General features: G+C 47.6%; 1 protein-coding gene across 3 annotated transcripts; it reads left to right on the top strand.

The window, feature by feature from the left end:
* The first annotated feature begins 28,064 nt into the window (after positions 1 to 28,064).
* On the top strand, positions 28,065 to 127,834 carry FXN (frataxin). Of its 3 annotated transcripts, XM_073572249.1 has the most exons (6): positions 28,106 to 28,250; positions 93,108 to 93,185; positions 94,459 to 94,526; positions 98,475 to 98,595; positions 125,671 to 125,768; positions 127,486 to 127,834. In XM_073572249.1, the coding sequence occupies exons 2-6, from the start codon at positions 93,147 to 93,149 to the stop codon at positions 127,625 to 127,627; spliced, it is 468 nt and encodes a 155-aa protein (XP_073428350.1). In that variant the 5' UTR covers positions 28,106 to 28,250; positions 93,108 to 93,146; the 3' UTR covers positions 127,628 to 127,834. The 3 variants fall into 3 exon arrangements, with proteins under 3 accessions (XP_073428349.1, XP_073428348.1, XP_073428350.1); XM_073572248.1 differs by lacking the exon at positions 93,108 to 93,185 and having other exon boundaries at positions 28,065 to 28,250; XM_073572247.1 differs by lacking the exon at positions 93,108 to 93,185 and having other exon boundaries at positions 28,068 to 28,250; positions 94,435 to 94,526.
* The last annotated feature ends 16,345 nt before the right edge of the window (positions 127,835 to 144,179 follow it).

Genomic DNA, 144,179 nt, shown 5'->3' with positions numbered 1-144,179 from the left:
GTTCAGATGGGGAGAACTTTCGGGAAAAGAAAGCACAGGGATTCATTTTAGATGTTACCGGATCTTTTTGGGACAAAACAGCTCCTGCACCAATCTCAGAAGCGTCCACCTCTACCTGAAACGGGAGTGAGACATCAGGTTGCCGCAAAACCGGAGCAGAAGTGAACCTTCGCTTCAGCTCCTGAAAGGGAGATACAGCCTCTGGAGACCAATTCAGCACATCAGCACCTTTCTTAGTCAAATCAGTCAATGGTTTGGGAATACCAGAGAAATTAGCTATAAATTTACGATAAAAATTAGCAAAACCCAAAAACTTCTGGAGGGCCTTCAAAGAAGTGGGCTGAACCCAATCATAAATGGCCTGTATCTTGGCCGGGTCCATTTCAATAGTTGACGGAGACAAAATAAATCCCAAAAATGAAATCCTCTGTACCCCAAAAAGGCATTTCGATCCCTTGACATACAGGGAATTCTCCCTCAAAATCCGGAACACAGTCCGAACATGTTCCACATGAGAGTCCCAATCCTTGGAAAAGATCAAAATATCATCCAGATAGATGATCAAAAATGTATCCACAAAGTCTCGGAAAATATCATTCATGAAGCACTGGAAGACAGAAGGGGCATTAGTGAGCCCAAAAGGCATCACCAGGTACTCAAAATGTCCCTCCGGAGTATTAAACGCCATCTTCCATTCATCCCCATACTTAATGCGAATAAGATTATATGCCCCCCTGAGGTCAAGCTTGGTAAACCAGCAAGCACCCTTAACTCTAGAGAATAGATCAGAAATCAGGGGTAACGGATACTGATATTTAACAGTAATTTTGTTGAAGGAACGATAGTCAATACAAGGCCTTAATGAACCATCCTTCTTGGCCACGAAAAAAAACCCAGTGTCATGTCGGACGCTGTTCACACCACAGCATCCGGCAGGCAGAGGTAGTTCCACCTCCAGCCACTATAGCCTCAGTGGCGCCGGTTTGATCTTCAGGCTCTCGGGGGTTAATCCTGCTGGAGACCAGGTTGGAAGGTTAGTCACGCCCACGGTCTTTAAATAGTCATACTGGCATATGGGCGTCGCCGATTATAGCTTGTGTTTCATACCAAGTGGTTCCGGTCTGGAGTGGAGGTGTTCAAGAGAGAGAGATTCATATCTGGTGTCGTATGATCCGTCGTTATCCTTTCTCCTTCCCATATTTGTGTTTAGTTGTGCCCTGTTCACATTACTGTTTATTCCTGTGTGTGTGGGGCCAGTGCAATTTAAGTTCTCCCTGTCTGTCATTATTTGTGTGGGAGCTTTGGTGGTGTGACTCCTCACTGGGTGGAGGGTGGAGGGTTAAGTGCAGGGCTGAGCAGGAGATAAGGAAAGGTCGGAGGCTCAGGCATTTGCACCTTCAGCAAAAACCCTGGGTTGAGGGTCAGACAGGGTTTCCCCTAGTAAAAGGGACACCACAGGGGCCCCGGGTATTTCAGCCTTAGTTGAACTAAGCCCCCGTGACACCCAGCACCTAAGGGTGAAGAGGCTGGTCTAATATGACCCTTCTCCAACGACTCCTTAATATAGGATCGCATAGCCTCGTGCTCGGGTACAGATAAATTGAAAAGTCGACCCTTGGGAAACTTACACCCAGGGCTCAGATCAATTGCACAGTCATAACTCCTATGAGGAGGCAAAGACGCAGACTCATTCTCACTAAATACATCATAAAAATCAGCCAAATAGTCAGGAACATCATGCGACTGGGGAGAGGTGGAGAAAACAGGAGTGTCACTAAGGGCACACCGACAACCCCAACTCACCACAGACACAGATTTCCAATCTAAAACTGGATTATGGATTTGCAACCAGGGAAACCCCAGAACAATGGTATCATGCAAATTATGCAACACCTAAAATCTGCAATTTTCTTGATTATCTGGGGCGACCCGTATTACCACCTGGGTCCAAAACTGAGGTTTATTCTTCGCCAAAGGAGTAGCATCAATACCCCTCAAAGGGATAGGCGTCCGCAGAGGTGTCATAGGAAATCCACAACGTTTAGCAAAATCCAAGTCCATCAGGTTCAGAGCTGCTCCCGAATCCACGAAAGCCTTAGCGGAAAATGTGGACAGGGAGCAGATCAAAGTAATTGCAAGAAGAAACTTAGGTTGAACACCACCCACAGCAAATGTGTGTGCAAAATGTTTCTCTCGTTTAGGGCAGACAGAAATAATATGCGAGGCATCTCCACAGAAAAAACACAGCTTATTACGCCTTCTGAACTCCTGACGTTGCGCCCTAGACAAAACTCTATCACATTGCATAGGTTCAGACATTTGTTCAACAGGCAACACCTCTCGTGCAGTTTTGCGTTTGCGCAAACGCCGATCAACCTGAATGGCTAATGACAGAATCGTCAAGACCAGTGGGAACAGGAAATCCCACCATAGTATCTTTTACGGTTTCTGACAAACCCTTCCGAAAGAGAGCTGCCAAGGCACCATCATTCCAAGTAGTAAAGACCGCCCACTTTCGGAATTTTTGACAGTACAACTCTGCAGAATCCTGACCCTGGCTCAATGCTAACAGGGCCTTTTCAGCCTGATCAATAGCATTAGGTTCATCATACAACAGCCCTAAGGCTTGAAAAAATGTGTTCACATTAGCTAGAATAGGATCATCAGGTTTCAAAGAAAACGCCCAATCCTGAGGATCGCCGCGCAGCAAAGAGATGACAATTTTAACCTGCTGCGCTGAGCTCCCTGATGAGTTAGGCTTCAAGGCAAAAAATAATTTACAATTATTCTTAAAGTTAAAAAATTTAGACCGATCCCCAAAAAACACATCAGGAGTATCTTTGGTTCAGCAACATGTGAATGAGCAAGATAGGCGGAAATTCCCCGCACTTCAGCAGCGAGCTGCTTCACACGATCAGACAATTGCTTCATCTCCATTGAGAAGAAAAAAAAAAAATTTCCCCTACGGCCTCAAAGACATAGAGGAAAGAATATACACAAAAAAAAATTCGACACTTTTTTTCTTTTTTTTTTTTACAATTCTTTCCTGCTATTGAGTACCCTAGAATCTGCGGTATGGCTGGTGATTCTGTTATGAATGAGTCACCGGAGGAGGAAAAAACAGAAATACAAGCTAAGTCCAGAAAACCTGAGAGGTTGGTAGCTATCGGATTGCAGACCCCTGATCCTATTCACACAACTAACAGTAGCCGTGGGGGGGTCCTACGGTGCCCTAGACCCCTCGTTCACAGCCGGAGAACTAAATAAGCTTAAAGAAAGAAAGGGGAAATCTAAACTGCCCCAGAGCAGACCCCAAAGCAACAGACAGCCCCCAACATGTATTGTCGGTGAAAAGCAGATGAAAACACAATCACAGACAGAAAGACAGGTTGAGCAAATGATGGGGCCCAACTAACTAAATAGGAAAGGACAGAAAAGATGCTGGCTGCAATCCGCAAAAAACCCTACCAAAAATGTCCCAACCGTCTGATAGGGAAAAAAGCCCTGAAGTCGCTAGACTTCAAAATCACTATATCAGCACTCAGGTATATTCTGAAGACTGAGAAAAAGATCAACTTGACCAGAGACAAAAATGGAGCTCAGCCTGTACCAACAAGGGCAGGCAGAACACAAACACTAAGTAAACAGACACAATCTCATGGAAAAATAAGAGAGCAAAACTTAGCTTTCAGAAGACAGGTGCTGAACTGGTTTATAAGAGCTCAGAGCAGAAAGGATCACCAGCAACCCTGCAGGGCATCAGCTGCCTTATATCCACTCAGTGATTCCGGGTGTCCAATCACGCTCCGCCTGTTCAGATGACAGGTTTTTCCCATCCCAATCAATTTCACTACCTCTCTTCACCAGCAGAGGGGGTTCATCAGACATCAACGGTGAAGGGGAAAATGAACTCACAACACTCCACCAAGGAAGGTTGAAATGAACACTATCTCCAACAGTGATTGCAACCACCTGACACTCTTTTATAGGTAAGAGCCAGCAATCACACCTGCTTCATAATCATGTGCAATAATGCTCACCACCACCGGGGGCAAACTAGAACAAAAGACACCACTGTGTAATAATCCTAATGGCCACCGGGGGCAAAACCAAACTTAAGCACACAGCTTAAAAAAAAAAAAAAAGGTTACATTATTATTATTATTATTATTATTATGCATTTATATAGCGCCATTTATTCCATGGTGCTTTACATGTGAAAAGGGGAAATATAGACAAGTATAATAAACATGTGTAAGACAAGGGACACACAAGTACATAAGGAGAGAGGACCCTGGGCGCGAGGGCTCACAGTCTACAGGGATGGGTGAGGATACAGTAGGAGAGGGTAGAGCAGGTCGTGCGGTGGTTCAGTAGACGGAGGATCATTGCAGGCTGTAGGCTTGTCGGAACAGGTGGGTCTTCAGGTTCTTCTTGAAGGTTTCCATTGATGGTGAGAGTCTGATGTGGTGCGGCAGAGAGCCCCAGAGTATGGGGGAAGCACGGGAGAAGTCTTGTATTCGGTTGTGGGAAGAAGAGATAAGGAAGGAGTAGAGAAGGAGATCTTGAGATGAAGGAAGGTTGCGTGCGGGTAGGTACCAAGAGACCATGTCACAGATGTATGGAGGGGACAGGTTGTGGATGGCTTTGCATGTCATGGTTAGGGTTTTGAATTGGAGCCTCTGGGCAATAGGAAGCCAGTGAAGGGCCTGGCGTAGGGGGGAGGGTAGGGAAAAACGGGGAAACAGGTGGATTAGTCGGGCAGAAGAGTGTAGGATGGACTGGAGCGGAGCCAGAGTGCTAGAGGGGAGGCTAGAGAGTAGGAGGTTGCAGTAGTCGAGGCAGGAGATGATAAGAGCATGCACTAGTGTTTTTGTGGTTTTGTGGTTGAGGAATGAGCGGATCCGGGAAATATTTTTGAGTTTGAGGCGGCAGGAGGAGGCGAGGGCTTGGATATGTGGTTTGAAAGAGAGCGCAGAGTCGAGGATCACCCCAAGGCACCGAGCGTGTGGGACTGGGGAAAGAAAGCAGCCATTGACATTGATGGATAGGTCGAGTGAGATGGGGGAAAGATGATGAATTCTGTTTTGGCCATGTTCAGTTTGAGAAAGCGAGCAGAGAAGAAGGCTGAGATAGCAGACAGACATTGTGGGATTTCAGTCAGTAAGGAGGTGAGGTTGGGTCCAGATAGGTAGATCTGCGTGTCATCGGAATAGAGGTGATACTGCAAACCGTAGGATTCTATGAGCTGTCCCAAGCCAAAGGTGTAGATGGAGAATAGTAGGGTCCTAGGACAGAGCCTTGAGGAACACCAACAGACAGGGGGCGAGGTGAGGAGGTGGTGTGTGAGAGGGAGACACTAAATGTTCGGTATGATGAGATCCAGGATAGGGCCAAGTCTGTGATGCCAAGAGATGAGAGAGTCTGTAGCAGGAGGGAATGGTCTACGGTGTCGAAGGCAGAGGACAGGTCCAGGAGAAGGAGAACAGAGTAGTGTCGCTTGCTCTTGGCGGTTAGTAAGTCGTTAGTGACTTTATTTAAGGCAGTTTCAGTTGAGTGATGCGGTCGGAAGCCAGATTGTAACCAGTCAAAGAGGGAACAGGAGGAGAGGTGGGAGGACAGTTCAAGATATACATGCTGTTCCAGTAGTTTTGAGGCGTAAGGGAGAAGAGATATCGGGCAATAGTTAGACACAGAGGATGGATCAAGGGAGGGCTTTTTGAGGATGGGTGTAATTGAGGCATGTTTGAAGGATGAGGGAAAGACACCATTTGTAAGTGAAAGGTTGAAGAGGTGTGTTAGAGATGGGATGAAGACTGTGGCCAAGTTAGGGATGAGGTGAGACGGGAGTGGGTCGAGGGCACAAGTGGTGAGGTGTGATCTTGACAGAAGGGTGGAGAGCTGATCTTCTGTCATGGTGGAGAAGCTGTCTTTTGCAGAACAGGGCTGAGTGGCTAAGAGGGGCATTGGGGACTGCGGGCCAAAGTTATGTCTGATCTTGTCGATCTTCTGCTTAAAGAAGGAGGCAAAGTCTTCAGCAGAAATGAGAGGAGGGGGAGGAGGTGCTGTGGGACGGAGTAGAGAATTGAAAGTGTTGAAGAGTTGTTTAGGGTTGTGAGACAGGGAGGATATGAGAGATGCAAAGTAAGTTAGTTTAGCAGCAGAGAGAGTGGACTTAAAGCTGGCAAGGAACTGCTTGTATGCGCTGAAGTGCTCAGTAGAATGGGTTCTCTTCCATCTCCGCTCAGTGGCCCTGGAAACCCGTCTCAGTTCTTTGGTCAGGCTGGTCAGCCAGGGCTGCCTGTTGATTGTACGAGTTTTGCTCTGCGTGAGGGGGGCAGCCGGATCAAGTGTTGCTGTTATTGTGGTGTTATAAAAAGTGGCAGCAGCATCTGTGTCGTGAAGGGAAGCTATGTCTGTAAGAGGGAGAAGGGACTCAGAGACTGATTGTAAATTGAGGTTTTGAGATTCCTGCGAGGGTGAGCGAGTTTATGGAGCGGGGGTTGCACAGTGGGAGAGGAGAGGGAAGAGAATGTCAGTAGGTTGTGGTCAGACAGGGGGAGGGGTGAGTTATTGAGATTAGTGAGGGAACAGAGACGGGTGAAGATAAGGTCCATCTTTGTGAGTGGCCGCAGAGGACCATTGAGTGAGGCCAAGGGAAGCCGTGAGCGATAGAAGTTTAGAGGCAGCTGGGGTGAAAGTGTCAATGGGGATGTTGAAGTCGCCCATGATGATGGTGGGGATGTCAGCAAAAAGGAAATGGAGTAGCCAGGTGGTGAAGTGGTCGAGAAAGATGGAGATGGCTAGTTCTGGGGGGCGGTAGATGAGAGCAAGTTGGAAGTTGGAGGGGGAATAGATGCGGACGGAGTGCACCTCCAACGAAGGAAGAGTAGCGGAGGGTGGCAAAGGAATTGGGGTAAAGGAGCAGGTATCGGAGAGGAGCGAGCCAACTCCTCCACCACGTTTGTTGCTGGTGTGAGGGATGTGAGAGAGATGGAATCCGCCATAGGAAAGCGCAGCTGGAGAGGCTGTCAGAGGGAGTGAGCCAGGTTTCCGTGATGGCAAGGAAGGAGAGTTTGTTGGTGATAAAGAGGTCATGGATAAACGATAGCTTGTTGCAGACAGAGTGTGTGTTCCATTGTGCTCCAGGTAGGGGACCCGGGGGAGTGGGGGCTGGATGAATAGGTATGTGTAGAGGATCGCGGCAGGATGTTAGAAATGAGTGTGGGGATGTGTTGAGGAGGGCAAGGATTTGGGGATACATCGCAAGCAAAGAGTAGTAGACAGAGCATTAGAAAGTGGGAGCAGGATAGGACGTGATGTGGCCGTGTGTGTCTGGAGAAAAAGGATTGTATGTGGAGGAACAGTTGTGACGAAGAGGTGAGATGGCTGGGAAGGATGGAGGGGGAAATGACTAGTTCCTTACTGGGTGGAGGGATTGCAGGAGTTAGGGAGAAATAGAGATTATGAGGGTGATAGTAAAAAGGTGAAACATTGTTGTGGTGTTATAGTCCGCTACCTTACAGTCAATTCCAGTGCAATTCTAGTCTAATTCAGAGTACTTAGAAATATGTACTTTGAAGTATGGATTTTGAAGTAGATGGAGCCGACTACGTCTGGAGCAGACCCATGGTGCTGAATATATGTGCAGCTAAACACAATCAGCTGTGAGTGAAAGTGGGGTGTGACTGCCCAGGCCAAATGCACAGAGTTAAGCAAAGGTCATAAAAGGGGGAAGGGGTTATACAGACCACTTAGATGCGTGGCAGAGATAACAAGAATAGAGTACAATTATGGATACAAGAAGATGGGTAAGCAATGCATACCAAATAAAAATAAAATGCAGTTCACATGGGGCATTCAGGAGCATGGGAGAGAGGGGTGGAATTCAGCAATGCATACCATATAAAAATACAATGCAGTTCACATGGGGCATTCAGGAGCATGGGAGAGAGGGGTGGAATTCAGCAATGCATACCTGTGGGAACAGAAGAACGTTACATGTGCTTTTATCTGTCATGATCCAGCATGGATCATGACAGTACCCTCCCCTTAATGAGGGGCCTCTGGACCCTCAAGTCCGCTCCTCATCAGGGAACCACCTACAGCGGGGATGCCCAGGTCCAGAGTTCACCCCAGCAACTTCAGGTTTATTACAAACAAGCACCGCTGGTATTGGCAATGTATGTTCCGGAAGCACCACTCATCTCCAAAGCGCCGATCTGGGGAGCGAGAGGTGTATGGGCAAGTATGTGGGTAACTCCAGCTGGTAAGTCTCCGGGCCCTGGCAAGCCGACATCAGATACGGCCCGATCACCTGAGAATTCCAGACCCCCGCAACACACTTCCACTGGATGTTTTTGGTGGCCACCCATACATGCTCGTTCACACACAGGTCCGGACCTGAACGTTTATTGCCACACATTCGTTTGTCAAAATAGGGTGAACTCTTTCTGGCACTGATAGCAGAGGTGTCCCCCTGTGTCATCACACCCACACAATTCACCAAGGGAAACACCACCCCCCAACCCCTTCCACCACGAGGTCTCCGCCTCTCAGGGTTGGCTAATGGCAAGGGTTGATACTTGCCCCTACTCTCCTGCAGCATCTCCGCTGCTCTCACTGGAGAGGAAGGGGACGATTGTAGAGAGACGGCAGAGACAGTAGCCCCTAGGCAGCAGCCCTCACACGACTGCTCCCAGCTGACTACTTCCCTAGTCCGCCAATCTAAGACTGGGGTGTGTTTTTTAGACCAAAGGGGGCCCACAACGATAGGCGCTGGATTTCCCTCCAAGACGTAGTATGGCTGGGACACATCCTGATGTCCGCTATGCAGCTCAATGTCTTCTACGACTTGGTCTAACCCCCCCTGGCTCAGTGGGACAGAGTTAATGGCCTGGACGCTTATGGGTCTGTCCGGCGTCTCACACCTCAGACCATGAGTCAGGACAAACTGAACATCCACCAGACTGACTTCAGCGCCCCTGTTCACAAGCACCGGTATGCCCTCAGGTACCTCGCCAACTATCACCTCTGTTGACATAGTACCTTCTGAGGGCGAGGAGGAAATATACACTCCCAGGTCGCCCTCCACACGACCAGGGGGGCACGGCTTCTCTGACAGTACAGAATTTTCGGCGTCAGTGACCAGGACTAAATCATTAGTCTGCTGACTACTGGGACGTACCCCTTCACCTTGGGGAACACCAGGCAGCACCATGGGGACACCGACTCCACCCACCTGCCTGGGTACGTCCGCCTGTATAAGCAAGTCCTGCTCCCCAGCAGGGACTCCACGACTGACACTCTTTTATAGGTAAGAGCCAGCATTCACACCTGCTTCATAATCATGTGCAATAACGCTCACCACCACCGGGGGCAAACTAGAACAAAAGACACCACTGTGTAATAATCCTAATGGCCACCGGGGGCAAAACCAAACTTAAGCACACAGCTTTAGGAAAAAAATAGGTTACATGTGCTTTTATCTGTCATGATCCAGCATGGATCATGACACCTGTACTGGTCGACGCCCCAGGGCGCTAGAGAGAGATGAGTAGTTACACTGCGGCGCTAAGTGTCAGAGCAACGGTGCTGACTCTGATTCCTAAACCCTAACTCATGCGTAATATCCAAGGAGGGGGAATCTTAATGAATCAATCACCAGTCTCATACATCCGTCATCACACATACACTAAACAATATAGCCTCAGAGTCTATCATAGCGCATGGCGGGGCAGCCATGCGAACCTTTTATAGCGACGTCCTTCCGGGACCCTCCTTAAGATCCAATGTGAGCAGGAGAAGGACCTGAGTATGTGACTCCCGATCCCCAATGGGAGATCGTACCATGAGCATGCTCAGTGGACCGAAGGAAGGACTTAGACTCTGGAGTCTTTTGCTGCTGGCCAGGCTGCATTGCCATAACTGGACCAGAGCAGTAGCAACCGAGCCGACAATGCTGGTGTGAGCAGAACGCCGGGATCGAGTGTCATGGGTTTTGTCTTTGGCCCGCCATGGTCAGACAGAGGTTAATTGTTAATAATAATAATCTTTATTTTTTATATAGCGCTAACAAATTCCACAGCGCTTTACAGATTGCACACATTAGCATCACTGTCACAATCTAAATTCCTTATCAGTATGTCTTTGGAATGTGGGAGGAAACCGGAGTACCCGGAGGAAACCCGCAGGGAGAACATACAAACTCCTTGCAGATGTTGTCCTTGGTGGGATTTAAACCCAGGACACTAACCACTGAGCCACCGTGCCGCCCGAATAGGGCGGCTATTTAGTGGCCACTCGACCTAGGTCCGGTGTCAGTTATACTCCTGCCCTCGGCTGAGTTAGTTGACCCCTTGCGTACGTGTGCCTTGTGCCTGATAACTTGTTGCTTGTTTGGTTTTGATCCGGTTCCGTCCCTGTTACGAGATCTGCCTGTCCCTCTTGTACTGCGCTACCCTCTCTGTGTATGACTCTCTGCCTGTGACCTGACTACTCTCTGCTCGTCCCTCTGGTACTGCGCCGCCCTCTTCGTGTATGACCTCTGCTTGTCTAACCTGAGTTTCCCTCTCCTTTACTACAGTATCCCTGTAGTAAGTATATTACATCATCTGCAGCTGTAGGATGCTAAGCCCCGCCCCCTGCAGTCACATGATCGTAGGTCCTTGTTTGTACTCTTTACTACTTTCAGCGTCGCAGGTCCTGTCTGCCTGAACTTTCCCTGCAGTATCGGACCACGGGCCCTCCCGTAGTGTGGGTAAGGCTACTTTCACACTAGCGTCGGCCGACGGACGTCGCACTGCGTCGTGCCGACGTACCATCGCATGCTGTGAAAGTTTTGCTTAACGGGGACAGCGGATGACGTGTGGCCATACGTCACAATGCGACGCTAATGCAAGTCTATGGAGAAAAAATGCATCCTGCGGGCAACTTTGCAGGATGCGTTTTTTCGCCAAAACGACGCATTGCGACGTCCGTCGGCCGACGCTAGTGTGAAAGTAGCCTAAGTCACCCTGCTCAGCTGTGGCAGCTTGCCGACGCTACCAGGATCCTGACATTATAACTGAACGTTACCTTTTTTTTTTTTCTCCTGTGTGTGTGATGGATCCTATGCACGCTCTTTCTGAGCAGGTAAAGCACCTGACTCAGATGTCTTAGAAACTCATTGGGGAACGAGTCCTGGCTCAGTCTCAGCAGCTGATTGCTGACACTGTGCAGGGGGCTTTATCATCGGGGGCTCAGGATGTTACACTAGTTTCCCCTGAGCACCCGGTTAAATTGCCGGATACCTTTTCTGGAGATAAAAAGGAATTTAAAGTTTTCAAGCAGGGCTGTAAGCTTTTTTTCTCATTAAGACCGCACTCTTCTGGGGATGAAAGTCAGAGAGTGGGGGTCATTATGTCTCTGTTAAGGGGAGCCCCCCAGACCTGGGCTTTCTTCCTTCCTACCACTGCCCCTGAGCGTATGTCAGTGGATGCATTTTTTGAGGCCCTGGGGCATATTTATGATGAGCCTGATCGGGTGCGTATGGCTGAGGACATGGTGATGAGTGTATGTCATGGGAAGCACTCAGCCGAGTGGTTTTGCTCAGAGTGCAGACGCTGGGCTGCTGAGGTCTTTTGGGATGATTCTGCCCTCCGGGGCTTGTTCCATAGAGGCCTGTCTTAACATGTGAAAGATGCCTTGGCACTTCACCCTCCACCTGATTCTCTGGAGGATGCTACACAGGCCGTTCGAATGGATCGCAGGCTATGGGCGAGAGGAGTGATGCAGATTGAGACCCTGTTATTCTCCAGAGGAAGGGGAGCCAGTCCTACATTGGAGACCATGGAGATGGGAACCATCGACCTCAAAGAGAAAGAAAGGAGACAATGGCACTTAGGAAAACTGTGTTTTACTGCGGTGATTCTGGACATTGGAAAAAGGACTGTCCCTCCTGCCCACCGACTAACAAGTGGCTGAGTCTGGGTGATCATCTTGGAGGTCACTCAGACTCTCAGGTACCTCTTTCTTCATTTTCTAAGATACTGTTAAAGGTGGAACTTGGTGTTAAGAACTGCTTTTTCCCTACTTCGGCTTTTGTGGACTGTGGGTCATCCTTGAACCTGATTGACTCGGAGATGGTGGCCAGCTGTAGATTAGGGACAGATAAGGTTGGAGACGCCTATAAAAATAATGGCCATTGATTCTACACCTTTCAACAAGGAGGGTCTCCATTTTGTTTCTGAAGAATTCACCCTCAGGGTGGGGGCCCTTCACCAGGAGCGTATGTCATGTTTTGTTTTGGATAACCTCTCTGCTGGCCTGGTATTAGGGTTTCCCTGGTTGCAACGGCATAACCCGATTATTGATTGGGGTTCCCAGGATATTGTTAAATGGGGACCTAATTGTTCTGAAAGATGTCTTGCTACTGTGTCTGTGTCGTTCGTTGGTCTGGAAGGTATTCTGGAGTACCTGAAGGACTATACGGACGTTTTCTCCGAAAAAGAGGCTGAAGTTTTACCACCACACCGTCCATTTGATTGTGCCATTGACCTGGTTCCAGGTGCTAAATTGACCAAGGCCTGCTTGTATAACCTCTCGGGTCCCGAGCGGGCTGCTATGAAAGAATACATTTTCGAGAGTCTTCGTAAAGGACACATTCGTCCTTCTGTCTCTCCCATGGCGGCGGGGTTCTTTTTCATAAAGAAAAAAAGACAATGGTTTGTGCCCATGCTTCGATTTTCGAGAGTTAAATAAGATAACTGTGAGAAATACTTACCCCCTCCCACATATTCCTGATTTGTACAACCAGTTGTCTGGGGCTAAGTGGTTTTAGAAATTGGATCTACGGGGAGCGTATAACCTTTTCCGGGTCCAGGAGGGAGATGAGTGGAAAACTGCTTTTCTCACTACTGAAGGGTTGTTTGAGAACTTGGTCATGCCTTTCGGTCTGACCAATGCTCCAGCAGTCTTCCAAAATTTCATCAATCATGTGTTCTCTGATTTTATTGGGTGCTTTATGGTTGTGTATTTGGATGACATACTTATCTACTCACCTGATAAACAGGCTCACAATGGTCATATTCGGGCAGTTCTCCAAAGGCTCCGGGAGAACTGTCTCTTTGCTAAGCTTGAGAAATGTTTATTTTTTGTTCAGGAACTGTCTTTTCTGGGATTCATTGTGTCTGCTGAGGTGTATCGCATGGATCCTTATAAGTTGCAGGCCATTGTCGATTGGGTTCAACCTTGTGATTTGAAAGCTCTGCAGCGTTTCTTAGGATTCGCTAATTATTATCGCAAGTTTATAAGGGGGTTCTCACAGGTAGTTAAACCTCTCACAGATATGACTTAAAAGGGGGGCAATATCAAGAATTGGTCAGCCGCAGCGATGGCGGCATTTCAGTTTTTAAAAAAATGTTTCATGTCTGCTCCGGTTCTTATTCAACCGAACCCATCTTAACCATTTATTATTGAGGTGGACACCTCAGAGGTGGGGGTGGGGGCGGTGTTGTCCCAAGGACCCGCCCCTTTGACTAATTTGAGACCCTGTGCCTTTTTCTCTAAGAAATTCTCCCCTGCGGAGAGAAACTATGATGTTGGGAATCGAGAACTTCTGGCCGTGAAGTTGGCCTGTGAAGAATGGAGGCATTTATTGAAGGGGGCTGTCCATCCTATTACCATGGTTACGGACCACAAGAACCTAGCTTACATTGAGTCAGCTAAAAGGTTGACTCCTAGATAGGCTAGATGGTCACTTTTTCCCGATTCCAGTTCTCCATCACTTTTCGGCCAGGATCCAAAAATGTCAGAGCTGATGCCTTGTCACGCAGTCTGGATCCGGTGTCTCCCCCTGAACCTCCATCCTCCATTCTTCTGCCTGGGGTGGTGGTGGCAGGTATTTCTAATGTGTTGGAGCGGGAGATTCGGGAAGCTCAGTCTCTTGCCCCTCCGGCTAAGCCGGTGGATAAACTTTTTGTACCAGTTCAATTTCGTCTCAGGGTCCTTCGGGAGTTCCACGATTCAGTTCTGGGTGGACATCCAGGGATCTCGGCTACCCGGAAGGTCATTGCTAGGATATTCTGGTGGTCTTCTTTAGCCTCTGATGTTAGGGAATTTGTGTCTGCTTGTGGTGTATGTGCCTGTGCGAAAACCCCCCATAACCGGCCGGTTAGGGAATTGGTGCCACTGCCAATTCCTGATAGACCATGGACCTATTTGTCCATGGATTTCATAACCAATCTTCCCCCTTCCAAGGGTAATACCGTCATTTGGGTAGTGGTGGACAGGTTTAGTAAGCTGACACATTTTGTACCCTTGGCGGCTTTACCTAATGCGGAAACATTGTCCAGATTGTTTGTTAAGCATGTGGTGCGGTTGCATGGGGTACTCTTGAATGTGGTGACTGATAGGGGGGTACAATTTGTTTCCAGATTTTGGAGGGCATTTTTTAAGAGGTTGGGGATTGGTCTGTCTTTTTCATCCGCTTATCATCCAGAGACTAATGGGCAGACTGAGCGGACCAATCAGTCTCTGGAGCAAATTCTGCATTGCCTGACCTCAGCCCAACAGGATGATTGGTGTACTGCATTACCTTTGACCGAGTTTTTTTTTAACAACCGCATTAACCAGTCTACGGGTACATCCCCCTTTTACTGCAACTATGGGTTTCATCCACATTTTAGAGAGTTCTCCCATTTGGACTCTGCGTGTCCTGGAGTGGATGGGACTATCCAGCGGTTGGGGGAGGTATGGCGGGAGGTCCAAAGTAACATTACGAAGGCTCAGACTAAATATAAGTTTTTGCAGACAAAAAACGGTCCGTGGGGCCGGTGTTCCAGGTTGGGGATAAGGTATGGTTGTCTACCAAGAACATAAGGCTCAAGGTCCTCTCTGCGAAGCTTGGACCTAAATTTATTGGTCCCTATGAAATTACGGAAGCGGTTAACCCGGTGGCTTTTCGGTTGCGTCTCCCGCCGTCTCTACGGATCCCAACGTTTTCCATAGGGCCCTTTTGAAACCTGTCGGATCCTGTGAGGAGGGATCATTGTCTTCCCCGCCACTGGTTTTGGTAGACGGGCAGTCTGAGTACGAGGTGGAATGAATTGTTGACTCTAGGTTAGTCCGTCGCGCGATTCAATATCTTGTGCATTGGAAAGGCTACTGTCCTGAGGACCGGTCGTGGGTTCCTGCCCGATCGGTTCATGCTGATCGGTTGGTCCGGGCCTTTCATGCCAGGTATCCTGAGAGACCCGGGGGTCCAGTGGCCCCCCGTTGAGAGGGGGGTACTGTCATGATCCAGGACAGGGTTTTGTCTTTGGCCCATCCTGGTCAGACAGGGGTTAATTGTTTCTGCCTCTCTCTGGCAGAGGGCGGCTATTTAGTGGCCACTCGACCTAGGTCCGGTGTCAGTTATACTCCTGCCCTCGGCTGAGTTAGTTGACCCCTTGCGTACGTGTGCCTTGTGCCTGATAACTTGTTGCTTGTTTGGTTTTGATCCGGTTCCGTCCCTGTTACGAGTTCTGCCTGTCCCTCTTGTACTGTGCTACCCTCTCTGTGTATGACTCTCTGCCTGTGACCTGACTACTCTCTGCTCGTCCCTCTGGTACCGCGCCGCCCTCTCCGTGTATGACCTCTGCTTGTCTGACCTGAGTTTCCCTCTCCTTTACTACAGTATCCCTGTAGTAAGTATATTACATCATCTACAGCAGTAGGACGCTAAGCCCCGCCCCCTGCAGTCACATGATCGTAGGTCCTTGTACTCTTTACTACTTTCAGCATCGCAGGTCCTGTCTGCCTGAACTTTCCCTGCAGTATTGGACCACGGGCCCTCCCGTAGTGTGGGTAAGTCACCCTGCTCAGCTGTGGCAGCTTGCTGACGCTGACAGGATCCTGACATCGAGGAGTCTGCTGAGCAGGCTCCACTGCGGCTGAAGGGGAATGGGAGACCGTCGACAGCAAGGCTCGGGATTCCCGCTGTGCAGCGCCCGGAACCCGACGCCTAACATTACCCCCCTCCTAGGACCCCCTCCCCTCTGAGCCTGGCTGCGCTCAAATGCCGCAATAATGAGTGGGGCGTGGGTTTTCTCCACTGGCTCCCAGGTCCGAGCCTCTGGGCCATGACCCTTCCAGTCCACCAAATAAAACTTTTTGCCACGCACTACCCTGCATCCCACGATAGCGTTGACCTCAAACTCGTCCAAAGACAGGTCAGATGTCCCGGCAGATGACTCGGAAAACCGGGACAAGTGAGCAGGCTTAAGGAGGGACACGTGAGGGGGAAGATCCAGGCGATAGACCACAGGATTGACCTGCTCCAGGACCTTGAAGGGACCAATGTAGCGCGGCGCAAACTTGGTGGACTCGGCCCGCAGCCTGATATTACGGGCAGCGAGCCACACCAAGTCGCCAGGGGCAAAAGTTGGAGCGGGACGCCGGGGCGTGTCGGCAGACGCCCTCATTCTCTTCTTAGAGGCCCGGATGGCATCCTGATTGCAATCTCAAATGTCACGAGCCTCCACTGCCCAGTCTGCCACCCTGGAATCAGTGGATGACACTGGCATCGGGACAGGGACGTGTGGATGCTGGCCGTAGTTAAGGAGGAACAGGGTATGACCGATGGAATCAGCTACTGTGTTATTCAGGGCAAATTCTGCCCACGGTAGAAAGGATGCCCAGTCATCCTGCCTGGCCGAGACAAAATGTCGCAGGTATGTGACCAGGGTTTGGTTAGTTCTCTCAACAAACCCGTTCGTCTCGGGGTGATAGGTGGAAGACAAATTTAGCTCAATACTGAGTAGACTGTCTGTCCGGCATACCGTGCAAACGAAATACGTGCTTTATGAACAACGCAGCTAGGCCTTGAGCAGAAGGCAGCCGCGCGAGTGGCACCAGATGCACCATTTTAGAAAAATGATCGGTGACCACCCAGATGATCGTGCTGCCGCTGTATTTGGGCAGGCCGACCACAAAATCCATGCCGACCATCTCCCAGGGTCTGTCAGGCACCGGCAAGGGGTAAAGTAGCCCAGCTGTCTCTGCCTAGAGGACCTGTTCTGGGCGCAGGAGACGCATGCCCGAATGTACTCTCCCACGCCCCGGGCCATATGCGGCCACCAATAAGTCCTTGCCAGGAGTTCGGTGGTCCGCCTCGTTCCAAAATGACCGCCCACCTTAGACGCGTGAGCCCACGAGAGAACCTCTGGCCACTGGTGGGGGAAAAAAAAAGGTCTTGCCCGGCGGCACTGACTCAAGAGCGACCGGGGCCACGGTCCTCAGACTCTCGGAGGGGACGATTAGCAGAGGCTCAGCTTCCTCCTCTTCTGCTAACACCACCGAGCGAGAGAGGGCATCAGCCCAGACGTTCTTCGCACCGGACAGATAGTGCAGGGTGAAGCGGAAACGGGAGAAGAAAAGTAACCACCTGGCTTGGCGAAAGTTCAGCCACTGAGCTGTTTGCAAGTACACCAGGTTTTTATGGTCGGTGTACACCTGAAAGGGAAACCGGGCTCCCTCCAGATGTCTCCACTCGGAGAAGGCCAACTTCATTGATAGAAGCTCACTGTCCCCGATGAAGTAGTTTCTCTCTGTCGGTGAAAAGATCCTAGAGAAAAAGAAGCAGGGGTGCTTCCGACCTTGGGCATCCTTCTGGAAAAGGACCGCTCCTGCACCAATGGACGAGGCATCTACCTCTAGGATAAAGGGATCATCCACATTGGGACGATGGAGGATAGAAGCGCCAGCAAAATGGGTCTTAAGGGCAGAGTAGGCCTCGGAGACCTGTTCCGACCAAACCTTGAGATTGGCTCCCTTTTTGGTGAGGGCGACCAAGGGAGCCACCAAGGTAGAGAAGTGGGGAATGAACTGGTGGTAGTAATTAACGAACCCAAAAAAAACGCTGCACTGCTTTAAGAGAGTGGGGTTCCTGCCAGTCCATTACCGCCTGCAATTTGGCAGGATCCATAGCCAACCCCTGGGCCGAGATGATATAGCCCAGGAAAGGCAAAGACTCCTGCTCAAACTGACACTTCTCCAACTTGGCGAAGAGAGAATTCGCCCGCAAGCAGTCGAAGACCTTGCAGACTTCTCTCCGGTAAGAGGCCAAATCTGGAGAGAAGATAAGGATGTCGTCCAGAAAGACCACCACAGAGGTGGAGAGCATATCCCGAAAGACATCGCTCAGAAAGTCCTGGAAAACGGCTGGTGCATTACAGAGGCCGAAGGGCATGACCAGATACTCACAGGGCCATCCCTGGTATTAAAGGCCGTCTTCCACTCGTCCCCCTCACGAATGCGTATCAGGTTGTAAGCCCCCGTAGATCTAGCTTAGTGAAGATCCGGGCCCCACGCAACCTGTCGAACAGCTCAGATATCAGGGGAGGAGGGTACTTGTTTTTGACGATTATGGCGTTAAGACCCCGGAAATCAATACAAGGGCGCAGCTCTCCACTCTTCTTCTGTACGAAGAAGAACCCCGCCCCCGCTGGTGACACCGATTTCCTAATAAACCCCCTTGCCAGGTTCTCCCTGATGTATTTTGACATGGCCTCCGTCTCCAGGAGAGACAGGGGATACACGCGACCTCCAGAAAGCTCCGCGCCTGGCAAAAAGTCTTTAGCACAGTCATAGGGACAATGGGGCGGAAGAGTCTCAGCAGATTTTTTAGAGAACACGTCCGCGTACTGCTGGTAATGCTTTGGGAGTGCGGAAAGATCCGCGGGGACCTCAGTGGAGGCTACCTGAATGCACTTCCTCACAGGACTTGCTCCAGCCCAGTATTCTCCCTGAAGACCACTCTATATGGGGAGAGTGGCAACGCAGCCAGGGAACTCCTAGGAGAACCTGGCATAATGAGAAGGGACAACGTCTCATGGTGGGACGGTGAGAGCAACAGCCTAAGGGGAGCTGCCTGATGTGTAATTTGAGATGGTAAGGTCGAACCGTTCACCACCCTAATGGTCACAGGATGAGGAAGTAGCACCAAAGGAACTTCGTGCCGTTGGGCGAAGGCCGAGGACATAAAATTTCCCTCCGCCCCGTTCATACAGACCTCTACCTCTCAGGTGGAAGCACCGCTCTTTAACGTCCCTCTAAAGGACAGTTTGGAGGAGAAAGTTCCAGTGTCTAGCAGGCCTCCTCCGACTACCAGTAGCCGTTTCCTGACCGCTGAGGGCACCTGTTGGCCAGGTGACCAGGCTGTCGACACTGGAAACAGAGTGTGGAGGTTCGCACTGGGCGAGACTTGGAGCCAGTGCGAGATACCTCCATGGCCTCCGGAGGCATGACTCCCACATCGGGTGGTTCCAGAGGTTCAGAGAAGGCGGGAGTCAACCTAACCCTCGGTCTGGACTGAGCGCTCCAACCCGCGCTCCGTAAAACGGATATCTATGCTGGTGGAGATGGTAATAAGCTCCTCCAGACTAATGGGAACATCCCAGGTCGCTAGAGCATCCTTGATGTGCTCCGCCAAACCTCTCCAGAACACAGGAATGAGCACCTTATCAGGCCATTCCAGCTCGGAAGCCAGTGTCCGGAAGCGGACGGCATAATGGATGACCGAGAAGGAACCCTGTGTTAATGCCAACAACTGAAGAGAGGTGTCATGTGTGACCCGTGGCCCCAGAAAGACCTGTTTCAGGGATGACAGAAACTGGGCAGCACTCAATACCATGGGGTCACCACGCTCCCACAGTGGAGTGGCCCATTCCAGAGCCCTGCCCGACAGGAGGGAGATGATGAACCCCACCTTAGCCCGTTCTGAGGGGACTCGCGTGGCCAGTAGCTCAAGCTGGATAGAGCACTGGCTCACGAAACCCCTACAGGAGGTGCTGTCGCCCGAGAACTTACCGGGCAACAGGCGACGGGATAATGTCGGGGCAGGAATGGACGTGGAGGCACGGGAGACAGCCTCTGCCGCTGCCTGGACGGCGACTGCAGTGACGTCTGCAGCTGAGGCTGAGCGCTTGAGAGCAGACAACCTGCCCTCCAGCAGCTGGACATATCGCTGCAGGCGCTGCTCGTTCGCATTGCTAGCCAGACCTTGGCGCTATGATAATGTCACGGTGTGGTGGAATGCACCAAATAATAAAGATGAAATAAGATATGAGGTGCGTTCGCAGTATGGGGCCCACCGTGCAGAGGTGACAAGCTGCAGCTAAGCAATGAGGAGAGAGGTGTGTAGGAGGAAGCCGGACACCGGTGGGTAACCACTGACCCAGTGCATGCAGGGACAAATTCCGTTACCTCACGGAGTTTGCACCAGCCGGCGAATAAATGAGACCTGTTAAAATCACAGGTCACAGCAGTGTGAACCACCGCTCTGAGCGGGTGCAATGTCTGCCCTAGCGGATGCCACTAACCAGCCTGACAACTGAGCTGGAAAGAGCACAAACGGCGCACGGTGCTACTCTGGCAGATGCTGTGATAGCAGTGGTTCAAGACACCTGTCCTGGCCGACGCCCCAGGGCGCTAGAGAGTGATGAGTAGTTACACTGCGGCGCTAAGCAGTGTCAGAGCAATGGTGCTGACTCTGATTCCTAAACCCTAACTCATGCATAGTATCCAATGAGGGGGAATCTTTATGAGTCAATCACCAGTCTCATACATACATCATCACACATACACTAAACACTATAGCCTCAGAGTCTATCATAGCGCATGGCGGGGCAGCCATGCGAACCTTTTATAGCGACGTCCTTCCGAGACCCACCTTAAGATCCAATGTGAGCAGGAGAAGGACCTGAGCATGTGACTCCCGATCCCCAATGGGAGATCGTACCACGAGCATGCTCAGTGGACCGAAGGAAGTTCTTAGACTCTGGAGTCTTTTGCTGCTGGCCAGGCTGCATTGCCATAACTGGACCAGAGGTGGCAGCAGCAACCGAGCCGACAATGCTGGTGTGAGCAGAACGCCGGGATCGAGGAGTCTGCTGAGCAGGCTCCACTGTGGTTGAAGGGGCATGGGAGACCGTCGACGGCAAGGCTCGGGTTTCCTGCTGTGCAGTGCCCGGAACCCGACGCCTAACACTTTTGGACTCTTCGAACACTCCCAGGCTCAGCATACGCTTTACCTCCTTCAAGATTGCCTCTCAACGAGTTTCAGGAATCTGATATGGTTTCATGTTGACCCGACCATGAGGCTCCATCAGAACCTCATGCTCTATAGTCTTCGTACATCCTGACAGTTCTGAGAACAGGTCTCTGTTCCACTGCAGTAACTCCCGAGCTGGATAAGGTGTCTGCCACCTTGAAATCCACTGCAGTGACTTTGGGCTGGGTCAGTAGACAAGGGGTTTCCTCAGGTTCTCTGTCCTGCCATGGTTTGATTGGGTTCATGTTGTACACCTGTTAAGGATTCCGCTTCCCCGATTGGTGAATTTTGTAGTTGACCTCCCCACCTTTCTCCACTACCTCATAGGGACCCTGCTACTTAGCCAGGAATTTGGTCTCCACAGTGAGCACTAGCACCAATACACTATCCCCTGGGCTGAACTGTCTCACCCTTGCCGACCTATTGTAGATCCTCAACTGCACCTCTTGTGCTTTGAGGAGGTGTTCTCTCACAAGGGGCATCAACTTAGCAATCCTCTATTGCATCTGGGCCACATGCTCAATCACATTCCTATAGGTTTTAGACTCCACCTCCCACTTCTCTTTTGCTATGTAGAGTAGTCCACATGGGTGTCAGCCATACAAGTGTTCAAATGGGGAGAACCCCATAGAGGCCTGTGGGACTTCTCTGATAGAGAATAGAAGGTACGGTAGTAGACGGTCTCAGTTCCGGCCGTCTTTCTCCACGACCTTCTTTAACATGGCCTTCAAGGTTTTGTTGAACCTTACCACCAAGTCATCCATCTGTGGACTGAGGTCCGGAGTTGTGTAATTTGCAGGGACTTGACCAGGGGTCCCAATAGATCCATGGATATGCCATCAAACGGAACCTCAATAATGGACAATGGCATCAAGAGGCTACAAAAATGGGCCACTGGTGAGGTTATCTGGCAGGTGGGACAGGACCTACAGAAGTTTAGAATATCATGGTGACAACCGGGCCAATAGAACCTCTGAAGGATCCGTTCTTGGGTTTTCTCCAAGCCCAGGTGTCCACCTAACACATGGGCCATGTGAGAAACTGGGTCTGAGCAGAAAAAGTAAATTAATGTGCATGCAAAATGTAATTGCATATGAACACATGACCTTTACACAGAGAAAACCAAAAACAAAACACAAAGCAAATATCCTGGAATAAAAAAGTAAAAAATATATTGCAAAAATTGCATGAAGGTAGTAATAATAATAATGATAAGGGTATTTAGTTAACATAATTTTGATCAAAATAATGTAGAAGTCATCCTGCCACGTCAAGGCAACCCCCGTGGGACAGTCCTAACTCTTGTATTTAAAACCTTTCCACTTGTCAAGTGACGCAAATGTGAACAAGGACAGACGGACTGAATCACCAGTAATAGTATAGGCCAGACAGGATGGATTTTCCAACTCAGAAACAGGGCGGTCACACCCTTATATGCACAGAATGCACAATGAAAGAAATGAGAAACTGGGTCTGAGCAGAAAAAGTAAATTAATGTGCATGCAAAATGCAATTGCATATGAACACATGACCTTTACACAGAGAAAACCAAAAACAAAACACAAAGCAAATATCCTGGAATAAAAAAGTAAAAAATATATTGCAAAAATTGCATGAAGGTAGTAATAATAATAATGATAAGGGTATTTAGTTAACATAATTTTGATCAAAATAATGTAGAAGTCATCCTGCCACGTCAAGGCAACCCCCGTGGGACAGTCCTAACTCTTGTATTTAAAACCTTTCCACTTGTCAAGTGACGCAAATGTGAACAAGGACAGACGGACTGAATCACCAGTAATAGTATAGGCCAGACAGGATGGATTTTCCAACTCAGAAACAGGGCGGTCACACCCTTATATGCACAGAATGCACAATGAAAGAAATGAGAAACTGGGTCTGAGCAGAAAAAGTAAATTAATGTGCATGCAAAATGCAATTGCATATGAACACATGACCTTTACACAGAGAAAAACAAACACAAAACAAATATCCTGGAATAAAAAAGTAAAAAATATATTGCAAAAATTGCATGAAGGTAGTAATAATGAAGGTAGTAATTATTTCAGTATATTTGTTTTGTGTTTTGTTTTTGGTTTTCTATGTATATGGGCCATATCTAACACTCTGCATCTGCACAGCCCTGGCACCAGTAACTGCTTAAGTACCGTTACATTATTAAATGCCTCTTTTAGAGTTAAATCCCTGAGTTGGCTGGTTCCAAAGTTTCCCCCAGACACCTCCAGCTCTGGGACGCTGGCTGCAGTGGATGCGGCCTCATCCTAATCACTAACAAGCACACAAAACGGAAACCTGTCATTTGCCGCCTGCGACAAGGTTTCTTTTGGAGCAACCCGGCTGCCGTCCGGGCAACCAGACGTTCTCCCTTTTCCCCACAAGTCCAAAATAACACAAAGTCCCACCCTATTATAATAGGGTGCAATAGGTCCTTGACCATGCTGACCTCAGTGCACAGTTTGTGTTTACCACCACCTGGGCCACAGGGTAGTCCTTTGCATCGCCATGGATACAGCGAACGCCCACCCTCTTTCCAGGAATCAATCGATGTGGAATTGTAGCCCTCACTAAGGTTACGAAACTTCTTGAGTCCAGCAGACCAGTCACTTGCACCCCTTTTACAGTCACTGGGCATGCCTGTGATCCCTCTCCCATTTGGGGAACAGAACTGCAGGCCGGATATGCAAAATACGAGCAATGCCATCCTGTGCTGCAGTCCATTGGCTCGGTAGTTATGAGACAACGTGCGGCTATGTGGCCAGTGGTATGACACTTCCAAAAAAATTACACTGTGGGAAGGTCCTTGGCCAATAACTCCGTTACTCTCGGACTCCCCCTAGGAGTGGCTCTAGCTCCCCTCTTTTGGGTGTCAGCCCCGCTTTGGGAACTCCAGTATGGGGATGCTACAACCCCTTACATCCTCAAGGTCCTCTTGAACGCCTGGTACCTCTCCACCAAGCTCACTAGGTCATCGGCATTGCGGGGATCTCCCTGGGCAACCGCAGGGTTGCACCGGCCTTGGCAGAGAGTGTATTAACCTGTTAAGACAACCTTTTCCACCATCTTTGTTGGGGAGGAGAATTCAAGTTGCAACCATTTTTGGACCAGGAGATCGAACATCTGGGACTGGGGAGGCTTGTCACTGTCATACGCCCACTCGTGCATCCATTGTGCCCTGACAGTCAAAGTCACTCCTAAGTGTGCCAAGATCCCAGCCTTTAACTCGGTGTACTCTTTTGCGTCCTGCAACGCCAAGTCATAGTAAACTTTCTGTGGTTCTCCCGTTAGATATGGTGCCAGAACCTCCGCCCACTGGTCCAGAGGCAATTTCTCCTACTCCGCCACCCTTTCAAACACTGCCATGAAGGCCTCAACGTCACCACCCGGGGTCATCTTTTGTAATGCTCTTCTTACCGTCTTCCTCAAGTGAGAGTCATCACCTTGATTTGCGTTTGGGGCAGTCTCTCTGCTTCTGACTTCACCCGCCAGGAGTTCAATCTGCCTCTGCTGCTGTTAAATTTTGTTGCATCAGGAATTTGTCTCCTGCTGTATCTGTTGCTGCTCACGGTACTGCTGTTCTTGGCACTACAGCTGCTCTCTATGCTGCCATATCAATTGCTGCAGGAGATTAGCCTGCAAGAGTTGCTTTACCAATTTCTCCATGCTGTTAGATTTTGCTCCTGCAGCCGTTTTCACCCAGGACATGCAATATCTGTGGGGTAGTCACACTGCCACTTGGGATTCATGCCCGTGCTTCTAGCCCCAATTGTGGGGATCTGTACTCACTCAGCTGCTCTTGAGATAGGCACAGGAGGCGGTTTTCACACAATAGTCCAAGCAAGTTTATTTGACTTCATAAACCGCTCTGGGAGGCAAAACAAAACAGAGTCTTTGCTGGCACAAAGTGTAAACAAAACTGAAAACAAATAGTCCATGTGGTAATGCGGGACCGCCTGCTCAGGTCAGTGCCTTTAGCAACACACACCGAAGGTAAACACGAACTGCAGGTACATAGTCCATACAACCCTGCAGGTCTGCCTGCACAGGTCAGTATCTTTAGCAACACACACTGGAGGTCTCCACACCTCCAGCCACAGACACTGAATGACAGACTCGGCCTTCATTTTATCTGACAAACCATGCCCCACAGGTTGAGATATGTGAGCGGTCATTTCCACCCATCTCTCATGACTGATCGTAAAACCCGGCCCTGGAATGGCCCAAATAACTCTCAGCCCTATAGGTGCTGGAGCATACTTCCGAGCTCACATTACCTTAGCTAACAGCTGCCATGACACATATCTCCCTCATGGACTTGTTCAGCAGCCCCCTTACACTTCCTATAGCATTAGTATTGCAATTTTTATTCACATTAGAACTATTAAGAGACCTAGCAAAAGCAACACTCATATGATTAAAAACATCCCTTAGGAAAGGATCAGCATTAATAATATATTGAGAGGCGGACCCCTCATTTATCTCATCCGGTCTGCAGGTTGATGTCCGTGTTCCTGGATTCGGATCCAAAGAAGTACTGTTCGGGACTCAGGGGAGGGGAAGTGAGCTGACCTGGGATTGTATACCCGGAGACTGACTCTGCTGCCCAAACTCGGACTGCTCCATCGCCGGTCTTCTGCTCACAGCTTTCTGCCGCCTCCTACGCTGGCGGCTGTCTTGTGCAGTCAGCGAATATGAAGCCTGGGGCCTTCAGGTCTTGACTGACATCCAGATGTCATCATTAGGACGGGGTCACACTATCCGACGCAAAATACGGTCAGTATTTTACATGCGTAATACGGATGAATGACCCCTAAACAGTGCTCCGTATGTCATACGTAATCAAGGTGTGGTTGCGTATTTTGCGCATGTCAGCATCCGTATGTAATCCGTATGGTGAGATTTTCTCGCAGGCTTGCAAAATGGACATATAATGGAGCCCTATGACAGGTTTTCTAACAGAAACCAAAGAATAGATATAGACACATAGAATGCATATATATATATATATATATATATGTATTCTATGTGTCTATATCTATTCTTTCGTTTCTTTATTAAACCTGTCAGTGTGACTTTACTGTATCGCTCACTGAATTGCCGGCTTTGCTAAAAGACAGTATGATGGCTGCAGTTTCTCCCCCATATATGCAGTAGGATGGCCCCAGCCCCCATATATACAGTGTGATGACCGCAGTTTCCCCCATATATGCAGTAGGATGGCCGCAGTTCCCCCCCATATATACAGTATGATGGCCCCAGCCCCCATATATACAGTGTGATGGCCGCAGTTCCCCCCATATATGCAGTAGGATGGCCGCAGTTCCCCCCCATATATACAGTATGATGGCCCCAGCCCCCATATATACAGTGTGATGGCCGCAGTTCCCCCCATATATGCAGTAGGATGGCCGCAGTTCCCCCCCATATATGCAGTAGGATGGCCCCAGCCCCCATATATACAGTGTGATGACCGCAGTTCCCCCCATATATGCAGTAGGATGGCCCCAGCCCCCATATATACAGTGTGATGGCCGCAGTTCCCCCCATATATGCAGTAGGATGGCCGCAGTTCCCCCCCATATATACAGTATGATGGCCCCAGCCCCCATATATACAGTGTGATGGCCGCAGTTCCCCCCATATATGCAGTAGGATGGCTGCAGTTCCCCCCCCATATATACAGTATGATGGCCACAGCCCCCATATATACAGGATGGCCGCAGTTTCCTCCCATATATACAGTAGGATGGCCCCAATCCCATATATACAGTATGATGCCCCCCCTCATATATACAGTACAGTATGATGGCCCCACAGTCCCGTTCATTTAAAAAATAATAAAGTTTATACTCATCTCATCCTGATTCAAAGCACCACGGCCTCCGTGTCCTCTTCTGGCCTGTAGAGCGGCGCGGGACAATGACGTCATCACCCCGCCTGCGTCGACAACACAGTCTGTCTCGTAAGCCGCAGACCGCGGCTGAGACAACTGGTCACTCGGATGTGAGCGGCTGTGTCTGCTGTCAGCCGCATTGATCACAGCACAGCAGACGGCCGCACGCAGTTCACTGTGCAGGGCCATCAGGCGGCCGGCCCTGTACAGCTGCTGGGGGAGCGGCCTGGGGGCATTTGCCACCCGGCCCAGCCCGCCCCTGTGGATCGCGCCGGCTGATAAGCTGTTCGGCGCCACAGCTGCATGTGTCGCGGCTGTGTCACAGTCATGACACATGAATGGAGAGTCCAACACACAGGCTCACCATATATGTGTTGTGTCTGTGACACAGCCGCGACACATGCAGCTGAGGCACTGATCAGCAGGAACGATCCAGGTTCCCGATGCAGCTTCTTCGGTAAGTGCTCTAGCTTGCCAAATAAGCAGGGACCCGATCAAATTTGCTCAACTCTAGTCATAATAAGCTTCCAGAGGTCCTAAAAAATGATTAATGAGGTGACATTTAGCAATCCATTACCAACTGAAAAGAGAATAATCCAAAAAGCCTGAATGTGTGCGGTGACACAGAATACGTATTGGGGCCCAGTTATCCCGACCTTGTGCGCTTACACATGGACAGGCCAGCACAGCGGTGGCAGGGACGTACCTGGAGACAGTGACATTTGTAGCAACGAGTAATAAAGGGTCCACGGACTGTTCCGTTAGCGCGGTCAGAATATAATGAATATTTATTGTCGGCACAGACAATAATTACCTGCACTCTCCTTTAGAGTTCTCGTAACATGACAATTCTCCAAATTTTTACTTTGTTTTAGTCCAGTAATATAATACAGATAGATTATTTGTATCATATTTATTGTGTATATATATTTATTGTTTGTCGTTGCCTTGTTATACGTTTATATCCATCTCAGATGGAACATTTATTTGACCTCCATTGAAAACTTGCTATTCTGCAAATAGCCACTAGATGTCAGCAGAGAAAAGACTATGCACTTTTCATGTTGAGGCATGATAAATCGAGCAGGACATTGTCTACCAGTTCTAGACACAGACAATCCATTTCCGATATGAGGCTGAGTGACGTCGTGTCTACCCGGTAGTATGTGGGCTCTGTTTAGGGCACCGAGAGTAGTCACCTGCTTCAGGAGGGCTCCCTGCAACGCAAGAGCTGCCGTGAACTGTGTGCGGCGCTGTGTTACATCGAAGGTGAGTACTGCTGGCACTACAAGACATGCTGGTAGCACATGGAGAGTCCTGGAAGACGCACAGGGGCAGTGCTGCTGCTGCGCACTGATGTCATAGGCAGAGGCGCTCTCCCATGACAGCTAGTCACATGAGGGGAATCCCAGAGCTGACAGTGCTGCCTGCTGTGTATATACCCAGTACTACAGCTCAGCCCTGAGTGTGCTCTCACTATGTAATATACAGGCAGCACTGATACCTCCTAGGCTGTGTATACAGCGCTGCCTGCTGTGTATATACCCAGTACTACAGCTCAGCCCTGAGTGTGCTCTCACTATGTAATATACAGGCAGCACTGATACCTCCTAGGCTGTGTATACAGTGCTGCCTGCTGTGTATATACCCAGTACTACAGCTCAGCCCTGAGTGTGCTCTCACTATGTAATATACAGGCAGCACTGATACCTCCTAGGCTGTGTATACAGTGCTGCCTGCTGTGTATATACCCAGTACTACAGCTCAGCCCTGAGTGTGCTCTCACTATGTAATATACAGGCAGCACTGATACCTCCTAGGCTGTGTATACAGCGCTGCCTGCTGTGTATATACCTAGTACTACAGCTCAGCCCTGAGTGTGCTCTCACTATGTAATATACTGGCAGCACTGATACCTCCTAGGCTGTGTATACAGCGCTGCCTGCTGTGTATATACCCAGTACTACAGCTCAGCCCTGAGTGTGCTCTCACTATGTAATATACTGGCAGCACTGATACCTCCTAGGCTGTGTATACAGCGCTGCCTGCTGTGTCTATACCTAGTACTACAGCTCAGCCCTGTGTGTGCTCTCACTATGTAATATACAGGCAGCACTGATACCTCCTAGGCTGTGTATACAGTGCTGCCTGCTGTGTATATACCCAGTACTACAGCTCAGCCCTGAGTGTGCTCTCACTATGTAATATACAGGCAGCACTGATACCTCCTAGGCTGTGTATACAGCGCTGCCTGCTGTGTATATACCTAGTACTACAGCTCAGCCCTGAGTGTGCTCTCACTATGTAATATACTGGCAGCACTGATACCTCCTAGGCTGTGTATACAGCGCTGCCTGCTGTGTATATACCTAGTACTACAGCTCAGCCCTGTGTGTGCTCTCACTATGTAATATACAGGCAGCACTGATACCTCCTAGGCTGTGGACAGCGCTGCCTGCTGTGTATATACCTAGTACTACAGCTCAGCCCTGTGTGTGCTCTCACTATGTAATATACAGGCAGCACTGATACCTCCTAGGCTGTGTATACAGCGCTGCCTGCTGTGTATATACCTAGTACTACAGCTCAGCCCTGAGTGTGCTCTCACTATGTAATATACTGGCAGCACTGATACCTCCTAGGCTGTGTATACAGCGCTGCCTGCTGTGTATATACCCAGTACTACAGCTCAGCCCTGAGTGTGCTCTCACTATGTAATATACTGGCAGCACTGATACCTCCTAGGCTGTGTATACAGCGCTGCCTGCTGTGTATATACCTAGTACTACAGCTCAGCCCTGTGTGTGCTCTCACTATGTAATATACAGGCAGCACTGATACCTCCTAGGCTGTGTATACAGTGCTGCCTGCTGTGTATATACCCAGTACTACAGCTCAGCCCTGAGTGTGCTCTCACTATGTAATATACAGGCAGCACTGATACCTCCTAGGCTGTGTATACAGCGCTGCCTGCTGTGTATATACCTAGTACTACAGCTCAGCCCTGAGTGTGCTCTCACTATGTAATATACTGGCAGCACTGATACCTCCTAGGCTGTGTATACAGCGCTGCCTGCTGTGTATATACCTAGTACTACAGCTCAGCCCTGTGTGTGCTCTCACTATGTAATATACAGGCAGCACTGATACCTCCTAGGCTGTGGACAGCGCTGCCTGCTGTGTATATACCTAGTACTACAGCTCAGCCCTGTGTGTGCTCTCACTATGTAATATACAGGCAGCACTGATACCTCCTAGGCTGTGTATACAGCGCTGCCTGCTGTGTATATACCTAGTACTACAGCTCAGCCCTGTGTGTGCTCTCACTATGTAATATACAGGCAGCACTGATACCTCCTAGGCTGTTTATACATCGCTGCCTGCTGTGTATATACCTAGTACTACAGCTCAGCCCTGAGTGTGCTCTCACTATGTAATATACTGGCAGCACTGATACCTCCTAGGCTGTGTATACAGCGCTGCCTGCTGTGTATATACCTAGTACTACAGCTCAGCCCTGTGTGTGCTCTCACTATGTAATATACAGGCAGCACTGATACCTCCTAGGCTGTGGACAGCGCTGCCTGCTGTGTATATACCTAGTACTACAGCTCAGCCCTGTGTGTGCTCTCACTATGTAATATACAGGCAGCACTGATACCTCCTAGGCTGTGTATACAGCGCTGCCTGCTGTGTATATACCTAGTACTACAGCTCAGCCCTGTGTGTGATCTCACTATGTAATATACAGGCAGCACTGATACCTCCTAGGCTGTGGACAGCGCTGCCTGCTGTGTATATACCTAGTACTACAGCTCAGCCCTGTGTGTGCTCTCACTATGTAATATACAGGCAGCACTGATACCTCCTAGGCTGTGTATACAGCGCTGCCTGCTGTGTATATACCTAGTACTACAGCTCAGCCCTGAGTGTGCTCTCACTATGTAATATACAGGCAGCACTGATACCTCCTAGGCTGTGGACAGCGCTGCCTGCTGTGTATATACCTAGAACTACAGCTCAGCCCTGTGTGTCCTCTCACTATGTAATATACAGGCAGCACTGATACCTCCTAGGCTGTGTATACAGCGCTGCCTGCTGTGTATATACCTAGTACTACAGCTCAGCCCTGAGTGTGCTCTCACTATGTAATATACAGGCAGCACTGATACCTCCTAGGCTGTGGACAGCGCTGCCTGCTGTGTATATACCTAGTACTACAGCTCAGCCCTGAGTGTCCTCTCACTATGTAATATACTGGCAGCACTGATACCTCCTAGGCTGTGTATACAGTGCTGCCTGCTGTGTATATACCTAGTACTATAGCTCAGCCCTGTGTGTCCTCTCACTATGTAATATACAGGCAGCACTGATACCTCCTAGGCTGTGTATACAGTGCTGCCTGCTGTGTATATACCTAGTACTATAGCTCAGCCCTGAGTGTCCTCTCACTATGTAATATACAGGCAGCACTGATACCTCCTAGGCTGTGTATACAGCGCTGCCTGCTGTGTATATACCTAGTACTACAGCTCACCCCTGAGTGTGCTCTCACTATGTAATATACTGGCAGCACTGATACCTCCTAGGCTGTGTATACAGCGCTGCCTGCTGTGTATATACCCAGTACTACAGCTCAGCCCTGAGTGTGCTCTCACTATGTAATATACTGGCAGCACTGATACCTCCTAGGCTGTGTATACAGCGCTGCCTGCTGTGTCTATACCTAGTACTACAGCTCAGCCCTGTGTGTGCTCTCACTATGTAATATACAGGCAGCACTGATACCTCCTAGGCTGTGTATACAGTGCTGCCTGCTGTGTATATACCCAGTACTACAGCTCAGCCCTGAGTGTGCTCTCACTATGTAATATACAGGCAGCACTGATACCTCCTAGGCTGTGTATACAGCGCTGCCTGCTGTGTATATACCTAGTACTACAGCTCAGCCCTGAGTGTGCTCTCACTATGTAATATACTGGCAGCACTGATACCTCCTAGGCTGTGTATACAGCGCTGCCTGCTGTGTATATACCTAGTACTACAGCTCAGCCCTGTGTGTGCTCTCACTATGTAATATACAGGCAGCACTGATACCTCCTAGGCTGTGGACAGCGCTGCCTGCTGTGTATATACCTAGTACTACAGCTCAGCCCTGTGTGTGCTCTCACTATGTAATATACAGGCAGCACTGATACCTCCTAGGCTGTGTATACAGCGCTGCCTGCTGTGTATATACCTAGTACTACAGCTCAGCCCTGAGTGTGCTCTCACTATGTAATATACTGGCAGCACTGATACCTCCTAGGCTGTGTATACAGCGCTGCCTGCTGTGTATATACCCAGTACTACAGCTCAGCCCTGAGTGTGCTCTCACTATGTAATATACTGGCAGCACTGATACCTCCTAGGCTGTGTATACAGCGCTGCCTGCTGTGTATATACCTAGTACTACAGCTCAGCCCTGTGTGTGCTCTCACTATGTAATATACAGGCAGCACTGATACCTCCTAGGCTGTGTATACAGTGCTGCCTGCTGTGTATATACCCAGTACTACAGCTCAGCCCTGAGTGTGCTCTCACTATGTAATATACAGGCAGCACTGATACCTCCTAGGCTGTGTATACAGCGCTGCCTGCTGTGTATATACCTAGTACTACAGCTCAGCCCTGAGTGTGCTCTCACTATGTAATATACTGGCAGCACTGATACCTCCTAGGCTGTGTATACAGCGCTGCCTGCTGTGTATATACCTAGTACTACAGCTCAGCCCTGTGTGTGCTCTCACTATGTAATATACAGGCAGCACTGATACCTCCTAGGCTGTGGACAGCGCTGCCTGCTGTGTATATACCTAGTACTACAGCTCAGCCCTGTGTGTGCTCTCACTATGTAATATACAGGCAGCACTGATACCTCCTAGGCTGTGTATACAGCGCTGCCTGCTGTGTATATACCTAGTACTACAGCTCAGCCCTGTGTGTGCTCTCACTATGTAATATACAGGCAGCACTGATACCTCCTAGGCTGTTTATACATCGCTGCCTGCTGTGTATATACCTAGTACTACAGCTCAGCCCTGAGTGTGCTCTCACTATGTAATATACTGGCAGCACTGATACCTCCTAGGCTGTGTATACAGCGCTGCCTGCTGTGTATATACCTAGTACTACAGCTCAGCCCTGTGTGTGCTCTCACTATGTAATATACAGGCAGCACTGATACCTCCTAGGCTGTGGACAGCGCTGCCTGCTGTGTATATACCTAGTACTACAGCTCAGCCCTGTGTGTGCTCTCACTATGTAATATACAGGCAGCACTGATACCTCCTAGGCTGTGTATACAGCGCTGCCTGCTGTGTATATACCTAGTACTACAGCTCAGCCCTGTGTGTGATCTCACTATGTAATATACAGGCAGCACTGATACCTCCTAGGCTGTGTATACAGCGCTGCCTGCTGTGTATATACCTAGTACTACAGCTCAGCCCTGTGTGTGCTCTCACTATGTAATATACAGGCAGCACTGATACCTCCTAGGCTGTGGACAGCGCTGCCTGCTGTGTATATACCTAGTACTACAGCTCAGCCCTGTGTGTGCTCTCACTATGTAATATACTGGCAGCACTGATACCTCCTAGGCTATGTATACAGCGCTGCCTGCTGTGTATATACCTAGTACTACAGCTCAGCCCTGTGTGTGCTCTCACTATGTAATATACAGGCAGCACTGATACCTCCTAGGCTGTGGACAGCGCTGCCTGCTGTGTATATACCTAGTACTACAGCTCAGCCCTGTGTGTCCTCTCACTATGTAATATACAGGCAGCACTGATACCTCCTAGGCTGTGTATACAGCGCTGCCTGCTGTGTATATACCTAGTACTACAGCTCAGCCCTGAGTGTGCTCTCACTATGTAATATACAGGCAGCACTGATACCTCCTAGGCTGTGGACAGCGCTGCCTGCTGTGTATATACCTAGAACTACAGCTCAGCCCTGTGTGTCCTCTCACTATGTAATATACAGGCAGCACTGATACCTCCTAGGCTGTGTATACAGCGCTGCCTGCTGTGTATATACCTAGTACTACAGCTCAGCCCTGAGTGTGCTCTCACTATGTAATATACAGGCAGCACTGATACCTCCTAGGCTGTGGACAGCGCTGCCTGCTGTGTATATACCTAGTACTACAGCTCAGCCCTGAGTGTCCTCTCACTATGTAATATACTGGCAGCACTGATACCTCCTAGGCTGTGTATACAGTGCTGCCTGCTGTGTATATACCTAGTACTATAGCTCAGCCCTGTGTGTCCTCTCACTATGTAATATACAGGCAGCACTGATACCTCCTAGGCTGTGTATACAGTGCTGCCTGCTGTGTATATACCTAGTACTATAGCTCAGCCCTGAGTGTCCTCTCACTATGTAATATACAGGCAGCACTGATACCTCCTAGGCTGTGTATACAGCGCTGCCTGCTGTGTATATACCTAGTACTACAGCTCAGCCCTGAGTGTCCTCTCACTATGTAATATACAGGCAGCACTGATACCTCCTAGGCTGTTTATACAGCGCTGCCTGCTGTGTATATACCTATTACTACAGCTCAGCCCTGAGTGTCCTCTCACTATGTAATATACAGGCAGCACTGATACCTCCTAGGCTGTGTATACAGCGCTGCCTGCTGTGTATATACCTAGTACTACAGCTCAGCCCTGAGTGTCCTCTCACTATGTAATATACATGCAGCATTGATACCTCCTAGGCTGTGTATACAGCGCTGCCTGCTGTGTATATACCTAGTACTACAGCTCAGCCCTGAGTGTGCTCTCACTATGTAATATACAGGCAGCACTGATACCTCCTAGGCTGTGTATACAGCGCTGCCTGCTGTGTATATACCTAGAACTACAGCTCAGCCCTGAGTGCGATCTCACTATGTAATATACAGGCAGCACTGATACCTCCTAGGCTGTGTATACAGCGCTGCCTGCTGTGTATATACCTAGTACTACAGCTCAGCCCTGAGTGTGCTCTCACTATGTAATATAAAGGCAGCACTGATACCTCCCAGGCTGTGTATACAGCGCTGCCTGCTGTGTATATACCTAGTACTACAGCTCAGCCCTGTGTGTGATACTATATAATATACAGGCAGCACTGATACCTCCTAGGCTGTGTATACAGCGCTGCCTGCTGTGTATATACCTAGTACTACAGCTCAGCCCTGAGTGTCCTCTCACTATGTAATATACAGGCAGCACTGATACCTCCTAGGCTGTGTATACAGCGCTGCCTGCTGTGTATATACCTAGTACTACAGCTCAGCCCTGAGTGTCCTCTCACTATGTAATATACAGGCAGCACTGATACCTCCTAGGCTGTTTATACATCACTGCCTGCTGTGTATATACCTAGTACTACAGCTCAGCCCTGAGTGTGCTCTCACTATGTAATATACAGGCAGCACTGATACCTCCTAGGCTGTGTATACAGCGCTGCCTGCTGTGTATATACCTAGTACTACAGCTCAGCCCTGAGTGCGATCTCACTATGTAATATACAGGCAGCACTGATACCTCCTAGGCTGTGTATACAGCGCTGCCTGCTGTGTATATACCTAGTACTACAGCTCAGCCCTGAGTGTCCTCTCACTATGTAATATACAGGCAGCACTGATACCTCCTAGGCTGTGTATACAGCGCTGCCTGCTGTGTATATACCTAGTACTACAGCTCAGCCCTGTGTGTGCTCTCACTATGTAATATACAGGCAGCACTGATACATCCTAGGCTGTGGACAGTGCTGCCTGCTGTGTATATACCTAGTACAACAGCTCAGCCCTGAGTGTCCTCTCACTATGTAATACACAGGCAGCACTGATACCTCCTAGGCTGTGTATACAGCGCTGCCTGCTGTGTATATACCTAGTACTACAGCTCAGCCCTGTGTGTGCTCTCACTATGTAATATACAGGCAGCACTGATACCTCCTAGGCTGTGGATACAGCGCTGCCTGCTGTGTATATACCTAGTACTACAGCTCAGCCCTGAGTGTGCTCTCACTATGTAATATACTGGCAGCACTGATACCTCCTAGGCTGTGTATACAGCGCTGCCTGCTGTGTATATACCTAGTACTACAGCTCAGCCCTGAGTGTGCTCTCACTATGTAATATACTGGCAGCACTGATACCTCCTAGGCTGTGTATACAGCGCTGCCTGCTGTTTATATACCTAGTACTACAGCTCAGCCCTGAGTGTGCTCTCACTATGTAATATAAAGGCAGCACTGATACCTCCTAGGCTGTGTATACAGCGCTGCCTGCTGTGTATATACCTAGTGCAACAGCTCAGCCCTGAGTGTCCTCTCACTATATAATATACAGGCAGCACTGATACCTCCTAGGCTGTGTATACAGTGCTGCCTGCTGTGTATATACCTAGTACTACAGCTCAGCCCTGTGTGTGCTCTCACTATGTAATATACAGGCAGCACTGATACATCCTAGGCTGTGGACAGTGCTGCCTGCTGTGTATATACCTAGTACAACAGCTCAGCCCTGTGTGTGCTCTCACTATGTAATATACAGGCAGCACTGATACCTCCTAGGCTGTGTATACAGCGCTGCCTGCTGTGTATATACCTAGTACTACAGCTCAGCCCTGTGTGTGCTCTCACTATGTAATATACAGGCAGCACTGATACCTCCTAGGCTGTGGACAGTGCTGCCTGCTGTGTATATACCTAGTACAACAGCTCAGCCCTGAGTGTCCTCTCACTATGTAATATACAGGCAGCACTGATACCTCCTAGGCTGTTTATACATCGCTGCCTGCTGTGTATATACCTAGTACTACAGCTCAGCCCTGAGTGTCCTCTCACTATGTAATATACAGGCAGCACTGATACCTCCTAGGCTGTGTATACAGCGCTGCCTGCTGTGTATATACCTAGTACTACAGCTCAGCCCTGAGTGTGCTCTCACTATGTAATATACAGGCAGCACTGATACCTCCTAGGCTGTGTATACAGCGCTGCCTGCTGTGTATATACCTAGTACTACAGCTCAGCCCTGAGTGCGATCTCACTATGTAATATACAGGCAGCACTAATACCTCCTAGGCTGTGTATACCGCGCTGCCTGCTGTGTATATACCTAGTACTACAGCTCAGCCCTGAGTGTCCTCTCACTATGTAATATACAGGCAGCACTGATACCTCCTAGGCTGTGTATACAGCGCTGCCTGCTGTGTATATACCTAGTACTACAGCTCAGCCCTGTGTGTGCTCTCACTATGTAATATACAGGCAGCACTGATACATCCTAGGCTGTGGACAGTGCTGCCTGCTGTGTATATACCTAGTACAACAGCTCAGCCCTGAGTGTCCTCTCACTATGTAATACACAGGCAGCACTGATACCTCCTAGGCTGTGTATACAGCGCTGCCTGCTGTGTATATACCTAGTACTACAGCTCAGCCCTGTGTGTGCTCTCACTATGTAATATACAGGCAGCACTGATACCTCCTAGGCTGTGGATACAGCGCTGCCTGCTGTGTATATACCTAGTACTACAGCTCAGCCCTGAGTGTGCTCTCACTATGTAATATACTGGCAGCACTGATACCTCCTAGGCTGTGTATACAGCGCTGCCTGCTGTTTATATACCTAGTACTACAGCTCAGCCCTGAGTGTGCTCTCACTATGTAATATAAAGGCAGCACTGATACCTCCTAGGCTGTGTATACAGCGCTGCCTGCTGTGTATATACCTAGTGCAACAGCTCAGCCCTGAGTGTCCTCTCACTATATAATATACAGGCAGCACTGATACCTCCTAGGCTGTGTATACAGCGCTGCCTGCTGTGTATATACCTAGTACTACAGCTCAGCCCTGTGTGTGCTCTCACTATGTAATATACAGGCAGCACTGATACATCCTAGGCTGTGGACAGTGCTGCCTGCTGTGTATATACCTAGTACAACAGCTCAGCCCTGAGTGTCCTCTCACTATGTAATACACAGGCAGCACTGATACCTCCTAGGTTGTGTATACAGCGCTGCCTGCTGTGTATATACCTAGTACTACAGCTCAGCCCTGAGTGTGCTCTCACTATGTAATATACAGGCAGCACTGATACCTCCTAGGCTGTGTATACAGCGCTGCCTGCTGTGTATATACCTAGTACTACAGCTCAGCCCTGTGTGTGCTCTCACTATGTAATATACAGGCAGCACTGATACCTCCTAGGCTGTGGACAGTGCTGCCTGCTGTGTATATACCTAGTACAACAGCTCAGCCCTGTGTGTGCTCTCACTATGTAATATACAGGCAGCACTGATACCTCCTAGGCTGTGGATACAGCGCTGCCTGCTGTGTATATGCCTAGTACTACAGCTCAGCCCTGAGTGTGCTCTCACTATGTAATATACAGGCAGCACTGATACCTCCTAGGCTGTGGACAGTGCTGCCTGCTGTGTATATACCTAGTACAACAGCTCAGCCCTGAGTGTCCTCTCACTATGTAATATATAGGCAGCACTGATACCTCCTAGGCTGTGTATACAGCGCTGCCTGCTGTGTATATACCTAGTACTACAGCTCAGCCCTGTGTGTGCTCTCACTATGTAATATACAGGCAGCACTGATACCTCCTAGGCTGTGGACAGTGCTGCCTGCTGTGTATATACCTAGTACAACAGCTCAGCCCTGTGTGTGCTCTCACTATGTAATATACAGGCAGCACTGATACCTCCTAGGCTGTGTATACAGCGCTGCCTGCTGTGTATATACCTAGTACTACAGCTCAGCCCTGTGTGTGCTCTCACTATGTAATATACAGGCAGCACTGATACCTCCTAGGCTGTGGACAGTGCTGCCTGCTGTGTATATACCTAGTACAACAGCTCAGCCCTGAGTGTCCTCTCACTATGTAATATACAGGCAGCACTGATACCTCCTAGGCTGTGTATACAGCGCTGCCTGCTGTGTATATACCTAGTACTACAGCTCAGCCCTGAGTGTGCTCTCACTATGTAATATACAGGCAGCACTGATACCTCCTAGGCTGTGTATACAGCGCTGCCTGCTGTGTATATACCTAGTACTACAGCTCAGCCCTGTGTGTGCTCTCACTATGTAATATACAGGCAGCACTGATACCTCCTAGGCTGTGGACAGTGCTGCCTGCTGTGTATATACCTAGTACTACAGCTCAGCCCTGAGTGTGCTCTCACTATGTAATATACTGGCAGCACTGATACCTCCTAGGCTGTGTATACAGCGCTGCCTGCTGTGTATATACCTAGTACTACAGCTCAGCCCTGTGTGTGCTCTCACTATGTAATATACAGGCAGCACTGATACCTCCTAGGCTGTGGACAGTGCTGCCTGCTGTGTATATACCTAGTACTACAGCTCAGCCCTGAGTGTGCTCTCACTATGTAATATACAGGCAGCACTGATACCTCCTAGGCTGTGTATACAGCGCTGCCTGCTGTGTATATACCTAGTACTACAGCTCAGCCCTGAGTGTCCTCTCACTATGTAATATAAAGGCAGCACTTATACCTCCTAGGCTGTGTATACAGCGCTGCCTGCTGTGTATATACCTAGTACTACAGCTCAGCCCTGAGTGTGCTCTCACTATGTAATATACAGGCAGCACTGATACCTCCTAGGCTGTGGACAGCGCTGACTGCTGTGTATATACCTAGTACTACAGCTCAGCCCTGAGTGTGCTCTCACTATGTAATATACAGGCAGCACTGATACCTCCTAGGCTGTGGATACAGCGCTGCCTGCTGTGTATATACCTAGTACTACAGCTCAGCCCTGAGTGTGCTCTCACTATGTAATATACAGGCAGCACTGATACCTCCTAGGCTGTGTATACAGCGCTGCCTGCTGTGTATATACCTAGTACTACAGCTCAGCCCTGAGTGTGCTCTCACTATATAATATACAGGCAGCACTGATACCTCCTAGGCTGTGTATACAGCGCTGCCTGCTGTGTATATACCTAGTACTACAGCTCAGCCCTGTGTGTGCTCTCACTATGTAATATACAGGCAGCACTGATACCTCCTAGGCTGTGTATACAGCGCTGCCTGCTGTGTATATACCTAGTACTACAGCTCAGCCCTGAGTGTGCTCTCACTATGTAATATACAGGAAGCACTGATACCTCCTAGGCTGTGTATACAGCACTGCCTGCTGTGTATATACCTAGTACTACAGCTCAGCCCTGTGTGTGCTCTCACTATGTAGTATACAGGCAGCACTGATACCTCCTAGGCTGTGTATACAGCGCTGCCTGCTGTGTATATACCTAGTACTACAGCTCAGCCCTGAGTGTCCTCTCACTATGTAATATACAGGCAGCACTGATACCTCCTAGGCTGTGTATACAGCGCTGCCTGCTGTGTATATACCTAGTACTACAGCTCAGCCCTGAGTGTGCTCTCACTATATAATATACAGGCAGCACTGATACCTCCTAGGCTGTGTATACAGCGCTGCCTGCTGTGTATATACCTAGTACTACAGCTCAGCCCTGAGTGTCCTCTCACTATGTAATATACTGGCAGCACTGATACCTCCTAGGCTGTGTATACAGCGCTGCCTGCTGTGTATATACCTAGTACTACAGCTCAGCCCTGAGTGTGCTCTCACTATGTAATATACAGGCAGCACTGATACCTCCTAGGCTGTGTATACAGCGCTGCCTGCTGTGTATATACCTAGTACTACAGCTCAGCCCTGAGTGTCCTCTCACTATGTAATATACTGGCAGCACTGATACCTCCTAGGCTGTGTATACAGCGCTGCCTGCTGTGTATATACCTAGTACTACAGCTCAGCCCTGAGTGTGCTCTCACTATATAATATACAGGCAGCACTGATACCTCCTAGGCTGTGTATACAGCGCTGCCTGCTGTGTATATACCTAGTACTACAGCTCAGCCCTGAGTGTCCTCTCACTATGTAATATACTGGCAGCACTGATACCTCCTAGGCTGTGTATACAGCGCTGCCTGCTGTGTATATACCTAGTACTACAGCTCAGCCCTGAGTGTGCTCTCACTATGTAATATACAGGCAGCACTGATACCTCCTAGGCTGTGTATACAGCGCTGCCTGCTGTGTATATACCTAGTACTACAGCTCAGCCCTGAGTGTCCTCTCACTATGTAATATACTGGCAGCACTGATACCTCCTAGGCTGTGTATACAGCGCTGCCTGCTGTGTATATACCTAGTACTACAGCTCAGCCCTGAGTGTGCTCTCACTATGTAATATACAGGCAGCACTGATACCTCCTAGGCTGTGTATACAGCGCTGCCTGCTGTGTATATACCTAGTACTACAGCTCAGCCCTGAGTGTCCTCTCACTATGTAATATAAAGGCAGCACTGATACCTCCTAGGCTGTGTATACAGCGCTGCCTGCTGTGTATATACCTAGTACTACAGCTCAGCCCTGAGTGTGCTCTCACTATGTAATATACAGGCAGCACTGATACCTCCTAGGCTGTGGACAGCGCTGCCTGCTGTGTATATACCTAGTACTACAGCTCAGCCCTGTGTGTCCTCTCACTATGTAATATACAGGCAGCACTGATAACTCCTAGGCTGTGTATACAGCGCTGCCTGCTGTGTATATACCTAGTACTACAGCTCAGCCCTGAGTGTGCTCTCACTATTTAATATACAGGCAGCACTGATACCTCCTAGGCTGTGGACAGCGCTGCCTGCTGTGTATATACCTAGTACTACAGCTCAGCCCTGTGTGTCCTCTCACTATGTAATATACAGGCAGCACTGATACCTCCTAGGCTGTGTATACAGCGCTGCCTGCTGTGTATATACCTAGTACTACAGCTCAGCCCTGAGTGTGCTCTCACTATGTAATATACAGGCAGCACTGATACCTCCTAGGCTGTGGACAGCGCTGCCTGCTGTGTATATACCTAGTACTACAGCTCAGCCCTGTGTGTCCTCTCACTATGTAATATACAGGCAGCACTGATACCTCCTAGGCTGTGTATACAGTGCTGCCTGCTGTGTATATACCTAGTACTATAGCTCAGCCCTGAGTGTCCTCTCACTATGTAATATACAGGCAGCACTGATACCTCCTAGGCTGCGTATACAGCGCTGCCTGCTGTGTATATACCTAGTACTACAGCTCAGCCCTGAGTGTGCTCTCACTATGTAATATACAGGCAGCACTGATCCCTCCTAGGCTGTGTATACAGCGCTGCCTGCTGTGTATATACCTAGTACTACAGCTCAGCCCTGAGTGTCCTCTCACTATGTAATATACAGGCAGCACTGATACCTCCTAGGCTGTTTATACAGCGCTGCCTGCTGTGTATATACCTATTACTACAGCTCAGCCCTGAGTGTCCTCTCACTATGTAATATACAGGCAGCACTGATACCTCCTAGGCTGTGTATACAGCGCTGCCTGCTGTGTATATACCTAGTACTACAGCTCAACCCTGAGTGTCCTCTCACTATGTAATATAAAGGCAGCACTGATACCTCCTAGGCTGTGTATACAGCGCTGCCTGCTGTGTATATACCTAGTACTACAGCTCAGCCCTGAGTGTGCTCTCACTATGTAATATACAGGCAGCACTGATACCTCCTAGGCTGTGTATACAGCGCTGCCTGCTGTGTATATACCCAGTACTACAGCTCAGCCCTGAGTGTGCTCTCACTATGTAATATAAAGGCAGCACTGATACCTCCTAGGCTGTGTATACAGCACTGCCTGCTGTGTATATACCTAGTACTACAGCTCAGCCCTATGTGTGATACTATATAATATACAGGCAGCACTGATACCTCCTAGGCTGTGTATACAGCGCTGCCTGCTGTGTATATACCTAGTACTACAGCTCAGCCCTGAGTGTGCTCTCACTATGTAATATACAGGCAGCACTGATACCTCCTAGGCTGTGTATACAGCGCTGCCTGCTGTGTATATACCTAGTACTACAGCTCAGCCCTGAGTGTCCTCTCACTATGTAATATACAGGCAGCACTGATACCTCCTAGGCTGTTTATACATCGCTGCCTGCTGTGTATAAACCTAGTACTACAGCTCAGCCCTGAGTGTCCTCTCACTATGTAATATACAGGCAGCACTGATACCTCCTAGGCTGTGTATACAGCGCTGCCTGCTGTGTATATACCTAGTACTACAGCTCAGCCCTGTGTGTGCTCTCACTATGTAATATACAGGCAGCACTGATACATCCTAGGCTGTGGACAGAGCTGCCTGCTGTGTATATACCTAGTACAACAGCTCAGCCCTGAGTGTCCTCTCACTATGTAATACACAGGCAGCACTGATACCTCCTAGGCTGTGTATACAGCGCTGCCTGCTGTGTATATACCTAGTACTACAGCTCAGCCCTGTGTGTGCTCTCACTATGTAATATACAGGCAGCACTGATACCTCCTAGGCTGTGGATACAGCGCTGCCTGCTGTGTATATACCTAGTACTACAGCTCAGCCCTGAGTGTGCTCTCACTATGTAATATACTGGCAGCACTGATACCTCCTAGGCTGTGTATACAGCGCTGCCTGCTGTTTATATACCTAGTACTACAGCTCAGCCCTGAGTGTGCTCTCACTATGTAATATAAAGGCAGCACTGATACCTCCTAGGCTGTGTATACAGCGCTGCCTGCTGTGTATATACCTAGTGCAACAGCTCAGCCCTGAGTGTCCTCTCACTATATAATATACAGGCAGCACTGATACCTCCTAGGCTGTGTATACAGCGCTGCCTGCTGTGTATATACCTAGTACTACAGCTCAGCCCTGTGTGTGCTCTCACTATGTAATATACAGGCAGCACTGATACATCCTAGGCTGTGGACAGTGCTGCCTGCTGTGTATATACCTAGTACAACAGCTCAGCCCTGAGTGTCCTCTCACTATGTAATACACAGGCAGCACTGATACCTCCTAGGCTGTGTATACAGCGCTGCCTGCTGTGTATATACCTAGTACTACAGCTCAGCCCTGAGTGTGCTCTCACTATGTAATATACAGGCAGCACTGATACCTCCTAGGCTGTGTATACAGCGCTGCCTGCTGTGTATATACCTAGTACTACAGCTCAGCCCTGTGTGTGCTCTCACTATGTAATATACAGGCAGCACTGATACCTCCTAGGCTGTGGACAGTGCTGCCTGCTGTGTATATACCTAGTACAACAGCTCAGCCCTGTGTGTGCTCTCACTATGTAATATACAGGCAGCACTGATACCTCCTAGGCTGTGGATACAGCGCTGCCTGCTGTGTATATACCTAGTACTACAGCTCAGCCCTGAGTGTGCTCTCACTATGTAATATACAGGCAGCACTGATACCTCCTAGGCTGTGGACAGTGCTGCCTGCTGTGTATATACCTAGTACAACAGCTCAGCCCTGAGTGTCCTCTCACTATGTAATATACAGGCAGCACTGATACCTCCTAGGCTGTGTATACAGCGCTGCCTGCTGTGTATATACCTAGTACTACAGCTCAGCCCTGTGTGTGCTCTCACTATGTAATATACAGGCAGCACTGATACCTCCTAGGCTGTGGACAGTGCTGCCTGCTGTGTATATACCTAGTACAACAGCTCAGCCCTGTGTGTGCTCTCACTATGTAATATACAGGCAGCACTGATACCTCCTAGGCTGTGGATACAGCGCTGCCTGCTGTGTATATGCCTAGTACTACAGCTCAGCCCTGAGTGTGCTCTCACTATGTAATATACAGGCAGCACTGATACCTCCTAGGCTGTGGACAGTGCTGCCTGCTGTGTATATACCTAGTACAACAGCTCAGCCCTGAGTGTCCTCTCACTATGTAATATATAGGCAGCACTGATACCTCCTAGGCTGTGTATACAGCGCTGCCTGCTGTGTATATACCTAGTACTACAGCTCAGCCCTGTGTGTGCTCTCACTATGTAATATACAGGCAGCACTGATACCTCCTAGGCTGTGGACAGTGCTGCCTGCTGTGTATATACCTAGTACAACAGCTCAGCCCTGTGTGTGCTCTCACTATGTAATATACAGGCAGCACTGATACCTCCTAGGCTGTGTATACAGCGCTGCCTGCTGTGTATATACCTAGTACTACAGCTCAGCCCTGTGTGTGCTCTCACTATGTAATATACAGGCAGCACTGATACCTCCTAGGCTGTGGACAGTGCTGCCTGCTGTGTATATACCTAGTACAACAGCTCAGCCCTGAGTGTCCTCTCACTATGTAATATACAGGCAGCACTGATACCTCCTAGGCTGTGTATACAGCGCTGCCTGCTGTGTATATACCTAGTACTACAGCTCAGCCCTGAGTGTGCTCTCACTATGTAATATACAGGCAGCACTGATACCTCCTAGGCTGTGTATACAGCGCTGCCTGCTGTGTATATACCTAGTACTACAGCTCAGCCCTGTGTGTGCTCTCACTATGTAATATACAGGCAGCACTGATACCTCCTAGGCTGTGGACAGTGCTGCCTGCTGTGTATATACCTAGTACTACAGCTCAGCCCTGAGTGTGCTCTCACTATGTAATATACTGGCAGCACTGATACCTCCTAGGCTGTGTATACAGCGCTGCCTGCTGTGTATATACCTAGTACTACAGCTCAGCCCTGTGTGTGCTCTCACTATGTAATATACAGGCAGCACTGATACCTCCTAGGCTGTGGACAGTGCTGCCTGCTGTGTATATACCTAGTACTACAGCTCAGCACTGAGTGTGCTCTCACTATGTAATATACAGGCAGCACTGATACCTCCTAGGCTGTGTATACAGCGCTGCCTGCTGTGTATATACCTAGTACTACAGCTCAGCCCTGAGTGTCCTCTCACTATGTAATATAAAGGCAGCACTTATACCTCCTAGGCTGTGTATACAGCGCTGCCTGCTGTGTATATACCTAGTACTACAGCTCAGCCCTGAGTGTGCTCTCACTATGTAATATACAGGCAGCACTGATACCTCCTAGGCTGTGGACAGCGCTGACTGCTGTGTATATACCTAGTACTACAGCTCAGCCCTGAGTGTGCTCTCACTATGTAATATACAGGCAGCACTGATACCTCCTAGGCTGTGGATACAGCGCTGCCTGCTGTGTATATACCTAGTACTACAGCTCAGCCCTGAGTGTGCTCTCACTATGTAATATACAGGCAGCACTGATACCTCCTAGGCTGTGTATACAGCGCTGCCTGCTGTGTATATACCTAGTACTACAGCTCAGCCCTGAGTGTGCTCTCACTATATAATATACAGGCAGCACTGATACCTCCTAGGCTGTGTATACAGCGCTGCCTGCTGTGTATATACCTAGTACTACAGCTCAGCCCTGTGTGTGCTCTCACTATGTAATATACAGGCAGCACTGATACCTCCTAGGCTGTGTATACAGCGCTGCCTGCTGTGTATATACCTAGTACTACAGCTCAGCCCTGAGTGTGCTCTCACTATGTAATATACAGGAAGCACTGATACCTCCTAGGCTGTGTATACAGCACTGCCTGCTGTGTATATACCTAGTACTACAGCTCAGCCCTGTGTGTGCTCTCACTATGTAGTATACAGGCAGCACTGATACCTCCTAGGCTGTGTATACAGCGCTGCCTGCTGTGTATATACCTAGTACTACAGCTCAGCCCTGAGTGTCCTCTCACTATGTAATATACAGGCAGCACTGATACCTCCTAGGCTGTGTATACAGCGCTGCCTGCTGTGTATATACCTAGTACTACAGCTCAGCCCTGAGTGTGCTCTCACTATATAATATACAGGCAGCACTGATACCTCCTAGGCTGTGTATACAGCGCTGCCTGCTGTGTATATACCTAGTACTACAGCTCAGCCCTGAGTGTCCTCTCACTATGTAATATACAGGCAGCACTGATACCTCCTAGGCTGTGGATACAGCGCTGCCTGCTGTGTATATACCTAGTACTACAGCTCAGCCCTGAGTGTCCTCTCACTATGTAATATACAGGCAGCACTGATACCTCCTAGGCTGTGTATACAGCGCTGCCTGCTGTGTATATACCTAGTACTACAGCTCAGCCCTGAGTGTCCTCTCACTATGTAATATACTGGCAGCACTGATACCTCCTAGGCTGTGTATACAGCGCTGCCTGCTGTGTATATACCTAGTACTACAGCTCAGCCCTGAGTGTGCTCTCACTATGTAATATACAGGCAGCACTGATACCTCCTAGGCTGTGTATACAGCGCTGCCTGCTGTGTATATACCTAGTACTACAGCTCAGCCCTGAGTGTCCTCTCACTATGTAATATAAAGGCAGCACTGATACCTCCTAGGCTGTGTATACAGCGCTGCCTGCTGTGTATATACCTAGTACTACAGCTCAGCCCTGAGTGTGCTCTCACTATGTAATATACAGGCAGCACTGATACCTCCTAGGCTGTGGACAGCGCTGCCTGCTGTGTATATACCTAGTACTACAGCTCAGCCCTGTGTGTCCTCTCACTATGTAATATACAGGCAGCACTGATAACTCCTAGGCTGTGTATACAGCGCTGCCTGCTGTGTATATACCTAGTACTACAGCTCAGCCCTGAGTGTGCTCTCACTATTTAATATACAGGCAGCACTGATACCTCCTAGGCTGTGGACAGCGCTGCCTGCTGTGTATATACCTAGTACTACAGCTCAGCCCTGTGTGTCCTCTCACTATGTAATATACAGGCAGCACTGATACCTCCTAGGCTGTGTATACAGCGCTGCCTGCTGTGTATATACCTAGTACTACAGCTCAGCCCTGAGTGTGCTCTCACTATGTAATATACAGGCAGCACTGATACCTCCTAGGCTGTGGACAGCGCTGCCTGCTGTGTATATACCTAGTACTACAGCTCAGCCCTGTGTGTCCTCTCACTATGTAATATACAGGCAGCACTGATACCTCCTAGGCTGTGTATACAGTGCTGCCTGCTGTGTATATACCTAGTACTATAGCTCAGCCCTGAGTGTCCTCTCACTATGTAATATACAGGCAGCACTGATACCTCCTAGGCTGTGTATACAGCGCTGCCTGCTGTGTATATACCTAGTACTACAGCTCAGCCCTGAGTGTGCTCTCACTATGTAATATACAGGCAGCACTGATCCCTCCTAGGCTGTGTATACAGCGCTGCCTGCTGTGTATATACCTAGTACTACAGCTCAGCCCTGAGTGTCCTCTCACTATGTAATATACAGGCAGCACTGATACCTCCTAGGCTGTTTATACAGCGCTGCCTGCTGTGTATATACCTATTACTACAGCTCAGCCCTGAGTGTCCTCTCACTATGTAATATACAGGCAGCACTGATACCTCCTAGGCTGTGTATACAGCGCTGCCTGCTGTGTATATACCTAGTACTACAGCTCAGCCCTGAGTGTCCTCTCACTATGTAATATAAAGGCAGCACTGATACCTCCTAGGCTGTGTATACAGCGCTGCCTGCTGTGTATATACCTAGTACTACAGCTCAGCCCTGAGTGTGCTCTCACTATGTAATATACAGGCAGCACTGATACCTCCTAGGCTGTGTATACAGCGCTGCCTGCTGTGTATATACCCAGTACTACAGCTCAGCCCTGAGTGTGCTCTCACTATGTAATATAAAGGCAGCACTGATACCTCCTAGGCTGTGTATACAGCACTGCCTGCTGTGTATATACCTAGTACTACAGCTCAGCCCTATGTGTGATACTATATAATATACAGGCAGCACTGATACCTCCTAGGCTGTGTATACAGCGCTGCCTGCTGTGTATATACCTAGTACTACAGCTCAGTCCTGAGTGTGCTCTCACTATGTAATATACAGGCAGCACTGATACCTCCTAGGCTGTGTATACAGCGCTGCCTGCTGTGTATATACCTAGTACTACAGCTCAGCCCTGAGTGTCCTCTCACTATGTAATATACAGGCAGCACTGATACCTCCTAGGCTGTTTATACATCGCTGCCTGCTGTGTATAAACCTAGTACTACAGCTCAGCCCTGAGTGTCCTCTCACTATGTAATATACAGGCAGCACTGATACCTCCTAGGCTGTGTATACAGCGCTGCCTGCTGTGTATATACCTAGTACTACAGCTCAGCCCTGTGTGTGCTCTCACTATGTAATATACAGGCAGCACTGATACATCCTAGGCTGTGGACAGAGCTGCCTGCTGTGTATATACCTAGTACAACAGCTCAGCCCTGAGTGTCCTCTCACTATGTAATACACAGGCAGCACTGATACCTCCTAGGCTGTGTATACAGCGCTGCCTGCTGTGTATATACCTAGTACTACAGCTCAGCCCTGTGTGTGCTCTCACTATGTAATATACAGGCAGCACTGATACCTCCTAGGCTGTGGATACAGCGCTGCCTGCTGTGTATATACCTAGTACTACAGCTCAGCCCTGAGTGTGCTCTCACTATGTAATATACTGGCAGCACTGATACCTCCTAGGCTGTGTATACAGCGCTGCCTGCTGTTTATATACCTAGTACTACAGCTCAGCCCTGAGTGTGCTCTCACTATGTAATATAAAGGCAGCACTGATACCTCCTAGGCTGTGTATACAGCGCTGCCTGCTGTGTATATACCTAGTGCAACAGCTCAGCCCTGAGTGTCCTCTCACTATATAATATACAGGCAGCACTGATACCTCCTAGGCTGTGTATACAGCGCTGCCTGCTGTGTATATACCTAGTACTACAGCTCAGCCCTGTGTGTGCTCTCACTATGTAATATACAGGCAGCACTGATACATCCTAGGCTGTGGACAGTGCTGCCTGCTGTGTATATACCTAGTACAACAGCTCAGCCCTGTGTGTCCTCTCACTATGTAATACACAGGCAGCACTGATACCTCCTAGGCTGTGTATACAGCGCTGCCTGCTGTGTATATACCTAGTACTACAGCTCAGCCCTGAGTGTGCTCTCACTATGTAATATACAGGCAGCACTAATACCTCCTAGGCTGTGTATACAGCGCTGCCTGCTGTGTATATACCTAGTACTACAGCTCAGCCCTGTGTGTGCTCTCACTATGTAATATACAGGCAGCACTGATACCTCCTAGGCTGTGGACAGTGCTGCCTGCTGTGTATATACCTAGTACAACAGCTCAGCCCTGTGTGTGCTCTCACTATGTAATATACAGGCAGCACTGATACCTCCTAGGCTGTGGATACAGCGCTGCCTGCTGTGTATATACCTAGTACTACAGCTCAGCCCTGAGTGTGCTCTCACTATGTAATATACAGGCAGCACTGATACCTCCTAGGCTGTGGACAGTGCTGCCTGCTGTGTATATACCTAGTACAACAGCTCAGCCCTGAGTGTCCTCTCACTATGTAATATACAGGCAGCACTGATACCTCCTAGGCTGTGTATACAGCGCTGCCTGCTGTGTATATACCTACTACTACAGCTCAGCCCTGTGTGTGCTCTCACTATGTAATATACAGGCAGCACTGATACCTCCTAGGCTGTGGACAGTGCTGCCTGCTGTGTATATACCTAGTACAACAGCTCAGCCCTGTGTGTGCTCTCACTATGTAATATACAGGCAGCACTGATACCTCCTAGGCTGTGTATACAGCGCTGCCTGCTGTGTATATACCCAGTACTACAGCTCAGCCCTGAGTGTGCTCTCACTATGTAATATAAAGGCAGCACTGATACCTCCTAGGCTGTGTATACAGCACTGCCTGCTGTGTATATACCTAGTACTACAGCTCAGCCCTGTGTGTGATACTATATAATATACAGGCAGCACTGATACCTCCTAGGCTGTGTATACAGCGCTGCCTGCTGTGTATATACCTAGTACTACAGCTCAGCCCTGAGTGTGCTCTCACTATGTAATATACAGGCAGCACTGATACCTCCTAGGCTGTGTATACAGCGCTGCCTGCTGTGTATATACCTAGTACTACAGCTCAGCCCTGAGTGTCCTCTCACTATGTAATATACAGGCAGCACTGATACCTCCTAGGCTGTTTATACATCGCTGCCTGCTGTGTATAAACCTAGTACTACAGCTCAGCCCTGAGTGTGCTCTCACTATGTAATATACTGGCAGCACTGATACCTCCTAGGCTGTGTATACAGCGCTGCCTGCTGTTTATATACCTAGTACTACAGCTCAGCCCTGTGTGTGCTCTCACTATGTAATATAAAGGCAGCACTGATACCTCCTAGGCTGTGTATACAGCGCTGCCTGCTGTGTATATACCTAGTGCAACAGCTCAGCCCTGAGTGTCCTCTCACTATATAATATACAGGCAGCACTGATACCTCCTAGGCTGTGTATACAGCGCTGCCTGCTGTGTATATACCTAGTACTACAGCTCAGCCCTGTGTGTGCTCTCACTATGTAATATACAGGCAGCACTGATACATCCTAGGCTGTGGACAGTGCTGCCTGCTGTGTATATACCTAGTACAACAGCTCAGCCCTGAGTGTCCTCTCACTATGTAATACACAGGCAGCACTGATACCTCCTAGGCTGTGTATACAGCGCTGCCTGCTGTGTATATACCTAGTACTACAGCTCAGCCCTGAGTGTGCTCTCACTATGTAATATACAGGCAGCACTGATACCTCCTAGGCTGTGTATACAGCGCTGCCTGCTGTGTATATACCTAGTACTACAGCTCAGCCCTGAGTGTCCTCTCACTATGTAATATACAGGCAGCACTGATACCTCCTAGGCTGTGTTTACAGCGCTGCCTGCTGTGTATATACCTAGTACTACAGCTCAGCCCTGAGTGTCCTCTCACTATGTAATATACAGGCAGCACTGATACCTCCTAGGCTGTGTATACAGCGCTGCCTGCTGTGTATATACCTAGTACTACAGCTCAGCCCTGAGTGTCCTCTCACTATGTAATATACAGGCAGCACTGATACCTCCTAGGCTGTGTATACAGCGCTGCCTGCTGTGTATATACCTAGTACTACAGCTCAGCCCTGTGTGTGATACTATATAATATACAGGCAGCACTGATACCTCCTAGGCTGTGTATACAGCGCTGCCTGCTGTGTATGTACCTAGTACTACAGCTCAGCCCTGTGTGTGCTCTCACTATGTAATATACAGGCAGCACTGATACCTCCTAGGCTGTGGACAGCGCTGCCTGCTGTGTATATACCTAGTACTACAGCTCAGCCCTGAGTGTGCTCTCACTATGTAATATACAGGCAGCACTGATACCTCCTAGGCTGTGTATACAACGCTGCCTGCTGTGTATATACCTAGTACTACAGCTCAGCCCTGAGTGTCCTCTCACTATGTAATATACTGGCAGCACTGATACCTCCTAGGCTGTGGACAGCGCTGCCTGCTGTGTATATACCTAGTACTACAGCTCGGCCCTGTGTGTGATACTATATAATATACAGGCAGCACTGATACCTCCTAGGCTGTTTATACAGCGCTGCCTGCTGTGTATATACCTAGTACTACAGCTCAGCCCTGAGTGTGCTCTCACTATGTAATATACAGGCAGCACTGATACCTCCTAGGCTGTGTATACAGCGCTGCCTGCTGTGTATATACCTAGAACTACAGCTCAGCCCTGAGTGCGATCTCACTATGTAATATACAGGCAGCACTGATACCTCCTAGGCTGTGTATACAGCGCTGCCTGCTGTGTATATACCTAGTACTACAGCTCAGCCCTGAGTGTGCTCTCACTATGTAATATAAAGGCAGCACTGATACCTCCTAGGCTGTGTATACAGCGCTGCCTGCTGTGTATATACCTAGTACTACAGCTCAGCCCTGAGTGTGCTCTCACTATGTAATATACAGGCAGCACTGATACCTCCTAGGCTGTGTATACAGCGCTGCCTGCTGTGTATATACCCAGTACTACAGCTCAGCCCTGAGTGTGCTCTCACTATGTAATATAAAGGCAGCACTGATACCTCCTAGGCTGTGTATACAGCACTGCCTGCTGTGTATATACCTAGTACTACAGCTCAGCCCTGTGTGTGATACTATATAATATACAGGCAGCACTGATACCTCCTAGGCTGTGTATACAGCGCTGCCTGCTGTGTATATACCTAGTACTACAGCTCAGCCCTGAGTGTGCTCTCACTATGTAATATACAGGCAGCACTGATACCTCCTAGGCTGTGTATACAGCGCTGCCTGCTGTGTATATACCTAGTACTACAGCTCAGCCCTGAGTGTCCTCTCACTATGTAATATACAGGCAGCACTGATACCTCCTAGGCTGTTTATACATCGCTGCCTGCTGTGTATAAACCTAGTACTACAGCTCAGCCCTAAGTGTCCTCTCACTATGTAATATACAGGCAGCACTGATACCTCCTAGGCTGTGTATACAGCGCTGCCTGCTGTGTATATACCTAGTACTACAGCTCAGCCCTGTGTGTGCTCTCACTATGTAATATACAGGCAGCACTGATACATCCTAGGCTGTGGACAGTGCTGCCTGCTGTGTATATACCTAGTACAACAGCTCAGCCCTGAGTGTCCTCTCACTATGTAATACACAGGCAGCACTGATACCTCCTAGGCTGTGTATACAGCGCTGCCTGCTGTGTATATACCTAGTACTACAGCTCAGCCCTGTGTGTGCTCTCACTATGTAATATACAGGCAGCACTGATACCTCCTAGGCTGTGGATACAGCGCTGCCTGCTGTGTATATACCTAGTACTACAGCTCAGCCCTGAGTGTGCTCTCACTATGTAATATACTGGCAGCACTGATACCTCCTAGGCTGTGTATACAGCGCTGCCTGCTGTTTATATACCTAGTACTACAGCTCAGCCCTGAGTGTGCTCTCACTATGTAATATAAAGGCAGCACTGATACCTCCTAGGCTGTGTATACAGCGCTGCCTGCTGTGTATATACCTAGTGCAACAGCTCAGCCCTGAGTGTCCTCTCACTATATAATATACAGGCAGCACTGATACCTCCTAGGCTGTGTATACAGCGCTGCCTGCTGTGTATATACCTAGTACTACAGCTCAGCCCTGTGTGTGCTCTCACTATGTAATATACAGGCAGCACTGATACATCCTAGGCTGTGGACAGTGCTGCCTGCTGTGTATATACCTAGTACAACAGCTCAGCCCTGAGTGTCCTCTCACTATGTAATACACAGGCAGCACTGATACCTCCTAGGCTGTGTATACAGCGCTGCCTGCTGTGTATATACCTAGTACTACAGCTCAGCCCTGAGTGTGCTCTCACTATGTAATATACAGGCAGCACTGATACCTCCTAGGCTGTGTATACAGCGCTGCCTGCTGTGTATATACCTAGTACTACAGCTCAGCCCTGTGTGTGCTCTCACTATGTAATATACAGGCAGCACTGATACCTCCTAGGCTGTGGACAGTGCTGCCTGCTGTGTATATACCTAGTACAACAGCTCAGCCCTGTGTGTGCTCTCACTATGTAATATACAGGCAGCACTGATACCTCCTAGGCTGTGGATACAGCGCTGCCTGCTGTGTATATACCTAGTACTACAGCTCAGCCCTGAGTGTGCTCTCACTATGTAATATACAGGCAGCACTGATACCTCCTAGGCTGTGGACAGTGCTGCCTGCTGTGTATATACCTAGTACAACAGCTCAGCCCTGAGTGTCCTCTCACTATGTAATATACAGGCAGCACTGATACCTCCTAGGCTGTGTATACAGCGCTGCCTGCTGTGTATATACCTAGTACTACAGCTCAGCCCTGTGTGTGCTCTCACTATGTAATATACAGGCAGCACTGATACCTCCTAGGCTGTGGACAGTGCTGCCTGCTGTGTATATACCTAGTACAACAGCTCAGCCCTGTGTGTGCTCTCACTATGTAATATACAGGCAGCACTGATACCTCCTAGGCTGTGTATACAGCGCTGCCTGCTGTGTATATACCCAGTACTACAGCTCAGCCCTGAGTGTGCTCTCACTATGTAATATAAAGGCAGCACTGATACCTCCTAGGCTGTGTATACAGCACTGCCTGCTGTGTATATACCTAGTACTACAGCTCAGCCCTGTGTGTGATACTATATAATATACAGGCAGCACTGATACCTCCTAGGCTGTGTATACAGCGCTGCCTGCTGTGTATATACCTAGTACTACAGCTCAGCCCTGAGTGTGCTCTCACTATGTAATATACAGGCAGCACTGATACCTCCTAGGCTGTGTATACAGCGCTGCCTGCTGTGTATATACCTAGTACTACAGCTCAGCCCTGAGTGTGCTCTCACTATGTAATATACAGGCAGCACTGATACCTCCTAGGCTGTGTATACAGCGCTGCCTGCTGTGTATATACCTAGTACTACAGCTCAGCCCTGTGTGTGCTCTCACTATGTAATATACAGGCAGCACTGATACCTCCTAGGCTGTGGACAGTGCTGCCTGCTGTGTATATACCTAGTACAACAGCTCAGCCCTGTGTGTGCTCTCACTATGTAATATACAGGCAGCACTGATACCTCCTAGGCTGTGGATACAGCGCTGCCTGCTGTGTATATACCTAGTACTACAGCTCAGCCCTGAGTCTGCTCTCACTATGTAATATACAGGCAGCACTGATACCTCCTAGGCTGTGGACAGTGCTGCCTGCTGTGTATATACCTAGTACAACAGCTCAGCCCTGAGTGTCCTCTCACTATGTAATATACAGGCAGCACTGATACCTCCTAGGCTGTGTATACAGCGCTGCCTGCTGTGTATATACCTAGTACTACAGCTCAGCCCTGTGTGTGCTCTCACTATGTAATATACAGGCAGCACTGATACCTCCTAGGCTGTGGACAGTGCTGCCTGCTGTGTATATACCTAGTACAACAGCTCAGCCCTGTGTGTGCTCTCACTATGTAATATACAGGCAGCACTGATACCTCCTAGGCTGTGTATACAGCGCTGCCTGCTGTGTATATACCTAGTACTACAGCTCAGCCCTGTGTGTGCTCTCACTATGTAATATACAGGCAGCACTGATACCTCCTAGGCTGTGGACAGTGCTGCCTGCTGTGTATATACCTAGTACAACAGCTCAGCCCTGAGTGTCCTCTCACTATGTAATATACAGGCAGCACTGATACCTCCTAGGCTGTTTATACATCGCTGCCTGCTGTGTATATACCTAGTACTACAGCTCAGCCCTGAGTGTCCTCTCACTATGTAATATACAGGCAGCACTGATACCTCCTAGGCTGTGTATACAGCGCTGCCTGCTGTGTATATACCTAGTACTACAGCTCAGCCCTGAGTGTGCTCTCACTATGTAATATACAGGCAGCACTGATACCTCCTAGGCTGTGTATACAGCGCTGCCTGCTGTGTATATACCTAGTACTACAGCTCAGCCCTGAGTGCGATCTCACTATGTAATATACAGGCAGCACTGATACCTCCTAGGCTGTGTATACAGCGCTGCCTGCTGTGTATATACCTAGTACTACAGCTCAGCCCTGAGTGTGCTCTCACTATGTAATATACAGGCAGCACTGATACCTCCTAGGCTGTGTATACAGCGCTGCCTGCTGTGTATATACCTAGTACTACAGCTCAGCCCTGAGTGCGATCTCACTATGTAATATACAGGCAGCACTGATACCTCCTAGGCTGTGTATACAGCGCTGCCTGCTGTGTATATACCTAGTACTACAGCTCAGCCCTGAGTGTCCTCTCACTATGTAATATACAGGCAGCACTGATACCTCCTAGGCTGTGTATACAGCGCTGCCTGCTGTGTATATACCTAGTACTACAGCTCAGCCCTGTGTGTGCTCTCACTATGTAATATACAGGCAGCACTGATACCTCCTAGGCTGTGGATACAGCGCTGCCTGCTGTCTATATACCTAGTACTACAGCTCAGCCCTGAGTGTGCTCTCACTATGTAATATACTGGCAGCACTGATACCTCCTAGGCTGTGTATACAGCGCTGCCTGCTGTTTATATACCTAGTACTACAGCTCAGCCCTGAGTGTGCTCTCACTATGTAATATAAAGGCAGCACTGATACCTCCTAGGCTGTGTATACAGCGCTGCCTGCTGTGTATATACCTAGTGCAACAGCTCAGCCCTGAGTGTCCTCTCACTATATAATATACAGGCAGCACTGATACCTCCTAGGCTGTGTATACAGCGCTGCCTGCTGTGTATATACCTAGTACTACAGCTCAGCCCTGTGTGTGCTTTCACTATGTAATATACAGGCAGCACTGATACATCCTAGGCTGTGGACAGTGCTGCCTGCTGTGTATATACCTAGTACAACAGCTCAGCCCTGAGTGTCCTCTCACTATGTAATACACAGGCAGCACTGATACCTCCTAGGCTGTGTATACAGCGCTGCCTGCTGTGTATATACCTAGTACTACAGCTCAGCCCTGAGTGTGCTCTCACTATGTAATATACAGGCAGCACTGATACCTCCTAGGCTGTGTATACAGCGCTGCCTGCTGTGTATATACCTAGTACTACAGCTCAGCCCTGTGTGTGCTCTCACTATGTAATATACAGGCAGCACTGATACCTCCTAGGCTGTGGACAGTGCTGCCTGCTGTGTATATACCTAGTACAACAGCTCAGCCCTGTGTGTGCTCTCACTATGTAATATACAGGCAGCACTGATACCTCCTAGGCTGTGGATACAGCGCTGCCTGCTGTGTATATACCTAGTACTACAGCTCAGCCCTGAGTGTGCTCTCACTATGTAATATACAGGCAGCACTGATACCTCCTAGGCTGTGGACAGTGCTGCCTGCTGTGTATATACCTAGTACAACAGCTCAGCCCTGAGTGTCCTCTCACTATGTAATATACAGGCAGCACTGATACCTCCTAGGCTGTGTATACAGCGCTGCCTGCTGTGTATATTCCTAGTACTACAGCTCAGCCCTGTGTGTGCTCTCACTATGTAATATACAGGCAGCACTGATACCTCCTAGGCTGTGTATACAGCGCTGCCTGCTGTGTATATACCTAGTACTACAGCTCAGCCCTGTGTGTGCTCTCACTATGTAATATACTGGCAGCACTGATACCTCCTAGGCTGTGGACAGTGCTGCCTGCTGTGTATATACCTAGTACAACAGCTCAGCCCTGAGTGTCCTCTCACTATGTAATATACAGGCAGCACTGATACCTCCTAGGCTGTGTATACAGCGCTGCCTGCTGTGTATATACCTAGTACTACAGCTCAGCCCTGTGTGTCCTCTCACTATGTAATATACAGGCAGCACTGATACCTCCTAGGCTGTGTATACAGCGCTGCCTGCTGTGTATATACCTAGTACTACAGCTCAGCCCTGAGTGTGCTCTCACTATGTAATATACTGGCAGCACTGATACCTCCTAGGCTGTGGACAGCGCTGCCTGCTGTGTATATACCTAGTACTACAGCTCAGCCCTGTGTGTGCTCTCACTATGTAATATACAGGCAGCACTGATACCTCCTAGGCTGTGGATACAGCGCTGCCTGCTGTGTATATACCTAGTACTACAGCTCAGCCCTGAGTGTGCTCTCACTATGTATTATACAGGCAGCACTGATACCTCCTAGGCTGTGTATACAGCGCTGCCTGCTGTGTATATACCTAGTACTACAGCTCAGCCCTGTGTGTGCTCTCACTTTGTAATATACAGGCAGCACTGATACCTCCTAGGCTGTGGACAGTGCTGCCTGCTGTGTATATACCTAGTACAACAGCTCAGCCCTGAGTGTCCTCTCACTATGTAATATACAGGCAGCACTGATACCTCCTAGGCTGTGTATACAGCGCTGCCTGCTGTGTATATACCTAGTACTACAGCTCAGCCCTGAGTGTGCTCTCACTATGTAATATACAGGCAGCACTGATACCTCCTAGGCTGTGTATACAGCGCTGCCTGCTGTGTATATACCTAGTACAACAGCTCAGCCCTGAGTGTCCTCTCACTATGTAATATACAGGCAGCACTGATACCTCCTAGGCTGTGTATACAGCGCTGCCTGCTGTGTATATACCTACTACAGCTCAGCCCTGAGTGTGCTCTCACTATGTAATATACAGGCAGCACTGATACCTCCTAGGCTGTGTATACAGCGCTGCCTGCTGTGTATATACCTAGTACTACAGCTCAGCCCTGAGTGTGCTCTCACTATGTAATATACAGGCAGCACTGATACCTTCTAGGCTGTGTATACAGCACTGCCTGCTGTGTATATACCTAGTACTACAGCTCAGCCCTGAGTGTGCTCTCACTATGTAATATACAGGCAGCACTGATACCTCCTAGGCTATGTATACAGCGCTGCCTGCTGTGTATATACCTAGTACTACAGCTCAGCCCTGAGTGTGCTCTCACTATGTAATATACTGGCAGCACTGATACCTCCTAGGCTGTGTATACAGCGCTGCCTGCTGTGTATATACCTAGTACTACAGCTCAGCCCTGAGTGTCCTCTCACTATGTAATATACAGGCAGCACTGATACCTCCTAGGCTGTGTATACAGCGCTGCCTGCTGTGTATATACCTAGTACTACAGCTCAGCCCTGAGTGTGCTCTCACTATGTAATATACAGGCAGCACTGTTACCTCCTAGGCTGTGTATACAGCGCTGCCTGCTGTGTATATACCTAGTACTACAGCTCAGCCCTGTGTGTGCTCTCACTATGTAATATACAGGCAGCACTGATACCTCCTAGGCTGTGGACAGTGCTGCCTGCTGTGTATATACCTAGTACTACAGCTCAGCCCTGAGTGTGCTCTCACTATGTAATATACTGGCAGCACTGATACCTCCTAGGCTGTGTATACAGTGCTGCCTGCTGTGTATATACCTAGTACTACAGCTCAGCCCTGAGTGTCCTCTCACTATGTAATATACAGGCAGCACTGATACCTCCTAGGCTGTGTATACAGCGCTGCCTGCTGTGTATATACCTAGTACTACAGCTCAGCCCTGAGTGTGCTCTCACTATGTAATATACAGGCAGCACTGTTACCTCCTAGGCTGTGTATACAGCGCTGCCTGCTGTGTATATACCTAGTACTACAGCTCAGCCCTGTGTGTGCTCTCACTATGTAATATACAGGCAGCACTGATACCTCCTAGGCTGTGGACAGTGCTGCCTGCTGTGTATATACCTAGTACTACAGCTCAGCCCTGAGTGTGCTCTCACTATGTAATATACTGGCAGCACTGATACCTCCTAGGCTGTGGACAGCGCTGCCTGCTGTGTATATACCTAGTACTACAGCTCAGCCCTGTGTGTGATACTATATAATATACAGGCAGCACTGATACCTCCTAGGCTGTGTATACAGCGCTGCCTGCTGTGTATATACCTAGTACTACAGCTCAGCCCTGAGTGTGTTCTCACTATGTAATATACAGGCAGCACTGATACCTCCTAGGCTGTGTATACAGCGCTGCCTGCTGTGTATATACCTAGTACTACAGCTCAGCCCTGAGTGTGCTCTCACTATGTAATATACAGGCAGCACTGATACCTCCTAGGCTGTGTATATACCTAGTACTACAGCTCAGCCCTGAGTGTGCTCTCACTATGTAATATACAGGCAGCACTGATACCTCCTAGGCTGTGTATGCAGCGCTGCCTGCTGTGTATATACCTAGTACTACAGCTCAGCCCTGAGTGTCCTCTCACTATGTAATATACAGGCAGCACTGATACCTCCTAGGCTGTGTATACAGCGCTGCCTGCTGTGTATATACCTAGTACTACAGCTCAGCCCTGAGTGTCCTCTCACTATGTAATATACAGGCAGCACTGATACCTCCTAGGCTGTGTATACAGCGCTGCCTGCTGTGTATATACCTAGTACTACAGCTCAGCCCTGAGTGTCCTCTCACTATGTAATATACAGGCAGCACTGATACCTCCTAGGCTGTGTATACAGCGCTGCCTGCTGTGTATATACCTAGTACTACAGCTCAGCCCTGTGTGTGATACTATATAATATACAGGAAGCACTGATACCTCCTAGGCTGTGTATACAGCGCTGCCTGCTGTGTATGTACCTAGTACTACAGCTCAGCCCTGAGTGTGCTCTCACTATGTAATATACAGGCAGCACTGATACCTCCTAGGCTGTGTATACAACGCTGCCTGCTGTGTATATACCTAGTACTACAGCTCAGCCCTGAGTGTCCTCTCACTATGTAATATACTGGCAGCACTGATACCTCCTAGGCTGTGGACAGCGCTGCCTGCTGTGTATATACCTAGTACTACAGCTCGGCCCTGTGTGTGATACTATATAATATACAGGCAGCACTGATACCTCCTAGGCTGTTTATACAGCGCTGCCTGCTGTGTATATACCTAGTACTACAGCTCAGCCCTGAGTGTGCTCTCACTATGTAATATACAGGCAGCACTGATACCTCCTAGGCTGTGTATACAGCGCTGCCTGCTGTGTATATACCTAGTACTACAGCTCAGCCCTGAGTGTGCTCTCACTATGTAATATACAGGCAGCACTGATACCTCCTAGGCTGTGTATACAGCGCTGCCTGCTGTGTATATACCTAGTACTACAGCTCAGCCCTGAGTGTGCTCTCACTATGTAATATACAGGCAGCACTGATACCTCCTAGGCTGTGTATACAGCGCTGCCTGCTGTGTATATACTTAGTACTACAGCTCAGCCCTGAGTGTGCTCTCACTATGTAATATACTGGCAGCACTGATACCTCCTAGGCTGTGGACAGCGCTGCCTGCTGTGTATTTACCTAGTACTACAGCTCAGCCCTGTGTGTGCTCTCACTATGTAATATACAGGCAGCACTGATACCTCCTAGGCTGTGAATACAGTGCTGCCTGCTGTGTATATACCTAGTACTACAGCTCAGCCCTGAGTGTCCTCTTACTATGTAATATACAGGCAGCACTGATACCTCCTAGGCTGTGTATACAGCACTGCCTGCTGTGTATATACCTAGTACTACAGCTCAGCCCTGAGTGTGCTCTCACTATGTAATATACAGGCAGCACTGATACCTCCTAGGCTGTTTATACAGCGCTGCCTGCTGTGTATATACCTAGTACTGCAGCTCAGCCCTGAGTGTGCTCTCACTATGTAATATACTGGCAGCACTGATAACTCCTAGGCTGTGTACACAGCGCTGCCTGCTGTGTATATACCTAGTACTACAGCTCAGCCCTGAGTGTGCTCTCACTATGTAATATACTGGCAGCACTGATACCTCCTAGGCTGTGGACAGCGCTGCCTGCTGTGTATATACCTAGTACTACAGCTCAGCCCTGAGTGTCCTCTCACTATGTTATATACAGGCAGCACTGATACCTCCTAGGCTGTGTATACAACGCTGCCTGCTGTGTATATACCTAGTACTACAGCTCAGCCCTGAGTGTGCTCTCACTATGTAATATACTGGCAGCACTGATACCTCCTAGGCTGTGGACAGCGCTGCCTGCTGTGTATATACCTAGTACTACAGCTCAGCCCTGAGTGTCCTCTCACTATGTAATATACAGGCAGCACTGATACCTCCTAGGCTGTGTATACAACGCTGCCTGCTGTGTATATACCTAGTACTACAGCTCAGCCCTGAGTGTCCTCTCACTATGTAATATACAGGCAGCACTGATACCTCCTAGTCTGTGGACAGCGCTGCCTGCTGTGTATATACCTAGTACTACAGCTCGGCCCTGTGTGTGATACTATATAATATACAGGCAGCACTGATACCTCCTAGGCTGTGTATACAGCGCTGCCTGCTGTGTATATACCTAGTACTACAGCTTGGCCCTGTGTGTGCTTTCACTATGTAATATACTGGCAGCACTGATGCCTCCTAGGCTTTGGACAGCGCTGCCTGCTGTGTATATACCTAGTACTACAGCTCAGCCCTGTGTGTGCTCTCACTATGTAATATACTGGCAGCACTGATACCTCCTAGGCTGTGGACAGCGCTGCCTGCTGTGTATATACCTAGTACTACAGCTCAGCCCTGAGTGTCCTCTCACTATGTAATATACAGGCAGCACTGATACCTCCTAGGCTGTGTATACAGCGCTGCCTGCTGTGTATATACCTAGTACTACAGCTCAGCCCTGTGTGTGCTCTCACTATGTAATATACTGGCAGCACTGATACCTCCTAGGCTGTGGACAGCGCTGCCTGCTGTGTATATACCTAGTACTACAGCTCAGCCCTGAGTGTCCTCTCACTATGTAATATACAGGCAGCACTGATACCTCCTAGGCTGTGTATACAGCGCTGCCTGCTGTGTATATACCTAGTACTACAGCTCAGCCCTGTGTGTGCTCTCACTATGTAATATACTGGCAGCACTGATACCTCCTAGGCTGTGGACAGCGCTGCCTGCTGTGTATATACCTAGTACTACAGCTCAGCCCTGAGTGTCCTCTCACTATGTAATATACAGGCAGCACTGATACCTCCTAGGCTGTGTATACAGCGCTGCCTGCTGTGTATATACCTAGTACTACAGCTCAGCCCTGAGTGTGCTCTCACTATGTAATATACAGGCAGCACTGATACCTCCTAGGCTGTGTATACAGCGCTGCCTGCTGTGTATATACCTAGTACTACAGCTCAGCCCTGAGTGTGCTCTCACTATGTAATATACAGGCAGCACTGATACCTCCTAGGCTGTGTATACAGCGCTGCCTGCTGTGTATACAGCGCTGCCTGCTGTGTATATACCTAGTACTACAGCTCAGCCCTGAGTGTGCTCTCACTATGTAATATACAGGCAGCACTGATACCTCCTAGGCTGTGTATACAGCGCTGCCTGCTGTGTATATACCTAGTACTACAGCTCAGCCCTGAGTGTCCTCTCACTATGTAATATACAGGCAGCACTGATACCTCCTAGGCTGTGTATACAGCGCTGCCTGCTGTGTATATACCTAGTACTACAGCTCAGCCCTGAGTGTCCTCTCACTATGTAATATACAGGCAGCACTGATAACTCCTAGGCTGTGTATATAGCTCTGCCTGCTGTGTATATACCTAGTACTACAGCTCAGCCCTGAGTGTGCTCTCACTATGTAATATACAGGCAGCACTGATACCTCCTAGGCTGTGTATACAGCGCTGCCTGCTGTGTATATACCTAGTACTACAGCTCAGCCCTGAGTGTGCTCTCACTATGTAATATACAGGCAGCACTGATACCTCCTAGGCTGTGGACAGCGCTGCCTGCTGTGTATATACCTAGTACTACAGCTCAGCCCTGTGTGTGCTCTCACTATGTAATATACAGGCAGCACTGATACCTCCTAGGCTGTGAATACAGTGCTGCCTGCTGTGTATATACCTAGTACTACAACTCAGCCCTGAGTGTCCTCTTACTATGTAATATACAGGCAGCACTGATACCTCCTAGGCTGTGGACAGCGCTGCCTCCTGTGTATATACCTAGTACTACAGCTCAGCCCTGAGTGTGCTCTCACTATGTAATATACAGGCAGCACTGATACCTCCTAGGCTGTGTATACAGCGCTGCCTGCTGTGTATATACCTAGTACTACAGCTCAGCCCTGAGTGTCCTCTCACTATGTAATATACAGGCAGCACTGATACCTCCTAGGCTGTGTATACAACGCTGCCTGCTGTGTATATACCTAGTACTACAGCTCAGCCCTGAGTGTCCTCTCACTATGTAATATACAGGCAGCACTGATACCTCCTAGGCTGTGGACAGCGCTGCCTGCTGTGTATATACCTAGTACTACAGCTCAGCCCTGAGTGTGCTCTCACTATGTAATGTACTGGCAGCACTGATACCTCCTAGACTGTGTATACAGCGCTGCCTGCTGTGTATATACCTAGTACTACAGCTCAGCCCTGTGTGTGCTCTCACTATGTAATATACTGGCAGCACTGATACCTCCTAGTCTGTGGACAGCGCTGCCTGCTGTGTATATACCTAGTACTACAGCTCGGCCCTGTGTGTGATACTATATAATATACAGGCAGCACTGATACCTCCTAGGCTGTGTATACAGCGCTGCCTGCTGTGTATATACCTAGTACTACAGCTTGGCCCTGTGTGTGCTTTCACTATGTAATATACTGGCAGCACTGATACCTCCTAGGCTTTGGACAGCGCTGCCTGCTGTGTATATACCTAGTACTACAGCTCAGCCCTGTGTGTGCTCTCACTATGTAATATACCGGCAGCACTGATACCTCCTAGGCTGTGGACAGCGCTGCCTGCTGTGTATATACCTAGTACTACAGCTCAGCCCTGAGTGTCCTCTCACTATGTAATATACAGGCAGCACTGATACTTCCTAGGCTGTGTATACAGCGCTGCCTGCTGTGTATATACCTAGTACTACAGCTCAGACCTGAGTGTCCTCTCACTATGTAATATACAGGCAGCACTGATACCTCCTAGGCTGTGTATACAGCGCTGCCTGCTGTGTATATACCTAGTACTACAGCTCAGCCCTGTGTGTGCTCTCACTATGTAATATACTGGCAGCACTGATACCTCCTAGGCTGTGGACAGCGCTGCCTGCTGTGTATATACCTAGTACTACAGCTCAGCCCTGAGTGTCCTCTCACTATGTAATATACAGGCAGCACTGATACCTCCTAGGCTGTGTATACAGCGCTGCCTGCTGTGTATATACCTAGTACTACAGCTCAGCCCTGAGTGTGCTCTCACTATGTAATATACAGGCAGCACTGATACCTCCTAGGCTGTGTATACAGCGCTGCCTGCTGTGTATATACCTAGTACTACAGCTCAGCCCTGAGTGTGCTCTCACTATGTAATATACAGGCAGCACTGATACCTCCTAGGCTGTGTATACAGCGCTGCCTGCTGTGTATACAGCGCTGCCTGCTGTGTATACAGCGCTGCCTGCTGTGTATATACCTAGTACTACAGCTCAGCCCTGAGTGTGCTCTCACTATGTAATATACAGGCAGCACTGATACCTCCTTGGCTGTGTATACAGCGCTGCCTGCTGTGTATATACCTAGTACTACAGCTCAGCCCTGAGTGTCCTCTCACTATGTAATATACAGGCAGCACTGATAACTCCTAGGCTGTGTATATAGCTCTGCCTGCTGTGTATATACCTAGTACTACAGCTCAGCCCTGAGTGTGCTCTCACTATGTAATATACAGGCAGCACTGATACCTCCTAGGCTGTGTATACAGCGCTGCCTGCTGTGTATATACCTAGTACTACAGCTCAGCCCTGAGTGTGCTCTCACTATGTAATATACAGGCAGCACTGATACCTCCTAGGCTGTGGACAGCGCTGCCTGCTGTGTATATACCTAGTACTACAGCTCAGCCCTGTGTGTGCTCTCACTATGTAATATACAGGCAGCACTGATACCTCCTAGGCTGTGAATACAGTGCTGCCTGCTGTGTATATACCTAGTACTACAACTCAGCCCTGAGTGTCCTCTTACTATGTAATATACAGGCAGCACTGATACCTCCTAGGCTGTGTATACAGCACTGCCTGCTGTGTATATACCTAGTACTACAGCTCAGCCCTGAGTGTGCTCTCACTATGTAATATACAGGCAGCACTGATACCTCCTAGGCTGTGTATACAGCGCTGCCTGCTGTGTATATACCTAGTACTACAGCTCAGCCCTGAGTGTCCTCTCACTATGTAATATACAGGCAGCACTGATACCTCCTAGGCTGTGGACAGCGCTGCCTGCTGTGTATATACCTAGTACTACAGCTCAGCCCTGAGTGTGCTCTCACTATGTAATATACTGGCAGCACTGATACCTCCTAGGCTGTGGACAGCGCTGTCTGCTGTGTATATACCTAGTACTATAGCTCAGCCCTGAGAGTCCTCTCACTATGTAATATACAGGCAGCACTGATACCTCCTAGGCTGTGTATACAGCGCTGCCTGCTGTGTATATACCTACTACTACAGCTCAGCCCTGAGTGTCCTCTCACTATGTAATATACAGGCAGCACTGATACCTCCTAGGCTGTGGACAGCGCTGCCTGCTGTGTATATACCTAGTACTACAGCTCAGCCCTGAGTGTGCTCTCACTATGTAATATTCTGGCAGCACTGATACCTCCTAGGCTGTGGACAGCACTGCCTGCTGTGTATATACCTAGTACTACAGCTCAGCCCTGAGTGTGCTCTCACTATGTAATATACAGGCAGCACTGATACCTCCTAGGCTGTGGACAGCGCTGCCTGCTGTGTATATACCTAGTACTACAGCTCAGCCCTGAGTGTCCTCTCACTATTTAATATACAGGCAGCACTGATGCCTCCTAGACTGTGTATACAGCGCTGCCTGCTGTGTATATACCTAGTACTACAGCTCAGCCCTGTATGCTATCTCACTATGTAATATACAGGCAGCACTGATACCTCCTAGGCTGTGTATACAGCGCTGCCTGCTGTGTATATACCTAGTACTACAGCTCAGCCCTGTGTGTGCTCTCACTATGTAATATACTGGCAGCACTGATACCTCCTAGGCTGTGGACAGCGCTGCCTGCTTTGTATATACCTAGTACTACAGCTCGGCCCTGTGTGTGATACTATATAATATACAGGCAGCACTGATACCTCCTAGGCTGTGTATACAGCGCTGCCTGCTGTGTATATACCTAGTACTACAGCTCAGCCCTGAGTGTCCTCTCACTATGTAATATACAGGCAGCACTGATACCTCCTAGGCTGTGGACAGCGCTGCCTGCTGTGTCTATACCTAGTACTACAGCTCAGCCCTGAGTGTCCTCTCACTATGTAATATACAGGCAGCACTGATACCTCCTAGACTGTGTATACAGCGCTGCCTGCTGTGTATATACCTAGTACTACAGCTCAGCCCTGTGTGTGCTCTCACTATGTTATATACTGGCAGCACTGATACCTCCTAGGCTGTGGACAGCGCTGCCTGCTGTGTATATACCTAGTACTACAGCTCGGCCCTGTGTGTGATACTATATAATATACAGGCAGCACTGATACCTCCTAGGCTGTGTATACAGCGCTGCCTGCTGTGTATATACCTAGTACTACAGCTCAGCCCTGAGTGTGTTCTCACTATGTAATATACTGGCAGCACTGATACCTCCTAGGCTGTGTATACAGCGCTGCCTGCTGTGTATACAGCGCTGCCTGCTGTGTATACAGCGCTGCCTGCTGTGTATATACCTAGTACTACAGCTCAGCCCTGAGTGTGCTCTCACTATGTAATATACAGGCAGCACTGATACCTCCTAGGCTGTGTATACAGCGCTGCCTGCTGTGTATATACCTAGTACTACAGCTCAGCCCTGAGTGTGCTCTCACTATGTAATATACAGGCAGCACTGATACCTCCTAGGCTGTGTATACAGCGCTGCCTGCTGTGTATATACCTAGTACTACAGCTCAGCCCTGAGTGTGCTCTCACTATGTAATATACAGGCAGCACTGATACCTCCTAGGCTGTGTATACAGCGCTGCCTGCTGTGTATATACCTAGTACTACAGCTCAGCCCTGAGTGTGCTCTCACTATGTAATATACTGGCAGCACTGATACCTCCTAGGCTGTGGACAGCGCTGCCTGCTGTGTATATACCTAGTACTACAGCTCAGCCCTGTGTGTGCTCTCACTATGTAATATACAGGCAGCACTGATACCTCCTAGGCTGTGAATACAGTGCTGCCTGCTGTGTATATACCTAGTACTACAGCTCAGCCCTGAGTGTCCTCTTACTATGTAATATACAGGCAGCACTGATACCTCCTATGCTGTGTATACAGCACTGCCTGCTGTGTATATACCTAGTACTACAGCTCAGCCCTGAGTGTGCTCTCACTATGTAATATACAGGCAGCACTGATACCTCCTAGGCTGTTTATACAGCGCTGCCTGCTGTGTATATACCTAGTACTGCAGCTCAGCCCTGAGTGTGCTCTCACTATGTAATATACTGGCAGCACTGATAACTCCTAGGCTGTGTATACAGCGCTGCCTGCTGTGTATATACCTAGTACTACAGCTCAGCCCTGAGTGTGCTCTCACTATGTAATATACTGGCAGCACTGATACCTCCTAGGCTGTGGACAGCGCTGCCTGCTGTGTATATACCTAGTACTACAGCTCAGCCCTGAGTGTCCTCTCACTATGTTATATACAGGCAGCACTGATACCTCCTAGGCTGTGTATACAACGCTGCCTGCTGTGTATATACCTAGTACTACAGCTCAGCCCTGAGTGTGCTCTCACTATGTAATATACTGGCAGCACTGATACCTCCTAGGCTGTGGACAGCGCTGCCTGCTGTGTATATACCTAGTACTACAGCTCAGCCCTGAGTGTCCTCTCACTATGTAATATACAGGCAGCACTGATACCTCCTAGGCTGTGGACAGCGCTGCCTGCTGTGTATATACCTAGTACTTCAACTCAGCCCTGAGTGTGCTCTCACTATGTAATATACTGGCAGCACTGATACCTCCTAGGCTGTGGACAGCGCTGCCTGCTGTGTATATACCTAGTACTACAGCTCAGCCCTGAGTGTCCTCTCACTATATAATATACAGGCAGCACTGATACCTCCTAGGCTGTGTATACAACGCTGCCTGCTGTGTATATACCTAGTACTACAGCTCAGCCCTGAGTGTCCTCTCACTATGTAATATACAGGCAGCACTGATACCTCCTAGGCTGTGGACAGCGCTGCCTGCTGTGTATATACCTAGTACTACAGCTCAGCCCTGTGTGTGCTCTCACTATGTAATATACTGGCAGCACTGATACCTCCTAGTCTGTGGACAGCGCTGCCTGCTGTGTATATACCTAGTACTACAGCTCGGCCCTGTGTGTGATACTATATAATATACAGGCAGCACTGATACCTCCTAGGCTGTGTATACAGCGCTGCCTGCTGTGTATATACCTAGTACTACAGCTTGGCCCTGTGTGTGCTTTCACTATGTAATATACTGGCAGCACTGATACCTCCTAGGCTTTGGACAGCGCTGCCTGCTGTGTATATACCTAGTACTACAGCTCAGCCCTGTGTGTGCTCTCACTATGTAATATACTGGCAGCACTGATACCTCCTAGGCTGTGGACAGCGCTGCCTGCTGTGTATATACCTAGTACTACAGCTCAGCCCTGAGTGTCCTCTCACTATGTAATATACAGGCAGCACTGATACCTCCTAGGCTGTGTATACAGCGCTGCCTGCTGTGTATATACCTAGTACTACAGCTCAGCCCTGAGTGTGCTCTCACTATGTAATATACTGGCAGCACTGATACCTCCTAGGCTGTGGACAACAGTGCCTGCTGTGTATATACCTAGTACTACAGCTCAGCCCTGAGTGTGCTCTCACTATGTAATATACAGGCAGCACTGATACCTCCTAGGCTGTGTATACAGCACTGCCTGCTGTGTATATACCTAGTACTACAGCTCAGCCCTGAGTGTCCTCTCACTATGTAATATACAGGCAGCACTGATACCTCCTAGGCTGTGGACAGCGCTGACTGCTGTGTATATACCTAGTACTACAGCTCAGCCCTGAGTGTCCTCTCACTATGTAATATACAGGCAGCACTGATACCTCCTAGACTGTGTATACAGCGCTGCCTGCTGTGTATATACCTAGTACTACAGCTCAGCCCTGAGTGTGCTCTCACTATGTAATATACTGGCAGCACTGATACCTCCTAGGCTGTGGACAGCGCTGCCTGCTGTGTATATACCTAGTACTACAGCTCGGCCCTGTGTGTGATACTATATAATATACAGGCAGCACTGATACCTCCTAGGCTGTGTATACAGCGCTGCCTGCTGTGTATATACCTAGTTCTACAGCTCAGCCCTGTGTGTGATACTATATAATATACAGGCAGCACTGATACCTCCTAGGCTGTGTATACAGCGCTGCCTGCTGTGTATATACCTAGTACTACAGATCAGCCCTGTGTGTGCTCTCACTATGTAATATACTGGCAGCACTGATACCTCCTAGGCTGTGTATACAGCGCTGCCTGCTGTGTATATACCTAGTACTACAGCTCAGCCCTGTGTGTGCTCTCACTATGTAATATACTGGCAGCACTGATACCTCCTAGGCTGTGGACAGCGCTGCCTGCTGTGTATATACCTAGTACTACAGCTCGGCCCTGTGTGTGATACTATATAATATACAGGCAGCACTGATACCTCCTAGGCTGTGTATACAGCGCTGCCTGCTGTGTATATACCTAGTACTACAGCTCAGCCCTGAGTGTCCTCTCACTATGTAATATACAGGCAGCACTGATATCTCCTAGGCTGTGTATACAGCGCTGCCTGCTGTGTATATACCTAGTACTACAGCTCAGCCCTGTGTGTGCTCTCACTATGTAATATACTGGCAGCACTGATACCTCCTAGACTGTGTATACAGCGCTGCCTGCTGTGTATATACCTAGTACTACAGCTCAGCCCTGTGTGTGCTCTCACTATGTAATATACAGGCAGCACTGATACCTCCTAGACTGTGTATACAGCGCTGCCTGCTGTGTATATACCTAGTACTACAGCTCAGCCCTGTGTGTGCTCTCACTATGTAATATACAGGCAGCACTGATACCTCCTAGACTGTGTATACAGCGCTGCCTGCTGTGTATATACCTAGTACTACAGCTCAGCCCTGTGTGTGATCTCACTATGTAATATACAGGCAGCACTGATACCTCCTAGACTGTGTATACAGCGCTGCCTGCTGTGTATATACCTAGTACTACAGCTCAGCCCTGAGTGTGCTCTCACTATGTAATATACAGGCAGCACTGATACCTCCTAGGCTGTGTATACAGCGCTGCCTGCTGTGTATATACCTAGTACTACAGCTCAGCCCTGAGTGTGCTCTCACTATGTAATATACTGGCAGCACTGATACCTCCTAGGCTGTGGACAGCGCTGCCTGCTGTGTATATACCTAGTACTACAGCTCAGCCCTGTGTGTGCTCTCACTATGTAATATACAGGCAGCACTGATACCTCCTAGGCTGTGAATACAGTGCTGCCTGCTGTGTATATACCTAGTACTACAGCTCAGCCCTGTGTGTGCTCTCACTATGTAATATACAGGCAGCACTGATACCTCCTATGCTGTTTATACAGCGCTGCCTGCTGTGTATATACCTAGTACTACAGCTCAGCCCTGAGTGTGCTCTCACTATGTAATATACTGGCAGCACTGATAACTCCTAGGCTGTGGACAGGGCTGCCTGCTGTGTATATACCTAGTACTACAGCTCAGCCCTGAGTGTCCTCTCACTATGTAATATACAGGCAGCACTGATACCTCCTAGGCTGTGTATACAACGCTGCCTGCTGTGTATATACCTAGTACTACAGCTCAGCCCTGAGTGTGCTCTCAATATGTAATATACTGGCAGCACTGATACCTCCTAGGCTGTGGACAGCGCTGCCTGCTGTGTATATACCTAGTACTACAGCTCAGCCCTGAGTGTCCTCTCACTATGTAATATACAGGCAGCACTGATACCTCCTAGGCTGTGTATACAACGCTGCCTGCTGTGTATATTCCTAGTACTACAGCTCAGCCCTGAGTGTCCTCTCACTGTGTAATATACAGGCAGCACTGATACCTCCTAGGCTGTGGACAGCGCTGCCTGCTGTGTATATACCTAGTACTACAGCTCAGCCCTGAGTGTGCTCTCACTATGTAATATACTGGCAGCACTGATACCTCCTAGGCTGTGGACAGCAGTGCCTGCTGTGTATATACCTAGTACTACAGCTCAGCCCTGAGTGTGCTCTCACTATGTAATATACAGGCAGCACTGATACCTCCTAGGCTGTGGACAGCGCTGACTGCTGTGTATATACCTAGTACTACAGCTCAGCCCTGAGTGTCCTCTCACTATGTAATATACAGGCAGCACTGATACCTCCTAGACTGTGTATATAGCGCTGCCTGCTGTGTATATACCTAGTACTACAGCTCAGCCCTGTGTGTGCTCTCACTATGTAATATACAGGCAGCACTGATACCTCCTAGGCTGTGGACAGCGCTGCCTGCTGTGTATATACCTAGTACTACAGCTCGGCCCTGTGTGTGATACTATATAATATACAGGCAGCACTGATACCTCCTAGGCTGTGTATACAGCGCTGCCTGCTGTGTATATACCTAGTACTACAGCTCAGCCCTGAGTGTCCTCTTACTATGTAATATACAGGCAGCACTGATACCTCCTAGGCTGTGTATACAGCACTGCCTGCTGTGTATATACCTAGTACTACAGCTCAGCCCTGAGTGTGCTCTCACTATGTAATATACAGGCAGCACTGATACCTCCTAGGCTGTGTATACAGCGCTGCCTGCTGTGTATATACCTAGTACTACAGCTCAGCCCTGAGTGTGCTCTCACTATGTAATATACTGGCAGCACTGATACCTCCTAGGCTGTGGACAGCGCTGCCTGCTGTGTATATACCTAGTACTACAGCTCAGCCCTGAGTGTGCTCTCACTATGTAATATACAGGCAGCACTGTTACCTCCTAGGCTGTGTATACAGCGCTGCCTGCTGTGTATATACCTAGTACTACAGCTCAGCCCTGAGTGTGCTCTCACTATGTAATATACAGGCAGCACTGATACCTCCTAGGCTGTGGACAGTGCTGCCTGCTGTGTATATACCTAGTACTACAGCTCAGCCCTGTGTGTGCTCTCACTATGTAATATACAGGCAGCACTGATACCTCCTAGGCTGTGGATACAGCGCTGCCTGCTGTGTATATACCTAGTACTACAGCTCAGCCCTGTGTGTGCTCTCACTATGTAATATACTGGCAGCACTGATACCTCCTAGGCTGTGTATACAGCGCTGCCTGCTGTGTATATACCTAGTACTACAGCTCAGCCCTGTGTGTGCTCTCACTATGTAATATACTGGCAGCACTGATACCTCCTAGGCTGTGGACAGCGCTGCCTGCTGTGTATATACCTAGTACTACAGCTCGGCCCTGTGTGTGATACTATATAATATACAGGCAGCACTGATACCTCCTAGGCTGTGTATACAGCGCTGCCTGCTGTGTATATACCTAGTACTACAGCTCAGCCCTGAGTGTCCTCTCACTATGTAATATACAGGCAGCACTGATACCTCCTAGGCTGTGTATACAGCGCTGCCTGCTGTGTATATACCTAGCACTACAGCTCAGCCCTGTGTGTGCTCTCACTATGTAATATACTGGCAGCACTGATACCTCCTAGACTGTGTATACAGCGCTGCCTGCTGTGTATATACCTAGTACTACAGCTCAGCCCTGTGTGTGATCTCACTATGTAATATACAGGCAGCACTGATACCTCCTAGGCTGTGTATACAGCGCTGCCTGCTGTGTATATACCTAGTACTACAGCTCAGCCCTGAGTGTGCTCTCACTATGTAATATACAGGCAGCACTGATACCTCCTAGGCTGTGTATACAGCGCTGCCTGCTGTGTATATACCTAGTACTACAGCTCAGCCCTGAGTGTGCTCTCACTATGTAATATACAGGCAGCACTGATACCTCCTAGACTGTGTATACAGCGCTGCCTGCTGTGTATATACCTAGTACTACAGCTCAGCCCTGTGTGTGCTCTCACTATGTAATATACAGGCAGCACTGATACATCCTAGGCTGTGGACAGCGCTGCCTGCTGTGTATATACCTAGTACTACAGCTCAGCCCTGTGTGTGCTCTCACTATGTAATATACAGGCAGCACTGATACCTGCTAGGCTGTGTATACAGCGCTGCCTGCTGTGTATATACCTAGTACTACAGCTCAGCCCTGAGTGTGCTCTCACTATGTAATATACAGGCAGCACTGATACCTCCTAGGCTGTGTATACAGCGCTGCCTGCTGTGTATATACCTAGTACTACAGCTCAGCCCTGAGTGTGCTCTCACTATGTAATATACAGGCAGCACTGATACCTCCTAGACTGTGTATACAGCGCTGCCTGCTGTGTATATACCTAGTACTACAGCTCAGCCCTGTGTGTGCTCTCACTATGTAATATACAGGCAGCACTGATACCTCCTAGGCTGTGTATACAGCGCTGCCTGCTGTGTATATACCTAGTACTACAGCTCAGCCCTGAGTGTGCTCTCACTATGTAATATACAGGCAGCACTGATACCTCCTAGACTGTGTATACAGCGCTGCCTGCTGTGTATATACCTAGTACTACAGCTCAGCCCTGAGTGTCCTCTCACTATGTAATATACAGGCAGCACTGATACCTCCTAGGCTGTGTATACAGCGCTGCCTGCTGTGTATATACCTAGTACTACAGCTCAGCCCTGTGTGTGCTCTCACTATGTAATATACAGGCAGCACTGATACCTCCTAGGCTGTGTATACAGCGCTGCCCGCTGTGTATATACCTAGTACTACAGCTCAGCCCTGAGTGTGCTCTCACTATGTAATATACAGGCAGCACTGATACCTCCTAGGCTGTGTATACAGCGCTGCCTGCTGTGTATATACCTAGTACTACAGCTCAGCCCTGAGTGTGCTCTCACTATGTAATATACAGGCAGCACTGATACCTCCTAGGCTGTGTATACAGCGCTGCCTGCTGTGTATATACCTAGTACTACAGCTCAGCCCTGAGTGTGCTCTCACTATGTAATATACTGGCAGCACTGATACCTCCTAGGCTGTGGACAGCGCTGCCTGCTGTGTATATACCTAGTACTACAGCTCAGCCCTGTGTGTGCTCTCACTATGTAATATACAGGCAGCACTGATACCTCCTAGGCTGTGAATACAGTGCTGCCTGCTGTGTATATACCTAGTACTACAGCTCAGCCCTGAGTGTCCTCTTACTATGTAATATACAGGCAGCACTGATACCTCCTATGCTGTGTATACAGCACTGCCTGCTGTGTATATACCTAGTACTACAGCTCAGCCCTGAGTGTGCTCTCACTATGTAATATACAGGCAGCACTGATACCTCCTAGGCTGTTTATACAGCGCTGCCTGCTGTGTATATACCTAGTACTGCAGCTCAGCCCTGAGTGTGCTCTCACTATGTAATATACTGGCAGCACTGATAACTCCTAGGCTGTGTATACAGCGCTGCCTGCTGTGTATATACCTAGTACTACAGCTCAGCCCTGAGTGTGCTCTCACTATGTAATATACTGGCAGCACTGATACCTCCTAGGCTGTGGACAGCGCTGCCTGCTGTGTATATACCTAGTACTACAGCTCAGCCCTGAGTGTCCTCTCACTATGTTATATACAGGCAGCACTGATACCTCCTAGGCTGTGTATACAACGCTGCCTGCTGTGTATATACCTAGTACTACAGCTCAGCCCTGAGTGTGCTCTCACTATGTAATATACTGGCAGCACTGATACCTCCTAGGCTGTGGACAGCGCTGCCTGCTGTGTATATACCTAGTACTACAGCTCAGCCCTGAGTGTCCTCTCACTATGTAATATACAGGCAGCACTGATACCTCCTAGGCTGTGGACAGCGCTGCCTGCTGTGTATATACCTAGTACTTCAACTCAGCCCTGAGTGTGCTCTCACTATGTAATATACTGGCAGCACTGATACCTCCTAGGCTGTGGACAGCGCTGCCTGCTGTGTATATACCTAGTACTACAGCTCAGCCCTGAGTGTCCTCTCACTATATAATATACAGGCAGCACTGATACCTCCTAGGCTGTGTATACAACGCTGCCTGCTGTGTATATACCTAGTACTACAGCTCAGCCCTGAGTGTCCTCTCACTATGTAATATACAGGCAGCACTGATACCTCCTAGGCTGTGGACAGCGCTGCCTGCTGTGTATATACCTAGTACTACAGCTCAGCCCTGTGTGTGCTCTCACTATGTAATATACTGGCAGCACTGATACCTCCTAGTCTGTGGACAGCGCTGCCTGCTGTGTATATACCTAGTACTACAGCTCGGCCCTGTGTGTGATACTATATAATATACAGGCAGCACTGATACCTCCTAGGCTGTGTATACAGCGCTGCCTGCTGTGTATATACCTAGTACTACAGCTTGGCCCTGTGTGTGCTTTCACTATGTAATATACTGGCAGCACTGATACCTCCTAGGCTTTGGACAGCGCTGCCTGCTGTGTATATACCTAGTACTACAGCTCAGCCCTGTGTGTGCTCTCACTATGTAATATACTGGCAGCACTGATACCTCCTAGGCTGTGGACAGCGCTGCCTGCTGTGTATATACCTAGTACTACAGCTCAGCCCTGAGTGTCCTCTCACTATGTAATATACAGGCAGCACTGATACCTCCTAGGCTGTGTATACAGCGCTGCCTGCTGTGTATATACCTAGTACTACAGCTCAGCCCTGAGTGTGCTCTCACTATGTAATATACTGGCAGCACTGATACCTCCTAGGCTGTGGACAGCAGTGCCTGCTGTGTATATACCTAGTACTACAGCTCAGCCCTGAGTGTGCTCTCACTATGTAATATACAGGCAGCACTGATACCTCCTAGGCTGTGTATACAGCACTGCCTGCTGTGTATATACCTAGTACTACAGCTCAGCCCTGAGTGTCCTCTCACTATGTAATATACAGGCAGCACTGATACCTCCTAGGCTGTGGACAGCGCTGACTGCTGTGTATATACCTAGTACTACAGCTCAGCCCTGAGTGTCCTCTCACTATGTAATATACAGGCAGCACTGATACCTTCTAGACTGTGTATACAGCGCTGCCTGCTGTGTATATACCTAGTACTACAGCTCAGCCCTGAGTGTGCTCTCACTATGTAATATACTGGCAGCACTGATACCTCCTAGGCTGTGGACAGCGCTGCCTGCTGTGTATATACCTAGTACTACAGCTCGGCCCTGTGTGTGATACTATATAATATACAGGCAGCACTGATACCTCCTAGGCTGTGTATACAGCGCTGCCTGCTGTGTATATACCTAGTTCTACAGCTCAGCCCTGTGTGTGATACTATATAATATACAGGCAGCACTGATACCTCCTAGGCTGTGTATACAGCGCTGCCTGCTGTGTATATACCTAGTACTACAGATCAGCCCTGTGTGTGCTCTCACTATGTAATATACTGGCAGCACTGATACCTCCTAGGCTGTGTATACAGCGCTGCCTGCTGTGTATATACCTAGTACTACAGCTCAGCCCTGTGTGTGCTCTCACTATGTAATATACTGGCAGCACTGATACCTCCTAGGCTGTGGACAGCGCTGCCTGCTGTGTATATACCTAGTACTACAGCTCGGCCCTGTGTGTGATACTATATAATATACAGGCAGCACTGATACCTCCTAGGCTGTGTATACAGCGCTGCCTGCTGTGTATATACCTAGTACTACAGCTCAGCCCTGAGTGTCCTCTCACTATGTAATATACAGGCAGCACTGATACCTCCTAGGCTGTGTATACAGCGCTGCCTGCTGTGTATATACCTAGTACTACAGCTCAGCCCTGTGTGTGATCTCACTATGTAATATACAGGCAGCACTGATACCTCCTAGACTGTGTATACAGCGCTGCCTGCTGTGTATATACCTAGTACTACAGCTCAGCCCTGAGTGTGCTCTCACTATGTAATATACAGGCAGCACTGATACCTCCTAGGCTGTGTATACAGCGCTGCCTGCTGTGTATATACCTAGTACTACAGCTCAGCCCTGAGTGTGCTCTCACTATGTAATATACTGGCAGCACTGATACCTCCTAGGCTGTGGACAGCGCTGCCTGCTGTGTATATACCTAGTACTACAGCTCAGCCCTGTGTGTGCTCTCACTATGTAATATACAGGCAGCACTGATACCTCCTAGGCTGTGAATACAGTGCTGCCTGCTGTGTATATACCTAGTACTACAGCTCAGCCCTGTGTGTGCTCTCACTATGTAATATACAGGCAGCACTGATACCTCCTATGCTGTTTATACAGCGCTGCCTGCTGTGTATATACCTAGTACTACAGCTCAGCCCTGAGTGTGCTCTCACTATGTAATATACTGGCAGCACTGATAACTCCTAGGCTGTGGACAGGGCTGCCTGCTGTGTATATACCTAGTACTACAGCTCAGCCCTGAGTGTCCTCTCACTATGTAATATACAGGCAGCACTGATACCTCCTAGGCTGTGTATACAACGCTGCCTGCTGTGTATATACCTAGTACTACAGCTCAGCCCTGAGTGTGCTCTCAATATGTAATATACTGGCAGCACTGATACCTCCTAGGCTGTGGACAGCGCTGCCTGCTGTGTATATACCTAGTACTACAGCTCAGCCCTGAGTGTCCTCTCACTATGTAATATACAGGCAGCACTGATACCTCCTAGGCTGTGTATACAACGCTGCCTGCTGTGTATATTCCTAGTACTACAGCTCAGCCCTGAGTGTCCTCTCACTGTGTAATATACAGGCAGCACTGATACCTCCTAGGCTGTGGACAGCGCTGCCTGCTGTGTATATACCTAGTACTACAGCTCAGCCCTGAGTGTGCTCTCACTATGTAATATACTGGCAGCACTGATACCTCCTAGGCTGTGGACAGCAGTGCCTGCTGTGTATATACCTAGTACTACAGCTCAGCCCTGAGTGTGCTCTCACTATGTAATATACAGGCAGCACTGATACCTCCTAGGCTGTGGACAGCGCTGACTGCTGTGTATATACCTAGTACTACAGCTCAGCCCTGAGTGTCCTCTCACTATGTAATATACAGGCAGCACTGATACCTCCTAGACTGTGTATATAGCGCTGCCTGCTGTGTATATACCTAGTACTACAGCTCAGCCCTGTGTGTGCTCTCACTATGTAATATACAGGCAGCACTGATACCTCCTAGGCTGTGGACAGCGCTGCCTGCTGTGTATATACCTAGTACTACAGCTCGGCCCTGTGTGTGATACTATATAATATACAGGCAGCACTGATACCTCCTAGGCTGTGTATACAGCGCTGCCTGCTGTGTATATACCTAGTACTACAGCTCAGCCCTGAGTGTCCTCTTACTATGTAATATACAGGCAGCACTGATACCTCCTAGGCTGTGTATACAGCACTGCCTGCTGTGTATATACCTAGTACTACAGCTCAGCCCTGAGTGTGCTCTCACTATGTAATATACAGGCAGCACTGATACCTCCTAGGCTGTGTATACAGCGCTGCCTGCTGTGTATATACCTAGTACTACAGCTCAGCCCTGAGTGTGCTCTCACTATGTAATATACTGGCAGCACTGATACCTCCTAGGCTGTGGACAGCGCTGCCTGCTGTGTATATACCTAGTACTACAGCTCAGCCCTGAGTGTGCTCTCACTATGTAATATACAGGCAGCACTGTTACCTCCTAGGCTGTGTATACAGCACTGCCTGCTGTGTATATACCTAGTACTACAGCTCAGCCCTGAGTGTGCTCTCACTATGTAATATACAGGCAGCACTGATACCTCCTAGGCTGTGGACAGTGCTGCCTGCTGTGTATATACCTAGTACTACAGCTCAGCCCTGTGTGTGCTCTCACTATGTAATATACAGGCAGCACTGATACCTCCTAGGCTGTGGATACAGCGCTGCCTGCTGTGTATATACCTAGTACTACAGCTCAGCCCTGTGTGTGCTCTCACTATGTAATATACTGGCAGCACTGATACCTCCTAGGCTGTGTATACAGCGCTGCCTGCTGTGTATATACCTAGTACTACAGCTCAGCCCTGTGTGTGCTCTCACTATGTAATATACTGGCAGCACTGATACCTCCTAGGCTGTGGACAGCGCTGCCTGCTGTGTATATACCTAGTACTACAGCTCGGCCCTGTGTGTGATACTATATAATATACAGGCAGCACTGATACCTCCTAGGCTGTGTATACAGCGCTGCCTGCTGTGTATATACCTAGTACTACAGCTCAGCCCTGAGTGTCCTCTCACTATGTAATATACAGGCAGCACTGATACCTCCTAGGCTGTGTATACAGCGCTGCCTGCTGTGTATATACCTAGCACTACAGCTCAGCCCTGTGTGTGCTCTCACTATGTAATATACTGGCAGCACTGATACCTCCTAGACTGTGTATACAGCGCTGCCTGCTGTGTATATACCTAGTACTACAGCTCAGCCCTGTGTGTGATCTCACTATGTAATATACAGGCAGCACTGATACCTCCTAGACTGTGTATACAGCGCTGCCTGCTGTGTATATACCTAGTACTACAGCTCAGCCCTGTGTGTCCTCTCACTATGTAATATACAGGCAGCACTGATACCTCCTAGGCTGTGTATACAGCGCTGCCTGCTGTGTATATACCTAGTACTACAGCTCAGCCCTGAGTGTGCTCTCACTATGTAATATACAGGCAGCACTGATACCTCCTAGGCTGTGTATACAGCGCTGCCTGCTGTGTATATACCTAGTACTACAGCTCAGCCCTGAGTGTGCTCTCACTATGTAATATACAGGCAGCACTGATACCTCCTAGACTGTGTATACAGCGCTGCCTGCTGTGTATATACCTAGTACTACAGCTCAGCCCTGTGTGTGCTCTCACTATGTAATATACAGGCAGCACTGATACATCCTAGGCTGTGGACAGCGCTGCCTGCTGTGTATATACCTAGTACTACAGCTCAGCCCTGTGTGTGCTCTCACTATGTAATATACAGGCAGCACTGATACCTCCTAGGCTGTGTATACAGCGCTGCCTGCTGTGTATATACCTAGTACTACAGCTCAGCCCTGAGTGTGCTCTCACTATGTAATATACAGGCAGCACTGATACCTCCTAGGCTGTGTATACAGCGCTGCCTGCTGTGTATATACCTAGTACTACAGCTCAGCCCTGAGTGTGCTCTCACTATGTAATATACAGGCAGCACTGATACCTCCTAGGCTGTGTATACAGCGCTGCCTGCTGTGTATATACCTAGTACTACAGCTCAGCCCTGTGTGTGCTCTCACTATGTAATATACAGGCAGCACTGATACCTCCTAGGCTGTGTATACAGCGCTGCCTGCTGTGTATATACCTAGTACTACAGCTCAGCCCTGAGTGTGCTCTCACTATGTAATATACAGGCAGCACTGATACCTCCTAGACTGTGTATACAGCGCTGCCTGCTGTGTATATACCTAGTACTACAGCTCAGCCCTGAGTGTCCTCTCACTATGTAATATACAGGCAGCACTGATACCTCCTAGGCTGTGTATACAGCGCTGCCTGCTGTGTATATACCTAGTACTACAGCTCAGCCCTGTGTGTGCTCTCACTATGTAATATACAGGCAGCACTGATACCTCCTAGGCTGTGTATACAGCGCTGCCTGCTGTGTATATACCTAGTACTACAGCTCAGCCCTGTGTGTGCTCTCACTATGTAATATACAGGCAGCACTGATACCTCCTAGGCTGTGGACAGCGCTGCCTGCTGTGTATATACTGTGGCAGGGCTAAGGGTCGTGTAATTGATGGGAGATATGTGTCTCATAAATGGCTTATCTCCATAATATAAGGCATAAGTAAAGCATACCAGATATTGTTATTGTTTTTGTTTGAAGGACCTGTGGTGATGTCACAGTCATGTGACCAGTCAGCTGCTGGGAACGTGGGTGTGGCTACAGCCTTATAATGTGACCTGCTCCTTAAACAGGGAGCTGTATGTGGGGAGGACTACACCTCCCAGCATGTGCTGAGACTCGCGGTCGGAGTCTGCAACCACGGACATTTATGTTTTGTTTGCCTAAGCTAGAGGCTATTTTTGGTGACACGCTGTTTTATGGTTTATGACAGAAATAAACCTCAGGAACTTTTTTAAGAACCTGTCTCCTGATTGTCTCCCGCTGCACCTGAGTGAGTCACATCCCTACAATACCTAGTACTACAGCTCAGCCCTGAGTGTCCTCTCACTATGTAATATAAAGGCAGCACTGATACCTCCTAGGCTGTGTATACAGCGCTGCCTGCTGTGTATATACCTAGTACTACAGCTCAGCCCTGAGTGTCCTCTCACTATGTAATATAAAGGCAGCACTGATACCTCCTAGGCTGTGTATACAGCGCTGCCTGCTGTGTATATACCTAGTACTACAGCTCAGCCCTGTGTGTGATACTATATAATATACAGGCAGCACTGATACCTCCTAGGCTGTGGACAGTGCTGCCTGCTGTGTATATACCTAGTACTACAGCTCAGCCCTGTGTGTGATACTATATAATATACAGGCAGCACTGATACCTCCTAGGCTGTGTATACTGCGCTGCCTGCTGTGTATATACCTAGTACTACATCTCAGCCCTGAGTGTGCTCTCACTATGTAATATACTGGCAGCACTGATACCTCCTAGGCTGTGTATACAGCGCTGCCTGCTGTGTATATACCCAGTACTACAGCTCAGCCCTGTGTATGCTCTCACTATGTAATATACAGGCAGCACTGATACCTCCTAGGCTGTGTATACAGCGCTGCCTGCTGTGTATATACCTAGTACTACAGCTCAGCCCTGAGTGTGCTCTCACTATGTAATATACAGGCAGCACTGATACCTCCTAGGCTGTGTATACAGCGCTGCCTGCTGTGTACACTCACTGGCCACTTTATTAGGTACACCATGCTAGTAACGGGTTGGACCCCCTTTTGCCTTCAGAACTGCCTCAATTCTTCGTGGCAGAGATTCAACAAGGTGCTGGAAGCATTCCTCAGAGATTTTGGACCATATAGACATTATGGCATCAGACAGTTGGCGCAGATTTGTCGGCTGCACATCCCTGATGCGACTCTCCCGTTCCACCACATCCCAAAGATGCTCTATTGGATTGAGATCTGGTGACTGAGGAGGCCATTTGAGTACAGTGAACTCATTGTCATGTTCAAGAAACCAATCTGAGATGATTCGAGCTTTATGACATGGCGCATTATCCTGCTGAAAGTAGCCATCAGATGCCTGTTCTTAGCTGAGAGGAGTGGTACCCAGTGTGGTCTTCTGCTGCTGTAGCCCATCTGCCTCAAAGTTCGATGCACTGTGCGTTCAGAGATGCTCTTCTGCCTACCTTGGTTGTAACGGGTGGCAATTTGAGTCACTGTTGCCTTTCTATCAGCTCGAACCAGTATGCCCATTCTCCTCTGACCTCTGGCATCAACAAGGCATTTCCGGCCACAGAACTGCCGCTCACTGGATTTTTTTTCTTTTTCGGCCCATTCTCTGTAAACCCTAGAGATGGTTGTGCGTGAAAATCCCAGTAGATCAGCAGTTTCTGAAATACTCAGACCAGCCCTTCTGGCACCAACAATCTTGCCACGTTCAAAGGCACTCAAATCACCTTTCTTCACCATACTGATGCTCGGTTTGAACTGCAGGAGATTGTCTTGACCATGTCTACATGCCTAAATGCACTGAGTTGCCGCCATGTGATTGGCTGATTAGAAATTAAGTCTTAACACACAGTTGGACAGGTGTACCTAATAAAGTGGCCAGTGAGTGTATATACCTAGTACTACAGCTCAGCCCTGTGTGTGCTCTCACTATGTAATATACTGGCAGCACTGATACCTCCTAGGCTGTGTATACAGCGCTGCCTGCTGTGTATATACCAGTACTACAGCTCAGCCCTGAGTGTGCTCTCACTATGTAATATACTGGCAGCACTGATACCTCCTAGGCTGTGGACAGCGCTACCTGCTGTGTATATACCTAGTACTATAGCTCAGCCCTGTGTGTGATACTATATAATATACAGGCAGCACTGATGCCTCCTAGGCTGTGGATACAGCACTGCCTGCTGTGTATATACCCTGTACTACAGCTCAGCCCTGAGTGTGCTCTCACTATGTAATATACAGGCAGCACTGATACCTCCTAGGCTGTGGATACAGCGCTGCCTGCCGTGTATATACCTTAGGCCGGGGTCACACTGGCGAGGAATACGGCCGAGAGAGAGGCGCTAAAAGCACGCATTAGACACGGACCAATGATTCTCTATGGGGTCCCTCGCACCAGCGTATATTTCTCATCCGTATTCTACGGTCCGAGCCAATCGCAGCATGCTGCGATTGTCAGCGTACTACGGCCGTAATACGCCAATGCAAGTCTATGGGTGCGCAAAAAATACGGATTACACACGGACCACACATGTGACTTGCAAGAAATACGCACCCGGTGTCTTTTAGCAAAGCCGGCAATTCAGTGCGCTATACAGTAAACTCACACTGACAGGTTTAATAAAGAAACTAAAGAATAGATATAGACACATAGAATACACTATATATATACAGTGGGGAAAAAAAGTATTTAGTCAGTCAGCAATAGTGCAAGTTCCACCACTTAAAAAGATGAGAGGCGTCTGTAATTTACATCATAGGTAGACCTCAACTATGGGAGACAAACTGAGAAAAAAAAATCCAGAAAATCACATTGTCTGTTTTTTTTTCATTTCATTTGCATATTATGGTGGAAAATAAGTATTTGGTCAGAGACAAGCAATCAAGATTTCTGGCTCTCACAGACCTGTAACTTCTTCTTTAAGAGTCTCCTCTTTCCTCCTCATTACCTGTAGTAATGGCACCTGTTTAAACTTATCAGTATAAAAAGACACCTGTGCACACCCTCAAACAGTCTGACTCCAAACTCCACTATGGTGAAGACCAAAGAGCTGTCAAAGGACACCAGAAACAAAATTGTAGCCCTGCACCAGGCTGGGAAGACTGAATCTGCAATAGCCAACAAGCTTGGAGTGAAGAAATCAACTGTGGGAGCAATAATTAGAAAATGGAAGACATACAAGACCACTGATAATCTCCCTCGATCTGGTGCTCCACGCAAAATCCCACCCCGTGGGGTCAGAATGATCACAAGAACGGTGAGCAAAAATCCCAGAACCACGCTGGGGGGACCTAGTGAATGAACTGCAGAGAGCTGGGACCAATGTAACAAGGCCTACCATAAGTAACACACTACGCCACCATGGACTCAGATCCTGCAGTGCCAGACGTGTCCCACTGCTTAAGCCTGTACATGTCCGGGCCCGTCTGAAGTTTGCTAGAGAGCATTTGGATGATCCAGAGGAGTTTTGGGAGAATGTCCTATGGTCTGATGAAACCAAACTGGAACTGTTTGGTAGAAACATAACTTGTCGTGTTTGGAGGAAAAAGAATACTGAGTTGCATCCATCAAACACCATACCTACTGTAAAGCATGGTGGTGGCAACATCATGCTTTGGGGCTGTTTCTCTGCAAAGAGGCCAGGACGACTGATCCGGGTACATGAAAGAATGAATGGGGCCATGTATCGTGAGATTTTGAGTGCAAACCTCCTTCCATCAGCAAGGGCATTGAAGATGAAACGTGGCTGGGTCTTTCAACATGACAATGATCCAAAGCACACCGCCAGGGCAACGAAGGAGTGGCTTTGTAAGAAGCATTTCAAGGTCCTGGAGTGGCCTAGCCAGTCTCCAGATCTCAACCCTATAGAAAACCTTTGGAGGGAGTTGAAAGTCCGTGTTGCCAAGCGAAAAGCCAAAAACATCACTGCTCTAGAGGAGATCTGCATGGAGGAATTGGCCAACATACCAACAACAGTGTGTGGCAACCTTGTGAAGACTTACAGAAAACGTTTGACCTCTGTCATTGCCAATAAAGGATATATCACAAAGTATTGAGATGAAATTTTGTTTCTGACCAAATACTTATTTTCCACCATAATATGCAAATAAAATGAAAAAAAAACAGACAATGTGATTTTCTGGATTTTTTTTTCAGTTTGTCTCCCATAGTTGAGGTCTACCTATGATGTAAATTACAGACGCCTCTCATCTTTTTAAGTGGTGGAACTTGCACTATTGCTGACTGACTAAATACTTTTTTGCCCCACTGTATATAGATATATGCATTCTATGTGTCTATATCTATTCTTTGGTTTCTGTTATAAACCCTGTCATAGGGCTCCATTATATGTCCATTTTGCAAGCCTGCGAGAAAATCTCGCCAGACGGATGCCATACGGATTACATACGGATGCTGACATGCGCAAAATACGCGACCACACCTTGATTACGGATGACATACAGAGCACTTTTTAGGGGCCATTCATCCGTATTACACATGTAAAATACTGACCGTATTTTGCGTCGGTTAGTGTGACCCCGGCCTAATACTACAGCTCAGCCCTGAGTGTGCTCTCACTATGTAATATACAGGAGGCACTAGGCTGTGGATACAGCGCTGCCTGCTGTGTATATACCTAGATTCAGAACACATGACACATGCACAGAAAATGAACAGGTCAGTAAGACCCTGTTCACACCACCCAAGAACTAAGACACAGAAAAAACACACAGTATGACAAGCGTGCATAAATACTCTGTTGTAAAATATATGTAACCGTAAGCAGCAAGTGCTAGTAAAAGATGTTAACAAAACCAGGGTATTTTGTTGATAGTTTTTTTTGCAAAAAAATGTACGCTAAGCCACTCCACCACGTCACGGTATACCCTTCTCGGAGCAGTCCTATCTAATATATTTAAAACCTGAACCTGTGAACAATACCTTCATGAGCAGGGTTCAGAAAGGTCCTGCCTGGTATGGGCTCGCTGGGCAAAATGACTTTTTATGTGCATGACCCAAAATAGAGAGGCGGGGATCTCCCAAAGCTTGCATGAGCAAGAAATCAATAGATTCAGAACACATGACACATGCACAGAAAATTAACAGGTCAGTAAGACCCTGTTCACACCACCCAAGAACAAAGACACAGAATACAGCACTGCCTGCTGTGTATATACCCAGTACTACAGCTCAGCCCTGAGTGTGCTCTCACTATGTAATATACTGGCAGCACTGATACCTCCTAGGCTGTGAATACAGTGCTGCCTGCTGTGTATATACCTAGTACTACAGCTCAGCCCTGAGTGTGATACTGTGTAATATACAGGCAGCACTGATACCTCTTAGACTGTGTATACAGCGCTGCCTGCTGTGTATGTACCCAGTACTGCAGCTCAGCCCTGTGTGCGATCTCACTATGTAATATACAGGCAGCACTGATATCTCCTAGGCTGTGTATACAGCACTGCCTGCTGTGTATATGTAGGTAATAGCAGGTACGCAGGATGCAGTGACGAGACGCGAGACTGAGTTGTACTTTGGGAAGTAACTTTTATAAATTGAAGCCGCTAGGGCTATACTAAGCAACCAAAGCAAAGTAAGCAATTGTCCTCGCAGGGACTCAGTACAACCAAACACTATTAAAGAGAACACGACTAACCCGGCAAAGGCCGGTTACTATAGGGCCGTGGTATGGCCAACTACGGGTCCTTATTTCCTATAGTGTCATTTATCCGTCCTGATGTCCCTCGGCGTCTCTGATGAAGCTGCTTTGGCGTCGCAGCCACTGGGCCCAGCTGCTGAAGATCTGGCATAGTCTTCGGGCGCCCCAGCTCCCAGGAGGGGTTGGGGCACAACAGGCCCTGGGTGAGTCCTTTGAGGTAACGCCCTGTAAAGACAGCGGGGTTACGCTCGTTAGCGCGTTCAGGGAGACTCCAGTCCCCAAGCAGGGGTGTGTCGCAGTTACCAGGAGTGGCGGTTGGTAGGCCACATGCACGGCCTGGGGCTGTGCCAAAGCGTCTCTCTGTTGGCGAGGAGCAGGCCCCGACTGCAGCGGGGTGTTGGCAGCTGCGGGCGGTGATGAACAGGCCGCAGGCTGAAGCGGGCGGCAGCAGGCAGGCCGCAACCACAGGCTGAAGGGAAGCGGCAGCGGACAGGCCGAAACGGGCTGGAGCACAGCGGCAACGGCCACGGACGACCGTGGGCAGGTCGTGACCCCGGATTGGAGTGAAGTGGCAGTCTCTCTTGTCGGTAAGCTCGGCACCTCCTCCCCGAAGGCCACTGTAAATCGCTCCTCTGCTGCTGGTCTCCTCTCTGGTCACTGTTTGTCGCTCTGGCTCTCTCACGCCACCACAGTCTCTTGCTCCGTGTCTGCCGTTCTGCTAACTGACTCCCTTGCGCGCTCCCTGCCCCTTTTATACTCGCCCCTCCCCTCGCTGTCCTGTCACTCTCAGCCGTCCACCTTCCTCCTCCGTTCCCCGGGTACAGTTCCCTTAGGGACCTAGATGGCGGTCCCCTTGGTTCCGGCCCGGACACTCTGCGGGTGCCCTCCTCCCTACATATATACCTAGTACTACAGCTCAGCCCTGTGTGATACTATGTAATATACAGGCAGCACTGATACCTCCTAGGCTGTGTATACAGCACTGCCTGCTGTGTATATACCTAGTACTACAGTTCTGCCCTGTGTGTGATACTATGTAATATACAGCACTGCGCCCTTACAGGAGCGGACAAATATACCTACCTGGGCCTAGCGATTCACCGGTCAGGGAGCTTCAAACAAGCCATAGAGACCCTGAAAGACAAGGCCTGCAAAACCTTCTATGCCATCCGAAGGAAAATCTACCATCTGAAGCCACCAGTGAGGGTCTGGTTAAAAATCTTCGACTCTATCATCGCCCCAATCCTCCTGTATGGCAGCGAAGTCTGGGGTCCTCACACCTACCCAGACTGGTCAAGGTGGGATTTCAGCCCAACAGAAATATTCCATCTGGAATTCTGCAAGCACCTTCTCCAAGGTACATCGGAGCACCTCCAACAGTGCTTGCCGGGCCAAGCTGGGCAGATTCCCTCTACACCTAACGGTTCTAAAGAGGGCACGGTCATTCCGGGCTCACCTACGTAATCCAAGCTCCCATCACCATAAAGTCCTGACACATGTAGGTGGAACAGAAAAACCAGTACCCTTGGAACAGCTCACCTAAACCCAACCTGACCAGAACACCAATCACAACAACCTGACAAAAGACAGAATGAGGAAGATGGTAGACGAAGGCCAGGAGAGGTACGTAAGTGACTGGGAGAACTACATCATCAGCTCACAGAAACTGATCATGTACCGGAGTCTACAGAGAGACTACAGACTGGCCCCATATCTGGAGAAACTCCCAGAGACCGCAAGATCCTGAGCCGATATAGACTCAGTGCCCACACTCTGGCCATCGAATCCAGCCAACACAGGCAGAGCTACAATCCTAGGGAGGAAAGACTATGCCAACACTGTGACCAGGAGGCCCTGGAGGATGACCCACTTCCTGCTACACTGCTCCAAATACTCAGCAGTGAGGGACACTCACTTCAGGAGACTCTCACATCTCTTCCCGGATTTCATCACCATGAAGGAGGAAGAGAAAACATCCTGATGGGGGAAGAAGAGAGAGCAGTGGAGATAGCTGCGCAATATGTAAGCAAATGTCATAGACTGCAAGAAAGATAACTATGATATGCCATGGACTTCTATAGCCCCCACCCTGGATCTGCCACCTTCCCTATGCCATGGACTTCTATAGCCTCATCCTGGATTTGCCCCCATCCACCTTTCCTACAGCCCCTGCCCAACATCCCTGCAGTCCCTATCCCCATTCCCTTTTCTACACTTGCTTTGGCAAAACTAATGTGTATTTAGTCCTGCCAATAAAGCTTCTTTGAATTGAATTTGAATACAGTCAGCACTGATGCCTCCTAGGCTGTGGACAGCGCTGCCTTCTGTGTATATACCTAGTACTACAGCTCAGCCCTGAGTGTGATACTATGTAATATACAGGCAGCACTGATACCTCCTAGGCTGTGTATACAGTGCTGCCTGATGTGTATATACCTAGTACTACAGCTCAGCCCTGTATGCGATCTCACTATGTAATATACAGGCAGCACTGATACCTCCTAGACTTGTATACAGCGCTGCCTGCTGTGTATATACCTAGTACTATAGCTCAGCCCTGAGTGTCCTCTCACTATGTAATATACAGGCAGCACTGATACCTCCTAGGCTGTGTATACAGCGCTGCCTGCTGTGTATATACCTAGTACTACAGCTCAGCCCTGAGTGTCCTCTCACTATGTAATATACAGGCAGCACTGATACCTCCTAGGCTTGTATACAGCGCTGCCTGCTGTGTATATACCTAGTACTACAGCTCAGCCCTGAGTGTCCTCTCACTATGTAATATACAGGCAGCACTGATACCTCCTAGGCTGTGTATACAGCGCTGCCTGCTGTGTATATACCTAGTACTACAGCTCAGCCCTGAGTGTCCTCTCACTATGTAATATACAGGCAGCACTGATACCTCCTAGGCTGTGTATACAGCGCTGCCTGCTGTGTATATACCTAGTACTATAGCTCAGCCCTGAGTGTCCTCTCACTATGTAATATACAGGCAGCACTGATACCTCCTAGGCTGTGTATACAGCGCTGCCTGCTGTGTATATACCTAGTACTACAGCTCAGCCCTGAGTGTCCTCTCACTATGTAATATACAGGCAGCACTGATACCTCCTAGGCTTGTATACAGCGCTGCCTGCTGTGTATATACCTAGTACTACAGCTCAGCCCTGAGTGTCCTCTCACTATGTAATATACAGGCAGCACTGATACCTCCTAGGCTGTGGACAGCGCTGCCTTCTGTGTATATACCTAGTACTACAGCTCAGCCCTGAGTGTGATACTATGTAATATACAGGCAGCACTGATACCTCCTAGGCTGTGTATACAGTGCTGCCTGATGTGTATATACCTAGTACTACAGCTCAGCCCTGTATGCGATCTCACTATGTAATATACAGGCAGCACTGATACCTCCTAGACTTGTATACAGCGCTGCCTGCTGTGTATATACCTAGTACTATAGCTCAGCCCTGAGTGTCCTCTCACTATGTAATATACAGGCAGCACTGATACCTCCTAGGCTTGTATACAGCGCTGCCTGCTGTGTATATACCTAGTACTACAGCTCAGCCCTGAGTGTCCTCTCACTATGTAATATACAGGCAGCACTGATACCTCCTAGGCTTGTATACAGCGCTGCCTGCTGTGTATATACCTAGTACTACAGCTCAGCCCTGAGTGTCCTCTCACTATGTAATATACAGGCAGCACTGATACCTCCTAGGCTGTGTATACAGCGCTGCCTGCTGTGTATATACCTAGTACTACAGCTCAGCCCTGAGTGTCCTCTCACTATGTAATATACAGGCAGCACTGATACCTCCTAGGCTGTGTATACAGCGCTGCCTGCTGTGTATATACCTAGTACTATAGCTCAGCCCTGAGTGTCCTCTCACTATGTAATATACAGGCAGCACTGATACCTCCTAGGCTGTGTATACAGCGCTTGCCTGCTGTGTATATACCTAGTACTACAGCTCAGCCCTGTGTGTGCTCTCACTATGTAATATACAGGCAGCACTGATACCTCCTAGGCTGTGTATACAGCGCTGCCTGCTGTGTATATACCCAGTACTACAGCTCAGCCCTGAGTGTCCTCTCACTATGTAATATACAGGCAGCACTGATACCTCCTAGGCTGTGTATACAGCGCTGCCTGCTGTGTATATACCTAGTACTACAGCTCAGCCCTGTGTGTGCTCTCACTATGTAATATACAGGCAGCACTGATACCTCCTAGGCTGTGTATACAGCGCTGCCTGCTGTGTATATACCTAGTACTACAGCTCAGCCCTGAGTGTCCTCTCACTATGTAATATACAGGCAGCACTGATACCTCCTAGGCTTGTATACAGCGCTGCCTGCTGTGTATATACCTAGTACTACAGCTCAGCCCTGAGTGTCCTCTCACTATGTAATATACAGGCAGCACTCATACCTCCTAGGCTGTGTATACAGCGCTGCCTACTGTGTTTATACCTAGTACTACAGGTTAGCTCTGTGTGTGCGATCTCACTAAATTAGAATATCATCAAAAAGTTAATTTTTCAGTTCTTCAATACAAAAAGTGAAACTCATATATTATAGAGTCATTACAGAGTGATCTATTTCAAGTGTTAATTTCTGTTAATGTTGATGATTATGTCTTACAGCCAATGAAAACCCAAAAGTCATTATCTCAGTAATTTATAATAATTAACAAAAAAACACCTGTAAAGGCTTCCTAAGCATTTAAAAAGGTCCCTTATTCTGTTTCAGTAGGCTCCACAATCATGGAGAAGACTGCTGACTTGACAGATGTCCAGAAAGCAGTCACTGATACACTCCACAAGGAGGGTAAGCCACAAAAGGTCATTGCTAAAGAAGCTGGCTGTTCAGAGTGCTGTTTCCAAGCATATTAATGGTAAGTTGAGTGGAAGGAAAAAATGTGGTAGAAAAAGATGCACAAGCAAACGGGATAACCGCAGCCTTGAAATGATTAAGAAAAAGCCATTCAAGAATTTGGGTGACATTCACAAAAGTGGACTGCTGCTGGAGTCATTGCTTCAAGAGCCAGCACACACAGATATATCCAGGACATGGGCTACAAGTGTCGCATTCCTTGAGTCAAGCCACTCATGACCAATAGACAATGCCAGAAGCGTCTTACCTGGGCCAAGGAGAAAAAGAACTGGACTGTAGTTTAGTGTTCCAAGGTGTTTTTTTCAGATGAAAGTAGATTTTGCATTTAATTTGGAAATCAAGGTCCCAGAGTCTGGAGGAAGAGTGGAGAAGCCACAATCCAAGCTACTTGAGGTCTAGAGTGAAGTTTCCACAACCATTGTTGGTTTGGGGAGCCATGTCATCTGCTGGTGTAGGTCCATTGTGTTTTATCAAGACCAACGTCAGTGCAGCCGTCTACTAGGAAATTTTAGAGCACTTCATGCTTCCCTCTGACGACAAGCTTTTTCGGAGATGGAAATTTCATTCTCCAGCAGGACTTGGCACCTGTTTACACTGCCAAAAGTACCAATACCTGGTTTACAAACAACAGTATCACTATGCTTGATTGGCCAACAAACTAGCCTGACCTTAACCCCATAGCGAATCTATGGGGTATTGTCAAGAGGAAGATGTTTCCTTCTTTTCAGATAGCCATTAAAAGGTATCAACCACTGAGGTCTCTCAAAACCTAATATTTTATCTACTGGCTAACAAGCTGCAAAGGTGTTTTTCATTCATATACCTAGTACTACAGCTCAGCCATGTGACTGTGTCCAGTTGAGTGTTATCTCACTGTAATATACAGCTGTAGCATACAGGCACCACTGATTGCTGCTTGTATTGAAGAACTGAAATAAATTAACTTTTTGATGCTAAATGTCGCTAATGTGTAAAGAGTTTCAAAAATGTGGGTGGGCGTCATAACAGATTGAAAACACTGATAAGTGATTAACATTTTTCTGACACATCTGAGTGTATTAACAAAAAATAGTGTCTGTAAATTTATTTTACATTTTCTAAATAGGCTGTCAATCGTAACTTCATAACCACAGAAATGAATGTAAAATGGAAAGCATGACTTATAATTTGTTTTTCTTTCTAGAGTCTGATATGTTCACACCCACAGGTACAAGCCGTCCACAACAACGTTTTACTAGCTATAAGCAGAACCGCAGGGACACTGACGAGTACCAGGTATAGTGAATTTAGGGTTTCTTTTTGTGATTGTGTCGCTAAATTAATTTGAAGGAGGTCAGTCTTTAAAGGGAACCTGTCACCAGAAATAAATAATAATAATAATCTTTATATAGCGCCAGCATATTCCGCAGTGCTTTACAGTTTAACAGTTTCAAAACACAAGTCATAAGTAACAACGTTAACAATACAATAATTAAAGCAAAATAAGACGACCCTGCTCGTGAGAGCTTACAATCTACAATGAGGTGGGGGAGATACAAAGTACAGGTGTGTATTTACAATGATGGTCCAGCCATCTTGAGGGAGTGAGGGATGGATGGAGATAGTGAATGGGCTACACACGCACTCTTACACATAGAATGACTGATTAGTGAACGTGATAGGCCGCTCTGAACAAATGTGTTTTGAGGGAGCGCCTGAAACTATGCAAATTGTGGATAGTCCTAATTTCTTGGGGTAGAGCATTCCAGAGGGTTGGCGCAGCGGGAGAAGTCTTGGAGTCGGGAGTGGGAGGTACGGAATAGTGCAGTGGTTAGACGAAAGTCGTTTGCAGAGCGCAGCGGTCGGTTAGGCCGATAGACAGAAATGAGGGAGGAGATGTAGGGGGTTGCTGCACTGTGGAGAGCTTTGTGGGTGAGAACAAGTATTTTGAATTGGATCCTATAATGAATGGGCAGCCAATGTAAGGACTGGCGAAGAGCGGATGTGTCAAAGTACCGATTAGCCAGATACAGTTGTGGCCAAAAGTATTGACACCCCTGCAATTCTGTCATATAATACTCAAAATGATTGAAAACACAAATTCTTTGGTATTATTATCTTCATTTAATTTGTCTTAAATGAAAAAACACAAAAAGAATTGTCCTAAAGCCAATTTGGCTATAATTCCACACCAAACATAAAAAAGAGGGTGGACAAAAGTATTGGCACTGTTCAAAAAATCATGTGATGCGTCTCTAATTTGTGCAATTAACAGCACCTGTAACTTACCTGTGGCACCTAACAGGTGTTGGCAATAACTAAATCACACTTGCAGCCAGTTGACATGGATTAAAGTTGACTCAACCTCTGTCCTGTGTCCTGGTGTGTACCACATTGAGCATGGAGAAAAGAAAGAAGACCAAAGAACTGTCTGAGGACTTGAGAAACCAAATTGTGAGGAAGCATGAGCAATCTCAAGGCTACAAGTCCATCTCCAAAGACCTGAATGTTCCTGTGTCTACGGTGCGCAGTGTCATCAAGAAGTTTAAAGCCCATGGCACTGTGGCTAACCTCCCTAGATGTGGACGGAAAAGAAAAATTGACAAGAGATTTCAACGCAAGATTGTGCGGATGTTGGATAAAGAACCTCGACTAACATCCAAACAAGTTCAAGCTGCCCTGCAGTCCGAGGGTGCAACAGTATCAACCCGTACTATCCGTCAGCATCTGAATGAAAAGGGACTGAATGGTAGGAGACCCGGAAGACCCCACTTCTTACCGCGAGACATAAAAATGCCAGGCTGGAGTTTGCCAAAACTTACCTGAAAAAGCCTAAAACGTTTTAGAAGAATGTTCTCTGATCAGATGAGACAAAAGTAGAGCTTTTTGGGCAAAGGCATCAACACAGAGTTTACAGGAGAAAAAAAGAGGCATTCAAATAAAAGAACACGGTTCCTACAGTCAAACATGGTCGAGGTTCCCTGATGTTTTGGGGTTGCTTTGCTGCCTCTGGCACTGGACTGCTTGACCATGTGCATGGCATTATGAAGTCTGAAGACTACCAACAAATTTTGCAACATAATGTAGGGCCCAGTGTGAGAAAGCTGGGTCTCCCTCAGAGGTCATGGGTCTTCCAGCAGGACAATGACCCAAAACACACTTCAAAAAGCACTAGAAAATGGTTTGAGGGAAAGCACTGGAGACTTCTAAGGTGGCCAGCAATGAGTCCAGACCTGAATCCCATAGAACACCTGTGGAGAGATCTAAAAATTGCAGTTTGGAGAAGGCACCCTTCAAATATCAGGGACCTGGAGCAGTTTGCCAAAGAAGAATGGTCTAAAATTCCAGCAGAGCATTGTAAGAAACTCATTGATGGTTACCGGAAGCGGTTGGTCGCAGTTATTTTGGCTAAAGGTTGTGCAACCAAGCATTAGGCTGAGGGTGCCAATACTTTTGTCTGGCCCATTTTTGGAGTTTTGTGTGAAACGACGAATGTTTTGCTTTTTGCTTCATTCTCTTTTGTGTTTTTTTGTTTTTGTTTTTTTTTTTTGTTTTTTCATTTAAGACAAATTAAATTAAGATAATACCAAAGAATTTGTGTTTGCAATCATTTTCAGGAAGAAACTGAGTATTATCTGACAGAATTGCAGGGGTGTCAATACTTTTGACTACAACTGTAGATGACCCCGGCTGCTGCATTAAGTATGGATTGGAGAGGGGATAGTCGAGTAACGGGGAGGCTAATTAATAGAGCGTTGCAGTAATCCAGGCAGGAGTGGATCAATGCTACAGTGAAGGTTTTTGTTGTTTCCATGGTGAGAAAAGGGCTGATTTTAGAGATGTTCTTTAGGTGTAAGTGGCAAGAGCGGGCAAGAGATTGTATATGGGATGTGAAAGAGAGATTGGTGTCAAACATAGCACCCAGACAGCGTGCCTGCTGCTGGGGTGTTATTGTAGTGCCACCCACGGAGAGGGAAATGTCAGATTTAGGGAGGTTAGTAGTAAGCGGGAGCAGAAGTTGTTCAGTTTTTGAGAGGTTGAGTTTCAGATAGAGAGCAGACATGATGTTGGAGACTGCGGACAGACAGTCACTGGCATTCTGTAGTACAGCGGGGTTAAGGTCGGGGAATGACGTATATAGTTGCGGGTCATCAGCATAAAGATGATACTGAAAGCCAAATCTGCTGATAGTCTGTCCAATTGGGACTGTGTAGAGAGAGAAGAGAAGGGGGCAGATATGGGGTTAATCTGCAGGTTAACTGTGTTATGATGCTGTCAGACGCCTGCACGCAGCCGAATGCAACAGGAAGAAAATTAACTTTTTCTCTGCCAGCATTCCGTTTTCAGTTAAGGTGGCCCTGACTGACACTCCGTCTACATCGAGGCCGGCTGTCAGTCAGGGCCGGGGGCGCGGTTACAGCGGCCACTCTTAGAGCGGTGACTGAGCCAGCAGCGCCCCCGCCACCTTGACTGAATACCAAATGCTGGCAGAGAAAAAAGTCAATTTTCTCCCCGCTGCGTGCAAACACCTGACAGCATAACAACACTATTAGCCTGCAGAATAACCCGCAGATATACAGGTTAATAGCGTTATTTCAGGTGATGGGTTTACTTTAAAAGAGATTTGTATCTAAGCCGTAACGTGCAGGTAGCTGCTGCTTAACTGCCTGTTGTGCACGGCGCCACACAGCTGCATCTGCTGATACGATAAGCTGGGACTTCCGATGGGATTCTGATTGACAGCCGGCTCCCCCAGTTAGGTAGCGGGGATCCGGCTGTCTATTAGAATCGCCTTGGAGGTCCCGCCTTGTCTAAAGAGAGGACAGGAAAAGAAGCCTCCAATCTGTAGACGTGATGTCAGCAAAGGCTTCTGAATCCTCAGCAGGAGCGGTGTGTGCCAGGGAAGAACGTGCCGTGCACAACAGGCAGGGAAGGAGCAGCTACCTGCCTGTTCGTGCTTCGGTACAATATTTATTTATTTTTATTTTTTTAATAATGTCCCGGATATCCCCTTTAACAACCGTTCTGGGTGTAAGGCGGTGTGGTCATTAAACAACCAGCTTGTTGAAATCAGCTGAAAGCAATAGGATCTACACCAATAACATCCCACGAGCATCAAACAGGAATCTGAAGAGGAGATTGTAGAGAGGGTGTTTTTTTTTTTTTTTTTTTTTCTTCAAGGAATCTTTTTCTGCTTGGTGCCTATTGCTTTATGTCTATAATAAACCTGTTTTCTATTCGTAGTACTTTGGATGAAACTACCTATGAGAGGTTGGCAGCAGATACATTGTATTCCCTGGCTGAATTCTTTGAGGATCTGGCTGATCAGCCATTCACACCAAGTGATTATGATGTTTCCTTTGGGGTATATACCTTATTTTATTATCCTCTTTAGGATGTTTACGAAAATATTAATCATTGTTTCTTCAACTTGTGTTCTGCTTTCTTTTATGTTCTCTACCCTTGTTCTACAATTAAAGGGATTTTCAGGCTAAGAGAGCTGCTGTACATTAATTTACCATATTATGGTAGATGAAGCTCATATTTACAGTGCCTTGAAAAAGTATTCATACTCTGCGACCTTTTCATCATCACACACACAAGCTTAAATGTATTTTATTTGTATTTTACATGATGTAATAACACAAAGTGGTAAGTATTTGTGAAGTGTATAGGAAATGATGCATGGTTTTCTAAATATTTTAAATGTATAAATCCAAAAGTTGTGCCATGCATAGCATTTTAAATTTAGCCCAAAAAGTGCTAATTTGGTCTCATCTTACCAGAGCACCTTCTTCCACATTCTAGCTGTGTCCCTTAGATGGCTTTCCGCAAATGCGACTTCTAATGGCTTGCTTTCAAATAATGTCTGTCTTCTTGCCGCTCTTCCATAAAGGCCAGATTTATGGTGTATTCGTCTAACAATTGTCCTGTTCTTCCACCTCAGCTGTGGATTTCTACAGCTCCTCTAGAATGCTATGGGCTTTTTGGCTTCTTTAGTTAGTTGCTGCCTTTCTTTGGATGTTCGTTTTGGTGGACAGCCATGTCTTGGTAGGTTTGCAGTTGTGCTATACTTATATTTTTGGACGATGGACTGAACAGTGCTCCGTGAGATGTTCGAAGCTTGGGCTATTTTTTATTTTTGTTACCTAATCCTGCTTTACTTTTCTTGACAACTTTATCCCTGACCTGTCTGGTGGGTTCCTTGGTTTTCATAATGTTCCCAAACAAATCTCTGAGGCCTTCACAGAACAGCTGTAGTTATACTGAGAATAAATTACACACAGGAGGACTCAATTTACAATTTGTTTTTATTTCTGGAGGCAATTGGTCACTCAGGATTTTATTTATTGGTAGTAGACTACAGGAGGCTGAATACAAATGCAGGTCACATTTCTCAGATTCATATTTTTCAAATTAGATAACCTTACACTTCGCAAATACTTGCTACTTTGTGTTGGTATATCACATAAAATCCAAATCAGATATAGCTAAGTTTGTAGGGGTAATGTGGAAAAAAAACTTTTTCAAGGCATTGTATAAGGTGTCTTATGCTTAGCACCTCTGTCATTAGAGGAACCACACTGAGAGCTGCAAGGGGCATGAGCATTTCTGCTCCACACACACAGGTGATCTGATCATCGCCTGTATGTAGCAGAGACTACTGAAGCATGCAAAAAGTAAAAAAAAACAACTTGTAAAAAAAATTAACCCCTTTCCGACATCGGGCGTAAATTTATGCCGATGTCAGACTTTGTGTTTTGAACAGCTGCATGTGCCCAGAACAGCTGTGGTTGGAATCAATATCCACTCGCAGCTATTAACCTGTTAAATGCCACTGTCAAACTTTGACAGCGGCATTTAACGTGTGCTTCCGGCCATTGAGCCGGAAAACCGCCCATCGAGCTGGAAATCAGCCCACCGCTGCACGTGATCACGGGTCACCGGTGCATCTATGGTTGTCACTGTCGGATTGATATGAACGCCGCCCAGTGCTCGGCGCTCATAGCAAGTGAGTAATTCTGATCTGATCATCGCCTGTATGTAGCACAGCCGATCAGGTTATGGCAGCTTCTAGTCTCCCATGGAGACTATTGAAGCATGCCAAAAGTTAAAAAAAAAAAATATTAAAACAAATTTTAAAAAAATCAGAGGTTTAAATCTCCCCATTCAAAATAAAACAATTCAAAAAATTCAAACATACATATTTGGTATCACCGCGTTCAGAATCGCCCGATCTATCAAAACAAAAAAAGAACCTGATCGCTAAACGGCGTAACGAGAAAAAAGTCAAAACGCCAGAATTACGCTTTTTTGATCGCCGCAACATTGCATTAAAATGCATTAACGGGCGATCAAAAGATTTTATCTGCACCAACATGGTATCATTAAAAACGACAGCTCGGCACACAAAAGATAAACCCTCACCCAACCCGAGATCATGAAATTGGAGACAATTTGGGTCTCGGAAAATGACGCAAACTATTTTTTTTTTTTTTTTTTTTTTTTTTTTTTAACATACTTTGGATTTTTTTTTCACCATTTAATAAAAAAGAATCTAGACATGTTGTTTGATGTCTATGAACTCATAATGACCTGGAGAATCATAATGGCAGGTCAGTTTTAGCATTTGGTGAACATGGTAAAAAAAAAATTCAAAAAACAGTTGTAGAATTGCGCTATTTGGGTAATTTGACTGCACTTGGAATTTTTTTTACTGTCTTTGAGTGCACAATATGGTAAAACCAATGGTGTCATTCAAAAGTGCATCTCGTCCCGCAAAAAACAAGCCCTTACATGGCCATATTGACATAAAAATAAAAAAGTTATGGCTCTGGGAAGAAGGGGGAGTGGAAAACAAACAAAAAAACGAAAAAGGGATCCGTCTTGAAAGGGTTTAAAAAAAAAAAAAAAAAAAAAAAACAGATTGAAAATGGTGACGACCGCGCCTGCTAAGTTGCAGCTGTGAGCGATCTGCGCAGGCTCCGGCATCTTGCTAGAGGAAAAAAAAATTGTCTCCCCTAAGATGACGCCGTTGCAGCTATCGGCAATCTGATAGCTGCTACTGCGCAGGCGTGTCCGGATCCATTTTCAATCTTTTTTTATTTTTATGGATAAAATGAAAGAAAAGGATTACATACACATAATTTGTGACCATGCTGCAGAGCAGGCGCCATCGCCATTACCTGCCTGCAGAAGGGGATTTGTTTTTCCAAACTATATATAGAGGGCAGGTCATTGAGGGATTAGTGACCTGTTAGAAGCCATACACATGAATACCTAATCAGAGCACCACATGAAGATCCCCCCCCCCCCTCCAGGCCCACCCTGGAGCACGAGTATATCATTAACTCAAAACTGCAAATAAAGATTAAACAACAGCCACAAGATGGATTTCATCAAGCAAGGTATCTGTTTAATCGGTATAATGGCACCGACCTGACACTGTGTGTAGGTTACTGTGCACAATCCTGCTGACAGGTTCACATTAACACTTTGTACTCAGGCTCAAATAAACTACAGCAATATCTTTGGATGGTGTGACAAAGACATAGAAAGTAATGGGTCTCCTTGCTTTTTTTTTTTTAATCAAGTTGCTTTTTGATTGGCAGAATAATGTAGCATGTTGTGTTATGTTAACCAGAAAAAATGTGATGCCATGAACTGTTTTAGTGAACAAGTAATTTAAAGGGAACCTGCCAGCTCCCCTAGCCTGCCTAAACCACAACCATGTCTCTACTGCACCATATTTCTACATTCTTATAATACTTTTAATGACTGCTCTATAATTACAAAATCAAGTTTTAATCTGTGTTCACACTATGCAATTCTACAAGGACTAGTCCAGCAGGGTGTTGGTTCCCCCAGACTAATCCTCCTTCCCATCTTGTAAGCACACCTGCATGCGACTTTTTGCCTCCCCTTGGGATTTACAGTGAATCTTGATGTACGTTCCCCAGCTTCATTAGCGCTCTGCTTATGCCATGGGAGGAATGCGCGAGACTTGCAAAGAACAGACTGTGATGTTGCTCTTGCAAATCACATCACTTATGCCCCAGGGGGCATGCTTACAAGATTGGAGATTTGTCTGCACATGCGCTGCCTCCCGTGGCCATTTCCCCGGAGGCCACAGCATCAAGGCAATGGAAGTGCGGGGCTCCAGGCTTTCATAAAATGTTGCCGGAGCCCCCTCACCACCGAGCACTGCCGAACCTGCCACACCAGCCCGGGATGGGAGTGAGATCATAGCTCTGCAGTGCTGGACCACCGCAAGAAACGCCTGACTCCTGCTGCCACTATGCTAATTGTAAGTATGGGGGGGGGGGGGGGGGAGTGCGTCTTTTGGTCCAAAAAATACTGTGGTTCGGGGAAATCCATGCCCTGCCAGATTAGTCCTTGTAGATTTTTAGTAGCGTAAGTGAGGACAAAACCTGATTTTATAATTATAGAACAATTACTACGGTGAAGAAATTATTATAATGCATAAAATGGGGTGCAGTAGAGTCATGGTGGCACTTTACGGGGGATGTGGCAGCTGACAGGTTCCTTTTGAGTTCTAGTAGGCACATTTTCAATAGATGGCGCTGCAATTACAGTTGTGTGAGGCTGGGTTCATGCTGCAATGTAGCTGCTTTATCTAGAGAGCAGAAAAGATGTATTTCATTTTTTATACTGTATTTGCCTGTATCAATGTGTAGTATCTGTTTTATAATACCTGTGTGTGCATATGTTCTTTTAGAAATGAAATGGAAAACTACTAGTTATATGAAAGATTTTAGTTTACTTAAAAAAGGTTTGATTCCTGTAGTTCAATTTTGTAATGGGGACATTATATAGATATAAGCTGGTCAAAAAATTCAGAAAACAGTTGTTCAAGTCAGTTAATCTTAAGGAATATTAATCTGTCCAGCTAGGAATCATAAGCGATTGGAAATCGATTTCACCTGCTTTGGTGTAAAAGAAAGTGGCAACAGTTGCACTGGAGAGACTGGAAGACAAGCCTGAAAAAGGGAATTAAAGTACCGTAGTTGGAGTAGAGAGGGAACAGTAGGGGCTTTTAATCAAAGTATATTAGGGAAGTGATTTTAGATTGTTACATTAAATAGACATTTAGGATTAAAATAAACTTTTAAACTTTAGTTTTGGACCACACCATTAAGTGTTCCCTTTTTTTTTTTTTTTTTTCTATGATCAGTACAAATTTTTAACTATGGTAAGTACCTAAGTTCCGTAAGTCATGAGTGGCTGTTGATAAAAATAATTATTTGGATCCACACAATATTCTTATTACAAGGATAAATAAGGTTACGATACAGGCAGGTAGTTTAATTTAGATGCTGCAGATTTAAAAGGGTGATTTAAACCAGAACCCAAAAAGACATATTGCACAAGGAGTGTATAGAAAAAATTTCCAAAAAGTTTATTCTCATTAACTACACATAAAATAGTTTCCAGGAACTGTATATAATGGATGCCTCTAGTCAGACTAGAGGACAAACAGCAGCTTGACATAATAATAAAGGTTAAATATATTAAGCTCAGCGGTTTGCAACAATCTTCAATATAAAGGGTTAAATGAAAAATACATGGATGTCAGATATCAAAACATAAAAATCTACCACACAGAGGGCAAACCAATAATCCTTAATATATTGTGAAGCAAAAAAAGCGGTCTGTAGGAGCGCTAAAGGAGAGGCAGAAACCAGAAAAAAAACAACTTTTATTCTTCCTCCAATACCCACAACGCGTTTCTACGGTCACAGCCGTCTTCCTCAGGTGGAATAAAGGAAGCATCAATTATTACAGCCTTTATAGGTAGCCCTAGTTGGAACAATTCACAATCCTATGCGACCTCCCCTTGATATTGCGCGTTAACCCTTACATCCCCAATAAAAACATTTAAAAATAAAAACATTATAAAAAAGCATTCGTTAGACAATCATTATACATTTTGCAGGTTACAACATACATCAATATTCCATACAAAACTAATGATAAACCCTGTCCAAATAAAAAAAAAATCCCCCCCCCCCCCCAAAAAAAAAAAACCTCTCCTTTTCAAAAACTACATATTGTCTATAAAAAGAGAAATCAATCATAATCACTACACCATTAACCCTACCTAGAAACTTTCTCTATAGTGAGATTCAACCCTTCTGGATATAACGTACCCAACTTAAACATCCAGTAGCTTTCTCTCCTAATAAGGTTACTCAACCTCCCTTCACCAAGTTCCTTAATATGGTCAATGATGGTCAATCTCATCTTTCTTGGATCCTTATTGTGACTCCCTGCAAAGTGTCTGGACACACTGTGTAATTGGTAACCCGAGCGGATGTTCTGTCATAGAATTTTTTTTAATAATGTTTTTATTTTTAATGTTTTTATTGGGGATGTAAGGGTTAACGCGCAATATCAAGGGGAGGTCGCATAGGATTGTGGGTTGTTCCAACTAGGGCTAACTATAAAGGCTGTAATAATTGATGCGTTTGTATGCGCATGCGTTTTTTTTGTAGTGTGCGTCCGTGCTTACAAAATGCCTCCTGTTGCATTTTTTGTGCGTCCGACCTGTCTCAAAAAAACACATGCGCACGCAATGCGCACAAAATTCACCCACAACCCATTCAAGTCTATGGGAGCGCTGACGTGCACATGGTAATAAAACCATGCGCAAAAAGCAAGAAAACTCATTAAAAACGCATGATGCGTTTTTATGCGCGTTTGCACTGCGCACGCAGCGCAAAAAAAGCAAGTGTGAAAGTAGCCTTAATGATAGTTTTGCCTCCGGTGGCCTTAGCGTCATTGCACTTGATGTTTTCTTTGCTTTGCCTTTTGCCCCCGGTGGTCAGTGGGGTTATAGCAGCTTTTTGCCCCTGATCATTGACCATCCCCTTTTCCTATATAGGGTCTAATGGTCTGAGCAGGTGTTGGTGATAGTGGTCATTTCCAACCATCCTTGGTGGAGAAAGGAGCTAGAGAGAGTTCCTTGCAGCACAGTCAGAGTCCTGGTGTGGAATGAGTCAGATGGGATTTCCTTGCAGCTCTGACAGAGCTTGGTGGCAGCTATTCAGGAGGAAAGCTGCATTCTGGTGGTGGACTCTGTTGCTGGGAGCAAGAGCAACAGAGCAAAGCTAAGTGGTGTTTCCCTGTTTTGTATTTTTCCTTGGTGTGTACAGCGGTGGGGCCAGTTCCTGCACCACCCAGTTCCCTAGCAAGGGATAGGTTTAGGGTGTGCTAGGGTGACAGGTATCCTGATCGGCGCCCGGTGCGGAACCGTCATAGGGAACGTTAGCAGGGCCCACCGTTGTAACTGTTTCCCTTCCCCTTGTCTTGTTGTTTTAGTTACCGGCCTGCGGGTCGTGTCACACAGCACAGTACGGGTCCACATGACATTATCACCAACCCATAAATTTTTTTTTTTTTTTTGTTCTGCTGAGCCATGGACCCAATGCAGCCCTTTGCCCAAATGCTGCAGATCCTTACTGATGAGATTAGGGGGCTGTGCAGAGGGTTGGTGCGGCAGTTGCGGCTGTTGGTGGGCTCTGGGGGCTTGGTTCAGGAACAGGCTCAGCCAGAACCCAAGATACCCCTCCCTGACAGGTTTTCTGGAGGGAGAGATCAATTCTTGGCTTTTCAGCAAGCCTGCAGATTATATTTCAGACTGCGTCCTCGTTCATCAGGGAATGAAGAGCAAGGGGTGGGGATCATTATGTCCCTTCTTAAGGGAGATCCCCAATCCTGGGCCTTCTCCCTGCCGGACGATTCACCATCATTAGAGTCCGTGGACGAGTTTTTTGTGGCTTTGGCGCTAGTGTATGGGGATCCTGATGGCGTCGCCCTGGCGGAATCCCGACTCCGTAGGTGTAAACAGGGAGCCCGGGTTGCTGAGGAGTACTGCTCAGAGTTTAGCAGGTGGGCCACTAACACTCAGTGGAATGACCCTGCAATTAGGAGTCAATTTGTGCAGGGTCTGTCTCCAAAGTTGCAGGATACTCTGGTGCAGTACGCCGCCCCCCAGCTCGCTGGAGGCCGCCATGTCCCTTACTATCCGGGTGGATAGACGCCTTACGGAGAGACATACACAAAATGTGCCCCCAGATGTCCTCGCTAGGGAGGAGGACCCACCAGTGCGGACGGAGGAACCCTGACAGCCCGGTGTTGTTGGTACAAAAAAGGGGGTGTCTATGGCTCGTCGTGGTGGGGGGCTATGCTTTTCCTGTGGGAAGCCGGGCCAGTTCTTGAAAGCCTGCCCAGTTCGTGCCAAGTCTCCAGACGAAACTATGCAAGTAGGAGCTAGTTTGTGTTTAGGCCTGCCTACGGTTCAGGGAGTGGTGTCGGCATGTTTTTACTGTGGGCAGACTGGTCATGTCCTTAAGGCTTGCCCAATGCGCGCCAAATCATCTGTGTCATCTCAGAAGCCGCATTCCCCTGGCCACTTGGAGGGAGATGACCAGGGAGTGTATATTTCCTCCATTTTGCCCTCCCAAGGTAGTATGTCAGCAGAGGTGTTGGCTGGCGGGGTACCGGAGGTGATACCGGTGCTTGTGGACAGAGGAGCAGGAGTCAGTCTGGTGGATGCTCGCTTTGTCCAGACTCATGGCCTGAGGTGTAGGACGCTAGCCCAACCTATAAGCGTACAGGCCATAAACTCTGTTCCACTGAGCCAGGGGAGCTTGACCCAAATCGTAGAAAATATCCATCTACGTATAGGACATCATGAGGAGTCCTTGTCATGCTACGTCTTGGAGGGAATGCCAGTACTTTTCGTTTTAGGCCTCCCTTTGGCTGAAAAAACACAACCCGGTAATTGATTGGCGGGTGAGGGAAGTAATCAGCTGGGGGCAGTCGTGTGAGGGCTGCTGCCTAGGGACTACTGTCTCTGCCGTCTTTCTTCAACCGACCCCTTCCTCTCCAGTGAGAGCAGCAGATGTGCTGCAGGAGAGTAGGGGCAAGTGTTGTGAGTTCATTTTCCCCTTCGTCACTGGGGTCTGGTGAACTCCCTATTCTGGTAAAGGAGGGTAATGAGCCTGATTATCAGGCACCTGAGTCTAATGAGGATGACTGGCTGAGTGGAGTCACGGACTGGATATAAGGCTGCCGACGCCCTTCTGCCCTGCGGGTGATTTCTCTGTGGACTTCTAGGACACCAGTCTGATTCCTGCTCCTCTAAAGCTAAGTTTTCTGTTTTGCCTGTTAGCTTTTTTGTTTTGCTTTTTGTTTTCCTTGCTTTTCAGTATTCTGCCATTCCCTGCTGGGGTGAGCTGAATCTCCTTTTGCCTGTAGCTCTGTCTTCAGAATATTCCTGAGTACTGACATAGCTTTTTTGAAGCCTAGCGTCTTCAGGGCCTTTTTCACTGTCAGTCTGTTGGCTCTTATTTTCATAGGGTTTTTCACGGATTGCAGACAGCAGCCTTCCTGTCCTTTTCTTTCTAGTTAGCTTGGGCCCCTCTTTGCTCAGTCTATCTTTCTGTCTGTGTTAGTATTTTCATCTTGCTTCACCGTCATTATATGTTGGGGGCTGCCTATTGCTTTGGGGTCTTCTCTGGGGCAGTTTAGATTTTCCCTTTCTTTCTTTAGGCCTATTTAATTCTCCGGCTGTGATCGAGGGGTCTAGGGCATCGTAGGAACCCCCCACGGCTACTGCTAGTTGTGTTGATAGGTTCAGGGGTCTGCAATCCGATAGCTGCCAACTTCTCTGGTTTTCTGGACTTAGGCTAGTTTCACACTTGCTTTTTTTTGCAGCGCGTTTTTCCCGCAAAAAAACGCATTAAAAAAACGCATACAAATGCATACAAACGCTGCGTTTTTTTCCAGCACTTTAATGCGCATGCAGGAAAAAAACGCAGCGTTTTTGCGCGTTTGTATGCGTTTTTTGTGCGTTTGCGTTTTTTTACAGATTTTGGAAAAACCCCACAAAAAAGAAAAAACAACCATTCAACAACACACAAGACCAATGGGACTTCATTGTGGGTGTGGTATGTTAATATATATAGACCCTGTCTACAGTATTCTTCACATTTGCTTGATTCTTCTCGTGACCATGGATCTGCGCTGGAAGAGTTTTCACTTCAACTTGGATTTGGACATCGCGATGGCTCAGGCGTATGCAGTTGCTTGCCATGAACAAAGGAAGAGAGGGAGGCAGCGAAGACGGCGGCGTATGTGGATACATCCGATTGTTGAACTCCGGGAGAGCCGTGGGGCATACCACACCCTCTACAGCGAGCTACGTGCAAACCCGGAGAAATTTACTGATTATATCCGGATGTCCCACGAAAGTTTCATGGATTTGCTTGCTCGTGTCCAACAATCCATCCGGAGACAGGACACACAGCTCCGTCGTGCGATTCCTCCTGAGGAACGGCTACTGGTGACATTACGGTATGTTTTAAAAACAAAGGGGTGTGGTCTGATGTTTTTTTTTGTAAATTTAGTATTCAAAACCTTGGGTAATTAGTTTTCGTGAATGTACTAATATTTTTTTTTATAGTTTTTAAAAATAATATACATAAATATTAATTTTACTTCTTTGTCTGTTCACAGATTCCTGGCGACTGGAGAAACCCTATCCTCACTACACTTCCAGTACCGTATTGGAATCTCTACCTTGTCTGGAATTGTTGCTGACACCTGCCGGGCTCTCTGGAATGTTCTTTGCCCAGAATTTATGCCCCTGCCCACCGCTGAAAAGTGGATGGAAATTGCTGACAAATTCTGGACAGTATGCAATTTTCCCAACTGTTTGGGAGCTGTTGATGGGAAACACATACGGATCATCAAACCCCAAAGAACGGGATCTGAGTACTATAATTACAAAAAGTACTTTTCAATAGTACTCATTGCAATTGCGGATGCCGGATGTATGTTTGTAGCAGTGGACATTGGAGCATTTGGCCGTGGTAATGACTCGCAGGCTTTTAAAAACTCAGACATGGGCCGGAGGTTGTATGGCAACCAATTTAATTTCCCTATGCCACGGCCTCTTCCTCACACCGAAGCTCCGCCACTGCCCTTTGTAATGGTTGGCGATGAGGCTTTTCAAATGTGCGGAAACTTACTGAAACCCTACTCCAGCCGGGACTTGGACCACACCAAAAAAATTTTTAATTACAGGCTGACCAGGGCCAGAAGAACTGTCGAGTGTGCTTTTGGGATTCTTGTTTCCAGATGGCGAATTCTGGGCACGGCCATTAATCTTAAACTTGAAACAGTCGATGAGGTGGTGAAGGCCTGTGTGGTTCTACATAACTTTGTGATGGCTAAAGAGCACACGACCTTTGAACTGGACGATGATGCTCCTAACCCATTGCCTGAATTCACTCAGCACACTCTCAGGTCATCCGTTGAAGTTGGCCAAATGAGGGACAAATTTGCGGCCTACTTTATTTCTGATGTAGGACGGGTGCACTGGCAAGATGAAATGGTGTAATGTTGTTGTTTATGGTAATAAAAATCCTTATTTGATACCATTACTGAGTGCACTATATTTTTTAAACTCCAATTAATTAAAAAACTTCCCATGTATAACTGAATTTTGTTATGTTCACACACCTGGGCAGGTAAATACACATACGAGTTAAAATGCAGCATTGCTAGTCTGCGTGAAATATATTGGAATGAGCAAAGCTGCAGGCCATGAATCAGGAAACCATTTTTTTTCAAGAGAAAATTGTGCAACTAGTTTAAAACAAAGTATGTGATTTTCTCAAAACACAACCCTCAAAACCCAACCCCAATGAAAGTCCATGGGGAATACAAGTCAGCATTGAGTGGATGAATGTAATCTGCTCATGTAATCTGCTCCATTACAAGTTATTACACTAGGCCTTGGAATGACTATACTAGGCCGTGGTATTTCAAATATGAGTATAGTAGGCCTTGGGGCTAGTAGTATAGTAATATGTGAAATACCACGGCCTAGTATAGTCATACCAAGGCCTACTGTAATAACTCGATTTTTAACAACTAGCATCTTGTTTCACAAAAAACAAACTGGTGAAACTAGAAAGAAACTTATTTTTTAGACAAGTTTCAACAATTTGTTTTTCATGAAACCAGATTCTATTTGGTAAAACTAGAGTTATTACACTAGGCCTTGGAATGACTATACTAGGCCGTGGTATTTCAAATATGAGTATACTAGGCCTTGGGGCTAGTAGTATAGTAATATGTGAAATACCACGGCCTAATATAGTCATACCAAGGCCTACTGTAATAACTCGATTTTTAACAACTAGCATTTTTAACAACTAGCATCTTGTTTCACAAAAAACAAACTGGTGAAACTATAAAGAAACTTATTTTTTAGACAAGTTTCAACAGTTTGTTTTTCATGAAACCAGATTCTATTTGGTAAAACTAGAGTTATTACACTAGGCCTTGGAATGACTATACTAGGCCGTGGTATTTCAAATATGAGTATACTAGGCCTTGGGGCTAGTAGTATAGTAATAAGTGAAATACCACGGCCTAGTATAGTCATACCAAGGCCTACTGTAATAACTCGATTTTTAACAACTAGCATTTTTAACAACTAGCATCTTGTTTCACAAAAAACAAACTGGTGAAACTAGAAAGAAACTTATTTTTTAGACAAGTTTCAACAGTTTGTTTTTCATGAAACCAGATTCTATTTGGTAAAACTAGAGTTATTACACTAGGCCTTGGAATGACTATACTAGGCCGTGGTATTTCAAATATGAGTATACTAGGCCTTGGGGCTAGTAGTATAGTAATATGTGAAATACCACGGCCTAGTATAGTCATACCAAGGCCTACTGTAATAACTCGATTTTTAACAACTAGCATTTTTAACAACTAGCATCTTGTTTCACAAAAAACAAACTGGTGAAACTAGAAAGAAACTTATTTTTTAGACAAGTTTCAACAGTTTGTTTTTCATGACACCAGATTCTATTTGGTAAAACTAGAGTTATTACACTAGGCCTTGGAATGACTATACTAGTCCATGTTATTTCACATATGACTATACTAGCCCTTGGGTTGGTTTTTAACATGTATTTACCCATCAGTGTGTGTGAGCGGCGCAAACAACATTAATGAAACTTATTAATGGTAAACCACAAATGTAAATTTATTTTTTATCACAAAAAAAAAATTATTTTTTACGGCGTTTGGGGGCAGATGGTTTCAATTTGGGGGTGTGCAGGGAATATGCAACACTTGCAGTTGAAGACGGTGTTTGAGGGGAAGGGGCAACAAAACTTGTGGGGGTAGGTAGTCCAGTTAAGGGAATTAAACTTGGAACACTTGTAGGAGAGGAAATCTGTTCAGTTACATTAGTTGTAATGGCATGTCGCCGTAGGCTTGTGTGCCTGGACCGACTTTGGCCCAATGCCCGCCTTGATTGATTTCGCCTTGAAGTAGGGGCAAATATGGAATGTAGGTCCCCCGTCTGCTGGTATGGCTGCTGCTGCTGAGGTGGCGGCTGCTGCTGCAGAGGTGGCGGCTGCTGCAGAGGTGGCGGCTGCTGCTGAGGTGGCGGCTGCTGCTGAGGTGGCGGCTGCTGCTGAGGTGGCGGCTGCTGCTGAGGTGGCTGCTGCTGCTGCTGAGGTGGCTGCTGCTGCTGCTGAGGTGGCTGCTGCTGCTGCTGAGGTGGCTGCTGCTGCTGCTGAGGTGGCGGCTGCTGCTGAGGTGGCGGCTGCTGCTGAGGTGGCTGCTGCTGCTGAGTTGGCTGCTGCTGCTGAGGTGGCTGATGCTGCTCTTCGTTGTCAGTGCTCGTCCTTGCAGGAGGACTGGTGGCGGCAGTGATGGCCCAGGTTTGCAGAGTGGTGGTGGCAGGGCTACTACATGTTGTTGTAGCGGCAGGGCTGTTCCATGTTTGCCTAGTGGTGGCTGAGCTCCACGCATGCATGGGATTGGCGGTGGTGCTCCAGACAGGAGCAGCGCTTGCCATGGTGGTGTCGGTGAAGTGACCAGCTGCACTCAGACTTGTGGTGGTGTAACGGTGGGTGTCCTGGCTTTGAATAGGGGTGTCCGTGCAGTGGTATGCAGCACAAGTCGGTAGTGAGGTGAAGCGAGTCAATGGTGGCACAGGTGGAAAGGACACCACTGACTGCTGACCGTACCGATTATGCTGCATAGCCTGCAAGAAAGCATTGTTGCAGGCCTGCAGCACATTCAGCTGTTGATCAGGACTAAGGTGTTCCGCCATGCCCTTTTCAATCTTGCTAAAAAAATGGTGTGCTGGTCTGTTGAGGTCGGCCTCCAGACGGTCAAGGCGCTGTTCTACAGAATTGAAGCGGTGTTCAAAGTGGTTAAAACCACGTTCCATGAGTGCAAAACCGCTTTCAACTCTGTCGGACAGTGACTTGAGGCTGGAATTAAATGTCTCGCTCAAATGCATAAACTCGGGCAAGACATTCCTGTCCAAGGCCCTCTGCCGCTGGCGGGTAGTGCCCGCATAACCAGTGGCAGAGACCTGGGACAGGGGAACACCTGATGGCCCAGCTTCCTGGTCACCAGCTGTGTGTGTGGCTGACCTGCAAGGTGCTTCCTGGCTGTCGGATGGCTGGGACGGGTCAGAGGACGTCCGAGGAAGGACCGCTCCAGGGCCAGGTTGCAGGGTGCTGCTCCAGGTGCTGTGGAAGAAAGGAAAATCATTACTACCATGCCTTTACAAGAAGCATCAGCTGTGGATTAGAAAAACACAGATTAATAAAAATAAAAACCCAAAATGTATAATACTTACGATCTTGTGGCAAGGACCGGTCTTAGGAACTGCAACGCGTGATAGTGACGGTATCTAGTTCTGGTCCTTGACGCAGATCCACTGCGAACCTGGCCCTCAGCACGAACATCACTGTTGAAGCGGTCCTTGATTGAACGCCAACGTGTTCGGACTTTGTCCACTGTTGATAAAAAAAAACAGTGCCGTCAAGGACAACAGTCACTGCGGCACAATGTAGCAATACAATACTCAAAGCAGTCACTGTAGACCCCGATGACACTGTTGGGTATCCTGCTAGAATACGCCAAGCACGAAACCCAACAGTGCCGTCAATTGACAACAGTCACTGCGGCACAATGTAGCAATACAATACTCAAAGCAGTCACTGTAGACACCGATGACACTGTTGGGTTTCCTGCTAGAATACGCCTAGCACGAAACCCAACAGTGCCGTCAAGGACAACAGTCACTGCGGCACAATGTAGCAATACAATACTCAAAGCAGTCACTGTAGACCCCGATGACACTGTTGGGTTTCCTGCTAGAATACGCCTAGCACGAAACCCAACAGTGCCGTCAAGGACAACAGTCACTGCGGCACAATCTAGCAATACAATACTCAAAGCAGTCACTGTAGACCCCGATGAAACTGTTGGGTTTCATGCTAGAATACGCCTAGCACGAAACCCAACAGTGCCGTCAAGGACAACAGTCACTGCGGCACAATGTAGCAATACAATACTCAAAGCAGTCACTGTAGACCCCGATGACACTGTTGGGTTTCCTGCTAGAATACACCTAGCACGAAACCCAACAGTGCCGTCAAGGACAACAGTCACTGCGGCACAATGTAGCAATACAATACTCAAAGCAGTCACTGTAGACACCGATGACACTGTTGGGTTTCCTGCTAGAATACGCCTAGCACGAAACCCAACAGTGCCGTCAAGGACAACAGTCACTGCGGCACAATGTAGCAATACAATACTCAAAGCAGTCACTGTAGACCCCGATGACACTGTTGGGTTTCCTGCTAGAATACGCCTAGCACGAAACCCAACAGTGCCGTCAAGGACAACAGTCACTGCGGCACAATCTAGCAATACAATACTCAAAGCAGTCACTGTAGACCCCGATGAAACTGTTGGGTTTCATGCTAGAATACGCCTAGCACGAAACCCAACAGTGCCGTCAAGGACAACAGTCACTGCGGCACAATGTAGCAATACAATACTCAAAGCAGTCACTGTAGACCCCGATGAAACTGTTGGGTTTCCTGCTAGAATACGCCTAGCACGAAACCCAACAGTGCCGTCAAGGACAACAGTCACTGCGGCACAATACAGAGCAGGGAAATACTCACTAAACGCCTTTTTGGAGGATGCTGTGGCGCTGTCCCAGCCATCCATCAACGCTGCGGCCACCTCATTCCATAGCCGCCGGGTCACCACATTGTCCTTGTACAGCCGGTCACGGCTGTCCCACAACGGCGAACGCTCCTGGACCAGGCTGATGAGCTGCTCATTATCCAGGTAGACGTCTTCATCCCGTTGTGGAACCTAGACAAAACACATTCATTAGAATAATCAAATTTAAATTGAATAAAAAGTTACAAAAAAAGAAACAAAAAAATGAGTAAAAATAGAAGATAAAAAATAAAGAACATTACAAATCATTTGATACTTACATTCCGTATCACCACCGGGACTTGGCTTCGCTGCTCCTGCTCTTCGCCCTCACTAGTGCCGTCCGCAGATGATGATGACGATGTCTTAAGAAAGTTGAAAAAAACGTAAGAGATTTGGAGAAGCAGCAGATATACTTACCAGATGCACGAAAATAATCACCTCACGGTCTGCTTGCGCCAATTCCTGCCGCGATGGGGAATACTCTGATTCTGAAGACATACTGCATGTAAAAATAATAAAAATCATTAGTACATACATAATTTAAAAGGACAGGCATATAATGTAATATACTCACATTCTTCGCTGATATAATGGGTTCTTGGTTGACTGTCTGCTCTTCAATCTCTCAGTGTAGTAGTGGCAGAGTTTTGGCAGGCACCTCCTTTATATAGACTTTTTTTTTTGACTTTAGAAGATTCTAACTAGGATAAAAAGTGGACACCACCCAAAAAACGCAGCGCTAAAAAATCGCATACCTGCGCATGCCAGTGCGCACGTATGCGCATCCATAGGCTATAATGGCCATTTTTAGCGCAAAACGTGCGCATACGTGCGCATGCGCTTTTTTCCAGGGCCAAAAAATGCAACATGCAGCGTCTGGAAAATACCAACGCACACCCCAAAAAAACGCAGCGCATGAAAATCGCATACATGCGCTTACAAGCGCGCATGTATGCGCACCCATGTTAAATATAGGGGAAAAATCGCATGCGCACGTATGCGTTTTTTTCCAGCGCTAAAAAACGCAAATGTGAAACCAGCCTTAGCTAGCATTTCTGTTTTTGCCTCCTACGGTGACTCAATCATAACAGGCAAGTCTCAACCCTCGCCATTAGCCAACCCTGGGAGGTGTAGACCTCGTGGTGGAAAGGGTTGGAGGGTGGTGTACCCCTTGGTGAAGGGTGGGGGTGGGAGTGTGGTGACACAGGGGGACCCCTCTGTTGTCAATCCCAGAAAGAGTTCACCAAATTGTGACAAACGAATGTGTGGCAATAAACATTCAGGTCCAGACCTGTGTGTGAACGAGCATGTATGGGTGGCCACCAAAAAACATCCAGTGGAAGTGTGTTGCGGAGTCTTACCAGCTTGTTACCCCCAAACATACACAACTCGTTCCCCAGGTCGGCACTTCGGAGATGTGTGGTGCCTCCAGAACATACATTGCCAATACCAACGGTGCTCGTTTGTCATAAACCTTTAGTGCAGGTAGTTGCTGGGGTGAACTCTGGACCTGGGCGTCCCCGCTGTAGGGGGTTCCCTGATGAGGAGCAGTCTTGAGGGTCCTGAGGCCCCTCATTAAGGGGAGGGTACTGTCATGATCCATGCTGGATCATGACAGATAAAATGCACTAGTAACCTTTTTTTCCTTAAGCTGTGTGCTTAATGATAGTTTTGCCCCCGGTGGCCTTAGGGTCATTGCACTTGATGTTTTATTTGCTTTGCCTTTTGCCCCCGGTGGTCAGTGGGGTTATAGCAGCTTTTTGCCCCTGATCATTTGACCATCCCCTTTTCCTATAGTCTCTTGGTCTATGAGCAAATGTTGGTGATAGTGGTCATTTCCATCCATCCTTGGTGGAGAAAGGAGCAAGAGAGAGTTCCTTGCAGCACAGTCAGAGTCCTGGTGTGGAAGGAGTCAGAGGGGATTTCCTTGCAGCTCTGACAGAGCTTGGTGGCAGCTATTCAGGAGGAAAGCTGCATTCTGGGAGCAAGAGCAACAGAGCAAAGCTAAGTGGTGTTTCCCCTGTTCGTATTTTTCCCTGGTGTGGTGGGGGCAGTGCCTGCACCACCCAGTTCCCTAGCAAGGGATAGGTGTAGGATGTGCTAGGGTGACAGGTATCCTGATCGGCTCCCGGTGCGGAACCGGCATAGGGAACGTTAGGAGTGTTAGGGACACTGACTCAGGGGGGTGCAGGAGGTCACCACGTCCCCGTTCCCTATCGCAGGGCCCACCGTTGTAACTGTTTCCCTTCCCCTTGTCTTGTTGTTTTAGTTACCGGCCTGCGGGTCGTGTCACACAGGACAGTTACACGTGCCGTGTCTTGTTGTCTTAGTTACCGGCCTGCGGGTCGTGTCACACAGGACGGGTCCACGTGGCAACATTGTCTTTTCCTCCCTGAGGATTAGCGGCAGGAGCAGCTTGGAGGGCAGTTGTTTGTGGGAGAACCTGCGTTTGCTGGGCGGTGCTGGGAAGCTCCGGGACCCCTGGTGTTCACTTACGGCTGGGATCAGTCTCAACACCACGTCCGGTAGCCGGTGTGAGATGGACTGACCAGGAGAGCGGAGGTTGCTGACAGCCACGTGCAGTGCCCTTCTGGGCTGCGAGGACACGCTCCCCAACTACCATTTACCTTCACACCGTGGTTGTGCAAGGGTGGCACAACCCTGCAAGGTGAGCACCTTATCGATTTAGTTAGGAAAGCAACTTAATACAGGTCCACTCATTGTGCCTCTCTTTGCATTTTATTTTTCATGTTAATCCTTAATATATGGCATAATGTAGTTTAACCAGAGATATAGCCATGTAACAATCAATTGCAGTTTTGTTTAAAAATACTGCTATTTCTCTTGGTTTCTGTAAAAATGGGAACTGCCAAATGTTTGAAAAGTGCCTGAGTGCATATGAACTAGGTATAACATCTACCAGATTACCCTTATTGTGCTGAAGCGCAAAGAGTTAACCACAAAATGAAGTGCATGAAGTGTCTTTTTGTACCTGGATAGTGTGTCAGGACTGCTGCGTCTCACCCCAACACGCGTTTCGACGATTCTTCTTTCAGGAGCTTAAGGGTGGGCCGAAAAACAAATTAATTTTCTACCGAAATGCCTATCTATTTAATGACCTAATCTCTTTTCTTATATACTTTAATTTTAAAATTCCCTATCCTTCCCTAACTACTCTAACCACTTTTCTTTGTACAATTCCTTTTTGATGTCTCTTCGTTTGAGATTCCCAGTGCATACTCAATGTGTCATCAGGGGACAGAGGCTGAAATGAAGTGTCATCTGTGACCTTTGTTTCAGGCACTGGTCTAGTCCCTGCCCTGTGACTGTGCAATGACACTGCGCTCTTTCACCGGCTCAAATCAGTAGTAACCAGCTGGCAACAGAGCGCACTATCGGTGCATGTTACAAAACAAATACTCTGCTTGCAGAGACAATAGTTCTTGATTTAAATGTATGGAATTTCAACCAACACTCCATTGACAACTTCACACAACTGGGTACTGTTTTCAAGAAAGAGGAGTTGGTTAGATATGTCAGACGTGTACAAGATGACAATAAGTCTTTAAAAAGAAAATCCCAAAAAGGTGACTGCCTAGAGGTAGCTTCAATATTCAAAACACATCCAAATAACAGAAGAAGCTATGTGCCAAATAATAAAATTACAATATTTTATTGAGATACATATAAAAAGAGTAACACTTAAAAAACATGTACAAAATGGGGACAACAATGTGCAAAAAAACCACATCATTAAGGTAAGCTGAAAGCCATCAAAAAATCCCATAGCAGTGTATGGACAAAAAGTGAAAAATCTCACTATGAAAAAAGTACATTTGGCAGCAATCAAATCTCAGGACAACACAAAAAAGTGTCTATGTGTAGTAGAATCAATGTAAGTCCTAAATGGTACTAAGGGGCCAAGTATGAAAAGAGGCTCAAATAATTGCCTAAGCATCCAAAAGAAAATATGTGCGCTCGCACCCCATCTCCAGCACCGGCCGCAAGCCGCGGTCTTATCTGATGGCTGTGAGTTCATGGAGGTGGGTGGGCAGGCAGCGGTGGGATATGGCGCATGTAGTCAGGTGGGGGCGTGTCCTGGCGGGGTCCAGCAGTAGGGGGGGCGGCGTGGGTGTCCTGGCGGTTTCCTGCTGGTGGTACTGCGCAAGGGCCTGGTACCACCAGCGGGTGCCATATTGGAATACCCATCACTTGGGTATTCCAATATGGCAGTCGACATACTTCCGGTGCGGCGCGGTGGATTGTGGGATTTGAGGATGTCCGGACGGAAGTGGATGACAGACAATTTTAGGTAAGTATATAATAGATATTGCTTATACAGTTGTGGCCAAAAGTATTGACACCCCTGCAATTCTGTCAGATAATACTCAGTTTCTTCCTGAAAATGATTGCAAACACAAATTCTTTGGTATTATTATCTTCATTTAATTTGTCTTAAATGAAAAAACACAAAAAGAATTGTCCTAAAGCCAAATTGGATATAATTCCACACCAAACATAAAAAAGAGGGTGGACAAAAGTATTGGCACTGTTCGAAAAATCATGCGATGCTTCTCTAATTTGTGTAATTAACAGCACCTGTAACTTACCTGTGGCATCTAACAGGTGTTGGCAATAACTAAATCACACTTGCAGCTAGTTGACATGGATTAAAGTTGACTCAACCTCTGTCCTGTGTCCTTGTGTGTACCACATTGAGCATGGAGAAAAGAAAGAAGACCAAAGAACTGTTTGAGGACTTGAGAAACCAAATTGTGAGGAAGCATGAGCAATCTCAAGGCTACAAGTCCATCTCCAAAGACCTGAATGTTCCTGTGTCTGCGGTGCGCAGTGTCATCAAGAAGTTTAAAGCCCATGGCACTGTGGCTAACCTCCCTAGATGTAGACGGAAAAGAAAAATTGACAAGAGATTTCAATGCAAGAATGTGCAGATGTTGGATAAAGAACCTCGACTAACATCCAAACAAGTTCAAGCTGCCCTGCAGTCCGAGGGTACAACAGTGTCAACCCGTACTATCCGTCGGCGTCTGAATGAAAAGGGACTGTATGGTAGGAGACCCAGGAAGACCCCACTTCTTACCCCGAGTCATAAAAAAGCCAGGCTGGAGTTTGCCAAAACTTACCTGGAAAAGCCTAAAACGTTTTGGAAGAATGTTCTCTGGTCAGATGAGACAAAAGTAGAGCTTTTTGGGCAAAGGCATCAACATAGAGTTTACAGGAGAAAAAAAGAGGCATTCAAAGAAAAGAACACGGTCCCTACAGTCAAACATAGCGGCGGTTCCCTGATGTTTTGGGATTGCTTTGCTGCCTCTGGCACTGGACTGCTTGACCATGTGCATGGCATTATGAAGTCTGAAGACTACCAACAAATTTTGCAGCATAATGTAGAGCCCAGTGTGAGAAAGCTGGGTCTCCCTCAGAGGTCATGGGTCTTCCAGCAGGACAATGACCCAAAACACACTTCAAAAAGCACTAGAAAATGGTTTGAGAGAAAGCACTGGAGACTTCTAAGGTGGCCAGCAATGAGTCCAGACCTGAATCGCATAGAACACCTGTGGAGAGATCTAAAAATGGCAGTTTAGAGAAGGCACCCTTCAAATATCAGGGACCTGGAGCAGTTTGCCAAAGAAGAATGGTCTAAAATTCCAGCAGAGCATTGTAAGAAACTCATTAATTGTTACCGGAAGCGGTTGGTCGCAGTTATTTTGGCTAAAGGTTATGCAAGCAAGTATTAGGCTGAGGGTGCCAATACTTTTGTCTGGCCCATTTTTGGAGTTTTGTGTGAAATGATCAATGTTTTTGCTTCATTCTCTTTTGTGTTTTTTCATTTAAGACAAATTAAATGAAGAAAATAATACCAAAGAATTTGTGTCTGCAATCATTTTCAGGAAGACACTGAGTATCTGACAGAATTGCAGGGGTGTCAATACTTTTGGCCTCAACTGTGCATGGCTTAAGAGTCCAATGGATGGTGTCTCTTAATGATTGGCAGATTTATGTGTATGAGTGTGTCTACTTTATGCAGCACCCTTAGGACATTGATAAGGGGATTATTCCGTAGTGGACAACTCCTTTATTCTGGTGGTACGAAATTTATATAGATTTGTTTTTATTCATTTTGTGTAATAAAAATGTTGTTCTGACTATAGATAAGCAGTTTTGATTCGTGATGCACTGGTCGAGCATCCTTTCCTCCGTGACAGCCGGTATTGACATAAATCTGAGCTTGGTTAATGCTCCTAGGGTGGCGAGTGCAGAAACGAAAACTACATTCCATAAAGAAGACTGGAGCCCGGACAAGGGCAGCATGAATCTGTTAAGTGTTTTTAACAACTGAGCTGTTCAGGGCTTATTTTTTTGTGAAACTGAAATTTTATTTTTACCATATTATCTCAAATACAACTTCATTAATTTTTTTTTTTATGCCAACTAATCAATAGAATTAACCATCTTGGTTTGTTTTTTTCTACATGTCGGTGCGATTACAGCTATTTCGTATTCATAAAAGTTTTCAGTTTTGTACGTTGTAGGACTTTTGTAGAGAAAAAAATCATTAAAGGGTTTTTTTTACCGGGCTTTATTTTGTCATTTTGGTGTATTCGGTAACTTTTCTATTTTTTTTGGGGGGGGGGGTGAAGCGAGATAAAGAATGTAAGTGTTTTTATTGTACAAGTTGTTTCAGATGAGTTTTTTTTTTTTTTCTTGTCCAATAAACCAATTCTCATTAAAACTGAAATTTAAATTTCTATTTTTTTTTTAACAAAGTTTGAGGCCCACAAGAGGATTTTAACATTCATCTTATGTATTGCAGTGTATTATTCCTACCCAACAGTGTCCTCTCGGTTGAATAACCTTCCATAAACGGCACTCAAACTACATTGTTAGGCCTTCAATTGCCATAGCAACCCAGAGATGACAATTAGGTAGTATGGTCAATGGTATCTATTGGCTGTGGTGTCTGTGTAGTTAAATAGGGTTGCAGCAGAGCTCTGCTGTATACTTACAGATATAGCGTGTTCCACACAGTAAACAGTGGGGATAAAAAAAAAAAAAACCTGGCTTCAGTGGGAAGGGGTTAAAGTAGGAAGACATTTGGGTTCTGTAATGTAGGATAAAGAATGATACTACTGTTTCTGGACAGGAACACTGCATTCAGACTGGAGCATCCCTCACATCTTTAGTCACAAGATAGAAGCTCAGCATTAAATCAAATGGTTACTATCCACGGCCAAACGTGTTGTGAACAGAGAACCATTGTATTAGTAATCAAAGCTCGGACTTCATTCTTCGTTCCATTAAGTACCCTACTTAATGGTTACTTATTTCATAGAGTCACTAATTTAGTGTCATGCATGCACTTTTTTGGGGGGTTTAACGTAAAATTAATGAGTCAATTTTAACGTTGGCCATTTATTTATTTATTTTTTTTTTTTTTTATTGCGTAGATTATGTACACTATCACGATTGTCAGGTTCCATATTCAGTAGAAAATTCGGTTAAATTGATCTTCTGATGTATCCGACACATGTGAGAAGATCCCTTTCGGGAAGTCTGTGATTCGGACACAACTAATTTCTAGGCCGTCTATCGAAACATTTTGTTCTGAAAGCCTTGTGTTTCAATGTAATAACTTTACGAAAGGTGACCTTTTGTATTTGTAAGATGGAACAGGTTGGGGGTTTGGCCCCTAAAAGAGGTTCTCCAGAATTAATAAATAACAAATTAAATTACTGAATACCTAATCACTCATTGGTTTCATCTTGTTAGATCGACAGAAACTTGTCGTAGCATTTCATGACATGTGCCTGATTGTGTGCAGTAGGAAGCTCCTTCCTCACCTCCCCCTTCATGTGTGCTTTCTTGGGATGTTCTTATCTAATCCTGGAGTTAACTGTAATAATGTGCCAGAAAAAATATATACATATACACTCAAGTACCATTAGGATATTGGCAAGTCTGATGGTAATCAGTGTCCAGCATGGACAGAACGACAGTGATGTCATTGTGCCACCAGTGGCAGGGCTCTGATGTCCTGTGCTTGCCTCTGTCATCCTATAGGCCACATGCCTAAAGAGACTTAAGACCTAAAGAACAGTGAGTGGTAGGGTAGGGAGACCATGGCTTCTTGTTCTACCCTTAAATGTATTGGCAGACCATACTCATCGATACCTTCAAAACTGGCGGTTGATCCATGTGTTCCCCACCATATGAGTGGGCCCTAGACTGCTACTCTGAATACATAGTTATGTCACATCCCTTTACTGTAGTTTTGCATGTCCCACATCACATGCCTTCTCTCTCCTGTTTTCCTGGTCTTTGCAAGGATCATGTATCACATGTTGGGCAATAGCACAGTACATTTCAGTTTAGTAGAAAAGTTATTTCTCTATCGTTTCCTTGGGGGACACAGGATACCATGGATGTATGCTGCTGCCACTAGGAGACTGGCACTGTGCAAAAAAAGTTAGCTCCTCCCCAACAGTATATACCCACCAACTGGCATGAAGCTAATACTGTATTTTTCGGACCATAAGACGCACCTAGGTTTTAGAGGAGGAAATTGGGGGGAAAAATTGAAGCAAAAAATGTGGTCAATTCTGTAGTTAATATCCCTTATCATGGCATATACACACGTGGTCAAATTGTTGGTACCCCTCGTTAATTAGCATCACAGGTGTCTACAATATTGGAATCAGTGAGTGGGCCTGTATATAGGGTGACATGGTGTGTATCACACTCAACGTGGACAAGAGTAAGCGAAGGAAAGAGTTGTCTCAGGAGATTAGAAAGAAAATTATAGACAAACATGTTAAAGATAAAAGTTATAAGACCATCTCCAAGAACCTTGATGTTCCTGTGACTACAGTTGCACATATTATTCAGAAATTTAAGCTCCATGGGACTGTAGCCAACCTCCCTGGACGTGGCTGCATGAGGAAAATTGATGACAAATCAAAGAGGTGGATAGTATGAATGGTAACAAAAGAGCCCATAAAAACTTCTAAACAGATTAAAGGTGAACTTCAAACTCAAGGAACATCAGAGTCCGATCGCACCAGCCATCGTTGTATGAGCCAATTAATTTTTGCCAGAGCTGTATACAATCGAGACCACTGAACAGTTTTATAAAAATCAGCTTCTTTACATGTCTGTCAGCCATTCCATTCCAGTGTCCGTTGAATTCCAACCAGAGTACACCTCATTCTACTTAATGTGCTTCTTAAGTGATCACCTGAACCAAATCTTATTTAACGAAGGAAAGTATAAAAAACGTTGCTGTGGTGTTCGCAATACTCTTGTAGTAGGACAAGCTGAATGCCAAAACAACTGCTAGTAATATCCCAGAAGTAATAGGAATGAAAAAATAACTTTTAACCATGCCAAAGGAGTTGAAAAGTCTTGAGTGAGGAAAAGAAGGGCTCAATTCTGGCTTTACTAGCAGAGGGATACAGTGAGTGTCATGTTGCCTGTAAAATTTCTAACATGGCAGTCCATTACAACAAGGTCAAGCAGCAGACATTGGGGACAACAAAGCTACAGACCGGCAGAGGGCGAAAACGACTCTCCACTGACCGGGATGACAGTCCTCTTATTCGAGTGTCACTCAGCAATCGCAGGATGACATCAAGTGACCTACAAAAGGAATGGCTGATAGCCGCTACTGCGCAGACGCGGCCAGACTGATTTTTTTTTTTTTTTTTTTAATGAATTTGTCTACCTTCAAATAAAAGTATGAAATACACATTATAGATGTGAACTTGCTGCAGCGCAGGCGCCGCAGTTGTTGATTTTTATTTTTTTTTTTTCCCAATCTAGATATCGTATTCATTATGTAGACTAAGGGGCAAGTCACTGAGAGATCAGTGACCTGTTAGAAGCCATGCAGATGAATACCTAAGCAGAGCACCACATGAAGTCTCCCCCCTCCCCCCCAACAGACCCGCTCAGAAGCACGAGCATTTAATTAACTCAAAACTGAAAATAAAGATTGAACAACAACCACAAGATGGATTTCAACAACAAAGGTATCCTTTTAATCAGTATAATATAATGGTGCCAACCTAACTCTGTAAGTTACTCAGCACCATCCTGCTGACATGTTCCCTTTAAAAAAAAAGTCAGGAATGTTACCAAAAGGGTCCCCTCACACCTATGCCTCTGCAGATGCGAACCTCAGTGGAAAGATCCTGCAAGCCGCAGTAGGCAAGCTCTGACTTGCGGGAACTACTTTTTTAGCCACTCTTGGTATTGCTTTTGGACGTCCCATGGTTTCCTGTGTCCACCAATGAAGCGATTAGAGCAATGAAGATTTTGAGTGTTTACCATAAAATCTTTCTCAGAGCCTTCATTGGGGGACAAAGCACCCGCCCTTGTTTGTTTGTTCTTGTTATGTTATGATTGTTATATTGTTGTTGCTTCCCCTACTGCTTTCTCACTAACTGACTAACTTGGTGCCAGTCAGTGGGGTGTATACTGCTGGGGAGGAGCTAACTTTTTTTTGCATTGTGTCAGCCTCCTACAGGCAGCAGTATACACCCATGGTTTTCTGTGTCCCCCAATGAAGGATCCGAGAAACAGATTTTATGATAGGTACCCAAAATCTTCATTTTGTGCATGGACAAAGTGTGTAATTACAGTACTACTTCATACTTTTCAACAGCCTGATATGTAGACAGCTGTAAGTAGAGGCATTTAGAGGGGAGAGGAATCATGGGATCTGTAGTTCTGAATATGGTAATCCCACTAAGTAGCAGCAGTATAAAACCAAAACTACATCACAGAGCTAGGCAAGATAATAACAACTTTTTTTCTTTTAGGAAAGCAGACCATACAAACCCCACCAACTCCCTCTCCACCACAAAGAAAATTCCCCACATTCAAAACTGTGCTTCACTACAGTAAGGAAGGTTCGGCATTAAACAGATAAAAGGGGTGTTGTAATGCATGCAGGAAAGACAGCCTTAATCAAATTTTAAATCTGTAGGAAAACCGCACCTACTCCCCCACCCTCCCCAAACCCCTCTTTTCTGTTTATTCCAAAATACATAAAAAGTTAGTACGCTCTAAAGAGTTATTACAGGTATACTGCATTACATCTTCCTTTCCCCTGAGTGGAAAATCAAAATATTCAAGTACTGAAAAATATTTACTTTTGCTCTACATTGGCATCATTAGGTGAGCATGCAGACCACACCTTTAATATTGTGGTTTGTCATCAGCTGTTGATTGTTTGCTATCTAAGTCAAAGGGATGTCCCTGTATTAATAATATGTGCCATTGGATTTCTAATTCAAGATTTTCATTTTGCTTCCATTTCCAGAATGGGGTTCTTACAGTTAAAGTGGGAAAGAACATTGGAACATATGTAATCAATAAGCAGACCCCAAACAGACAGATCTGGCTGTCCTCTCCCACCAGGCAAGTACGGCTGCAGACTGATAACCAACTATGTTAAAGATGCTATTGTTTTGATCATTGTATTACTTTTCATGATTTCTCTTTATTGTACTGTCCAGATGAAAGTTTTCATCTTCTGTTCTTTAACTGCTTCTGCTATACATTCAACAGGGGGGTGGGGGAGGCAAAGGGTTTTTTTGGCATGACAATTATCAGACTGCAGCCCAATGGGTATCATTGGAGTTTGCACAGATTTGGATACATGGCACTCACAAAACGGAGCATTATAATGTGTGGTTCCATCTCCTAGCATAATGTAACAAAGAGAACTTGGCATTCAGTTGTAAATGCTGAATAAAGTGTTATTTTTTTGCAATACAAGATGATGCTTATTAGACATTGTGGTTTGACGAATACTTTCCTCCGACATACAGATTGCATATAAAAGAAAGGAGAGAAAAAGGAGATATCCCCTTTCCCTTATATCTGCACGTATAAAGGAAGTGGGGGAGCGCCCCACTTTCTTGAACATACAGTACAGACCAAAAGTTTGGACACACCTCATTCAAAGAGTTTTCTTTATTTTCATGACTATGAAAATTGTAGATTCACTCTGAAGGCATCAAAACAATGAATTAACACATGTGGAATTATATAATTAACATGTGGTGCTACGCCAGATGACCTGGCCTCCACAGTCACCAGACCTGAACCCAATCGAGATGGTTTGGGGTGAGCTGGACCGCAGAGTGAAGGCAAAAGGGCCAACAAGTGCTAAGCATCTCTGAGAACTCATTCAAGACTGTTGGAAGATCATTTCCGGTGACTACCTCTTGAAGCTCATCAAGAGAATGCCAAGAGTGTGCAAAGTAGTAATCAAAGCAAAAGGTGGCTACTTTGAAGAACCTAGAATATAAGACATTTTCAGTTGTTTCACACTTTTTTGTTAATTATATAATTCCACATGTGTTAATTCATAGTTTTGATGCCTTCAGAGTGAATCTACAATTTTCATAGTCATGAAAATAAAGAAAACTCTTTGAATGAGAAGGTGTGTCCAAACTTTTGGTCTGTACTGTATGTATTGTTTGGCAAATATATCATACACTTTATTCAGCATTTGCAATCGTCTGCCAAGTTCTCTTCGTTATACTATTGGAGCCTATACTCATTATAATTGTTTGATCCTATACATGCTATCTTGAGTGCAGCTTATTTCTGTCACCCTCTTTTCTCCTATTTGGCTCAGCAATTTCTTTTTTTTCCTTATGTAGAGTTTTAGGCTGTGTTCACACACGCAAGTCTTGTTGCCTTTTTTTTGTCATTCTTACAAAAAGATTAGTCAAAAATCTAAATTGTATTCTAACCTTAATGGAGATCAGGTCCACAGCTCCTACATATAGCTAGGATGTGGTTGAAACCTGTGCTGGGCATACTAATATGGCAACCAGGTCACACTGTCAAGACCTTGATCATTACAATGTACTGACAGCATATTGAACTTCACACCATGTCAATGTCTGTGACCACAACCGTAGGTGTCTAGGTTTTGTAATCACTGAAGCAGGAGGTGATGTCATTTGATGGACATATGCATAGAAGATATTATTTGCAGTAGAAGAGGGTAGTAGACAGAAAAATGAATGGTGTACTGTCTTGTAGTTGTTGTTTTATCATTCTATTCTTCCAATACTTTTGAACACCTCTTTGATATTAGAATATTTTTCTTTTTAAACAGTGGACCTAAAAGATATGACTGGAGTGGAAAAAGTTGGGTGTATTCACATGATGGCGTATCTCTTCATCAGCTCCTGGAGCAAGAACTTTCCATAGCACTAAATGCTACATTAGATCTATCTCTCTTGTTGTATTCATCATGATGGAGAGTTTAGAAAGAACATTCTTTGTACCATGGAATGAACACCTCTCATAAATTACTGCTATTTATTTATCATATTTTTATGTAACTTTGATCATAAAATCTTCAGACGCTGTAGTGTGGTCTATACATCCTTTGTTTAATTTCCATTTTTACTGCTGACTCCCTTTTGTGCTGCAATAAAATGTTTTTTCAAAGTCTTAAAGAATTTTTGTAAGAACAGTGTTATTTTAAGCATAACCACAGGAAGAACAAAACAAAAGCAAATAATGAAATCTCAGACAATGCCACCAATGTGTGTTCAGTAGTGGTCTCACAACTAGGATGTTCACCAAGGGGCCATGGGACTCATTCAGCAAAACACTGAACCACTCTCATTCATTGTCAATTTCTGATATTACAGTAAGTTCCAAGTCAAATGCAATGTCTCTGGAAAAGGAAGCACATCTTTTTAAAAAACCTAGATAATTTGGTATCTATTTTATGGTACACTTCATAGTGTTGCAGATGTTTGAGATAAGGCATATAATGGTGCCGACAGAGTAAACTTGTGCTCTGAAGTGCATCATTTTCGCTGTAGTATGTCTACTGGGGGTGGAAACTCAGACATAATAATGTGGGTGTTTGCCTCCATTAGGCATATATGATCGAAAATTATGGCTGGCAGAGCGCATGTTCTCTTTGCCGGCACCATTATAGTCTATGGCACCATCAACACATATGTCCAAATTCATTTTTTTTGGGGGGGGGGGGGTTCGGATGTAAGTGAATGAAAGGGTGCCTAAACGCAACATGGTGTTATTCCCATTAAATTTCGGGAGGTTATTCAACATTGTCCCCAAAGAAATGCTAGATCTAGGACCCTCCCCAGGCACTTGGTCTGCCATGTCCATATGTGTGGACTGCATCCTGCCGACTACGCCAAGTGTGAGCAGGTAGCGGGATGCAGTAATGGACTAGAGGCAGACCAAGGGTTAACAAAGGGTTTAATTTACAGGAGGTTACTCCTCGCAGGGAGATATTTTAAATGAGGGGGAGTGTTCTTCCCTAATACAAAGAATACTTCCAAGGGGGTTTTAACTAATAGGGGAAGATAATATAATATACACTTATCATTTTGGACTCCAGTCACAGAAGTGCCCCTCTCTTTAACTGGGGTTATTTGGAATGAGCCACAACGAGGATCTGTTACAGTCCTGTGGAAAATGGGGGGAAGCTTTTCTGGCATTGAGAATGTCCTCTTGTGGTTCTGACGGTGATGATGGCGTCTTCTTTCGATCCTGATGATGGCGATGATTGCCCGGGGTTCTAGCACGTGCACTGGCCCCAATGGATGCAGGGAAGACAGGAGGATAGACTCTTCCCTCAGCAGTGGGAATCCTTGTACTACTGGGGCGGGGACACGGTCCCGACACCGTTCACAATGGCCTGTTCGGTCTGCTGTGTTGTCCCGTTGAGCATCGGTATCCCTTACACAGACCTTGCATTCCCTGGTCAGTACTGTCGGCTGGGGCAGTTGTGTCAGCGTCGTCGGCTGAGTTTGCAGTCTCGTTAAGCTCCGCCCCCTCGCCTCACAGATGAATTTGCCTCACAGGACTGACGCTCGCTCCGTGTTTCCAACCCCAGTAGTTTGAATTTCTGCCTGCGCATTTTCTGCCTGCTTAGCCATGCCCCCTTTTCTGGAGCACAGGGAACATCCAGTTACTCGAAGCGCTCCCCCCTGTAACTTAGGTGACAGATACGACGGTTTTGGACCCGTTACAGATGAGACAAGCCTAGCTTGCTTCTCCTTACAAAGGCACCCTCACACTCTAGATAACTGTAAGCCGAGCAATGGTTTGGCCAATATTTTAGCCAGTAGCTTTCTCCCAACTTTCCTATACACATTCCCTGTGATCTCTATGAGAGTGTCACTGTCTGCCATCTTTGGTGATGGTTTTGTCCTTTGATTGCCAATCCTTTTGTTCTGTAAGAACAGAAATGCCACATTTATAATCTGTTTGGAGAGAGTCAGGGACTCCCCTTCCTACAGTAGACATTCTGCCATAGCAGACAATATCAGCGGGATCAGATAACGTTAAAGAAGGTGTCCACTACTTGGACAGCTCCTTGTCATACCCCATGCTTGGCCCCGATAAGATAAAAAAGCCTATACTCTCCTGCTCAGATGCTGTTCCCACGGTGTCGGCACTCGCCTCTCCCTGAGGCTCCCATGCAATTTTTGAGAGACATGAGCCTATACTTCAAGTGTCGGCGCCGTTCCTGCGGTGTCGGCACTCGCGGTCCAGAGGAACCCATATTGTAAATGTGACACGTGACCTCAGCACCCAATCAACGCTGGCATCACTCTCCCCACCTGTCAAATTGTAGAGGTAGTCAGATATCATTCACAGCTCTGACTTCCTATTCATGTTCAATTTAACAAAAGGCGGAGACGGTGTCGCCAGCACTGATTGGGTGCCGAGGTCACATATCACAACTACCACACTGGAGCCCCTGGACCGCAAGCGCCGTCACTGCAGGAATGACGCCGCCACTGGAAGTAAGTGTAAGCTTTTTTTAATTATTTTATCAGGGCCAAGTGTGGTGTATGAGAAGGGGTTGTCCTAGTAGTGACAATTTTAAGTCAACTGTGTACAATACCATCCGTGTGCTGTCCATCAATGTCATGGACCCATTCATTGATGGGTATGAATTTTGTCCCCAAATAGTGCTAAACGCTGACATGGCTCCCCTGTTTTTTGTTTTTTTTTAGTTGGTAAGCAATAATTTTAAAAAAAGCGCATGTAAAACATGATTGTTGTCATTGTCTATTTACAGGGATTCTCCATGTATATAAAATTTAAATAAAATGACTTTCACATACACACTTCCCAGCATGTGACGTGGGTGCTCCTGCAAAGGTTAATTTATCTCTTCTCATTCAATCCAGCACTCAACCTCTGTTACAGGATTTAAAGTGAGCATAAATCACACTCCCTGGATACACAACACTGTCACAATTCCATGAAACACACGGGGGTGATGAGTCCACGAAATATGTTACTACTAAACAATCAAAAAAGGCCATACACTGAAAGGCTATGGATTCATTAGAGCAGTGTTCCCCAACTCCAGTCCTCAAGGCCCACCAACAGATCATGTTTTCTGGATTTCCTTAGGGTACCGTTACACCTAGCGACTCACCAGCGATCCCGACCAGCGATATGACGCTGTCAGGATCGCTGGTGAATCGCTGGGTGGTCGCTAGTGAGCTGCCACACAGGCAGATCTCACCAGCGACATCGCTGGGGACGGGGATCGCTACTGTCAGACTTACCTGTCAGACGCGGCGATCCTGCGTCCTCCCGCCCGGCTCCACGCGTCGCTCGTCGTCACAGCAGGTAGCCCAGCAGGAAGTGACCGACGAGAAATGGTCCAGCAGCTTCTCGCGCGATCAGCGATAACCAGCGGGGGAGCCGGTCGGAGGTAAGTATCACATGCAGGGATATCGCTAGTAATATCGCTGCAACGTCACAAAATCGGTGACTTTACAGCGATATTTCTAGCGATATCGCAGTGTGTAACGGGGGCTTTAGTATTTCCTAGGTGATAATTGCATCACCTGGACAGTGCTTAGGAAATCCAGAAAACATGACCTGTTGGTGGGCCTTGAGGACTGGAGTTGGGAAACACTGCATTAGAGGATACAAGGACTAGACTTATTCAAGGTTTTAAGCTTTTAATCTAAAAATATAGTGCTTACAAGAAAAGATAAAAATAAAACACCCAAATCTGAAAAAAAAAGTTGTAAAATAAAAATTGAGAAATAACAGAGACTACCTATCTGTTCTTCTGTTTCCTTGGGGGGGGGGGGGGGGGATAAAATGAATGATGGATCATAAGTGGACTTTTTTTTTTTGTGTAACCTAGCTTTTATAGACCTAACCCTGGACTTGTGTTTCCGGGACAGCCTAGACTGGAATATTAAAATTGCCATGTCATAATGGGACTGTGGGCTAGTTAGGGGCAAATACCTTGGATATTAAACTTAGTGCCAGTAAATGGAAAATATTCTGCTTGATTGCAGACCATCTGCTCTTTGATGCTCAGAGTCAAGATGCTAAGTTGTCATGGCTTGACACCTCTGTAGTCCAGGGAAAGCCCCCTTTGTTGTGAGTACCTGTAATCAAAATACCTAGAGATTATGCCTTTTGATGTACACACAGTCCTGTGGATAGCAGATTCAAATCAATATAATTTTACTGCTGTTACACATTTTTTACCATTATTTCTTTTACAAATACATTAATCAATTTATAAATTTAAGGTACAAATCACACTCAATTTGTCTAGGGAGGTAATCACTATACTACAAGGGTGGGGAACCTTTTTTCTGCCAAGAGCCATTTGGATATTTATACCATCATTCGGGGGCCATACAAAATTATCAACTTGAAATTTATCCTGCTATATTTGGTTAAACATTTAATTAACTCACCCCTAGAGTGATGACTGGATTTACTTCTATCTGGCTACTACTTGCAACTGCTTTTCAAGATTTGCTTCAGTCTGGAGCACAGGCAACTTTTTGTGATGAATTTTGAAAAAAGCAATGGAGGGTCTATAACAGACCTGGGCAAAATGTTGACCTACTGAAATGTATGTTCAGTAAATGCACTTCAGCATGCTCGGGTGGTCTCCAAGTATTTTGGCGTGCTCAGAGATTTAGTTTTTGTCATCTCATTTGCATGATTTGCGACTTGTAGACAGGCTGAATGCATGTAGGAATTCCCTAACAAACAGGCATTCCACACATGTATTCAAGCTGTCCTGCCCCCTGGCAGGCCGGTACAGACCCCCGGCAGTCCGCTCAGACCCCCGGACAGTCGGCACAGCCCCCTGGCAGGCCGGCACAGCCCCCTGGCAGGACGGCACAGCCCCCCGGCAGGCCGGTACAGACCCCCGGCAGTCCGCACAGACCCCCGGACAGTCGGCACAGCCCCCAGGCAGGCCGGTACAGACCCCCCGGCAGACCACTCGGACCCCCGGACAGTCGGCACAGCCCCCCGGCAGGCAGGTACAGACCTCCGGCAGTCCGCACAGACCCCCGGGCAGTCGGCACAGCTCCTCGGCAGGCCGACACAGCCCCCCGGCAGTCCGCTCAGACCCCCGGACAGTCGGTACAGACCACCAGCAGGCCGGTACAGACCCCCGGCAGTCCGCTCAGACCCCCGGACAGTCGGTACAGACCACCGGCAGGCCGGCACAGCCCCCCGGCAGGCCGGTACAGACCCCCGCAGCCTGCACAGACCCCCTGACAGTCGGTACAGCCCCCGACAGGCCGGCACAGCCCCCCGGCAGGCCGGTACAGACCCCCGGGCAGTCGGCACAGCCCCCCGGCAGTCCGCTCAGACCCCCGGACAGTCGGTACAGACCACCGGCAGGCCGGCACAGCCCCCCGGCAGGCCAGTACAGACCCCCGAAGCCTGCACAGACCCCCGGACAGTCGGTACAGACCACCGGCAGGCCGGCACAGACCCCCGGGCAGTCGGCACAGACCCCCGGACTGTCGGCACAGCCCCCCGGACAGTCGGCACAGCCCCCCGGTATATGTGGTATATATGTAGTATGCATGTTGCATGCATGTAGTATATATGTAGTATGCATGTTGCATGCATGTGGTATATATGTATGTAGTATGTATTTTTTTTTTTTTTCTTACATTCAACACATAGGCCGGATGATGGGACTACTACTGTCCCATCATTGGCTAATGTGTCAATCACCGTCATGGTAGCAGGCATCGCCCGATGGGACTTGTAGTCCCATCGGACGATCCTGCAACAGACCCCCGCAGTCTGCTCAGACCCCCGGACAGTTGGCACAGCCCCCCGGCAGTCCGCACAGACCCCCGGGCAGTCGGTACAGACCACCGGCAGGCCGGCACAGCCCCCCGCAGCCTGCACAAACACCCGGACAGTCGGTACAGACCACCGGCAGTCCGCACAGATCCCCGGGCAGTCGGTACAGACCACCGGCAGGCCGGCACAGCCCCCCGCAGCCTGCACAGACACCCGGACAGTCGGTACAGACCACCGGCAGGCCGGCACAGACCACCGGCAGTCCGCACAGACCCCCGGGCAGTCGGTACAGACCACCGGCAGGCCGGCACAGCCCCCCCGCAGCCTGCACAGACACCCGGACAGTCGGTACAGACCACCGGCAGGCCGGCACAGACCACCGGCACAGACCACCGGCAGTCCGCACAGACCCCCGGGCAGTCGGCACAGACCCCCGGAAGGTCCGTACACCCCCCCCGAGAGGCTGTACAAGGACAGAAGAGGGGTTGTCTTATTCCGATACCGGAAGTCCCATAGACTTGAATGGGACTTCCGTTATCGGAATCGGCGATACCCGATACTTTTTTCGTATCGGGCCGATACCATCCGATCCGATATTTTAGGGTATCGGATGGTATCGCTCAACAATACTGATCAATAGATTTCATCTTTTTCAGCCTCATTGTGCACTTTATTGAAAGGAGTATTACGTGGATTGTTGGGTTCTTTATCCCACTGGCGCTTTGTATCTACACTGTTGATTATTACATCTGAGCACTGGTGGGGGACCTGATCCAGACAACTCCCTAGTCATGAAAATTTTGGGGTAATAAAGGTAGTGCTTTCTAAGTGTTGTGCCTAAAAGCTTTGTCCAGGCCTATACTTTTTGTATCCTCACCTATACTATATTGCTACTGTCATTATTATTTTTTTGTGTCTTTTTAGACTTTGTGCAATAAAAGTTATTTTTAACCTATTGAATTTATGATTGCATTTGTCCTTGAGGGCAGCATGCTCCTTTGTTTTTGTAGGTTTCAAATTTTGTAGGGAGTTGCCCTTGCTCCATTTTGAGCATGCTTACTTACCTTACCCATGGTATCGGCTCTGTTAAAATGTTGTCAGTAGTTTGTAGGCTAAAAGAAATATTTATATTTTACTCAAAAATATACCTATAAAGAGAAAAATCAGACAAACTGACATTTGAAAGTGGTCTCTTAATTTTTGCCAGAGCTGTATATATTTCAAAGGAGACAAGGTGTGCTCCCTTTTAAAGAACAGTCTTTTGTTTTGCCTTTTTTCCGCACGTTGAACTCATTTCAATGAATGTGTCCGTGATGTGCCATCAATGTCTGTTTCCGACACAGAGCTGTGAATTCAGCCGAAGGTTGCATTTGTACAACCGTGTGAGTGTTTTCCTGAAGAAGGTAGACTCTGAACTTTATTTTTCCATGTCGTAGTCACACATCCATGTGTCCCGGTCCGAGTACAGACTGCAATACACTGACTGGCCACAGGTCTCCTGATCTGAACGTGACAGCCTCATATGTGTCAAGCTATTAAATTTGGTACATGGAAGCCTGGCTAGACCTTGTATCTTGGTCCATTCTCTGACTGTGACACATGGATGTGTGAATATTTTATGGCACTAGCAATTGAGCAGTTACATATTGAACACTGAAGTACAAAGCATGTTTTCCATGTTTCATCCCTTTTATACAGATCTCCATAGAATTTAATGGAGTCTGGTCTGCAAAACATAAGAGTAGGACATGCTCTGAGTCTCGTGTAATGAACACATGGATCAGTTTTTAAAACGGGTGTAAATGTGTAAGGAGGAAGATCGGGCTGCGGGTACCGGCATTGTGCCGGGTCCGGAACTGTCGAGGCTGCGTCCAGTGTTGCCAGAGGGGGAAGAATGGGGTCTGGACAGCTCCTATGACCCAGGGAGAGGGGACGTGGCTAAGCCGGGCAGTGTACAGGAATTGCACTAAAGAAGTCTCAGTTTCCTGCCGGCAGTGAGAGCGGAGGCAGGTGTGCAGCGTGCTCCGCAGCGAGAGAGTCATCACGGAGCCGTGCCCGGCAGAACGTTTCAGCGAGACAGTTTGTGCGCAGAGCGCCGTGCACATGGCTGAACAGAGGGCAGTGCTCGCGCAGAGGAGCGTGTGCCAGGTGCAGGAATCTGAGGTGCGTTCCCCATAGTTGACAAACGCGCAGCAGCACACGTGTTGGAGAGACTCCTGCAGCGCTCCCCAATTTTGCTGCACATATTTATGGACTAGGGGCTCAGCGAAACCGGTGACCGCCTGTTGCCGCCAGAAGCTGGACCGTGATTTGTGGATTTCACTTGAGGACACCGTGCCGGCCATTGCCAGTACTCCAACTCCCATCAGACTGTGTGTGGATGAGGACCAGAGAAGACTACGATAAGTGCCGCTTAAATACCAAACTGCCGTATTAACCTTTTACTTCCGTTGTTTACTGTTAATTATTTACTAACTCCCTGTGAGATGACCATTGCCATGACGTTGGTATTGTCAAGTATTTACCTCGTAAGGGGATAACAAGCGTCTTGACTTACCCCCAAAAACCCCACCGTGACCATAAAATAACCACCCCCACCTCGGCGCCAACTAATACACAGACACCGGTATTTCTTTTGGAATTTTATGGCCACAGCAGCCTTTTATTATAACAATAAACAAACAATAAACACTGTATCATAAATAACATGAGTACAATGAATTTAACCCTGGAAGGAGAAGTCCTTGAAGCCACAAGATCATGGTGAAATAGTCCAAATATTGTGAACAACCCCCGACCATTTGCTCCCAGCCGTTACCCCACAGGCTCGAGAGCACCAGCACCAATAGATGTTGTCCACAAACTCCTTGGAGATCCGCCCTCTTACGACGGAAAACTCCCCATCCACCTTTCACCAGATCACGACCAGCATACCTTTAAACGAAGGAGACCCTACCCACAGAGTCTCCAAAACCAATTTCCACCGACTTCAAGGACTCCCCCCTCCCCCAAAACCGCCACAACGAGGGGCCTTTCAACGCCTCAATGACCCGAGACCCCCACAACCCGCCAAGCGACAGCCTTCTCTATACCCTCCTGAAGGGCAAGAGCCCAAATATCGGAACCCACTGCATTCAAGTGAATCCCGTCCGTCAACCAGTAATCACCCTCACCCTCCTCCAAATCAAAATGTCGCACAGCAACTCCCCCGTTTTTAACAATAAAAGCGGACACCGCTCTGTTAACCTTGATCCTGGCCCGGTTGACCTTTTCCAACGATCTCATGGACCGCCAACGCCTGCGTGGCACGATCTCCGACCACACAATTGTGACTTCCCGATAAGTCACCCACAACCGCAAACAATCTTGCTTAATGTCCTTGATCAATTCCTGGAAGGGACGGACAGCCAGATCATTACCCCCAGCATGAATAACGAGAACATCTGGTGCCCGGTCCAACCGAACACACTCGTGAATTTCCGGCAACACCCAACGCCACAGCAGGCCCCTAAAACCGATCCACCGCACCACCGCCGCCGTTCTGGAAATTCCCAACTGTCTGCCGTTGTTCCTGACATCGGCTCTCACCGCTCCCCAGTAAACAAAGGAGTGACCAAATATCCAGACCAGCAGCGGTTCCGTACCTGAAACACAAAACGACACTCACAGAAACATCGCAAAAGATAACGCTCCAACCCTTGTAACATTTAATCTACCCCCTGGACCACACCAAACGGGCCCACCTCCTGCACACCTGAAGGCCGAACATAACTACGATAACGATTAGACCTCCACCCGCCGATGCGCTGTATGAAAGAGGGACCCAAACCACGCTCAGCTGCCTCAGTCGCCGCACCAATCCGAAAAGAATGAGAGGCAAACCTAGAATCATCCAACCCCAAACACCGAATTGACTTCTTAAACACTGCGCCAAACTGATACCGAGACAGACTTCCGCCGTCTGCTTGACACAACAAAGATCCGCCCAGACTGGGACGAAGGTCCCAAAATCTACGCAAACACTGCACCGGGCACATTCCGGAACCAGACACAACACCCAACACAACTCGACGGCCTTTTCCAGACTGGTCCGTTTTTGACCTTCGTAGCCAAAACTCGACGCCCTGAGAAGTCAAAGCCACATCCCTGGCTAACAACCCACCCACAGACTCTTTATTGTGAGACACGAGTTCCCCAAAAAATGCAAAGGAAAAGGCCAGACGAAACAACGCAACCTCATAACCATCTGCGCATACCGATCCTAGAACCAGTCCCAATTGCTCAATCATATTAAACGACACGGGCCGCCTTAAATCACCCCCCCCGAAAATGGTGAAAACCTTTCACCGCCTGTCTAACCAAAAACGTTTTCGTCAAATCCCTGTACCCGCGCAACCGAAAACCGAAAGACAATCCAGCCAACAAACGTGTCACCTTTGCCCGAGACCAACCTTCGTTTGCGCCCTGCCCCAACCATGACAACAACAGACCCTCTTACTCAAGCCTGACCCCCCTGGTGGGGCCAGCCGTAAGGACTTCTTCCCACATACACCACACATTCCGGTAGGCCTCCCAGGTTTTTGGTGCCAAAGACGATACGATCAGTGACTCCGCGGCTCGTAAGCCACCCTCCACAATTCCTCCGGAAAAATCAGACCCTCGAACTCTGCCTCCGGGGCCAAGGAACAAAAACGATCCCACTGCAAGCGAGAAAGAGAGTCAGCTATCTCGTTCTTCACTCCAGGCACATGCGTCGCCATCACATGTGCATTCAAAGACAAACATGATAGCACCAACTTCTGCAAAACTCTGACCACTGGAGGGGACGATGCAGTAAGACCATTAATCGCACTCACAACCCCCATGTTGTCGCAATTGAAACGAACGCGCCGATTCCGAAAATCCTGACCCCACAAATGTACAGCCACCAGAATCGGAAAAATCTCCAACAACGTGATGTTACGCACCAACCCCGCCGAAACCCAAGCAGCGGGGCATTGAGCAGCGCACCATTGCCCTCCAAAATAGGCACCAAAACCGAATCCACCTGCCGCATCCGTAAACAAATCCAAAGCATCGTTACAAACCACATCAGCCATTACCAACGAACGACCGTTGTACTCCTCCAAAAAGGACTCCCAGACCACCAAATCGGCCCTGAGCTCCGCCGACAATCTCACAAAATGATGAGGAGCCCGAACCCCCGAAGTAGCGCTAGCCAGCCTACGTGAAAAAACTTGACCCATCGGCATCACCCGACAAGCGAAGTTAAGCTTTCCCAACAGCGACTGAAGGTCCCGCAACGATATTTTATGCAACCGACGTGCACGAACCACCTCAGACCTCAAGTCTTCCAGCTTGTCCTCCGGCAACCGAAATTCCCATTCAACAGTATCGATGACGATCCCCAGAAAACGCAAACACATACTGGGGCCCTCAGTTTTTTCGGGCGCCAGCGGAACCCCGAACCTATCCGCCACCCACTCAATCGCTTTCAAAATCCTGAGACAACGTGAAGAATCCGCCGGGCCAATGCACAAGAAATAATGAACTACCGAATCACAACCAGAGACGTCGCACATGACCCACTCAAGAAAAGAACTAAAAGCCTCGAAATACGCACAAGACAATGAACAACCCATAGGTAAACACCTATCTACAAAAAACCTGCCTTCCCAAAAACAGCCCAACAACCTCACGCTTTCTGGGTGGACCGGAAGCAAACGAAAAGCGGATTCAACATCAGTCTTAGCCATAAGGGCCCCGCGACCACATTTTCGGACCCAACTTGCCGCTTCGTCAAATGATTAGTATACCACTGAACAAATCTCCGGATCAATACCATCATTAACCGACCTCCCACGTGGGTAAGACAAATGCTGAATGAGCCGAAACTTATTGGGCTCCTTCTTCGGAACCACCCCCAACAGGGAAACTACCAAATTCGGAAAAGGAGGGGACACGAAAGGGCCCGCCATGTGCCCCAACGAAACTTCTTTACGGATCTTCTCCGAAACAACTGACGGATGCTCCAAAGCAGAGCGCAAATTTTTTAAAACAAACGGGATTTCAAACGGAGGACCCGGAATGCGAAAACCCTCCTGAAAACCTGAATACAACAGCCCCGCTCTTACCCTATCAGGGTATCTATTTAGATAGGGGACCATCCTTTCAAGATTCACTGGAGTCTCCCCCTTGCAAATTACCCCCACCCGATTTGGACTTCCCTTTCTTGAAACACTTTGATGCCCCGTGTGAAGTACCATTGCAGTTTGAGCAGAGGTGTTTAAATTTACAGTTGGCCCCAAACTTGCACTGGCCGTCATTAAACTGCCAGCACACCCCCGCCTTGTGCGTTCCCGACTGCCCTTGACCCCCGCCACTCGTAGAGCCGGAAGTGCCGCTATTCTGGCTGGTGCTTCCAGCCCCCCAAGAAAGGAACTCCCAGACTTATTTTCCGCTATCACACGCATCCACAAACCAATGTCTTTTTGGTCCCAGCGGATAGCCGGACGCACAGCTTTCCTCTGACGAAACTGCTCATCATACCGCAGCCACGCCTGACCGCCATATACACGATAAGCCTCCCCGATAGCATCCAAATAACAAAATAACGCGGAGCAATTGTCAGGGGCCTGTTCCCCGATAACACTCGCCAAAATGGCAAACGCCTGCTGCCAATTTACAAATGTCTGAGGAATCAAGCGCCACCTCCGCTTTTCTTCCTCTTCCTTTTTGCTATCCTCTTTCTTACTTTTATCCAAATTAAACTTCTCAAGAGGCAATAGCGAAAATATTTCCACATATTTATCCTTCCAAATCCGCTCTTTCACCTCCTTTTTCAAATGGGCCCCCAACGAACCTTCAAAACACACATACACCTTGCCATGCGCCCGAACATCCAGATGCACACGACACTCCTTTTCCCTCTCGGTTTGCACCGACACTGACACCGGCGTGCCAACACAAGGGCCCGACGCAGCCGCACCCTGACTCGCCAACCCGCCACCCTGTGGCCCAACCCACGCTGCTATCGGTGACGACCCCACAAAACCCTGCTCCAAACGTAAAAGCAAGCTACGCACATCCGCCAACATATCACATACTCCCCCGGCCGACCCTGAACTGCTCAAACCAGCCTCAACCCCACCGCCCCAGGGGCCCCCTACCACCACTGAAGAAGACAAAAGCGGGTGACAAAGAGGGACATAGATGCATACTCACCGGGCTGCGAGGGGGCTGTGTGCCCTCCAGCTGGAAAACCTGGATCCCCTGACGCCTCATGGACCTCGCGCCTCCCAGCGGTGAACTCACCGCCTCGTTGTTGCAGCCCGAACACCCCTGCAGCCTGAGCCGGGGTAAGAGGCCTGAACCCCCCGACGGAACTGGGCCGTGGCACCCCCACATATGAAGGTTCCTGCCCCCCCCGCCGAGAGTCATTTCAGCCGGGCCATAGTGAGGCACCCGGTCGCTCAGGGCCCCCCATGGCAACTGGGAGCCGACAGTGTCCTCCGCTCCAATCTTCTGGCAGCCGGCCCCGACTCCCCCGGGCTGCCCTCCGGTCCCGCTGCAGCCATAGGGCTGTGGCACATCCTCGGGGGGTCAGAAGCAAGCGCCGCTACAGGGGCACCGCAGCAGCGCCCCCCCGCTCCAACTAGTCCCCCCCACCGCTGGGGGACGCGACGCGACCCGGCCCTGCCGCCTGGCAGGCCACCACTCTGCCGGCAGCCGAAGCGCTCGCTGAGGCAGGCCGTGCGGCACGTCCACCACCGCCGAGGCCCCCCGAAGGACCTGGTGCTGCCGGATGTCGGGCGCACTGGCCCCGCCCCCTTCCTGCCCCGGGGCGAAGGTCCGGACGCCGCCGCAGGGCCTCGCCGCGCACCCCCAGATGGGGAAGGCAGCGTCGCGTGGCCTGGAGGGTCCAGGGAGGGGCTCCGACGGGGACGTGAGGCCCGGGGAGCGGTGTCGGGGGATAGCCGCTCTGGAGGCTGCGCCCGCCTGGACCTCCGTTCCCTCACCTCGGCCTGCCCCGGCGCTCGTTGAAGCAGGCCAGCCACTTGCGCCTCCAGCCAGCCAGGAGGCTGCCCTGCCGCTGCCGCCCGCAGACTGTCCAGGGCCTGATCCACTCTCAACATCCCGGTAAGTTGTGAGACTGTTCTGGAGCTGGGAAAACAGGAACAGAGGGCGGGCACCGCCCAGACCCTGTCTTAAATACCCCTTAGCTCCCCCTCCCCTTTAACCCTTCCCTCACTAACTTCCAACCCCCCGTCATGATGGCCTCCACCCACGCCTCCTCCAGGGGGTTGGGAGGCTCACTCCAGCCATTTCTTTCTTTTTGTTAAAAATTAAATAACATTGTTATACAGAATTGTTCTGCAATCCCTGCGTTGCTGCATTCCCGTACCTGCTTACAATTGGCGTAGTCAGCAGGGTCTACGAGTGCAGACAGAAGCAGCAGAACAATCTGTCATGGATGCCCCGCAGTCCAGCTTGCCGCTGGGGGCCATGCTCAACAATCTCCCTAAATTCATGGTGGATAATCTATTGTTGTGGGACTGGACGGAGTGGGTTACAAGTATATTGAGGATGAACCCTATGACTCCTGCTATGCAAGCGGAGATTGCTCTGATGGCCCTGGACGGTGAGGCTAGATGTTCTGTAGTGTTTCGCCCCACTCATGAACGGGACACGTTGACCAAGGTGTTACAGATTCTGGAAGAGATGCATGGAGACCCCACCAATGTTGGGGAACTCAGTGATGCAATACATTAATGCGCTACAAGAGGTGCACGCACATATCGCATGGTGGAATGATGTGGGGGTAATAGGAGTGGGGCCCCCTGTTGTGATATTGAGGGACCAGTTTTTGGCAGGTCTCAGGGATGCATCGCTTAAGCAAGCTTTGCAGGAATGCCTGTGTGCTAAGCCAAGTATGACTTTCTTAGAAAATGGGGCAGAAGTGCGCGTAAGAGAACAGGAACAAGGGACAACAGCCTTGGCAGGGATGGTTCGGAGCAATGAGGTACCCACACCGTCCGCGACTGAACCAGAGTGGGCCCGAGAGATTTGGAAGGAAATCTGGGAAATGAGGGAAGAGTGGTCCAGGCTTAGACGAGTACCTGCTTCAGCCCAACATGCATCAGGAGAAAGGAGTGACTCAGAGTCCCGCTTATTTGTTGAACCCCGTGCTGAGTGAAATCTGACTTGTTTCAAGTGTGGGCACACCGGACACTATACCCGAGGGTGTGCAGAACGGGGACGGTCCGTACCTTGGTAGCCGATTAAACTAGTGGGCTCCGTGGCTGGGGGATGCCGCCCGGAGCCTGAGAGACCAAGGAGGAGAGAAGTCAGTCCCGAAAGTTTAATTTCTGAGTCCCCTCGTATGTGCTGAGATGAATGGGCGTGCCGTTTGGTGCCTAGTTGATACTGGATCTCAGGTAACCACCATGCCGGAAACATATTTTAGATGTTATTTTCCTTAGGTGATGCAGCCAGAATGGGGCCCAGTAATCAAGCTGATGGCAGCCAATCAATTGCCCATCCTGGTCACAGGGGTGGTCTGGATGCAGATTACGATGTGCGGCAAAGATGTGGGCCAGAAAGGAGTTGTTTTGGTCGCTGGAGAAACTGGCAACGGTCCTGCAGTGACTCTGGAGGTGAATGTGCTGATGGAACTCGAAACCCTCCTGGTCAGCGAGCCACAAGATGCTTTTCTGGACTGATGGAGCCCATGAACCCCCAGGGGAAGGTGTTTCAACAATTGATACGGGTTGCCCAGGCCCAGGAAACGTCAAGCGAAGGGAAGGTTCTAGGAAAGGTGATAGTCCCTGCAGCTGCTAAACTCATTCTACCGTCTGGTCAGACTGTGCTCACATTGCCAGTATGAGCTTGTACACCTCTCGAAGGGGTGGAAGTGCAGATAGAGCCAACTGTAGGTGATCAAATACCCTTGGGGCTCCTCGTCACTTGGACATTAGCCAAAGTTCATGATGGTAATGTGGAGGTGTAGTGCGTCAACCTGGGAGAAGAACACCTCATCCTCTCGCCTAAGAGTGAAGTGGTTCAGGTGCTGGAAATGCCGGAAGAGCTGGTACAACCGGAGGTCGTACAGTTTGCAGCCATGCATGGAGATCCCTGGTACCAGGAGGTCTTCGCTTGTCATGAAGATGACATTGGTACACTACGGCTATAACCCACGAAATTTCTACAGGAAGTGCTGCAACAATCCGGGAGAGATATCGGCAGATACCACCTCAGATGTACAAAGAAGTTACGGAGATGCTGGCTAACATGCTGCAGAGTGGTGTCATATGGGAGAGTCAGAGCTCGTGGGCAGCTCCCATTGTTTTAGTCTTGAAAAAGGTCGGAACCCTGAGATTTTGTGTTGATTACCGGCGTTTGAATGCCTGTACGGTGTGGGACTCCTATCCGTTACCCTGGATCAAGGAGTTGTTATCTGCCTTGGGAAAGGCAAAGTATTTCATCCCTGGATCTGGCCAGTGGATACTGGCAGATTCCCATGGCTGAACACGATCGGCCATAGACAGCGTTCATATTGCCCATGAGATTGTTTGAATTTAATTGGATGAGCTGTGGCTTGACGCTCCTGGGCTGTTTCAGCGATTGATGGAAAGATGCTTGGGGGATCTGAACTTCGAAGCAACGCTTATCTACCTGGACGATATCACTGTCTATGTAGCCACCTTTTAA

The sequence above is a fragment of the Dendrobates tinctorius genome, unplaced genomic scaffold (assembly GCF_039654945.1).
Source record: "Dendrobates tinctorius isolate UK_male_01 unplaced genomic scaffold, ASM3965494v1 ptg000031l, whole genome shotgun sequence".
NCBI lineage: Eukaryota > Metazoa > Chordata > Amphibia > Anura > Dendrobatidae > Dendrobates > Dendrobates tinctorius.
Note: the sequence above shows the minus strand (reverse complement) of the source record. Positions and strands in the feature narration are given on the sequence as shown.

Excerpts from the sequence above, each read along its gene's own strand:
- FXN (XM_073572247.1), top strand. The coding sequence starts at position 28,146 with ATGTGGGCTCTGTTTAGGGCACCGAGAGTAGTCACCTGCTTCAGGAGG. Across the intron at positions 94,527-98,474 it reads GGGACACTGACGAGTACCAG|TACTTTGGATGAAACTACCT; the intron begins GTATAGTGAATT and ends TTCTATTCGTAG. Across the intron at positions 125,769-127,485 it reads TGGCTGTCCTCTCCCACCAG|TGGACCTAAAAGATATGACT; the intron begins GCAAGTACGGCT and ends CTTTTTAAACAG.